The following is a 144,179-nucleotide window of genomic DNA, read 5'->3' on the forward strand; positions in this document are numbered from 1 at the left end:
GTCCAGGTTTGGTTTGTCCATTCACAACTCCAGTTAAGTGGAACCGGCAGAAGACCAGCCTGATTCCAAAGATAGTTTGGATCAGCCACTTTATCTAAAGTGGGATGTAATCCATGCAATGTCTTCCCAGTGTCACAGTCCTCATGAATCAGTAATCATTGGCTATGAATTTTTCATTTTATACCAAACATCGAAGGGATGTGTTGTTTAAGTCATTGATCATTGTTTCCTGTGCCGTTTGGTGACTTGAACACAGCTTTACAATCATGATAAATCACTGATGATTTTTTTTTTTTTTTTTTTTTTTGCATTAGCTGACAGTCGAGAAGCTGCATATCTGGATTTGAAAGAACACCTGTTTTGACAAAAAGGTTACTGACATATTCCCAAACACTGGTGTGACTGGCTGAGGTATTACTCTCCACACAACGGAAGGCAGTGCTCTAAGTGTAAACATGGTTAGACCTTGGGAAATAACCAAGATTTATTGCCTGACAGCATGCGTCTTCTTAACCCAGCCTCAGATATACAAGTGTCAAAAGGCAGGGTAGATAACGCGCTTTAATCACTGTTGTTTACGCTACATCCCACCTCACTGGGAATGTTATACTGCTGACATAACAGAGGAGGTTATCAACCAAATTATAAGAGTTCATTCAGTACGTTACGTGGGTGGAATATCCATGGATATCCAGGCTGCGCATGTTCAAGTCGAGTCAAGCTGGAAGCAACAATGATGCAGAGGAAAATTCAAGAGAACATAAAAAAAACTTTTGAGTAACAGTGTAAATATAACAAAATGCATGTTTTCCCAAGAGGAGTGAATCCAAAAGTCCATTTCATAGCATGATATACTTACAATCTCCCACACAATTATGACATTTTGACCCCAAATATCCAAATATTGTAATTTAGACTACTGTTTTAATTTACATAGCACACTGTAACTGTTGACTAACATTAAGACCAGGATTTAATTATGCTAAAATAGCATATTATAGTTATAGCAGTTAAAAATGTCTTTTTTTTTAACCCCAGGTATAAAAGCAAGGATTTTAATCCCAACCAACCCTCCAGGCCGTAACGATTCCTCATTAATTTATTGCATCATATTTTTTAAGATCACTGCTTTTTTTTTTTTTTTTTTTTCTTTCCTCCAATACTCTAATGTGCATGCAGTGGTCTGAAAAAAACAGCCTCTCTGATTCCAGCTACCAAGATAATTTTCTGCTACTGCAAATATGCTTTTATGTGTCCATCAGCAACACTTTGCCTCTGCTGTCTGCACAACATCCCACAGTGCTGTGTCCAGGATAATATATGGAATATTTTACTGCATCTAAATCCTTTGCAACTGCCAACATGATTTTCTGTGTCTTCCAAGGAAGGTCTGCTCAAGTCAGGGGGGAGAAATACATAGCATATCATCGAAGCTCCAGCAAAGTAAAAATAAGGCAAAGTGTGTGCAGTATACAGAACATGAACAGCAAAGCTCTGACTGTGTTTTTCAGTTTCTCATTCAGTTATATTTAGAATTTTGATCAATAGTGTTAATTAAGTTGATCGCGGGTGTAACAGGGCTTAATCGCTCCTTCAGTCTCCTCTAATTTAACTGATTAATAGTATGATTTCGACCGAAAGTAGCCACTGTCCTCATGTCCAGATTTAATACTCATGTGAGATTCCATTTTAATGCCGGTCAGATGTTTTTGATCATTTACGAAGGAAAATATGACCCTCCGGTTCACGAGTTTTTCCTTGATGAGATACATCCAGAACTAAGTTAATGGCAGCTATTATGACCTTTAAAATTTTAGAAAAGCTAAAGGGGCTTTTTAAAGGAAATATCACACAACTGAAAGGTTCAGTGGGATATGCTATGCAGCGCTGCCCATAGATATGAAAGTAAAAAGCAAAAACAGATAGTGGATAAAAAACGAGTTTTCCTCGCTGACATTTGGACTGACAAGTGTCACTGCCTCCCTCCAGATACCGGAGCATTTCAGGAAATGAGAACACAAGCAATATGAGGGCAATATCCGGCAAACACCCATCAGTTTGTAGAGGTGAGAGCAGGATTGAGAGGTTTTCACTTCATCAAAAAGTAATGACTGACTCAGTCAAACTGTTTTGCTTCTTTGCCTCCTACAGCCTGCCAGTGGTATGCTGTTTTATAAGTGGGCCCCCTTAACATGATTACGGCTCATAAATTTGCCTTTTAGCTCATTTTCATCAGCAATACCCAGATTTGTTTCGAAAAGGATGAGCTGCACATATCCAAAAGTTTTGCAAGAAGATGGAAATAGTTTCCAGTAAACAAGGTCTTCTGTGGATGAAAAAAAGAAAAAGAAAAAGGCCTTCAGAAAAAAAAAGTTAAAGGTGTCCTGTGGAGTTTTCTTGTACACAAACAAGCTATTTTGATATTCAGTAATACTCACCAAAACGCCTTGTGTGCATCTTTGAGGTCCATGTCCAGTACATCCCTCCTGGTAAAACCTTTGCAAAGCTGGATTTGAAGTAATTCTAAATCCAGCATTGTTTACAACCATGTTTGCTAGCTTGCAGTCTTCCTCTTAGAAGCTTTGTTGGGGTATTGCTGTATATCTTGGTGTATTATCACCATGAGTAGAATAATGTGACACCACCCACGTTGTGTGCATGTGTGCAGGACCGACTCATTGAGAAACTGCTCTGTTTCACCATTAGAGGTCTAACACCCACAGGGCACCTTTAAGAACAAACTGTGCCACAGTTAGTTTGGGCTCCAAATGGCATGTTTGAAACTTTCATAACAAACACAGAGGATGTTTTATTTCTTTCCCTCTCTGTCTCTCCCTCCCTCTTTGGAGGGATAGGACATTTGAAATATAAAATAATGAGCTTTACCTATGCTGGGACCCTACCATGTCCTGATGAATTATACTTTATGACTCCCATATTGTCAAATAGAGTACTTATTGTAAATGCTCCTCCATGTTTTATTACAAAGTGAAGCTTGTTTTCTGGAGTCAGTTTCACTAAACAGCAGATACAGCATGAATGCTGGATAAGTGAAGGGGAAAATCAAGCCGCTTTCCCAAAGTTTTTACCTTCCCCCTCGGGCACCTAAACTTTTAAGGCAAATCTGCCAGTGGGAGGAGAGAGAGGCTATGCTCTTCATGCTAGAGCTCACCTGGGAGACTGACAAGACCTTGCTTTATGGGTCTGCAATTCCCTTCATGTACAACATTTGAGTTAATAGAAGTCTTCATCCCTGACCAACCTCATCAGGAGCTTACTGCCAAGGAAATTATGGGGCTAAAAATGGCCGTACAGCAGCAGCAGGGTAATGGGGGGGAGGGGGAGGGCTGCTGAGGCAGGGGGAGGGAATATCATTACAAGGTTAGATGAGATACGATATCACAAAATCGTAATCAGAGCTCAGTTCACATACAGAGAGCAGAGGGGTGAGACTGTCTATATTAGCACATTATAGATGGCAGAATTACCAACAAAGATGAGGCTGCTTTGCCTCTGCAACGACAACAAATCTGAGGACTCACCTGTGAGCTTTCCACCCCAGCGAGGCAGCAGAAGCAACAAAAACGAGCGGGGCAACGTCAGCCGTACAAACTCGTCTGAACGCCTGCTCGACACACTCTGGGCTAGTGCAGTTGTTGTATGACACCACATGCTGAAATATATGGCACTGAATGCGGAGACACTCTCCCTGACATTGCTGGTCACACGTGCTGTTGTGACAGTCACGGCTCACTGTGTCTCAGCATCGCATATTTCACTGTACGGGTTGCATTCAAAAATGCATTCGACCAAACTGCCTTGAGAAACAGGAAAAAGCATTCTTTTTTTTTTTTTTTTAATAAAGTAGTGTTACTCTAAAGAAACTTTATTCAAGGAAAAGTACTCGTGTACAAGATGCACTTACTTCGACAAAAAGCAAAAGTAAGTCAGTTAAAATGGACTCTGCGTTATATTTTTTGTTTGTTTGTTAAATATTTCCAGTGCCAACAAGCCCTGATGTCCAAACCAACATTAAATTCCATTTGTAGAGACAGATTTTTCAGCCCGAGTATACCACTGATTATCATTTATAAATATACAACAGCCCTCCTCTGTATAGCCTCCCTGGAATTAACCAGAGAACGGGACAAAACTCACACAATTAAACACAAATGACCAACAATAAATACAAAGAGCTGTTGACACTGGAGTGGTTACAACAAACAGTAGAAATGACATAACTGCCACTTCAACAGCAGAATGAAGCATCAACAAAGCATACAGCGCAGAGATGTATAAACATTATCCACAGCCACTGCAGCCACAAACACATGTTAAAGCAAATAACAGCTGCAGTTTTTACACACCGCATAGCTCATACAGACTACGCTACATTGCCAGGCGTAGCACAGTGCATGCGATGTACTCACCCGTCTGAATGTCATTCTGTGAACTTTGTGCGCAACAAAGTCCTCAACAGTCTCCTCTTTGTTCACCTTCTGTGGTTGACTTCATAATAAAACCAGTCTGCTTACTCCATTGTACTCCTCAAAGTTTTCAAACACTTCAGCTGAATGAGGCTCAGCAGTCTGAACTGTGACAGAAGCTGTCAGACACAGCAGAGCGTCCTCACACATCTCACTGACCGAACAAGTTCATAAACAGTGGAGCAAATGTAGAAGTCACTGCTGCAGCAACCGCTTTTAGCATTTAGCCAAACGCAGCGTGAATCTGTTGGTCAGGCAACATCTCAGGTGTGTTTCATTTTGTCACTTAGCGTGCTTCCCCGGGCGGTGCATTAAATCAGTGATTGATTAAGGCTTGCGCAACCATTTTTAACAATGCCAAGGCACGACTGACAGGCATTATGTGGGCCATTAAGGTGGGCTGAATGATGCCTGGTTGTTGAAACTTAGCGGCCCAACATTATGCATAACTTCAAGCCTTAATATAATTTAAAATAGTGGGTTATATGAAAATTCACCCCCTGTACATTAGTCATGAACGAGGAATTTAGCTATAGAGACCAAAAGCATGCTTTGTACCAGGCGGTAAACATGTTTATTTCTGCTGTAAAGTTGTGCATTTTAATACGGGGATCTACGGGGACTGACTCGCCTTTGGAGCCAGCCTCAAGTGGCCATTCGAATTGCGGTTTTTAGCACTTAACGTTGGCTTCATTTTTCAGCCCCCAAGGCTGCCACTTGGTGCCATCCCACAGGAATCCCACAGGAATCCCATGACTGACAGGATTTCCGAAAACATGTCAGCCTCTACTGTGAAATACAAAAAGTACAGGAAGAGCAGTACGTCATTCAGCTGTTTACAAATACTGTACCCAATAAGTACTCAGTATTTACAAAAATACTTCAAGCATCATTCACTCTTCTTTTCTCTAAAATCCCCAGTATTTACTCCCTTGCTCCCCATAGTCCATAGTCCCATAGTTTTTGGCAAAAATTCCAAAGTAGCACCCCCAGTGTCCACCATCCACCACAACCACCCCACTACATATTTGGCGCGGTACATAAATGGAGCACTTCCCACACTCAAAAAACTCTTGCCAGGGTCGTTCATTCAGGCATCAAAATGCATTTGTAGTAGTTAAGGTTGGACATACCGTCATACCTATTACTGATCATGCAAGTGAAACGTCTGATTTGAGCTTTTGTATGTGATGCTCTGTACACATAGCACAACAATGTAAAACCTCGGAGCAGATGAATTATTTAAGATACACAAAGTGGGTGGATAACAGTGATCTAACACCCAAATATAAGCCTCAGTCCCTTTTTGAGCGTGGAGTCTGGGAAGTGACTGCCTAAATGAGCTTTTGGATTGATGCATTATGGGAAGGACAAGGGTAGTGCCAAAACCATGCCGTCAGTGCCACTTACAAGGGGAAAAGCTCCAGATAAACATATGGTGTATTCAATCTTGCTAAGCCTCAGGGGGCCCCAGCAATGAGCGATACAGTGAGGAGTTCCATTAAGGACCGTCTGCTTGTATTTGCACTTTATTATTGCAAATAGATGCTCTCCCCTTCTATTTCGTTGTTTCATGAGTGCTCAATTTCTCGACTGATGTCCCTTTGACAAGGCGATGGTTTGCAATTTAGAGTTTTGCTTGTATTTGCTTTCCATTTTTTGTTGAGTGGGAAGCCTGTGTACCAATTGATCAAGTTGTCTGTTCGAGGTGGTCAAGTATGTCACACTGTTTTCCATTTAAGACAACACCGCTAGACAAATAAATATGTTTGTCTAACATACGGCAATGGTAAGCCCTGAAATCAATCAGTCAGGATGTAGGGTGCTTGCATAACTAAAAGCAAGCATTCCTCTGAGCGCCAGGGACAGATTCATTGTTTTTGTCGAGGGTGCCTTTAGCAGTGGGCAGACGTCTTTCTCCCTGTTGGGTCTTAAAACACTTTTGAACCCACAACTCTTGCCAAGAGTTTTGATATATGACACAGCTGCTCACCCAGTTTACAGACCACATGTCTTGCCAAGTTAATGTCCCAACCCTTGCTAAAGATTGGTTAAAAGAGAAAGTAAACCTCTTCACATTCACTCTGACCTGCAAAGAGAGACATCTGTCATAAGCATCGGGAAAATTGGGGTCATGCATTATATTTTCTGGCAGTTTATTCACCCCAGTAGATGGCTGGAGAAAGTATTCAATGCTCCTCATGTTGAAGCAGTTCCTCCATACAGCCGTCTTTGGTATCTCAGTGGATTATAAATGACACCTGTCACGTCTTCCAACAGTCGTCGTTGTCCAGCAGACATACCGTCACAGTATAAGGACACAGTGAAAGGTGTTTTCAAGAAACCTTGCCAAGCGATTGTTTGATTGACAATGAAAACGTGGATCGTCTGTGTCACAGCTCTGCAATGAAGGAGAAAAAAAATCTATATAATCAGAATAAGACAAAAACAAAACATCCTCTGCAACCAGTGTGTAAAATATTTGTCGTGACATTCAAAATTCTTGGCACACACGTACTCTGAAGACAGTGCTGGCTGTAAGCGGTGTCATTTTTAGCTACTTTGGGAATCAGCTTGGCAGGCCTGACATGTTGCCATTCCTCAATATGTATAACACGCTCTCCAGCCAAATGAAATGTTCCCTCGAAATTGAGGTCATTTCTATTCAAATATTTGTTGTCCTGACAATCCAACAGGAGGTAAAAAAATGTGCAAGAATAACTGTGATGACAAAGGAGAAATTCAGCCTAATGACAACATTGTTAGACAGCAATCAGTGAAGAAAAGTCTTTTTGTGCATCAAATTCTGCAATTAACATGGAAATACATACGTAAATACATGCATGCCAGGCTTTTTTTCTTCATGTAATGACAGTGAAGAAAGAAGTATGCAGATCCTTTACTTAAGTAAAAGTGCTAATACCACACTGAAAGTGAAAATGCTCCACCATGAGTAAAAGGACTATATTCAAAACCTTACCAAGGTGAAAATGTATAAGTATTGTTGACAAAATGTACATAAAATCAAAAGTAAAAATACTCTTTCTGCAGAAAAAATGTCCCCTGTCAGTGTTTTACTATTATATATGATGTTTTGGGATTGATGTTATTGCAGAGTTAATGTGTATGTTGCATTTTACTGCCGTAGATGTTTAGGGTTTTATTTTAAAGACTTCACGTACTGTTGGGTAGTTTAATCTACAGCAATGCATCATATTCTATAAGGTCATCGTATGTTTGTTGCATCGCTGTCCCGTTAGAACCATGTATCTCCAAAGTGTGAACTTTGTGACAGTGTAATCCACAAGGCTTTTTAAACAGTTTATTTGACTGAAGAAGTGTGAAGGAACACTTAATCCTTCAGTTTTCCTGACAAATTCAAAATCACCAAATTTGGACATTTCACTGGACATGAAGGGTATGAAAGATTGTAATCTGAGGAGTAACCAGTAATAGCTGTCTGAAATGAAGTGGAGCAGAAGTGTAAACGGAAACAAAGTCAAACAAGAACAAATACCTCAAATTTGTTTTAATCACTGTGCTTGAGTAAATGTACTTAGTTACATTCCACCACTGATTAATGACACTTTATTAAACCTGATCTCTTTGGACAGGTCAGTCTTAAACTACTGACAGATGCAGATGAAGGGATTCTTGCTGTCGGCCTGCAGCTCAGGGCGTTTCTGTAGAATAATATCTTTGCGCATGAATGAAAAGCCCTCTGATTCGGAGGATTTGTAATGCAACATAATTTGGCTGAGCATCAGCCTTAATATTTACTACTTGCTTAATCAAACTGCGAGAATGGTAATGCACACTGCTAATTGGATTGTGTCATTTAATTCAATAATGAACACAAGGGGGGGGAATAAACAAATGAGCTATCCTACTCATTTATGCAATTCATTCCAAATCATATTGTAAGTGTCAGGACATGGAGAGTTAGTAATATTAAAAGCACACTCTTAAAGTGCTGGAAAAGCACAGTCGGCGGTGCAGTGGAGTCACATTTAAAAGCATTCTTCCTGAATATTTTCAGTTGCTCATACAGATAAACTGTATGATCTCCATCTGTATAGGTCTACTGCTTCAGCTTGCACCCAGATCAGGCCGCAGTGGAATGTATTCCATCTCAAACACTGATCTATCAAGTTTCACTCTGGGGCAGATGAGATGATGAGTCTCATTCCAGACTCCCTAAATAGCAATGTTTGTTCAACTGAAGGTTTTATCTGATGAAGATTCTGCTTAGCGCCTTTAGAATTACAAATTAGTGACAGATTCTTAGTATTTGTACGACTTCAGAGCACTGTTGTAATGGTAGCACTGCTGAGATTGCTACCATCAAAAACATGGCTTTAGATCTCATGATGAATTTATTATGCTTTCAGCAAGGCGCCACAGTCCAAGATACTGCAATTCAGAGAGAAAGTTTTCAAAAGATTACCCTTCACAAGAGTAATCAGAGAGACTTCACACTGTAATTGTGGATTTTTATTCAGATTTGAAAGCAAAGTAGCTCATCTTGATCCAACTTGGTGGTACAACATGGCTGTCAGGCTTCTTTTGGCTGAAACTGACAGCAAGGAAACAGGATCTGGGCAGCTGGAGGCGTCGTCCCAAGGGAAACCAGGACATATGGTTGTTGCGATGCAGGGACTTGTTATTCTGTGGTAAAGGAGTCCCACTGGACCAGTTAAGTAGTAACGACAGTATGGAATGAATTGATGAGAGTCATATTTCTACAGGTGCTACATTGAAGTCCCACTCATGGTTTTTGTGGCCATTTTAAATTGATACTTCGGCTCATCAAAGGGTGTCATTCCTTTAGAAAACAGAATGATATTTGTTGTGGTAGTTCTTGCATGGCGACGAGTTGCTGGGCTTGTTGTTATGGCGCTAGAGGCTAGTGCTTACCTTCCCAAGGCTAATAAGACTCTGATCACATTTAGTACATCCTGATCTGGCAGGTCAACAAGCGTGTAAAAACCAGTGTTCTCATTAGAGCACGGAACATTGATTAAGATTAAAATTAAAATGCGCAACGACGCAGTGAAGCCCAAGGACCATGGATAAGAACATCAGCAATGTTTCATGCACCACAGCCCGTGTTTGCTTCATGAAACTTTAAGTTTTGCTTTGCCAACTCGTCAAGTGGTATTTCTCACTAAGCTATGTTGAAATGGCAGTAATAGAACATTTCCTGTACTTCCACTTGACATCACATGATGTATAATGGTGAACTATATTTGTATGTATCCCATTATGTTCAATAAGAAACGCATGTTCAGCCATAACCAAGTTGTCACTGTATGATTGTAACAGTGGGAGATTGTAGAGAGGTCCAAACATAACCAGACTGGACATGTGAGGCGAGCTGAGTGCTGCAGAGAAAGAGGTGAGCGGCTTCTTGACTGTCTTGGGTCCACTGATTATGATCAGCCAGCGTCAAGCAGCTCCCAGCAGATATCAGCACATTATCTCAGGTTTAGTACAGCCTCTTAATCACACCAGGCACAGAAATCCATTAGTCTCTGTCACTTTCTCCCCAACTCGGGAAACTAGATCCCAATCTGCCATTTGAATGTTATGGTCCCTCTCTTTCCATTTTCCTCCTCGATTTTTTTTTTTTTTCATTTCCATCCCACAAGACCTTTCCAAACACTGTCTTGCCATTACCTTCTCTGCATTTGTTGCATACTGTGTATTTCCATTTGCATCTGGGCAGCAATCTCCCTGTATATCATCTCACCCTTCTATCAGCTTCATTCCCCCAAAAACATATTTCCTCCTCATGCACTCGCCAAGAAGATGTATAGCATACAAGGCAATCTTGCATTTGGAGCAGTGACGGTCTCTCCAGTGTCATGCCTGAAGCATAAGAAGTTGTTATGAGACCACCAGACTGCATACATTTTTTCTTGGAAATTGATATGACCTGATAGAAAAAATCCTATAGACAGTGATTCACATTCAATTTTCACTTTCTTTGTTCCTTGCTTGTTTTTATGGCTCCTGCATATATATACATTGTGTATACTACAGTATATAAAGTTACGTTGTCCCACAACAAAACCAAAAAAAAAAAAAAAAACATTTAAATATTGATCTTTATAAAGGCATGTGGACACAACCAATATTTTTTGTTTATGCCTCTGTGCAGACTATTTTTGCTTATAGAAAAATCAATAGAGCTTGAGTTATCAAATCCAACGTGTGTTGGAAGAGAGTGCCAAAGGGGAGAGCGAGCGGCAGCAAAATCGATTCTGAGATATTGCCTTATTTAACAGGTGCCATAAATAGCAGCATTATGATGTTAACTATTGCTGAAGTTACAGGGAGGACAAGGAGAGGTCAGACTGCATGTTACACTCACTTTTTGCCAACTCCAAAGCGTCCAGTGGCGTATCCAAGTACAGTATCCTTGCTTGCCTAACTTCAGTCCTGTAGGCATGTGCATTTCCAAAATACTGCTCCCTGCACATCCAATGCCCTAATCATATACAGCCCATTGTACAGCTAGGTAATCTCCGCCTTACCGCAAGGGCCTGCGGGTTGGTAATTTAACAGGTCTGACACACATGCATACACAAATGAATGTGCGGGCTAAATACAGGAGACATTTGTGACAAGATAGTGAAAATTAATCAGTGAGGACAATGAGGGGGAACACAAGCAGCTTACAGAAATCAGTCCATCAATAAGAGCAATACGTCATTTTGAAGGGGACTGGCAGGGCTAAGTAGATTCCATTAGGTAAATAAATGTATAATCAAGGTGATTAATTGACAGATGAGGTACATTAATACAAGAAAACCATCATAATAAAAGGGAGAGAATGGAGGGTAGGAGAGTCTAAATGCTCTGCAAAAAATGGATTTATACGTTGTGTGCACATACTTTAATAGAAGGCTGCATGCATGTATTTTAAAATCCCATTTCATTCATTAACTCCACTTTGGATTTATATTAGCATTGTGGCGAGGCTGCTGTCAGATGCTGCCTTCCTTATAATTAGCCTTCATATCTAATCTGTGACTATGTGGCCGTGCTCCAGCTGCATCTGCTGAACCTGTATTGCCACCCTTAGTGTGCCCTACTGCAACTGAGCCTCAGATATAACCTCTTCCTAATCCTTCCACCACCTCCCTACTTGCCTCTGCATGTGAGCCATCTTGGCAGAACTACAGAGAAAAAGGAGCTTATCAGAAATTTTATTCATGTTGCCCAACGTCACAGCGAGGCCTACTCACCATTGAAGGATAAATCTTGCAACTAGAGTCTTAAAAGAAACAGGATTAAAATGGTCAATGAAATGCATGTGTAGTAACAGCAACTGCAGAGTGCATCTCAAACTAATGCAAACTTTGTAGCTTTGCATTAGCTGTATGGACAATGGAAATAATAATCACTACAGGAAACATTGTGACAGTAATTATACTTTACCAATATGGTAGTGACTTCAACAACTATCTCAGCTATGTGACCCAAGCGTGCACTCCCACAGTCCTATTCTTGTAAATCGATGATTCAGCCAATAGTCTGGTCTGAACAGGGCTGTTGTGACGATACTTGGTGTTTTTGTGGTCAGAGGTGTGTGGAACACCTGTGGCACAAAAAACTTGGTGGGAGTTATCAGTGGGTGTGAGAGGAGCCAGCATTAGTCATGGCAAATCGAATCTCTCCTCTTTTTGTTTAAAAGCGCTGCACTCCCTGCCATGGTGCACTGACAGCCTCATAATGGATAGCAGATAAGACTGGAGGCCAGCTTCCACACAGATGAAACTTCTTTTGCAAGAAATTGCAGAGGCGCGAGGTGCAAATATGTGGTGCCACATAATGAATCGAGGACACATAAAACATAACGCCAATCCCAGGCGTTGTCCATATTTGATGTGAAACTGCATCTCTAGAGGTGAGGCACATTTCTAAGTAACAACAACAAGATCTCCATTAAGTTTACGCTTTTGAGTCACGGAGTGCACTGTTTATTTACCACACAGTTACTTTGCAGCCATTTGCACCATAAAGATAATTCCACTTTCTCATTAAACTAGACAATCTGAGTTCTTGGTATACATCCATTAGTTGCTCATACAGTAATTCAAGTGCAGCTTGTTGCTTGGGGTCAGTGCTCTGTTGCCCATATCATGACATATTTATGTGCTGAACAATGTGACACTAAGATGCTATACTTAGATCAGCTTGATTGGGAAGCTTTGGCAGAACTGCATAATTTAACTGAACCAAGTAAACTAGAAAATCCATCTTTTATTTGTGATGATAATGTACACCTCCTAATATTTACGTTAAGGATTTAGATGCACATAAAAATGTCTCACAGGCATTTCTCCTGCTTCTCACAAGTAAATATGTGCAGACTTATATAAGTATAAAAATCTTAAGGCATCTCAGCACCATATACTTCTGGCAAGCCTGTGAATTGCACTGGGTGTACTCTGACTGTAAGTTCAACCTCAGCATTCATAAAACTTGAACAGTATTTCTTAGACTTTCTAAGTAGGCTGACAGACATTTTGTTACTGGCAAGCAGAGTTGCACCTGTTTTCTGTCTTAGTGTTGCTTTATCCAAGCCAGAATGAACTGTGGGCTAAATCCATAACAGAGAGGGAGAGAGACCTTGCTGTCTTTGCTCATGTTCCTCTGACAGCTACAGAGGCATAAGAGGACTCCTCCAGGTTACAGGTGCCACGCTGCAAATGTCACACAAATATATGAGCTTATGTTGTCTCCAACAGCGAGATGGAGAACGGGTCAACCATGCAATAATGATGAAAACCAATACCATACAATATGGTCCACTGGCAAAAGCTTGACACTGACGTGTTTCAGGGAAGGAAATTTAGGATCAGAAGTCATTCATCCCAATATCAAAACCAGAAGGTCACTTTGGCCTTTTCATGTAGCCAGCGACAAGACACCAGAAACCAACTAGTTCCTCTAATCTGGCAGACTATAGCTCTTCCCTGTGATGAATTATGGCAAAGGTTGCGGATTGGCCCTCATTCATCCTTCTTCTGATATATTGCACACATAAACTGAAAACAAAACAGCTGATTACCACATGCTTTTGTGTTTTATTCAGCGTGTTAGAGGTTTGTTTTTATCTCCTCACCTCCACAGGTTAATTTTGGGCTAGTTGCTGCTCTGTGTGCACGAGATCACGTCAACAGTAACACAAAAAAACTCTCCTGTTTCTGCATAAATGCATGCACAGAAAAGATGCTCACGAAACTCAGCGCTTTCCCATAGAGACTAGTTTTAGTTTGCTTTGGAAAATTAAAGTGAAGCAGTACTGAATGCTATTTTATGTTTTTTGGAAAGGATTTTTTTTTTTTTTTTTAACCAGAGATTATTTAAAAAGGAATTGTATTTCCACTGTGTTTCAGTCTGGCCAGCAGGGGGACTGCAGCCCCTGAAGCATCCCCTTCCTGCACTAATGGGTCTGTCTGCATCCATCCATCAGTAATGTGGTAGAAAATAACTGAAATGTATGTGTGAAATTGCTGAATCATTGTTAAATCACATGTTGAATAAACTCATAAAGGGCATTGCAACCCTTTTGAGAGAGGGTACCGACTGTCCATTTGTAAAGATTAGAAGACTTTGGGGTGCCTCAGTTTCTTGAAAGATACTTTGATGTTAGATGGAGCTTGATGTTTAGAGAAAAAGACAAGATAGTGGAGAAGATACTTACATGCCACCTATTATGAACTTATTCTCATTAATATAAAGGCTCGTGTAAAGGGGGGTGGTCAACCTGACACTATGCTGCATTTGATGTGTGGATTCTGCTTCCTGGTCCCAGTGCTGCAATAAAAATCATTAATTTTAAGACAGCCGACACTGACGGAGTAATGAAAGCAATGTCTAATGATAAATGTCATTGCTTTAGGACCACATTTTCAAAATTGCACTTTTACAAGTGAGAGCATTGGGACCCTCATTTATTGCACATAATGCACAACACCTTACATGCTGCTAATTGTATTTTCTTCAAATGCGACACAATGACGTGTCCCGTGGCTGAGTTTGTGAATGTGTGTATGCATCTGGGGTTGAAAGCAGTAGAAAAATAATTAATCACAAAAAAGTCAGAGTTTTGTTATTTTCAAAATCCACCTGCTTGTGGAGGAAGCTACAAAGTTTGTTTACTCGTTCTTGATTGGCCCAAAGTGGGACTGCATCCTTTGTAGAGGGTGACATGTTTACTGTTGACTTGTTTTGAGAGGCTCATTCTCCTAAAGCATCACGGTGGACGAAGTGACGATTCCTGAGGGGTTTACTCATTCACTGTCTCTCCTGTCACTTTTTAAATCTACGGCAGTTCCACCAATTAATGGTTCATAGTAAAGTAATGCTGCATGTTCCATAGAATACTTCTCATTATTTTGGAGCTGTTTGTTCAGTTACAGCACAGTCACTGGTGGCTAGAGCTTAACAGATGAGGTCTCTCTCTCTGAGCAGCTGTTTCAGGTTATTGATGACCTCATTAGAATGCTGCCTGCGGCACGGAGGCTGACTTTGAAGGACTTCCCTTATGCAATGGCACAAACCGCCAACGAAAGCCGCGCCACTCGCTTGATGCCAAACAACATTTCCTAACGGTCTTTTAGTCAGAGAAGTCAATGGCGAGGAATTGTAATGCTCGGGATTCATTGTGGGGGTCCCAAATCTTCTCTCAGCACTGGAGGCTTTTTATTGCAAAGTATGACTTGAGCACTTGGAGGAGTTCCAGTAAGCAGCTTTCCTGGTCCCTTATCCTCACACATATTAATTCTGATCCCCTTCATTCGACAGATCCACAATACCCACAAAATTTTGTTTTTCACCTAATTCATATAACAATAGTTATAGATTACACATTATACCTCCTAATCCACTGCTGAGAACGAACTCATAAATTGTGTTACTCTCATATTCCGTGTAACTGTAGAAGGTAATACACTGTCACATTTATGCTCGTCTACAGGTGCTGGCTCTTTATCTTTTATATCTGAGACACTAGCTTGCATTAACAAAGCCTCATTGAGCAATAATGCGCTGTAATTAAATATGACTTTACATTTGGCCTTGCTCATAAACACGGGCGACAATGAGCCACAAAAATAAAACACAATGGGGGACATAAATTGTTATTTTCAGTGGCTGCACATTAACATTTTTGTAGCTTTGTGTGGATATTAAAACAAGTCTAGCACAACGGAAGTCATCTGCCATAAATACTGAAAGCACGACACACGTTTTAATCATGCACTTTATGGCTACAGCGTGTGGCTTTGTTTCCAACTCCTTATTTCATGTATGGCATAAGTTGATGTTAGTTATCCATCTGAAACAAGGGAAACGCTGCCAAGATCTGTCACAGAAGCCAGATCCAAAAGACTTGAAATCAATTGTGAATGGATATGTATCAGAGAGTCACTGAAAAGACCAACCATGACCAAATTAATATCAGTAAAGAAATCATCAGTCTGATGTCCAGTGCCTGTTGATATTCAGGATAACACATGTTGCATTTGTCACCATCAAAATAGGACTTTGATTCATCAAAATAAATAAAGTAAGAATTGCAATACAATAAGAAATATAAAATAAAAGTAGAACTGGTATAACCCTGCTGTAAAATACATATGAGATACAAGGCTTTTGCCGTTTGACCACATTATCGCGACACTGCCAAGCACCACCGTGGTCTTAGGAGTCCAAAGCAGCTGTTCTTTCACTTAACCACCACATATTGGGTTAAACAAAGCACCCAGCCATCACTTGCAATCCCGCTTGAGGTGCCAAGAGCGTGTGCCAAGTCCCTCCAACTGTCACTTCCTTATTTAATATTAATGAGCAGTTTACGGCACACAAATCCATGCCACTATCAGTCAAAAATAGTTTTGAACGAGAGCATTGTTTCCTTGGTGATGGTGGCTTTTTTTTCTTCTTCACCGTTCTATTGGAGAGCGATTGAGGGAGGAAGGTGACATGGCGGTTTTGGACTCCATCTGCAGGCTGCTCAAATTGGCCTTCACAGCCCATAAACTTTCCCCTAGTCAGCCAGACACCCTCCAGCACCTTCCCTGTGGACAGGCCATATAACGTCCTCTTATAGAAGAGAGACATGAGAGAGAAGAGAGACTGGCTGGCTTCCGTTCACTGAGGATTTTTCATGTTCTGGTAAGGAGGCAAAGAGAGCAAAAGACATACTTGAATTTAGTTTCTGTCATAATTACTTCCTCTGTGCAGTAGTAAAGCAAAATTGGCCTCACCCTCTTGTAGTAAAAGAAAGCCTCCATTAAACTTATCATCATGATCAAATCATTACAGTGAATGTGCCAAGCTGGGGTAAGCAGCTGCTAGCCAATTCTGATTCTGAAATGTACTTTTAGCCCACAACTGACAAAGGCTGTGCAGAGAAGCCAGCACATGCCCATTCACCCGTAATAGTCAAGGCTAAGAGAAACCATTAGCGGTAAACACTGCCTTTGTGCAATCTTGATGTTTTTGCATAACCACTCTATATATGATGTAAGGACATTTTACAGGGGTTTACATGTTGTTGGCAGCTTCCCAGGCTGAAGAATAGAAATGTAGGGATGGAGTTTGACAGAGAATAGCAAATCATCTGCTGGTGAACTTCATCCCCCCTGGAACCGAATGAAGTCTGGTCCTGGGCCAACATCAAACAGCCTCGCTGTAGGCTGCAAGAAACCTTGGGATAAAACATTGACAGTATATCCTCAGGTACTGCGAGCAAAGAGGTTTGGAGTTCCTGTTTGATGATGACAAAGACCTTCCTTACACAGCAAATCCAAAACATACTCAGTGGCCATTGTATTAGATAAACCCAGCTCAGACCAATTAGGCAGGTCCAACTGTTTTGCTATAGATGCAAAGCAACTCAAAATACTGGCAAGTTATTCAGACTCACCCGCAAACACACTCATATTTTGCAGTCTGCCACAATAGGCAGCTGTTCAGTCATTGCTACAGGAGCTGAGAGCTACAGCACCTGCAGTTCAATCCTACAGATGTATATATGGTGATGGTACCTCCCATGAACAAGGAAAGCATAGCTGTTGCAATTTTAAGTCCAATGCTGTCTGCATGCACATTTGGAGCTTGCTTTTAGGAGCAAGTTTCACCCGACTGTAATGTGCATCACTCTCATTGATGTAATTACATCAATGACGCTGATAAAAAGCTGTCCCTGTTTCGTCAAGAACACTGAATTCTTCTGTGCATGGACTCAACAAGATGCAAGAAGCTTCCAAAGGAATCTCAGTCTTTGATGGCTGGATAGAATCTGGCATTTTCTGAAGTGACTTCAGTGAAACATTCATGCTGCTAACATTTCATCCAGCTCATCTCAAAGGTGCTTTGCAGGTTTGCAATCTTTTGTTCTTTGGGCTGATAGATAGTAAGAAATCTTCTGGCAGAAGAAAACACAACATTTTTTGGATGTATGGGGACACACAAAGTCTGGGTGAAAATCACTTGAAATCACTTGATCAAGATAATGAGTGGACTGCTGGGATCTTAATATCCTAAAATCATCTAGAGGACAGACATTACCCAGTTTTTAGGATTGTAATAGATAGCAGATACACAGAAACAACAAAAGCACAATTTATTAAATGCGTTCCACTACAAAGTTCTGCTCACAGTCTCTAAAAATGAAGCAATTCCCGAATGCCTTCAAATATAATGCAACATTAATATCAATACAATACTTTTAAGTATACAAATGCATATTTATGTAATGCGATTGCATCTATGTTCGATGATGGCTGACATTAAGCTGTGATATGGATACTGAATGTACACACTCATGTCTGCACAAAGAGTGAAATATCAATTTGCTAAGGTAATTTAAAGCTACACACAGTAAGCAATGATGGGTGGGAATAGTTTGGCATTCAAATGCCATTTTTTTTATTGCTATGAAATAGTGTTGTGAAAATAATCCAGACTCCACCACCGCTGCTTCTAAAACTCTGAATCCAACAAAGTGGGGATGCTGTGGAAAACATAAATAGAAACACAATGCAGTCATTCGCAAACAAACTATTTTCAGACAACGCTTTTACAAAGTTTAGATTTACAAAAATAAATGAAGCTGATGAGGTAAAACTGTAGGCTAACCCTGGTTACCAGTGGCGTGAGTGAGATGTCTCACTGTGGGATTTTCCTCAGAAGCATTGATTTCATTACGACAATCATGATTGGCTGGTGATTGCAATGTCTGCGTCAGGTAGATCCACAACGCTTAAATAGTTTGCGCTACAATGCAAGACAGTTCAAAATAAGCATCTCTTCTTGCTTCATCCCAGCAAGAAGGGCTGTCTGGTGGGACGTCTCACTCATCTTACTCTGCTTGGTACACTGTGAGCATGCAGGAAGCGTTCAGCCCTCTGACAGTCTGTAGGCCCTCTAACACATAACAGACTGAGGGCTTCTTGATGGATGGACCTCACCTTCTCTGTTGCACAAATTCTTGGTAAGGTCTCAGATGCTAGCACAAACTGTCAAAGTATACAACATGTAAGTATTGCATCATGTGCATTCACACATTTAGCTTAACTGTGTGTAAGCTCTACAGTACGCTTAAGCTTCATTTGCATGTGACTCGCTCTCTAGAGGAGTGAGTGATTTACATAAATGAACAGTTGTACCTAATAGAGTGGCCACTGAGCGATGTTAAGCTGCAAAAGCACAGTACCTTCTTGACAAATACTACTCCATATTAAATGTTCAAGAGTGTTATTTTATGCACAGTGGAGAAAATTGCCTTTCATCCAATTGTATATTTATATTCATGAAAAGCCTCTATTCCAGTCATTATCAGGGTCAAAGACAGAGAACAGACAGAGCAAGTCACCAAGGCATTTTGTGGGCAATGTCTCTATCAGGCTATTTCACCTACAGCCAAATGGATAATTCAATATGATGGTGTGAAGATAAAGCTCTGATACTGGTGGTGGCAGTGATTTGCAATAAAAGAGATGGGGTCTGGAATAAACAATGCTTTGCTCTCATTCCGATATGCCACCATATGGTGTCCCCTTGTACAAATACGATACATGTAATGCCAAACTCATTATAGAAGGTAGAATATGCATGAGTGTTCCCACTGTGGTACCACTTCATTAGAGCATAATGGTGTGCTGTAATTACACACTCATTAATTGTTCATCATTTTTAATGTTACTGGGATGGACAGTGCTATCGACCTTCTATTAGTCTTGTAATCCAGCTTTGGCCCAGTGCCCACATATGAAACTGAAAATGTGTGAGCGTCAGTCCAATCCTGCCGTTTGACTTGTATTGCTTAAATACATGCGATGAGACTCAAGGGTTTGCTTTGGCCTGCTGGCTAAATGAGGATTTTGATACCATTCTGGAATGTCATTGACACAAAATGTTTAATGTTTGTACCATAACACAGCTCTGATACAGCGTTCAAACAGTGACAAACAGCGAGATCAATATCAATTAAATAAAATTACAATAGCGCTGGACTACATGCTGCATCTTTTCCAGTGAATCAGTTATGCCTGTGAAGGTAATCTGAATTCCACACAGCAATGGCGGACTCACCACTAACAATGAAACTACTATATGGAGAAGTAATTGCTGAATTTAAATGCATTGAATGGCTATCGCTGGAAAAATGCTGACCAGGGTATCAAAAACAGAGTTTGATTTTCTGAAAATCGTAAGGATTATAACTTTAAAGTTAACTTCCCATACTCTGGTTTGTAATACCCTCTGCTTTTTTTCAAAGTTGACATCCACCTCCATTCCTCCAGGACAATTTTTATTCAGCTGCATCCTTTACAGCTACATATCCTGTGCTTCCTGGAGGGAATTCAGTTTTCTGGGTTGATGACAGTGCCTATAATAAGGTTCAGCGCACACTGGCCCTCCTATCAAGCCAAACCTCTGGTGCAGCTACAGCTAAGATGGGTCTCTCACCCAGTGGGTCCACAGAGATGGGCATAGCACGGGTCGGGCATTCATTCACCCCCAAGTGGGTCGATGATGCACAGCCATCGGGCTCCAGCACATCGCCCTGGAGTGTCAAGCAGAACATCACCCACTGACGGTCCTGTCAAGGTCATCAAAAATAGCACTGGTCTGGACACGAGCCATCAGAGTGAGAGAACTGCCACGAGCACGCATGAGCAACAGACCGAGGCAGTCTCCATCATGCAAAGATGCTGGAGGTCAGCTTTCGGTTGTACTTTCTTCATGCGGAGCTTCACTTATCGTGCATGGTACAGTACAGTGAAATATGTGAGAATATATTTGAAAACATGAGATTGAGGACTGTAAAGGCACTGCAAAGTCCTCATGTCATTCATTGCTTCTGCTATTCACAACGCGAGGAACACTATGTAAAACCACTCTGGATAAATAGTTTATGGTTCTAGACTGGGCTGCAGCCCATTAACATTAAATCAAACATAGACTTGCCATCATAAAAATAAGAAAAACGTCCCTTTTCTTAAAAGCCACTCTAACATAATTGAGCACCATCACATATAACTGTGCCTGAATGAAATTATTTTCATTAAAAGCCATTTAGTAACTGTGTAGTTTATTTTCAAAAAGGCCCATTTCTTAAAATATATCCATATACTCACTGACCTACTTCCCAAGATTGTTATCTACATTATTGCACCACCAGTCCAGCGTGGAGTTTTCAAGCTGAACATGCAGCTAATCTTTAAAAGCATGTGCACAAAGTGGCTCGTAGTGTTGTGTCAGTCTTCCACATTCTGTTTTATGTTCCCTGAGTCTCCCATAGACGTCTTGGCTTCTCTTTGTTTCACTCGTGTTTTTTCCTCCGTCTCATTTCTATCTCGTCTAATTCCTGCATTGTCTTCCGTCACTTATATCTTATTACCAACTACACCTCCCTCTTCGTTTTGTCATTAACCCGTTGTTCTCCACCTTTTATTCTCTGCGTAGCGCTCAAATCTTTGTGGGTATTATCTTCAAATCATTCCCTCATTCTCCTCGGCCTTTTCCTATTCTCACTCCATCTTTTTTCATTTCACCCCACTGCTCCTGCTCCCTCCACCTCTCTTGTCCTTTCACATCTCTTTCTCTTCATTTGGCTGGCTCCCATCCTCCCTCGGTCTCCCTCTCTCTCTTTTACATACTCCTGATGTGCTCCTGCTGGCCCCGGTCTGTCCGAAGGGATTAATTGATAGTGAGAGATAATAAATCTTCCCATTAGGCGCAAGGCCCCTGCCCATCGCTCATTATGCGCCCGCTGCTCCTCAACGGCATGGCCTGGGGTTTCCCCTGCTTTTTTAACACGCACGTCTGCCATCCCAACGCCAGCAAGGTCAATCTCTGCCTATCACAGTCGATTGGCTACCTCACGTCACCACGCATATTCATTCATGCATGAACGCCACTTGAAGCACATGTGTTTATTCCTTTCCCCCTCTCGAGTTTTGCAGTACTCTGTGTTTTACACGATAGACCCGGGAAGCCTTACCATGCAGCAGCTGTTGCATGCAAGTGTAACACTGTTTTGAATTTGTGGACTCCAAGAAAAGACCAACATAAAAATCCTGGCCTTTTTCTTTCTTTCTCATCTAGTATAAGACAATAGATAGGAAAGAATGAGCCTATTCCATCAGAGGTTTAATGGTACTGAATAATTCCTCTTACCTTGAGACACTTTTGAAGGATTTTCACATGTTCAGTCTTCAAAGGTTCCTCTGTTTCTTGTTTCAGCACACAGAGCTGCCTCATGCATTAGCTGGTTCCTGACCTGTATCTTACTAACTGTTGAGGCAATCGCTTTCTTATCTATCTTCTAATATCCATCTCATTTTGACACAGATCTCATTTTTATAGCATTATTCTTTATTTGACCGGAATTATAACTATGGCAAATGCACTGTGGGTGTTAATCATGCTTATTATATTTCTCTAAGGCCACTGCTTAATGTAAAATGCTGCAACTACAGCAAGTATCCCCAAAGTGAAAATCCTTAAATGGTGTATATTCAGTACTTGGAGCAGCAGGATATTCGGCCCAGGGTGATCTGACACTAATCTTCAGTCGAATTCTTCAGTAGCTGTGTGAGATGTTGGGCTTTAAAAACGGGTGAGACCTCCCTGCAACTTTTTCTGGGGAAAATAATAATTTCAGGTTGAAGTTTCAAAAAAAATTCTTGCACGCCATAGAGTCTGAGGGACATCTTGAAGTCTTAGTGACAGGTGGGGAGGATTCTTCTTTCATTCTGTTTCCCTCCAAGGAAACTGAAAATTGTTCATGCAAATGAAGGCATTTCATTAAGTGATATATACATATTTGCATGCATGCAAACATCTGTTAGTTCTCCCATTTGACATCTGATGAAGTAGCGTAATAATGATTATGGTGTATCCTTATTTCTATCTGTACATTTGCTTTTCTTAATTATTCACTGTACTTGATGTTGTCATATAATCATCTCACATAGTGCTATGATCTCCCACTGGGATCTTTAAAAATCCAATCTAATGTAATCTAATCTAATTATGTAGCTGGTACTTTGGAAAATCACCCTAAAAAACACTGAGTTGCCACTGGGTTTTATATTTGAGTCAGTGCTAATATTTTACTTCACGTGAACTTTCTAAATGCAGTAGTACAACTTACTATTACAAACAGGAACAGCCACAGTATTGCTAATGTGTTTTTAACATGGTAACACAACGCAGATCAATCAGTAGCTCAACAGCAGATTTAAATAGTTTGTATTTTTTATTTAAAACTTCATATAACCCATACAGCAAACTGTACAATTGAATTATTCACAATGTGTTAAAAAGAAAATAATTCAATAGCTTTTCTATAACATTTCATTGAATTTCCCCATGTTTTACTCAGATGTCGGTTATTCTAATGTTCTCTTGACACATACAGTTACTAGGAAAACAAAATCTTTTTTTTTTCCTTTTTTTTTTACAAAACCTTACAAAAACTATATTCATAGAAATTCTGCATGTCCACAAAGAAAACCCTGGTTGGCACCAAACATATTTTTCGCATTGTTTGAAAGGTTTTCTGCCAAATGATAGAAGCTGTGCAACTCAAAAGAAAGGTATACATAAAAAGGCATACCGTCGTGACTGCTGGAAAATCAAAACTCATATCACACACTGCTAATGGAACACAGGTTATGTAGCTTACATTTTGCATTACTTTTCTCTCACATTTCATACAATTTTGTGTAAAATGACATTATTATTCACATTAATTTATAAAAAAGATGTATATATTCAGTAACCAAACTGACTGAATCAGCCAAATCAGAAACCTTGTTGAAATTCCAACTAATTTTGATTATGATGAAATTTTTGATTATTTTCACATATTACAGAGGTGAAATACAAGCAAACTTGAGTCTTTGAATCACCTGCATGGAAAGCTACAGTACATGTGAGGGTAACAGTAATATAGTATAACCACGTATCGGCCGCGGTCATACTTGAGACCAGGTCCTAATTGGGATTTCAAGAGCAAGAAAGGTCCAGGTACACAAGATAAACTCTAAGGGACTGTCCCCAAAATTATTGGGGAAGCTCAACACTTCCATTTCATGTTCACCTTTTAGAAATATATTCGCCATCATAAATGAAAATTTACATACATTTTCCCATCTGGATGATATCAATCCAATATACCATAGTATAATTAATTTCCATTAAATAAATAAAAAAGGTCTGGGGATGTGGAACTTGGGTAAAGTGAGGAAGTAGGTTAAAGTGACCTCTCTAATGAAATAAATAGCATCTAACATATTTGACTGTGAACAGAATTCATTTTGTATAAATTTAGCAAAATACATTTTCTCCTGCTGATCTTATCTACATACTCTACTTTGCAGAAGGGAATCGATAAACAATTATACAGTGAATCTCTACCAAACCAACGCTAAGTTTTACAGATTGGAGTTTCCTTGAATTAGATAGTTAACAATTTTTTTATTTTTATTTTATTTCTTTTTTTTTTTTTTGTCTCTCGACCTATCGACAACGAAAACCTCACAGAGGTTTGCCGTTCGTTCAGCTCCCCCAGGCGACAGCAGCTCACAGACTCTTCGAATCTTCCCACGGCGTGACACTTGCTGAAGATGTACACTTACGCAACAGGCATCAAAGTCAACATGAACGCACAAAATCATCATCTGGCTCCTGCTGTCTGTTCACCACATTATCTTCACACTCTGTCCACATTAGCTAATTAAACAGAAAAAGCTCGTGGCTTTCAAGTCTGAGATAACCTTCAAAATCTTTTCATATTTTCAAATTAAACCCTTGCCCAGTTTTCATGACGCTCATAATGCAAAACAATCAAGTTTCCTGCCAAAAAGCCTCTAGACCATAACTGATGAATGAAGTAACTGCTTCAAAATGTGTTCAGAAGTACTTGGGACATTCAATGGTCCTGCAGCCACACATGGAATAATTCCAGCACGTCGTTCGATGGGTAAAATTAAAAGCAGTCCAGAAAAATGCACTTCAGTTTTAAGGTCACAGTCTCTTACAATTTGTCTCTGTGACTTACAGTTAATTTGAAACTAAGATAGAGACAGAACTGCCTGATCCAAAGCCTTCCAACCCAGTCTGCACATACATACCTTCTCCATCAAAGGTGAGCAAGTTTTAAAATTAGTTCATATGTTTGCTCAACATGTCCTTGATTTTCCTTTTGGAATTTACACAGACCTGAGTTTATGATTTCAGAGAGACATTTTATCAGGAAATCCATCAGTTCCTTTTCTTATGCTTCTTCTTCAATGATTGTTTTACATTACAATATTTAGAGGTGAGATGGTTTGCAAACAGGGACATTAATGCTGCGACTTTGCCGAATACGATTAACTTTGAATACATATTACCCTGCATGGTTGGAAAAACTGTTATAGCAAGATCCCTTAATGGTTCCACTTTAACCACTCCAATTTACTTCGCATTGAACACAAAATAAGTGCCAAGTGAGCAGAAACTGGCCCATACTGTATATAGTTCTGTCGAATGGTCACATCTTTGGCAATTATACTGATTAAAATTCAATCATGTACAAAATGATTTGGACATAAAATGTACTTCTGCTCAAATAAATCTAATCCCAGAACAGCACGATCTGATGGTCAACGGTGGAATCTTTAAACAAAGATGTCTCCTTATTCCAGCTTTGCTCTGGATCAATGATGAATTGCTTCCTTGTAACAGTTTAGGTAATTTCACACGACGACTTCTACAAACGCATATTTACTGTTGAACAGTTGTATCTTGCTACAGGCCTCCACCAATAACGATACTGCAGATACTGAAGGAGCGCTCGTGCAGGTTATCGTGCGTGTCCCTGTGAACCGTGCTTTCAAAACATCACGCAGCTTATCACTCAGAGATAACCACTCAGGCCTAGACAACAAAGTTTGAGGTAACATTATTTTCTGCTGTCAAAGGCCATTCAGGAGTTTGTGTAAATCAACAGGATAAAGGTAAGAACTTGATAGAATTTTAATGTGTGGCAAAAACTGATCTCCAATGAAAACTGCTCTTCCTCTTCCCGCTTGTATATCTGCCATTTATTGCCATTCTTAACACAGCGTTTCTTCCTGCTTCAGTCCTTTTTTCCCCATAAAATTCTCAGTCTTTTCACTGATGGAGGATTCCTTGAACGATGTGTATTTTCTTGTGTTTTTGTGTTGCGCACGTAAACATCAGACTTGAAACTGATTATTTGGGTATACTGTTTTCCCAGGACCTCCCCCAAATATTTCTTTTACCTCTCGTGGTTTGGAATACAGTGGTGAATGCTGTCATACCTGTGTGGCTGATGCTGCCATTTTGAGTTGGCCATGTTTTGTTAGTGTCCCCATGTCACTGTGGTTAATGGTGAATCTGGTGATTCCATCTATGCCATTGTCTCTAGTCTCTGGCATCACCCCTGACACGTTGCTCAGGAGGTTCTTGCCCTGGGGGGAACACATTGTCATGGGAACACGGGAGTCATCCCAGTGCTGCAGCTCATGTTGTCCTTTCCTGGGAGTCGTCGGTCGTTGTAGGCGTGCATGTTGATCACTGCATCCGTCTTCACCATGACTGGAGGCTGAGGCTTGTGCTTCACCCGTCTCTCGCAGGTGAACGACAGTCTGATCTCGTCCACCATGGCACTGCACAAAGACCTCTGGGCAAAAAGGGAGGATGCGGGGAGGGGAGCAAGAAGGAGAAGAGGGGAAAAGGGACGGGGGGTAAATGCCTTAGCTTTAAATTGTTCTGACAGCAGAGAGTGTCGACAGTCTAAAGAGCACAAAATGCATTAGAACATAATATTCATGCTGTGTTACTGCTGGTGTGTGTATGTGTGCACGTTCATCCATGGCTGTCAGCAATGTCAAATCGCACCATCGCCACATGTAGCCTGCACACGGTTCATTATTGCTGCTGTGTCAGAAAGAGTGAACAAGTATGGTGCATGAGCATGCATGCAACTACTCACTAAGCATGACTCAAATTAGTGATTTACAGCAGTAAAGGGTTCATGCTATTCTGACATCTCCAATGACTAATAATGGATTAATTCTCTATGCTCCAATTTGCAATTATGCCTGTTAAAATAAGTAAATGTTGTGGTGTTATGGCCAAGTACTCCTAGGGATTAGCCGAAGGCATGCAAATCCTTTTAGAAGATGTTTGAACTAAAAGCCATGAATTCAGCACAGCTTTGATTTAGATGCTATGTGTATCATAACAAAATAGGCATGGTTAGCAACTTCTTTGCTAAAATCGAGGGTGAAATAAACTGAAATCCTGATGGGGTGTTAATTAAATTAATGTTAGATTAATTTTCCCTCCATCCAAGCCACAGAGTGAAGATCAAATGAACTAATTCAGGATGATTTATGGGGACATATACCTGCTCACGTTCTGCTGTCTTCCGTAGCTTGTAGATGAATTCAGCGATTGCCACAAAAACAGACAGCACTAGGCCAGATGCCAGCACAATGAATATACCACCCAGGTTCTGGATACCCATGGGGCCTGTCTCGCGACGCTCTTCATCCAAGCAGCTGCTCCCACTCCACCACTTCTCCCTCAGCATGTGTAGGCGCCCATCCTCCAAGATGCTTAGGATTGCTATGGTGATTTTGTCCCTGTACGGGGAGCCTGGAAGCAACATAAGGCCTGTTTTACTTTGGAAGAAACGCCAGCTGGATTCTGTGATAATAAGGTTCATAAACACATTGTGGCATACTGTCTGACTGGTAGCTAAAAAAACACGTCTTGTGCTCCTGCATTGTCTAAAAAGCAAACCCTGACCCTCATTCTTCAAAAGCAACACACAACTCAAAAAAAAAGGCTTGAATTTTTCATTACTTTGCAGTGGAAAATTTATTCTCTGGCCATATGCAGGTCTTACCGAGGGGAGTGCCGATGCCGTAGCCTTTGCTGTCAATGAGTCCTCCCACCTGTGTCAGGTTACAGTTCCTCCTAGTGATGTAATCGATAGTTGTGGACTCCATAATGAGAGCATAGTCGGACTTCAGCACCCTCTGAATCCCATCTTCAATAGACTTCACCAGTGATGTGCTTGGCTTGCTGCTCATAAAAGCCCACATCTTCTCAAAGGTAGAAACCTTAGATTTCTGTAAGGGATGGAAAGAGCCAGTTTAAAAAATGTGCCTTTGAACCTCATTTGAACAGTCTCCCCTGCTGCAGGTGAGGAAAAAGTGGCTGAAAAATATACAATGCTTTTACCAATAAAAAAAAAACAAAACAAAAAACAAAAAACAAAAAACGTTGAGCTTGAGCAAAATTACTTTCTAACATTACAGCCCATGGTGTTCAAGCTGAAAATATAGCTAACCGTGAAATCTTGCTCACCCCTCTGATGAATGGCAGAATAACGTCACACCTATGGGCATTTTTTGAATGCCTGAACACATCATTTTAAAGATCACACACATATAGTATTTAAGAATATAGGCTCTTTAGCCAGTTGCCAAATAGATTTATATGATTAGCCCTACAGATCTCCATTGTCACAGGATTAAAGGACATTAATTGAAGCTTTGAGCACATCTATTCTCCTAAGTGCTACTGAAGCAGCAATAATAGAATGCCTCTCCATTAGTCTTGCATCAGGCTATGTGGTATTTCATGCAATTTCATATGAGGTCACATTTATGCCATGTCGAATCCTAGATAATTACTGTCTAAAGACTATAAGCCATTTCAAATTGTGAAAGATGCTATTTTAAGAAGTCGTCCATTATGTGTAACTACAGTAGAAGCACGGCGAGTTGAGATATGATAGTCTGATATTAAAACTTAAAACTACCAATTAGGATGCATTGCAGGTGTTGCCAAGGTAGCGTCTTTGTCACTTTTTATTTTGCAGATGAGTAGGCGAGGTCAGGAAGGAAAATGGACCATATGGCACTTGGTACACAGCTCATGCTGGTCTCATGATAAAGAATGCTTCCCTATAGATCCGTTACTTCTGCTGCAAGTGCAACACGGCGTACAACCGCATCCACTCATTTCCTTCAACCTGTTAACAGCTGGTAAAAGCTACTTTCCTTAGAGACTGTTGATTTGCTTTTGTGTGCGCTTCAATGCTCGCGATGCGACGTGCAATTTAACAAAACAACAGCTCCTCATCAGACGGACGGCTTTCAGGTGATGTGACAATCTCCTGGACAACAGTGGCTACAAACCTCTGATAAGCTTCTAATGCAATGTGTTTGTTTCAACAGTATCATAATGCCGGTCGGATAATGCCTTCTTGTTAGCTCTCAAAGTACCTGGCCAGCCATTACTAAAACATTTACTCACTGATGTATTACTTCATGTCCCTGGTAGAAGTTACTGTAGACCGAGGGGCCAAACTTTTTCACTTGAACACCCAAAACTGAAACTTAACTGCCAATCACAGGCAAAAACAAACACCTATTGGGTTGTGCTGTATTGTTAAGGTGCAAAATAGTATTGGGATCCCAAACTGCCTTAATTACCTGACCCACCTGCACCAAGTGTCACTCTGCTCATCATGCTCAGATTATGAAAAATAATTAGTGCTCCTACACATTTGAAGCACATTTTTTCCCTCATAAAAATACATAAAACAACAGAAAAACAGTGATTTGTATTATAATTTTTTTTAAGTCTTTTTTTTTTTCGCTCGAAACATCTGGCGGGCCAGATCGAGCCTTATGGCTGCTGTATACTGTGTTAGTCTTATGGGGCCAGGAGGTATATTTAGAGGTGTATGTGTGGGGACAATATACAGTCGTGGTTGTGAATGGAAGCAAAGACAAACCAAGGAGGAATTTCTACACCAATCAAATGTCTTGAGAAGGTGCTGAAGGTCATGACTCAAATTAAAAATGGTGAAACAAACCAGAACAAAAGCCCACAGGCACAGATTTGTCAGTCGTGGATTTCACAGCATTTCACAACCACAACATGACCTAGTTATCTGTCAGTGTCTCAGAACCACATCTGACTCTAAACTCTAAACTCTAGCCTTTCTGGGATGCCTCTTTCATACCCAATCATGATCACCTGTTAACAATGAACCTGTTTACCTGTGGAATGTTCCAAACAGGTGTTTTTGGAGCATTCCACAACTTTCCCAGTTTAGTTGCTCCTCTCCCAACTTGTTTGAAACATTTTTACTGCATCTTCAGAATACGCAGACATTTACAAAAATCAATGAAGTTGATGAGGTTAAGCATTAAATATATTGTTTTTGTACCATTTTTAATTGAGTATATCGCAGAAAGGATTAGCAAGTTAATACATTCTGTTTTATTTATGGTTTACAAAGCGTCCCAGTTTTTTTGGAATTGGGTTGTATGTACATCTGCAAAGCCTTTATCTACTCCCCAGTCTCCTCAGTATTTATCATGCTTCTCTGCCTCATTGAGTCGACATCATTAGGCCTTTCTGTAAGAGCAAGAGGGAGCAGAGGGCACTTGAGCCGTGCAGCTCTGATGAGGTAATGAAACACCTGTGTCTCCTTCTATTTGTGACGCTACAATCACAACTACGGTTAATCAAACTACACAGAATGATCCAGAATAACTTTAATTTCCAAAGCTATTCAGAGGAACTAAAAGGTTGATTTTATTTTTTAATTTAATTCAAAGGGTCAACGAGTTTAGTTGGATCCAGACACACTAATTATCATTACAGCACATTTCATATCCATGGGATGCAAAGCAGAATCTTACAGTATTGTGATTAGCGACTATATATATAGATGATTAAACATGACATGCAGTTCCAAGACATTGCTATTGTTCAGAATGTGATATCAGCAAAAACCCTTAACCCAATCACATTATCAAAGCTGGGGGATCCAGCATACAAACACCATTCAGCAGATTCAACAATGAGGCATACAGCATTTATGAGCTCAACTGCAATTCTTTTTTTTTTTTTTTTTTTTGGAGGGGAAGCATAAAAATCAGGGCAGACAGATGCCCTGGAAGACTTTTTTCTTTCTTGCTACTGAATGACATAAACTTATGGACCGTCTTCAATAGAAATGTGCAGTGTTTTCATTTTCTTATTCGGAGAAACTGTAACTCTGTTACATGTGTTATTCAGCACCACAGCAGCAGCACCAGCAGCATCTAAAGCAAAGCTCAAAATAATAAAATAAAGTCAAAGACCCTGCAGGCAAAGGCTGAAACTTCGGAATAAAAAAATCATTATGGAGGAACACATCAAACAGTGCGGAGAAGTGGAGAAGCTGAAGAATTTGCCTTTGCTGTGGGAATTAAGATCTAACTGTAAAATATATATAGGTGTGTGTGTGTGTGTATATATATATAATGTGTATACCTTCTATATATATCTATATAGATATATATATATAAAAGTTTTGAGAAAAGTCAATTTAAAAACTCAACATCGACATCTTGCCTCATTTCTCATCATCATTTTTCAATATTACTGTACATGTCCACTTTGCACGCTTTAGCTGCAGTATGACTGTTTACTGCTTTATTTTTTTTTTGACAGTTAACTGATTGATCCTGCAGAGTTTTCAACAATGATAACAATCATTAGTTACATCCCTAAGTTTGTTTCCATATTTTAATCTATATCTGTGCAGTGCCTTCAGTAATTAACTTCATCATGATAAAATAGCTTCACCTCATCGTATCTCATCTTTGTGTGTGCCGTACCTTGAAGAAAGACATGGTTGCGCCATCTTTGACCACACCATACTCGATCTTGGTCTGCTTCGCAATGTCGTCGGCTGAGTCCACGGGCGAGTCCATTCTCTCCACTGTGAGGAAAGCTGCTAAATTAGCTGTATAGGATGATATGATGATGAGTGTGAAGAACCACCAGATCCCACCGATGATCCTGGTCGACAACGCTTTGGGCATCAGCTCCGAGCCTTTACGCAAGACAGAATATGAGAGAAAATCAAGCAATTAACCAGATAAAATAGTACCTGCCAAAACCGTAACTGAATGAAACAAATTCACTCAGCAGAAACATGATGGCTTGCATTTTTGTTAATTAGCCTGCAAATGTTTTTGGCAGTTCCGCTGGTGTTGGTCAAGGTACTGTCAGTGAGGAAACAGAAAACAAAGCCAGTTTGGCAGTTTACTCAAACCCTAAGCTAAGAATTCAGAATAGGCAGATCAGACCAGTAAACTCTATGTTCCTCAGGCGTCTACTTTAGGTATAAAAGGCTTCATGTCAGCCTTTGTTGACAATGTTCACTGTCAACTGTTATCAAACTCCATAATGGTTGGTTTCTTTGAGATCTAATTTATATCAACAACAGACTGTGTTTTAATTGAAAATATAATATGTCTCAAATGCTTTTAATGAGGGAATATAAATACTATTTCAACACTTAATTTCATTATTTGTAGTATGGTGTAGTATTTGTATATGAACAATATGACATGGAAGACCAGGCAAACATTCTAACAGCCTGATTCTTAATCTGCAACTAAGCAACTGTTCATTCACTGGAATCACTGAACAGGTTTCTATTGCTAAAGCACTGCAGGCATTAAGATACCAATTTAGATTTATCTAGTGAGGATTAATAGCATTTGCACTTGATCCTAGTCTGTTCCTGAATCTTTTGCCTGACTTGAGTTTTGGTGTTGACATGCAAAAACAGCATCAGTGCAGGATGTGAGATGCCAGTTCCAAAATAACTAAGCGAAATCAAAACATTACATTGCTCTGTTCATCAAGTAATGCTACGTCACCAAAGGTCTTTTTTTAATATCACATGGAATTCACACAACTTTGATTCAGACAGTTTCCTCCATGTTCCTCTTATGTCATTTCATAGCTCAAATTTACCGCATGAAGACATTAATTTATTTTGTAAACAGATCATCACAGTCTGTATACAAAAATGGAAAAGGAAAAATCAAGATATAGCACCTATCCAGACTGACAGTACACCTCTGCATCAGCCTTGACTTTGAGTGGTCCTCTGCTGAGTAATACTATGTTTACAATGGCTCACTGACTGGTGTTAAAGTTACTTTATATCTCATCTCTGACAACCTTTAAAATACCCTTGTGCTTTGTGCACTCTGTTACTTTACTGAGAAGATTTATGAGGGCAATTCTAAAGAGTAACAAGCCCACAGAAGGGGGGCAGAGTGGTCAGCTCTTTAACCTCTCCTCCCAAATTTGATTGGATTTGTCCTTTGTGGTTTGACAAAGACTCTACATGGTTACAAACAAAGGGAGACAGTAGCATCCTTTAATTCACTATGACTTCAGAGAGGGCAGATCCAGATGCATTCTCTGGTTGCACTAAAAATGAAGTGGAGCAACGGGTAACTCAATTGAATTCCACACTATAAAGTGCTGTTGTCAGCAGGGAACAGTATATGGCGCTGCATCAGAACACTCTAATAAATACAAAAAGCAGATCAGTCATATGGTGCCAGGGAAATAAAATGGTGTCAATATGCCATACATTTCCTTGAGGAAGGACTCCTATCTTGTAAACCAAGGAAATATAAATGTTCTTTCAGGGAGGACGGTGCTATTTCAGTCACCAAAACATCACATCTATCTCACTGACTGCTGCACTGCTCATTCACATCAACGCTATAAATAGATGCCTAATGCAATACAATTACAAAACACTGAAGTGGGATGTGTTTTGGCAAAAAGGGACATTTTTCTAATTTGTTGTAATCAAAAATAAGGCCTTTTATGCCATATTATTATTATTATTATAAATTAAGAGTGCTTATACTGTAAGATGAACAACAGAACATGTAAAAGGAGCCTTAAATGAGTTAACAGTCATTATAAAGGGAGCCAGGCTAACTGTGTCCCCCTGCTGTCAGTCTGTAAGCTAGGCTATACACCTGGTTAGCTCAGTGCTTAGCATTAACAGACAGATATGAGAGTGGCTGATTATCTCATCTATCTCTCAGGCAGAAAAATGCTAAACTATTTTGCTTTAAGTGAGTTATAGAGCTTACAATGTTATATTTGTTGGGCATGGAGAACAAGCTCAGTAGTTAATGTTAGCTACATAAGCTAATGTAGTCTAGCAAACATTAGCTCACCACAACAGTCAATTGGCAACATTTCATAAGCTTACAGCAATAACAAAGAAATATTGTGCCTCCTAATATTGTATATTTCTCCCTTCTGACAGGAGAAAAAAGTTAATGAAATGTTCAATATGAGGTATGCTAACGTTTAGCTTTTACTCATAGTTAGGGTAGTGCAAAACCCCACCTGACTGCGTACTCATTTTGCAGTCGCTATAAGAAAACCACCACATTTTACTGATGGCACATATTGATAACGTTTGTTTGCTATAATTCATAAAAAAAAAAATAAATCTCAATAGATGGTTCAAATGTACTCTGACGATAAAAAAATCTCAACTCAAGGTGCACTTCCTAGCCTCAACGGTGGCTTTAGGGAGCTTATTTGTTAATAATATCACAAAGCAGACTTTAATTTTGAAATTTGAAGCTTCTTTTAGTTGCCGTCTGAGGGAAAAAAAAAACTTTGCTGCTGCATTTTTAACTCCTTTTTAGATTTGTTTTATCATCCAGTCTTATGATTTATATATCAAAGCGAGCATGGAGTTCTTGAGGCTCTCCGTTTCCATTCTATGTTTCAACAGTTTCTCTGTAGTGCATAAATATTCTTAGCCAGCACTCAGGGAAACGGTCTGTGCTTTTAGACTTAATGTTGACTGATGTTGAAATAATTCCAGTAGTCCATGCATTGCTTGTGTGTGAGCTGCTTGTTGCGACATCCGTGAAAAGTATATACAATAGAGGAATTAATAGATACGATGATGACAACGACTAATACTACAGCACGCATATTCCTCATGAAGAAGTCCCCCTGACACTGATATTCTCCTTTGAGTAAATGGACACAATGTTTTGTATGTAATGATGCTTTTTGAAATGTCAGTCAGGGGAAAAACAAAAGGCTGTTCTCTGTGGACTCACTGGTGCATCATGCTAAACGCGATGCCCGGGTTTTCTGGAGTGTTTCTTCCAACTAGCAGAGCTTCACCTTAACATGAGAGAACAAGACTTTCCCATGAGAACGATTACCTGCACTTAGCAGTCTCTCAGTGGAGTCATCACACAAAAACTCCCGTTCACAGCTTGAGGCTTTGCTAGTAGTTAGTTGCTTTTAAATAATGACACTCGTTAATGGACATGTTTATTTCATTTCAAGTAAATCTTGATCTGAATCTCAAGAAGGGGCAAAGTCATAACTTTGGTTTCTTACCCCAAGACAAAACACCACCACAGATTACTTGTGTAACCAATCTTTATGTAAGAAGTAAAGAAAATAATGCAGTAATTTGGGCTTAAACACATGCATCTTGGTAATATTTAGAGGAGAAACTTGAGAGATATAAAAAAAAATGTCAGTAAGAATGAGAGAATTGGGAATAAGTCAACTCACAAATCAAACATACTTTCAAAAATGATTTTATGTGGGGAAACCAATTTACGGGAAATGATCAGACATATGTTTGTTGTGAGCAAAAGCCTACTGAGACCCCCAAGAACGCTTTTGAAGTGCACAAAGTGTTTGCTTTTGCACCTCCTCACATTTTGTGTTCTTTGTGTTGTGTATGACACCTCCCTCCCACAGACAAGCTGGTGGATTTTTTTTTTTTTTTTTTTTGAATCTCCTCAAACACGTCCATTTGCATTTTAAACATGTCAAGGAAATGGCTTCCGTCTCAGCTGCTGTCACTGTGTTTGGCAGACAAGCAGGGGATGTCTGTTTATGTGACACAGACAAAATATACCTCGCTGCAGATAGCACCATACAGCATGTGTTACAAGGTACTGTAGCACAAACGGGTGTCACGGCAAGCCAGAAACAGTCTGTCTCAGTGTTAAACTTGCAAAAATTATGTGTTCGAGATCAGTGTCAAGATATTTTTGACGACGCTCAATTGAAAAATCAATCAATTATGCATCATATGTTCATATTATAGAACACGCTATACTTTATATTAACTGCAACATGACTGAAGGATTGTATTCAGGGTGGTATGAATAAAATCTAATTAGCAGCAGCAGCAGCTTCACTTAACCACTCTAAATATGAGAAACATAGGAGCTCAGGCATTGACAGACACTGTGAGCCACAGTGCGAATTATAATGGGGAATTCTCCCCTGTTTAGTTTAATAATATAGGAAACTAACTAGCTCATTCTGTTTTGATTCCCTCTCTCTCCTCTCCCTCCCGGCACGCTGGTGCTACACTCGTAACCCTCTGCCTGCACCGGCAAATTGGCAGAGCTGCTATGCAGTTTCACAAGAGTGCCGCCGAGCTTCTGTGCTTAATGAATTGCTGAATGTGTTTGCTATCCTTACGGGCAAAGATCCACTGCCGAGTCTCACTAAGCCTCCTTGATTTGTCTTGTTACATTGAGGTTAAACATTTTATTACTTGGGTCTTTTTCCACCGCATTTTTTTCTGGGCCTTCATTTGCTTATAGGTCCCTCTAAAGGGACACCTAGCTAGTGTAAACCCATTTGTATCCCTCTGGTTTATTTGTCAAAAGGTAGAATCAAATCTCCTGTGTGAGGTTTAGTCATACATGTCGGGTTCATGTGCTGAAGAAAGAAATGCGTTTGTTGTTCTGACTGGTTTTGAAAATATACATTAGCGTCACACAAGATTGCAGTTTTATGTAATTGGTAGGCTACTTGTTGGACAGCTGGGAGTAAGACATATGGATTCTACACAGCGGGTCACTCTCAGTGCAAGTCACACGTCACACCAGCCAGTTCTAGCATAGTTGACAGCTTGTATTTGTCAGACATGTTCCTCAACTTATCCCTTTCATCCTAGCGCTCAGAAAGCTCATGAGCAGGGCCAGCGCCTGCGTTATGGGGAAATAAATGCAGCAGTGTTTTCCATCCTCAGCTGACATTCTCTGACAAGTGCCAGGCACCTATACTATTCCCTTTTTAAACAGCAGGTAGGTGACAACAGCCTTCCTTTGTCATGTAAGACTGAGCTCTGCAGTTGTTCTTGACAGGTAAATGTCTTATGAAACTGTCACAGAATGGAAATCATGGAGCTTGTCAGGTAAAGAGGCAGAAAGTGGGAGCCAGCCGTGCACAGGAAAAGAGGGGTTGTGTGATTGTATTGTTTTTGACAGGAAAGAGGATGCGTGCACTGCCATACCTTGTTGCATTAAGGAGCCGACTCCAAACCAGAAGCTGTTGAGGAGGGTGAAGTTGTTCTCCACCACATCCGATCCGGGGTTACAAGGATGAGCGTCGTACCATTCATACGGGCTGAACCTGGGAACGAGACAGGAAGTCAGAAAGCTGTTTTTAAACCTCTAAGATGAGATCTGAGAACATGCAAGAATTTCTTTTGCTTCCCTCTTGAACACCTCCTCGGGAAACTGAATCATATTAGCTTGAGAGCTATTCTGAGTTCCGCCTTTGGTTTGGAGTTAAAAACTACTGACGACAGCATCAGAGCTGCTGTTCTACATAGCAGTAATTAAAGCAGCATTAACAGATTTTATGTCCACTTGGGGGCAGCAAACCAAACTGTAAACACTGACAAACCTTATAAAGTTGTTGTGGCGAACATGTTAGCAAACAGTTGCCTATCCAGCAAATACAGAGCAGCAATTGCATTAATCTAGTCCTCTCCTTTCAACTCCGCTTTGGTATCCACCTACAGTAAAATACGCTACATGGTTTACCAGAGATTTTTCACTAAAAACAGCTGCCTGCTGCTGGAAAATAGATTGATGAGAGCAGTAAGAGTGTACCAAAACCTTAAAATGTGGGCCGTATAAACCAAAACAATGAGCTAAAATACATGATGAGATATTTCCCTGTTTTCACTGTTGTACAGTAGGGGACACTGCTATAGCTCTCGTGCAATACTACAGCACTTCTGGGACTGAAATATTGAAATTTTTTTATGAAAATGACAACATTCAAGTGTTGATCACAAAAGAATGAATTGAGAAAGAATAAAACATTTATGTGCATAGAAGCTCTGTTCTACCTTTTGATAATTTTGGCAATTTTCTGGCGGGGAAAGTGTTAAAACGCTCTGTAAAGCTGAGGGGTAGTGCAGGGTCGGTTGATTCCTGTAGGATCATCACTGTGCGCGACGGCTTTCAAATGACAAACTTTGATCCATTGTTCACATAAAAACACTGACTAGTCCAGATTTAATAATGTGACTTTGTGTGAGGCCATAACATGCAGAGAATAATGTGACCACCTGCATTGTGTTAAAACTTTGTCACATCTCATCAAAACATTTTAAAATCAGCTGGTTCTGCTTTAGCCTTCCCTTCAGACATCCTCACAACTATTTCTTATATGCTTTGTACTTAAAGGTGACCAATGAGGCACAAAAATCTAATTCTTCAGAGGGTATATATAAAATGTCACGTTTGAGAATATGAAGCATGAAAGCTCCTCTTAAAGTCACATGAAACCATAAAGCATGCCTCTCTCCATATCTCTGCCATTTAGTTTGACATCTGCTGAAAATGCTGCGCACCTCTCTTGCACAAGTCATTTTCAGAGGCAGATGTTGAGATAAAACATGCTAAATGTCACTACTTTCCAATGTATTTATATCATGATTATTTTGGGTGTTCTGGTGAGTAGAATCGGATACCTTAGACTCCAGATAGTATCTCCTCGAAATGTGGCATATCAGTCACTTTGATGAGATACAGGAGACAGGAAAAAAAAGTTTTTCTTCAGAAACCAGATAACTAACTAAAAGGGTCCAGTGGAACCCACAATGATGAAACCCGAAGTGCATATTATCAGTTCTGAAGGACCACAGTGAGAATAACGTAGAAAGATTTAATTGACTGAAATGCATATTGTTCAAGAGATTGATACACTTCAATCTAATTATATGCCGCAGAAATATCTTCTAATATGTCAGCAGTGTATTTTAATCAGACACTGAGCAGGACTGATGGTTAATCAAGAAACAGCTCTGTAATGGACTCTTTTCCAGCCATCATTCAAGTGTTTCTCCTCTGCGTTGAGCAATCAGACATCTGAACTGATGGACAATAAGAGGTTGTTTTTGCATAATGTTGGCTCGCCTAAGATTTGTTTCTTGTGCGTTAAAATGACGACTGTCAAACACACTCATCTCAAAGCCCGAAACATTAGCAGACATCAGACAGGCCTTGGGCAGCTGTTGAAAAATGTGGCGCTCCCTACCATTTCAATTAATTCCCTCAGTCTCATTTTGTTTTACTTTAATGTTAAATTGAAAGTCATGGTCAAATAACATGTGATAGCAAAGAGGCATGGAAAGGCTTTATCCAAACTAAGCATGAACTGGACTTAAACAGGCCACAAATGGAGAAAAGTGAGTGGTTTCTACACAGACAATGTGACAGCGCTGATTCAATTCCCCTGCTAATTTCTTAAAAGGCCGTGCTGGCAAGTGGAGCCATAAGTTTGCTTCAGACTGCATGCTGAACAACCGTACACAAAACTGTATGCAAAACCCGCTGTTGGCCAAGTGCATCCTACACATTAACAGAGCTGATGTGGAAACGGTTTGGTGTCCAGACATAACATAGAGCAAAATATTGTACTGCACCTCCTTCAGCCCTACGATGCATCATGGACTGTCGTCTAATGTTTAAGTTCTTCCATCATTAGCAGCTGACATTTACTGTCACACCCTGATAACACTGTAATTTGTCTGTCCCTGGTGAAGAATTTCAAATCACCAATACATTACAGAAACACAGTGTTGTCATGTAAGTTATTTAAAATAAACAACAATGGCTGTAACTAGCTATACATGGACATATAAGCAATATATCTGCATCCCCAAACTGATTGAATATGTTGGAGTTATTTGAAGAGCAACACATTTTTGCTATTGCAGTTCATTACAAAACCTTTATTCATTTTCTTCAGCAACACGGTGTAACTGCTTTTATACCCCTCCACATTATTACAGTCAAACACTTGAAAATCTGGGTGAAACCACACATCCAGTTACTAACAGAAGAACTAAACGAGAAATCCACACTGTGTTGCAAGCTGTATTGAGAATATAGGAACATCTTACAGTCTGAGGCAGACTGAGCTCTATGAAAGCTGAAACCAGGTCCCAGTGTTTCAACTTTAGATGATGAATATACACATGAAGAGACCTCCATCATTACACACTATGCAGAGCATAAATCCTTATCCGCATCAACACGTTCAGGAAATCTTCCCATAATCTGTGCTCAGCAGCTATGTATTTTTTTCAGATGCATTTCTCCAGTTTTTGAATTGAATGAAAGAGGCAAACATATGAATCCTTACCTCCTCTTAAATCATCCTTAGTTTTAAGGTATAGGCTCATATATGAAAATGATGGGCAGTGCTTTGCTTTCACGGGCACATAAGCATTACAGTATGTTTTACATGTAATTTATCTACAACTGTGGACTAAAATGTGCCTTTGTGCAAATAAATATAAGGTACCCTGCAACATACTGTAATTATTATGGTGCAGCAGAGCATTTGACAGTGTTTTCTGCCTGATACTGTTGGTAATGCCTTGACACCTCTGTCCAGCTTTTAAAATTACCTACTTATACTGAAGTGGCCCCCTCATTGTTCACTGCTGTCTGTTTTATGCTCACATGATGCACTTTTAGGCATGCAGCTTTTCCAGCTATCTAGGCGTGTCTCCAAAAAAAAAAAAAAAAAAAACCCAAAAAAACGATGCAACAATTTAAGATGATTTTGTGTGAACTTATGTGAAGCCACTCCAGAATTTGTTTGGTCTCACAACAATGAATGAGGATAGAAGAGTGCAGCTGTTTGCTCTCAAGCCTCATAACTCCTCTCAAAGCTCTCTTTACTAGAACTTCCTCAAGCACCACTTTGCATAAGAAGCTGCAGGAAATACTGACAATGATGCTAACAGGATATTCATCATATTCATGACCAAAAAAATTTAAAAAATCAGGCAATCAAACAGATCATCTCCATCCATAATAATTTTCTGACTTATTACTGCCAGCAATTTCATTTTCTATGTAACTGCTGTTGATCGCCTATAAATAGCATCACATCAGGTGTGTATATTTTTTCCTCTTTGCACTGCTAAGTATGATAATTAGAGAAGTTATAATTTTTCACCTCAGCAAGTATTCCTTCTTTTCAAACAACCATTTTAAGGTACATCGTTTAAAGCTGCATTGCCACTTTCAAAGACATTGCACAGGAAAGAAGAAATTGCAGGCTGAATGGGACTTCGCAACTCAACTGAAGGCTTTTTTCTATTCCTCCTCCCACTGCTGGGCTGTAGAGAGCCCATGTAGACATAAACTGCCTTGATCACTACCCAGCAGCAAACACAGTATGAGAAACTGGCTGGTGTACTCAGCCTGCAGTGCTATAACACAGTAAATTACTATGTCTGTTGAAAGACCTAATGAAAAATGTATGAAGGACTGATAGGACGAATAGTATGGAACTTGTGGACTCACCTGGCAATGACAAAAAGGACACAGCTAACACCCAGGTAGGCCAAGAGGATGTAGACCCAGATGTCGGGCGTCATGGGGTTCAGGAAGGAGAAGAAGCCGTTGTTGGTAGCGTTGGGTTTGCGATACAGGATGCTAATGCCCATGCTCATGAAGGGCTTGGAGAAGTCGATGACCTTTTCACGCATGTAAGTGATGGTGAGAGGAGCCACTGCCAAGTCTGCTCTCTGCAATGAAGAAAACATTATTACTCTGATTGCTTTTTTCATATTGGCAGGGTTTTTTTTTTTTTTTTAGCAAAGCTAGTAGTGAGGCGCTAGAGCGAGCAACATCCAGCTGTTGATTGGTTGCTTGTTGGTCTACCACGTTGGTGATGCCATGACTTTTCCTCCAGGGCCACCGTGACATCGACCTATGAAGTCTGATTTAATGTTTTATGTTTTTCACAAATTCAGAAAAATTAGACATTCCCATCAGCCTCCACTGTTCTTTGTTATTACGGCTAATTAGCAAATGTTTTCATCCTACCATGCTAATATAAGATGGTTAAGATGGTAAATATTAACATTTATTAACAATTTCAACCTGTTAAAATGACATCAGCAAGCACAGTCCCGCAGAACCACTTTGGACTTGTGTTATATCAATGATACTGTGAATCATCTGTTTGGAGGTTACAACGGAGCTATATAGCATGTGCCTTGATTGATTGGACACGCACAATAATGTATGGCTGTGACATCCTCTGTAAAACTTAATGTGTTTGTGAATTTGGTAATGTGAATGCGAAATAGGATTCTGTCTATTGGAAGCAGTAGAGACATTGTTGCAGAGAATCAGATGCATCTCTATCTATAAAACCATTACCTAGTTTCACTTGAATGACATATGACACCATAGAGCTTTATGCATTGGGTGCGGCTGAGCTTGACAGATAAGTTACAGTCACCCATTATATGCGTATGACTGCATATTCATAAGGTTTCCATTTAAATTGGCGGCCCCCACAACTCCCCTGCACCATGGCTGGACAGGAGGTTAATGAAACCAGCTGCTTGGTTTACGCTCGGATACCCCTTTCCTCCAAGAAACGACACGACTCACAAAGGCAGGCTTTCTTTTCTTCCCACGTACTGAGCGGTGAGGGGGGAACAGGGATTGTTCATACAACAATTCACCATTACAGCATTTTCATCAAGTAAAATGAGATCTCATGTTTGTTTTGGAACTTTATGCAAAACCATTTGACCTGTCTCAACAGTCTGCTGGTTCCAGAAACACACACACAATCTTAAAAAGAATAAGAAATTTGGCTGAATGAGGCAGCCACGTCCTGCCTTCTTCTTGTGAATGACATCCTATTTGTCTTTAACACCATAATACTTTTTTTTTTTTTTTTAACAAAAAATATTCTAGAGCCTGAGGCTACTCTTAACAGAAATGTAGCTTTCCCTGCGGTTTGGACAGCTTTTCCCTCAGATTCACACGATAACAGCTACATAGCAGTAAACAAAGGTCAGAAAAACACATTTCCACTCTGAGTGCGGCGCTGCGGATTAAGTACTCCTGTGGTCAGCACCATGGTGGCTAAATACACGGTGGCCTCTGAAGGGATAGAAATATGGGAAAACCAATGCATCCTGCAGTGCATCTGCTGTCTCTCGTAAGCTATTCAAATCTGTACATCACATACTGCTCCCTCTGTTCTCTGCTGCCAACTGCAGCTTTGAACCAACCTGCCACTCAGCCGGAAGATCAACCAGCATGCGATTCCAGACATCCCTTCGGTGGGCTAATATACATGCTGCATGTCCTTGTTCTGCTCACTGCTTAGGCACACAAACTGGGCACAAGCAAGATAACCTGATAGTGCCCCGCTGCGTGCCACATGGCTCAGTGTTATCTGGGTTTGCAGATGGTGGGCTTAGTGGTGTTCTCCCTCCGGACCTCCTCACCTGATGACAGCCTGGAGGATTGACGAAGTTACAACACACGTCATCCATCCATGCATTTCCAGTCTACAGGCTGTTTGCTGAACATACTTTTTTACAGTGAGCTGTGTCTTATTCTTTTTCTGTGAAATGATTGAGCATAGGACATTAATGCATTGGCTCCAGCTCCAAACATACATTAATTACATACAGCTTACAACAAAGGCTTTTTATCCCTCAACAAATATTTGAACACTCTGCTATACAGTACACTATGTATATGCAGTTTACAGCTTTCAATCTCAATGCTGATATAAGGATTTTATAGCACTTGCAGACAGTGCTGTTATGTTCCTTTTTATGAACATTTAGAGCCGATACAAAAGCAAAATTTGCTTCAGTGGAATGTTTTGCAATTGCAGAAACACACTTTGCTGAACTATGCAATGGCTACTGCAGATAACAGACAGCAATTTTTATTGTAGGGATGCTGAGGGAATATAAAAATGTCAATGATTGACCAGTTGTTGGGTTTTACAAAGCCCAGAGTGAGGAGTGAATGCACAGTGTGACACTTGCATGCACAACAGTATAGACATGCCTGAACCCACTTCTATAATGCAGTCTCACATTAAAATATACAAAGGGCTAATTATGAAGCATACGCAATGTAATCAAGAAATTGTTGTTTTGCATAAGCAGCATGTTCAGCGTGTGGTTGCCTGGAACTGTGATTTACTCAAGGGGGGGGCTTTGGCAGGCGAGACAGACATGTTTGCTGCTGAGGCAGTTGAACTTTTGCCCTTGCAGCTATGGGTCAGCCACTCTCATCACCAGGTCATACTGCTGTCTCAGATAAAAGTCAAAATTACACTTGTCCTACCACTTGCAGTCACGCACTTCCCTCAATTCCAAAAAAAGATATAAAAAAAACCAACCCCTGAAATGAGCATAAAAACACAAGTTTTTCAATCAGACCTACTACTACAGTGTCTGTGTAGACAAAGAGGATATAGACTGGCTACAAGCTTCCACTATATCTGTCAAAGCAAATATTAATTGCCATGACAGAAACAAATGATGTGCTAAGCACGCTATTAACATTTGCATCACAGCGTGATTAAAGTGATCATCTATTGTGACTAAATCAAGTTTAACAAGGCCTGTTGCATCATTTAGCACCTTCCAAACAATGCCCTTTGGCACTGCAGTGAGCTTTGTGACTGCACAGTGGAAAATAAAGGGCTGTATGTTCCTCAATGCTAAATCACTGCACTTGGCAACATCGCAGTTTCTCATTCAGAAGCATCGGTTACATGGGGAGTAAATCACATAATGGTATCATATTCATCCAATAATATATAAAAAGGCAAACGCACACATTCACTCTTACAGAGCTTTACTCTTTTTGGGTCACAGCACCTTCCCTGTGTGACAATGAGATAAATGAAGCTTGCAAGTGATTTCTAAAAACTCAAGTCATGTCCTCTTAAAACAATGTCCATCACACGGTTTTGTGTAATTCTGCAGTGCAACTATGATTTATGAGGGTGTGCACTATGTGAGCTGATAGCATGAATGCATGAGCCTTGTGTTTCAGCACCCGTTTATCAGCTAAAACCAACTGTTTCCCCCTGTTTTCTACCTCAGACGTTATCGAACTCTATGACCCTTTCTTAAAGTGAAAGCACTGATCCCCAGTCAGCTGTTATACATCATATCTATCTGTATTACAATGAGAGGGCAATGGCTTTTCAAGAGGTTAATAAAAGTAGTTATGAATACAAACTGAACAGGAAACAATTATGACAGCGACCATTTACTTTTCCCTTCTCTATTTCTTTGGTGTACATAATGAATGCAATTTATGCATACAGTATGTTTCATTAATAGTATTTTGTATAGAATAGATACACAAGGAAGTAGCCTTTCACAGTACATAACAGTACATGTTAGAGTTGGGAAGAAATACAGCTCAAACATATTACCTTTGTGAAGAAGATGTGGCAGTTTGAGGTTTACTCTCAAGAAATATGTTGCCAAACTGGCCCCTCGTATCATTCCAGGGTCAGATCTCTTGAGCTCGCCTTAAAGTTTATGTTTCAGGTCTGCTGAATCACGATCAGCTTATCCATACGGACAGGGGTAAGGAAAGCAGTAGACCACAAAATAGAACCAACTAAAAATCCACAAAGAAGACGTCATGCACCCTTGGTCATGCGATAAGGAGCAGTAAAAGCAATAACTAGCAGTCTAGATTCTAATCTTCACTTCTGCTGCTATTTACAAAGGCAATAGACCCCAAAAAGCTAAAATAAATGCCTACAGTTTAAGCACACGTACCCTTACGTCACAATCAACAACAACACTATTTTGAATTTATTTTTTGGCTGTAAGACAATGAACAGACTCTCTGTGGCCACCTGCATGTTCTCCCTTTAAACCAAGAAGGGCCTAATACAAAGAGCATGTGCTGTTTAATGATGGAGTCATGCATCTCCATTTCGTGCCAGCATTCTCTACCTTTAGTAATCCATTTGTTCCCCTCAAGGTTATTGGTATTAACATGGATCTCGCAAAAAGCTTGGATGGAGAAATAAAGTGCTGCAGTGGGAGCCCACCTTTCCCAACCCTTTCAGCACCGAGCCATTGACTCCTGCCATACGATTCCCTGCACTAAATGCCACTTAAGCTATTACAAGTTTTCAGCTGAGTACAGCGCTGACCCGATGGGGCTGAGGACAAAGAGAGAGCAGTGACAGGGACACTTATGAAATGCCAGGAGAGAATTGCCACCATCACTTGGATGTGAGGCTTTTTCATGGCCGCTGAGGCTTTGAGTTGGACAGAGACAGCTACGATTGCCCACCATGCCCAGCAAGATGATTGCCAGTGTGTTCTCATACATCCTTACAATATTTGCAGTATCGCTTGCTCAACCTAGATCTCTGGTGTACGCAGCTAAAGGAAGCTTTTTGTCTGAATGGCATCAACACACTTGTAACTTTTAGGCAACCTTGACATAATTGTGCCATAAATGTAACTGACAGCTTTGCAGGCTCTTCCTGACTTGTACTCAATCATAACTATATCACCACATGCACAGAGGACGTCACCTGCATTCAGTTCAATGACATGCTTTCGATGTTTTTTGTTTGTGCGACGCTGTAAAACACCTTTACGTTACATGAAGCTGCATAATTGTACAGTTGCAGCAGATAATAAAGGAACAGTTTGACATGTTGGGAAATACACTCGTTCACTGTATCGCTGAGAGGCAGATAAGAAGATTGATGCCGCTCTTATGTTTGCACAATAAATATGGAGCTGGAGCCAGCAGTCGATTAGCCTAGCTTAGCATACAGACTGGAAACAGGGGGAAACAGATTTCCTGGCTCTGTCCAAAGGTAACAAAATCCGCTTACCAGCACCTCTACAGCTCACTAATTAACATGTGATACCTCTTTTTTTTTTTTTTTTAATCAATGCAAAAACAAAAATTGCCTTTTTCAGTGGGATATGTCCCAGACAGTTCCTTAGCTGGGAGCAGTGACCTCTCTATCTATTGCCCGACCACTGCTAAGATAAGCTAACTTGCTCCTGGCGCCAGCTACATATTTTGCGAACAGACATGAGAGTGGCATCAATCTTCTCATAATGTTTGACAAGAGAGCAAATAACCGTGTTTCTCATAATGCTGGACAATTCCTTTAAGGAAAAATGTGAAGTAGGCAATATGAAGCACGACTTACATGTTCGATCAGTTCCCTGATCATGCCATTCCACTGGCCCTTCTCATCCTGGGAGCCGTATTTCCCATCAGGCACCAGACGGATCTCATACGTGAAGCCCAGGATGTTCGCCAGCTCTTTGAGCAAGTCGATGCAGAATCCTTCAAAACGGTCGTTCCCAACCAGCGCCTTGTCAGACTTCTTAAGCATGACATATGGCTCCTCCTGCACAGACCCAAAAGATCAAATGAGAAGCAATGGTGAGGTCAGCTTTTTCAATTTGTTTCAGCACATGCATCTAATTGAAGCAAAGTGATCTGAGCTGATGAGTCGCTGTTGCGTCTAACAGGCACTGACAGCAGATTCAAGTTCAGTGTGCGGATACAGGGAGTGTTAAAATATGAAGGAAGGCTGATGTATTAACGATAGGGGACCGGAGCTAATTTAAGACTGCATTGTAAGTAAATGTCTTGTAAATTGCAGAGCTGTGACTAGTGTTTGTCACAGTGATGGTGCCACACACAGAAAGAATGTTTATGTTATCAGTGTGCCTGCAGTGTTGAGCTAACTAAACCTACTGTCTCCCCCATGCTGCTGTGCATTGACCTATATAGCTGGTGCACAGGTCGCTTCATTTTATGGTCAGGTGGCTGACACTCTTTACTGGCCTGTAATATCCTGCCTGGCTGCTCATAATTTGGGCTCTATAAAAGCTTGATTAGGAACAGAATACCGCAGTGAAATGGAACATGCCCACAACGTTGCCTTCATCAATTGACACCAACCTCCAAGGGAGAGCAACTGAGCTCATGTCTGCACTGACAATGACTAACACAGAATAGCTCATAAATGATTTCCTTTATTTGGTGCATGCTACCATTTCCCTGCCAGATAGACTTGCACATCCCGCTGTGCATTTCAAAACATGGAGCTCCGTTTATACAGGGGCTGTAATACAATTTATTGCCTCCAATAGCCAGGTGTATAATTTACAAACTGAGCTCAGAAGCACGGTAATTGATTCTCTAGTGAAGGTGACACCTTGTTTTCTGTGTTTTTTCAACTGTAGCTTGCATGATACAAGTAAACATACAGTCATAAAGTAGAAAATAGACCGTCAAAGCACTATTTATTCCCTCAGGAAATTGTTTGACATGGAGGAAAGTGGAAGTGACGAGGATGGAGGTGGGGGGGCAACAAAAAAAAAAAGCATCATGTGCTGGTGGCATGTGGATGCAGTTACACTTTTGTTGAGCTGCCTGTAAAGAAAAGCCCAGTAAATCTCAGTAAAATCAAGCAGGGCGTAAATTATTCCATAAATCCAAATGCCTTGGAAAAACATACAGTAAATGCACTAATACGGTAATTGTTTGCCATCAAAAATATGAAGCCACTTGCACATTACAATTAAGATGGCTTCTTAAATAAATAATAAGTTATGAATACTTGATGACAATGCATTTAAGGAGCAAGCACACAGCCACAAAGTTTGCTCAAGTTGTCCAATTAACTTGATCAAAAAGTTTGCATGTTAAGGGAAAAAGTCATTACCATCTGTTTCTAGCCTTCCAATTCTTGCTATTCCCCAAGGTTTGGACTCAAATCAAAGTGTTTATACCAGTTCTACCCTCACAGTCGCAGCATGGGCGTGCATAACAGAAAGAGGAGGGAGGTGGGCTTGCGCAGAGACATCACAGGCAATGGAGTGCAAACAATTAATGTAAGTGGGAAAACACATTAAGTGCCTTAATCTCTTCGACAAAGTTATCACTATAAAGCTGTCAGACGTCTTGTTCATGCATCACTGGAATCAGTTTGATGCAATGTCATTACACTAAGAGGGGCGGTTGATATTAAAGTTGAAACTGTCTTCAGCAAATTTGAAAGTAGGCAGTTTTATCATCTCAAACTAATGATTCCCAACGAAATAGCAAATCAAGGAACATGTCAGAAATTTTCAAATGCACTTTAAGACGAGAATTATTCCCCAAAAATTTGAAGAAATGTAAAATGCAACTAAAACACTTGAACTCTATGGTGAATGACTCATCTCCATTATTAGCACTTTAGCTGCAACATAAAATCAGCAAATAGTGCCCCTTCCTAGTGCAGTAGTTAAACATTACACCACTTAAATCCTTGTTCCATTCCTCCTCTTTGAGACAGAATTAACATAAATGGCACCTGATAGACATTAATTATGTCTTGCCTTAACCTCACTTGTCATAATTACGGCGTTGTGGTCCAATATAGGCATAATGATAGTGTTTATCATTGTAGCTTGTGTATCTGTCCTGGAAAGGGAGCACGGGGGGGGGGGGGGGGGACGTTTTTGTCAGCACCTCCCTGATAGCTCCACAAAGACATCCAAACATCCAGTGACAGTGTTAAGTACATACAACTGGGCATCTACAAATTAATGCGATGTGGAGCTGGAGGGTGCTTCTTTCTATCTGCATATGCAATTAATACATTCTCATAGTTCATTGTACCCCTTTCTTCATTTTTGCTTCAGGCCTTCTCACTTTATGTGATCCTGATGCAATGTTAAAATCTCATCTGAATGCAGTCCACCTACACTATGCAGTTTTAAATGATGGTAGCAGATTTACCATTTTAAATTCTTTTTCGTAACAAGTGGGCCCTTCATTTTAGACAGTAGTAGAGAAAAGCAGGGTTCTCATCTCAAACCGGTGCATCGCTTAAATGGCAACTGTCTCTGGCATTTATCAACTGTAGCTAGCTAGCTAATACAGCTAATATTAGCTCCATGAGGTGGTTGAAAACACTGTGAATTCTGAAGTTTCCAGTCTAACCCTTTAAAAGGACTCTTAAATATACACAAAATTGTTAAATGAACTACAATTCATGCTAAAACACTGAGCCTAAATCTGAGATGTATGCTTTATTGTTCATATTCCCAATCACTAGCTTAAGTTTCACATTTAAACATTGGCTAAGGAAAAAATGGCTCGCAGGATTCGGACTAAGCAGTAAGTTAAAACATATAATTAGTTAACAGTAACATCATATTGGACAGACTACCAAAACGGTAAAATAAAAAGTCTTAGCTACAGGAAAAAGTGACAGAAATACATTAACTGGAGTTTCAGTAAGAAAGTTTTGTGTGCCAGGTTCGTTCACTTTGATGGAGGCAGACTGAAATGACATTCCTCAACCCCTACTTCTTTAATTTTTTCAATATGAATATAATTGTTTGCCTTACTGGCAATAGGATTTGGCCTCTTAATAGCTAAAAGCAAAGTACCTGGATGTGATGCGTTCAAAACTCCATGAATGCTGAGTATCACCCTTACAATGCCCCACGCACACCACTTCAATACGTAGGGAGGCCTGCTGTGCATAGGGTTAGGGTTAGGTGCATAGTTTGCTAAGCTAAAAGTAATTTATAATACAGTACCTAAAGTTTTGATTTTGCAAATATCTTAGGTGTCAGTCATAAAGAAAAGAAATACAAACTGAGCACACTTCCTCCGTGGAATAAAACGTGGCTGCTGCTTTCTAGACTGCAGTGAATATCACGGCTGAAAAGAGCTAATGGAAGACCCTATTGTTAGGCTTGAATTTCAGTGCACTGTCTGGATGGAAACCTTAGGAGACATGAAGGGTAAGACGTTTTTTTCTTCCAGGCTACACAGGTGACCTACCAAGATGGTGGAGATGACGAGGGAACGGTTAGCCAGGGAATCAGTGATGTTCATCCCTTTTCGCTTCGGCACTTCTGTGATGTTAAGACCTCCTGACGCACTCCACTTCCCCACCTGCGGAAGATGAAAAGCATGTAGCTAAGTGTTTTGTGTGTGTGTTGGTGGGCTGTGACCTCAGCAGACTCCCCCGCCAACCAGACTCCCACATTAGTGCCAGGTTGAACACATCTCTGGCAGCATTAGATGATTGGCTGAGGCACCTTTATATCTGCAGGCCAGGGTGTTTGCGAAAGCGGGGGGTGGTTCAAGCATGACGGACAATTCAAAGAAACTGGAACACGTGATGAATAGTATGTCAAAACAATGGATTTAGACTGATGCTCAAAAATATAGATTAACACCTACACAATAGGTATTGTATCACCTGCCCTCATCTCCAAACAAAGCTATGGCAAAAACTATGAAAGCAGATACAAGAATGTAGAAATACAGATGGCGGCTTCCGTTTAACTAAATCCAACACATCACAAAGAAATAATTGGAAATTTGCTCTTTTTGTATAATCAATTTAAGTATGCAGTAATGATATGCTTTATGATTAGTTCTATTATTTTGGTATATTGTTGCTGTGTTTTTTAACGTGTAGCAATGCATACAAAAAAGGATAAATCATGGGGCTAAAACAACAAGAACATTATTAATAACAGCAAATGCTGCAAACAGGTGACAGTTCATTTGAATGAAGGTACAGCATGTGGTTGCTGGTTGGATTACATTGTGAAAGTAATTTTTCTCTGCAGTCTCAGTGAGATAAGCCAAGAGATTTGAACAAATAAAAGGAGTTATACATGCGAGAAGCCCTCAGGCAAAAAGCTCTGCATATTGTAGAGACACACTCTGGAACATATCATTAGCACAAATAGTCCTGTGGCTGTCGGTAACAATCTTTGTTAGCAAGTCGGGCCCTCCACCAAACCCTCCTCCCATCACTCCTGCCTTCTCTATTACAACAGAGACAGCTTTTAATATTCACTGGGGTTTGTGCTTGAGGTGGATCCATTTAAAGACATACAGCCTCCCACAAAAGGCATGAAAAACTTCTGTTAATGTCCTCCCTGCCTAATCCAGAGAGAGGCATATGCTCTAATTTGAAAAGCACATTAGTTACAGCTTGTCACACAAGCAAAGAGGACTCCAGGAGAGAGATTTAAAAATATCTGTGAATGCTTTCCGCTTTGGAAAATTCTTTCTAATTGTACCCAATTACAATTAGCTCAATTCATTAAACATGATTAGCAAAAGGCTTGATTCAAAAGTTATTTACTCCTGCAACCACATGGAGAGCATAACATGTATTCCACCCTCCCGAGCATGTTGAGTGAAAGTGGCACACAGAGAACCTGTTCATAATTCCAGCAAAGCTCAAACTTGGGCTAATATTCAATTACAGTGGATTAGTTGTGAAAAGTCCACATCTTAACCGGCTCAAACAGTTAAAGCCGATTCCACGGATATACAAGGAAAGAAAAAAAAAAAAACCCAGCAATCCGGATCAATGTTAACATCCTTGAGCGTAGGATTTGACAATGAGAAGATGTTAATATGGCATCAAATACTTTTGCAAGATGACTGTGCTTCAACTTAATTGACCACATGCAGGATGAGATGCCAGTGAAAGGGAGAAGAGGAATCATTTCAAAGCAGTAATGTTACAAGCTCCATTCTTGAACAGGGTTACAAGCTGAAAAGCCCCCGCTATTATATGTATAGTGTTGAGCCTTTAGGGAGTACTTGAGGAAGTCATAATGGGACTTATCCCTATTTGATGTATTCATAATGTATGAAAGCCCTCTAGTAGAGAAAAGCTGTTATAGTCCAGAGGGTACTTTGCCTTCCAGTATAATAAAATAAGTTCTACATTACCAACCTTTTAGTTGTTTTTTTTCTTTTTTGTAAAACGTGTTTATACAGCTCATTACCACCAAACAGCATTTTGGGCATCACCTCAAATTATCATTAAGAGAGGCTGCAATTAACACCCTAATGTGTACCCTAATCCAATTTGCTTTATGATCCACTAACTTATGCTTATGTTGAAACAGCCAATTTGCTTCCTTGTTAGGAGGTAAATGATTCTGTCAAATCTGCATTATCTGTTCCACATCAGGAGGAGAATCTGAAACTTATTTCTGAAATCAATATTCCATTAAATTCTTTTCATGGCATAGTCGTGACAGAAGTTCCAGTTGTAATTTTTTGTGCTTTCATTCCATCTCAGCAAACAATGCACTGAAAAGAAGGAGTTACCTTTTCAAGTCCGTCCTCCTTCAGACTGATGATGTCCAGGTCGAAGTCTGTGCGTAGACCGCTTGTCTTGTTGAATGACAGTCTCCCCGTCAAACCATCCCAGTGGGACTGTAAGATAATATATCTGCATATTTGTACTATACTTATGTTGAGACTGCTGTTTACATTGCACTATATCATGTACCAAATACTCGGTGACACATACTGTGGGGCATGTAACAAAATATTTGGTATGCATTACAATATGACAACAGTGATGAACAAATAAGCACAGAGAAATGGCTGTCAACAATAAGCGCACAAACACGTACCAAACGCTACAACACCCTCTATGTTTCAGTGAGTACATTCACACCCACACCCACACACACTCACACACAGACCAAAAGTCCAAACATAAACCGTACAGGCTGCATTTCCTTTTTTTTTTTAATTACATTTTACATCTCAACGCCTCCAACGCATTTTCCCTCCAGTCGGCGGAGTTAATTAACAACCATCTCCTTTTGCTTGATTCCCCATGAGGGGGAAAAACACATAACTGCCCCCTATTACGATTCCCCGATACCCGCCACCTCCACAAATGTGGTTACAGGCAACTAAACGAAAGTCTGCTGCATTCCTCTTCTTCTCACACTTGGGGGTAGCCATCTTTCAGCACTCATAGCGCTAACTCTTCTTGCCTGGCTTTGTGTACAATATGGCATGCTCGTATTTATTTGCTCTTTTTGTCTGCAAAAACAGATTAATTGTCTATCGGTGTCGGTTTCATTCAGTCACAGCCTGATGCAGGAACTGGATCTTTAATAAGTCTTGATGCAGCATAGTAATCAGTCCTTGTGTGTCAAGTTGCAGCATTTTTCTAATATTTAAAACAGGCAACCCTACAGGCTATAGCTCTCACCTATCTTCCCTGTGGTTTGCCAGAAGTTGTGAGAAGATTGAAGCTTCAAGGGGAAATTTGTGGCACTCTCCTTTTCTAAACCACCTCATGCCTCATTCCATCTGGCTTCACGCCACCAAGGTGGGTGGCATGTTCAGACAGCTCTAATTCAGAGAGTGACATTAATGACTGAACCACATCACACTCCAAAGGGTCAATTTGACCTTCAGATCATGTCAGATGCCTGTCTTGAAGCGAGTGTAAATCACGCCTGAGCAAGTGTTTTCATAACCAACCACTACAGTATGTTTGTATGAGGACAATGTGATTGTACTTCATCGGTTTTTGGTCACAATCATGACAAGTAGCTAACATAGCTGCTGATGGTTGTTAGGCTAGCTGACAACAATCACTGTTTCATTCAACTGATCCCCTTTAACACAAACACACACATGTGCACACACAAAGAGGGACACACTTGACATTGTTTGTTGCACTGTAATGATATAGGCCTTTGCAATATTGTGTTCGCACATTTGGCAGACAGGCAGAAATTGTTGCTACAACTCAGACACAAACAATAGTATTCATGGATGCTGCGCCAGTTGAGGGTGTGTAGCTGAGAGACATTATAATACGGGGCGTCAGATTTCAGAGCACATTTCACACTATAAATTCTTGGTATTGTAGAAATGGTTGGAAACAGAGTGGAAGGAGATGAATTGCATTTTCTCAGCCAAGGTGAAACCTATCGCTTCCGACAAAGCACTCACTATGACAATGTAATAATACGTTACGGATACAATTATGGATGGATGGTTATATATTAGAACTCTAGTTCTATAAATGGAGGCAGAGTACTCCAGCGGGGCTCTACACTTTGGACCTCTCATTTTTGCCAAACATACTGAAAATCAGATTACATGTACTTTCAATTCATCCCTGTAGACACTGGCACCAGCACCTCCTTCACTTCAACACTGAGCCTCTCCCTGACTTACCAAGAAATTAAAGAAGCAGCAGGGATGATTTGGAAGAAAGTCCCACTTATATTTATCAAACCAGGGTTACAATAATCAATCAAGTGATTTCACACAGGTTCCTCTATCTAACAAGCTTCTGTATACTGAATGGGTAATGCTTGATAACTGTACCGTCTGATTCTGACAATCTGTCTCACTGGAGTGGCCAAGTGAGACCACTTTAGTGGAAGGTGATAAGACACAAGACACACAACTAATAAAACTGTAGATGGTGGTGGTGGGTAAACATGCCAACACCTCACTGGTCTTAGTGCGTTTACTGAAAACACAAGCACCAGTCTTTAATCCCAAAAGGTCCCTTTTTAGCACAACAGAGTGACCTGAAGAAAATCCTGAATAAACATGGACTGCCATCCTCACTGCTAAGCAAGAGGAGGAGGGAACCCAAGAGTTATTTTGCAGCTCAAGAAAAGAATGTAGCTGAGGATTTGGGCTATGCCAATTGTGAGCGCTGTCTTTAAAAACCAGAGAAGGAGTCTGATTCCATAAGGGGAGATCAGGCTTTGCTCTCTCAAGGACGCTGCCTGCTGGTGAAGAAAACCTTTGGAGGAGCCACAAGCAGTGGTCATTTCGAGCCTCCCACGCAACCACACTTTCTTTCAAAGCAGATGCTTTAGGGGAAACAAAAGGTTATACTTTTCCTGCTTTTGAGCCCGTACTCTGCCCCTGCTTACCACCGGACTAAGCTAAAAGCCAGGTCAGCAGTTACTCCTGACTTAGCTCCCCACATCCTGGTACCCAAGACTGGAAGGACCACATGAAGAACCACACACATGTCAGATCAATGGAACAACAGTATCTGTGAGAGACAGCTCACTCACTTTTCCCTTTCCTCTCTAATTGCAAGCACAGCACAGGCCAGGCAGTGGCACAGTATGACAAAGGGATTATGTTTTTGTGGCAGCCTCAACCACAATGGCAGCCTATTCTGACTTTGGAGAAATTTTACTCATTTGCATTTTTAACATCTTGATGGAGAAGGATGCTGTGGATGGGCGAGTCAGCTTCGGCAGATCTATCCACACTCTCTCTCACTGTCATCCCAGTCAAGCCGAAGAGAAGTCATCACTGGAAAATATGGCCAAACTGGCCAAAAAAGCATGCTAGAAACTAGTCACAAATGCAGTCAGGCTGCTTAGGACTCTGGAACATTAAGCACAGACAGTGTTGTCAACCACCTTGGCTGTGCTTGCAGAAAATCTATGGATGAAAAGATTGCTACTGAACAGAAGTTCTCATCCATTTTGCTAATGAAAAGTGGACTAGGAAGGAGGTTTAGTTCTGCCCTTTTATATGGACAGCCCCCAGTAGCCATCATTCTGATTGCTCTGTGGGTATATGCAAATTTATTGGGCAGTTACCACAGATGAGAGATCCTGGTTAGAGGGCAAAGCCTGTGTATAATACACTAGATCCAGGAGGTTAATGCTTTAATTTACCAATAATGGGGGCAATTATGATGTGGGAAAAATAAATGGAATCCCTGCAATTTTAAACATTTCTAAACCACACCCCAGACAAACACAAATGACTTTTCTGTTTGAACAAATCAGGATACAAATAGTAGCATCTCTGCACACCCTTAATCTGCCATTTTCCACAGGCTTGTTTGTGTATTCTGAGGCCCTGTCAGACTCTCATGCTAGATTAAATAAGAGTCGATTACACTAGTTGTGTTTTCAAAAGGTTACAGTACGCGGTTTCTGGAAAATAGGTTATGAATACAGGGAATTTATAAAGCTGACAACAACACTGCTTTGATGTGTCTGTCAAGGCTTGGTTTGCTTTGTATGTGGATATGATTGATTTGCTGGGTAAATATCTAAGTCCCAAATGACTGCACAGCCCTCACTCCACCGTTATTGTTATAGTCGCCACTCAGTCAATACACTCTAATATCAATAATACTTAGATCAAATAGCAACAGGCCAAAGGTGTCCCATCACCTCTTTGATGAAACTCATGAAGCGCCCTCCAAATCTCCAAGGTTTGTGGCGGTGGCACTGCAGCGAGTTTACTGTCATCTGCGGCGCATGCTGGTACGACACGGATACAATGTGGACTGCATCATAGGTCAGAGCTGCATCTGTCTGGAATAAGGGGTGAACATTATTTCAGCTGATGCCTGTGGAAAGACATAAATAGTTTGGTCACCATCAATCTAATCTTCAAAATGATATGGAAAGATCCAAAGGACAAAAACCCTCCAACAAAGCCTTTCTGTGCTCAGATCTTTCCTTTGAAACTCGTAAGTTTAGCGTGTCATATGATTTAATATTCTCTTCTATTGTAGACATTAAATTTTCAGATCAATGATTCACATTCATTTTATATCATGAAAGTCCAGGTTTCAGGCTCTCTTTAAAGGCCAGCTGCATACAACTATATACATTTGAGATGATAATCAGGGTTATAATTCAGTATAGCATAGTGCTGTTTTCGTCTTCTTTACATAATTGTCTTCAGCAGCTTTAGACATTAGTTGGATTGGATGTGGTTCTTGTACACTGTTATGCAGTGCACAGAAACAGCTGCCAATCAACTTAGAGTAATAGCAGGTTACAGTCCTCTGTGTTTGAACTTTGTGGTCAGCCTCTGCTTTTGCATTTGGATAACAGACCTTTGAAACCTTTGTCCAAAACAATGAAACAAATAATGTCTGGAATTGTTTTTGGCATTATGACACAAATGGGACCAATTCCTGGCACTTTGTTTATCATCACCTGAACTGTAATCAGCAATTATTTCAGACTATACATCTATTTACTAACAGTGGGGGAAGAAGTACTCAAATCTTTGAGTAAAAGTAGCAACACCACAGTGTAAAAATACATAATAGATAAAGTACAAAAATTATATATTAGATTTATCATATTAACTATTATATATATTGCACTGCATTACAATGATTGAGGTATTACTGTGCTCACTTTAATGTTGCAGCTAGTAAAAGTGGAGCTTATTTTAATAACTGTGTATGCTGTTGGGTAGCTTAATCAGTTGATTATTTTATGTTAATAATCTAAAATCTGTTTGCAGTCGTAACCCAAATGGGCTGTACTGAGTTTCCTATCTGGACTGCACGGGCCATTGGAGTAAGCCAAAGTCTCTATCATTGTTCTATAAACATACTGAGACAATTGTGTATCATCCATTATAAGCTATCCATTTGAAAAAGATTGGCTGTAAAGGGATGCACCTGGTCAGAAACAATGTTTAGGGAGACTGGCGCATTCAAGGATAATTGGTGCGAAAGGGCTTAATGACTGTTCTCTAAGCCATTATATCACCCCCATCTGTACTGTTGAAAGCATAAACGATAACCCAAGATAACCCTGTGGATTTGCTATTGTTGCTAATATCTGACCCTGCCATCAACATGCCAGAACAGAACCAGGAATTTTTCTGACAAGACGGCACTTTTCTCCTCTTCAGTCATTCAGGTTCAGGGATCTTAGGTCACACTGTAGCTCAGCTTTTTGCTTGGATAATGGGTTTGAAGAGTGTACTCCGTGGGTTCAAGGCTTGGCAGGTTGTCCTTTATGAGACCCATTCTGTACCTGAATGCTTAACTTAATAATTTATATATCTTGAATACCTACGTATGTGTAACATTGACTGAGTTTTGTCTTCTATCTTCTCTAATCAAGAAATTATTGCCCATGAGTAAATAGGGGACACTGTGCTGCACAATCTCAGGACAATAGCTGTTTATAAGAGGCTAGAACCACACAATAAGTCGTAATCTCACTTTTAAAATCACTTAAAATGTGCATATTTCCCATTCATAGAGCCGAAAAGAGTCAGAGTGATGCTGCGGAGGTAAAAGAGTTTGTCACTGGTTACTATTTATGGTTAAAAAGCATTTCTTAGCATGATGGATAGATGAGACAGTCGTAACCGTCATCCCTTCATACTGACATTATGATGACTGACATTAAATGGAGCAACACAGAAGTAATAAAACATACCGTCATGATGCCCTCCAACAGGCCTGAGTCAGGTTTAGGTGGTATCTGCCTTTCCATCGACCATTTCTCCACAATAGATGCGACCTGAGGATTATCCACGTTGAGGATGCGGAAGCCGGTCATGTTGACACCACAGAAGCGATACGGCTCCAGGTCAATGGCCATCAAGTCCTGTCGAGAGACAACAGTATTGAAGGATGGATTCTCATTCAGTCTGCCAACATTGAGCATCTTTGTTTTAAGTGTTTGTCTCGGATGCTTTCTCCTCACATGAAAAGAGAATGACGCAGCTGCTGATTAAAGAGATGCTATATTAAGACCAAAGAGGGTGAACAGAGCGAGGAATACAGTAGTTTTCAATGTCAAATCAGGAGATTTTAGCACAGAGTCTGAAGCAGTGTCTGTGTAGTAAATTAAATTTAAAAAGGCTTTGGTTGCAGAGTCGCTTTTCTGCTGGCAAATCCTTTTAGAATTGACAAATTGTTATTGTTTTTGTACCTACAGTACATAATAATGAATTACACTACACAAACTACAAGACTGTGATATATTTGTCTTTCTTAATCATGTTTCTGTGAAAGAATCTTTATAGGTGCAAATTTCTTGCTTGGGAATTTTCTAATTATTGTTTGTAGCTCAGGAAAAAAATTAAGAAAAACACTGATTCTGTTGGATCATATTAATAATTCAAGACTTGCATTCCCAATGGCAACTTCTAAGCAAAAAGCAATTCAATTTGAGCCGCTGTAATTTCTGGGGCAGCCATTGTAGCTGAAGTGTGAAGTCACATGTTGACACATGTCGTGTCAGAATGGACCAGGGGGCTTGGAAAAGACATTTGGATGAACATAGATATTTCATTAGCACCCTGTGGGGTTAGTGCTGGAGGAACGGGAGCGTGTAAGACACTTACAAAAGCACAGTCGCCAGCAGCCACTGAAATATCTCTCCTTCTTTTTCTCTTTCCCACTAGAATGCAGTACAGTACTCTCTTTTATGAACCGAGATCAAAGTAAATAACTGTTGTTCCATATGACATTCAAAATTGCTCAGAAAAGTAGATCAGGTTACAAGTTTCTTTGCTTTGAAGCTAAGAATACAAACTAACTGGGACAGAATTGTTTGTAAAAAATATAATTCATCTGTTGTGACATCCTCATTTCTATTAGGGCATTTGGGGATGTCAGAAAAGCAACTTGTTCCAATTATAAGTTTACTTTTTGCAGTGCTGCTGTGTACACACATCTATAAAACAAAATCAGCATAATCCTACAACGGCATCACGCTGAAGTCTTTACCTGGAGAACATGCTGCATGTGTCTGAGTGCATTTAGAAGTGGTATGGACGTGGCAAACAGATCAAAGTTCTCAGCTTTGGGTTCTCAGACTTGCTATGGCGAGGCGGGAGCTATGACAGACTCATTTCAAAGGACAAGGAAGTTATTACCCCATACCACTCTGCTGTTGCCTTTTCACGCTCTAATAAGTCGGCATTTCCCTCACCTCAGAAGATAAAACACAGACATCAGTGGATTCCATCAAGAGGAAATTGTATTGCCGTGTACACTATGCAAGTATTCATCATTTTGGATCAAATCAAGCCGCCAGGTATAATCTTCTTAATGGTGTGTCTATCAATGTGACAACATATTGCAGCTTTAGATAGATACCACCCTCTGATTCTATGAAGATATCTTGCCTTGGTGTGAAAAAGATTGTTGTTGCAGAAAATCATATCAAATAAAAGTTTTTAACTTAATCTTCCAGTATGTATTTTTTTCTTTGCCTCTGCCAGCAAACTGTTAGACTTAAACACACACACCAGTACACTTGTGATGAAAGGAGTTTTGGATTTCTCCATTAAAAGAATGCTACACAAACACGACGCATGGCAGACCAATGTCATTGCCACGCTGTCGAGCGTGAAATATGACACACATCATGCCTGGACCTCGGTGTCAGATCACATTATCACAACAGACTGGCCAAGTCCGGAGAGACAGAAAGTGTGTGTGCACGGGAGAGGCATAAACAGAGACAATAACAGAGAGTGAAAGGAACAGCACAGATCATGCTGGTATTCATTCCCATTCAGTCTGTTTGTCACCAGATAGCCAGCGTCTCAGTGAAGAGCGGCAGCGGCTCCCTGCTGGGTCTGCTTGTATTAGTCAGACGAGATCATTTCATCTGAGTGGGAACTGAAAATGATCACAATGGGAACGAAACTGTAACATACCCCGGTTATGTAAAACATATCTGATACTGAAAGAAACGGTCGAGCCCAAATCAAATTTAAAAAAAATAAGGCTGGAGATATTTTTTATTGTGAACACATCTCCAAAAATACATTAGACTCTCAATATTTTCTGTCCTCTCTATCCTGTCTGTGGCACTCAGTCCCAGGCTCATTTATTCCTACGCACTGAAAAACATGAGCTTAAAAATAGCGTGGGGTCAACATAGCACTGAGACAATACTGGGTTAACTTGACCCAGTACCAATGGGGTGTGTTGACCCAGTGTTGGGGTTATTTTTGTATTACTGTTGGGTTACTGGATGAAAACAACCCTTCTGCTGAGTGGGTTTCTACCCGTTGGTAAATTTAAACTGCTTTTGTGTCTGTGCTACATTGACCCCACACAGGGTCAATTTTTTACCCAGGATTTTCAAGGTCTTGACCACACATACAAGAAAAAAAGATAAAATTCAAGCAAACACGACCTTTGCTTTAGAAAACATCTCTCTCATCTCTGCACAAACCCAGAGGAATGCAAAGATGATTCCAAACAAGCATGTCAGACCAGCAGGTGGCGATGAAGTCGACATCAGTGATATGTCACAGAATATTCAGAGCATGCGTAGTTAGCATATTTATGAGCGGCAATCACTTAAAAACGCAATTTATTTTTCATTTGTTTGTAGTTATTTCATACCTTTCTGGCACGCAGCCTCGCAGCGCGAACCACATCTGAACTAACTGCCGTTGTTGTTTCAGACAAATGCTCAGTTTTCTCAATCTGCCCTGAAGAAGGTATTTTAAAAAAATCTTTGCTATGACCTTACAGCTAGTTGTGTGTGGATGAAAGGCCCAAATGTAGAGAAAAATGCTCAGAAGCATTTTAAATGAACTCAGCAGTGTTACTGGATATTAAGTTTGAAGGGGAGGGGTTTATCGTGCTGGTGGAGGGCTGCCATTTCGCTCACATTTCGATCATTATCACCTCAAAAATACATGTTATTTAATCATATTATTTAGCACACATAACCAACTTTACTCTTTTTTCAAACTTGGAAGTCAGACTTGAATCTCAAGCTGTTGTTTTTTATGCTGCCACCTCAAAGACTTCTGTTGACTCTCCTATAAAGCGGAGTGTTTACTACAGCACACTGAAGACTCCATTATGCCTCCAGCTTGTCAAACAAAATTGATATTATGGACTGGATCCAAACCCCATTGGCAATTAGCCGCTATTCATCAAAAACTCAAGCGGTGGGGAGATGAGGACAAACGAGACTCTATTTGCATTAACAAGCATGGTACATTACCAGAGTGGTGAAGATATAGTGGTAATACTCTGTCATCATCCCCATGGTCTGAGCCTGGAGGGAGACGGGAGATGGGAAAGAAAGGTGTGAATGAATAGAGACAGGATAGAGAAAATGGTCATTTTGACATGTCAGGGCATTTTAGAATCAACAGCACAGTCAGAACAAGCAAAGCTAAAGAGATGCACCAGAAGACCTTTGCCAGTAAATAAGAAAATAAACAGTTTTTAACAAGTATACACTGATTAACCCGCTGTTCATTTTCTTTCTGCTATTGCTCGCCGGGATTTCTGAGCCATGCCATACGTGGTCCACAGAATTACAGAATAGCCACAGCACTTGATGCCTTTCTATGCATTTAAATGGTTTGCAATGGCTTAGGGCATGTGACGTTATCCCAGCAGAGAAGAGAGGCTTCAGTCAAAAGAGCTCGGTAATCTTTGCCTCATATCCGAACACTCCATCACCGCCACTTGTTTCACTCAATCTACATTCAAAGGCACGGCATTCTCATGGCGGCTGTGCTTCCCATTTAATTGTACCATCTGTTGTGAAAATAAAAAAAGCCAAGGTTATGTAAATAAGACGCTATGCTTATGTGAAGGCAAATTCACTTCTCCATCTATAGACATCAAGCTAAATACATGACATTGAAACTTTCTGTCAAATTTTCTATTGTGAGTTTTCATTAATTGAAGTTTTTTTTTTCCCCCTGCTGCAGGATGACTTTAGAAATAATAAGAATCTGTCAGTGTTTCTATTCTTCATCAAGCTCTTATTTTAGTAAACCTCCATATGTTCCTGTTCCCACCAATACAGTAGGGTCACAGCTCAAAGTTAAAAATAAAAGCATATAGCAGACAGTTATTTTAAAAGACGCAAGGGACATCTTTCCTATTTTCTCCCATCCGATCTGAGAGGGAGTCTAACCTGACAGAGGCGTGTTCAATGCAGCTGAAGAAAGGACGTATGTAATGATGAGAGTCGTGGCATGACAAATGAAATATTCCAAGGGTTTAAAGCCGAACTTCAGAGGTGATATTCAAACCTTTTAAAATAGTTGCGTCAGATCTTCCTTCGTACACATGCACCTGCAGTCAAATCACATTCTACATAAATTCCTGTTTCTTGGATAGGACCGACCGTTCTGCACAACTGTGAAAGGAGCAGTCTGCAAATCTTAAGATCCTGCAGTTCAGCAGCAGGTAAACGTTGTCACTGCTGCCTGCAAATCAAACCATTTATGACATTCAGTCCAAATTTGCCTTTAGAACGAGGGTCGTCACAGAGTTTTATTAAGAGATCTGTGTTTGCGAGCTGCAGTTTTAATAGACATAGTGTTTACCTTTTGTGAATGTATTTTCATCTATTTTAGTTTCCATTTATTTGAAAAAATGTCTAAAATTCTCTATTTCTAATCTCTCAAATGGAATATTTCCTGTTTTCTCAGTGCTTCATGTCAATTAACCAAATATTCGTCATATCGAGTGATGATGGCAGACAGGTAAAATGGCCCAGTTGCATCCAAAACTGCATTTTTGTATGTGTGGCACAACAAAACAGTGCCGTACACAATTAAGCAACATAGTTTTGTAACCGAGCACGGCGGTTGTGGTATTGTTGGCATCCCTCAAAGCCCATCGCCTGTTTCCCGTCTTTTAAAAGATGTGGTCTGTGCTGGTGCGCCCTGACAAGTTGGTCCTGGAAGGGGAACTGTCTGGAGCATTTTTGCCTCGAAACCTTCTCCCACTTCATCTCTCCAGAGGACAGTGATTCCTCAGTGTGAGATGTGCAGACTGGCCACAAGCGGATATATGTCACCTTAGATCATCACGACTTGGGAGGACTGAGTTATTTAAATAACTTGGGAGGAGAAGATGCATTTGGTAAACATGTTAACAAAGGCTGACAGCAAATTGAATGGGGGGGGGACCTGCTTCTTCCTGACAACTATAGAGCATCAGACCACCTACACGATCTTCACTCTGGGCATCACACTGACAGTTCTTTGTTGGCTGATGATCATTTATATCAAAACACATGTATGTATAGTCTTGATAGTGAAACATTTTGGATCTCATCCCAGTTTGTGGGATGTGTATTAAAATCAAACCGGCCAACGATTCATCCTTTAAAAGTGTTTGCAATCTTTTGAACAAGATCAGAATGCGGCAGACACTAAAAACAGAAGGATTTTTGCATTGTTTTCCATCCTCTGTCAAATATTTAACTGGCAAACCCCAGATGCATCAAATGGCAAATGCCCAAGTTTCATTCTAAGAACTAAGTATCACATCAATAGTTTTACAGTCTGCAATACAAAAAATGTTGTAACAAATGCAAAAACATCTGTGCATCACAGCTGATCCCAGCTCAACATCAAACTATAACATGTTTCTCTGCTGAAGATCATAAGACGGCTGAGAAGTCTATCCTGTTCGCAAATATCAGCTGGTTAAATTTAGATTTGGTATCGACTGTCAGACACTGTTGTCTCACTTTTAAGGTATTCTGAGGAGGCAGGTGGCACATGTGGAAATCCCATTCTCTCTGACACCAAAATTTCACTCCTGCTTAATTATTACTGACACACCTTCTGCCGCTCTCGCCACATCGCCACTGCCAAGTTCTGGGCAAGTCAAAGCCTCCACATTTCCATTCACAACAAATCTGATGAGAATCAACCGGTGGCGGCGACAGCTGTGTGGCAGACGCGCAGACATTAGGCGGGGTGCATGGCACGCTCTGCAGGCCTCGCACTGACCTGTTTGAGAATCTGTGCAGCCATGTGGTGGCTGCAGTCAAAGATGATGCGGAACTCTCGGCTTCGCTTCATTTCTTTGAGAAGGGGTCTCGTGTCCTGCGTGTCGAGAGGAAGCTGGCGGATCTTTAGCCTGATGTTGTACCTGGAGGGGGCCATGATCAGCTCCTGTAGTCTTATGAGACCTTAAGAAGAGAAACAGCACTAATGAGCGCAGTGTGACACAGAAAATGCAGTGACAATGAGGTGGATGGTTAAAACTCAAAATGCACATTATATGATAGTCACCTGTGCTGTCATCGTAGACGACAGTGGCTGTTTTCCATTTGAGAAACTGCACCAGGTCCAGGATAGCATAGCTGAGTGACGAATAATCCGGGTATAAATTGGCATAAAAGGTGTCCCTGTTGTCCATGGGGTGATGTTTCCACCGCACCTGGATGTGCGGCACTTCCAGTGCATTGCAGATGGACTGCACTGCATTTGAGGACGAACTATGCGAGGGCCCAAATATTGCAACCACACCTAAAGACAGCTGGTCACAAGCTGCAGAAGAGCAAGAGAAGGAAGCTTGAGAAGACTGACTGCGTGCTGCCTCTTCAGTCACAGTCCATTTAGTAAGGATGCAGAATACTTAAGGTTTGTTCCATGAATACAACATTTTGATTTGTGAGCCAAAAACAATCATCATCAAATGTGTTGTTTTTTTCACTGACCAGATTCTTGAGCTCCTCCACACTGTAATCACAATCCTTGAATGAACACAGAACAAGCCACTCACCTTTCCTCGACGCCTCAAAACTGTCGTAGATATTAATCCTCTGAATGTCATAAGTTAGTGTCGTGTTTGGCAACAAAGTCCTGTTTCTGTTAATGTTATTGACAGCAAATTTAAAGGCAAGCTCCTCGGCGCTAACAAGTGAAACAGGTCCATCTGTTTGTTCGAAAATCCCCCCTGGAAAACAAAAGAGAAACAGACATAAGGCCCATGACAGTTGCTCTCAAACATAATCACGAGCAAAAGAAGAAACACACACAAATCCAGGTAGAGCTTAAAGGAGGAAAATATTGAGAAGCATTTGCACTTAGGACTAGCAGTGAGGGGAGCAGTGCACAGTACACCAGGTATTAAATTTGCTCAGCAAACATGGAGCAACCCTCTCCATTTTCAGGGAATGCAGAGAAAACCAATATCAGCTTTGAAGTCTGAAGCCATAATGGATTTAAAGAGTGTGTGTGTGTGTGTGTGTGTGTGTGTGTGTGTGTGTGTGTGTCGGCTCCACCACAGACAATATCTCAGGCCCTTGTCTCTCCATTAAGATGTCCTTTTATTTCACAAGAATACCACGTTGGTGGAGCAGGTAGCTGGACTTCGGCAGTCTCCTTTTACATATAATTCAAAGGATTTTTCTATTTTTTAGATGAGCTTGACCGCTGCTCAGAACTTACAAAACATGTCTATATGCACTTCAAAGTATTGCCTGATGGAGTATCAGACCATCAGCGCAGTGCAGAGGAAATATATATATTTATTTCAATAGTTGAAATGGGGTTTTTCATGACACACTAGGCCGACATAACACACAATAAAGTTTAAATAACCAAATAATGTATCGTCGTCAATTTAGGTTACTTCAATGGAACACCACAGATCTTACACATCGGTTTATTTCTTATGGAGAGAACAACAGCCTGTGAAAACAACTGCATGAGGTCTTCTGCAGCTCTAAAAAAGAGCTTTCTAAGGTCTGAGAAGAGAACCCTGATCACGTCATAGCGATTGTGGCTTGGAGACTTAAAATTTATTACATTAGAACAGGAAACATGCATTACAAACTGCTGGCATGGAGCTTGAAAGAAGTGGAGATTTAGGAGGAGGGTGAATGAAATGATGTTATTAGTTGCATGAGAGAAAATATTGATCGAGTGGTTTTGGAGCTTACTGCATACTTGGGGATTAAAAGACAGGATATCTCGGCCACTGTTGCTTCAATTTTGACTTTTCTGAACTGATTTCTTGTCATGTCTCATGGACTGGAGAACCCCTTTACATGTGATCGAAAACTCACACTGTATTGTCCTTATGGAGGAAACCCAGACAAAAAAAGATGCATGGTGTGAACAGGTGTGTGTGATGAAAACCAATCCGTTAATGCATATAAGGTTTATATGAAAAGCAGTTCAAAACCCCATTAAGCCAGAGCCTTTCCCTCTATAAGTGCCATATGCATCCATATCTTTACAGACGTTATTACTCTTAATTATGTGACATTGCAACATTCTTCAAGTTATTTTTGTTTCATTTTAACAGAAAATATTAAAAAGTCAGAGCACTTTCTTTGACAATGTTTCACTGTCATGTCCTCATATTAAAATAGTCTAAGTTCCACTATTTGTGTGTAATTGGCAAAGTAACAAACATTACATGTACTGTCAAATGTAAGACAACAAAGTGTCTTTGTGGCTCAGCTGCAGCCTTTAAGAAGACAGTTTAGACAGCTTCTTAAAAGATGCCTGTAGGAGCATCAGCTTACGGAGAGACCGGCTCCTCCACCTCCACTCTCATCATATTATCCATTTCAATAACAAAGCAAAACGTCTCTGCCATTCTCTGTCAATTCTGGAATAAAAAAAGTTCACTGTCATCAAAAGTTACAAATGTCTTTACTTAAGTTTGACTTTTAAGAGCAGCTATAGAGGCAACCTTCTGAAACCTGCTTTTTCCAAACACTAAATCACCACAGGAGAGAGCCTTAAAGCTATTTCTGCTGCCTGTTAATGCGCGTTGAAGTTGATTTTTGAGTCAGATCTGTCTTTACGTGTTAATAATAATCAGTTTCAGCCTCTTTGTCGGCTCCAGTTCCATCAGGGAAACTTGAAGACTTCATGGCGTTTTTTTGGTTTTGCTGGTTTAATTAAGTGCATTTATTAGTCAAGCTGCAGCCATTCCAGCGTCAACGCTGAACAAGCTTTAATAAATCACTTGCTTTTAGGGCTTTTTTTTGTCATTTTTAGGACTGTTTTCATGGTCTGTTAATTTGTTGATTATTTAGAATTTTCCAAGATGAAGTCTTCTCACTGCTTGCTTTGTCAAACACTCTACGACCGACAGATATCCGACTTAACAAACATAACCAAAAGCAGAAAGTCGTCCCATTTAAGAAGCACAAGCAATGAGAAGTTGGCATGTTTGCTCGATCTAATCTAATTTTGTTGTAGAAAACTGAGCTTTTGTTACATTTCACTCAAGATTTATATGTTTTTCCTTCAATTGAAGGATTTCAATACTTGAAATCTTTTTAAAAAATGTTGAGTTCAGCACATTTTACCACCCAGTACATTATCCAACCTGTTACTGGTTTCATATAATAAAGGACATAGTAAAAACCAAAAATGCTTAAATTTAATGTGGCCCAATGGGATTTAAAGAGCACAAAACTCTTTTGTTTTACTTGATTTCAGTGTTTTGGCAGGTTGCTTGTGTTTGCACTCCCATGGCCTTGCACACATATACTACCTGCCACTCCAGTATTACTTCGCTAATCCTAGAGCAAACCTGCTTGCAGAGAGCTGAGCTTCGAAATAGCACCTGTGACCTGCTGATGCACCTGAACGGACTCTCAGTGCTGGGTCACAGAGTCACATATCTGCTGTTGCTGAGGGCAGAGCGGCAATTCTGGAAGCCAAGCTCATCTTACTATTTATGACTCAAAGCCTCCCTGGATTGTGAAGGGGACGTGATGCATAAACCGCCCGGTGGAATGCGCCACATTAAAATAAATGAATCCTTCCATTTCATGGGGAAATCTCATTAGAGTACATTAAGTAATTGCTGGAGTATATAGTAATTTGACTGTTAAGAGGATAAAATGTGCATTGCTCAGAAGCACTTTAACAAATTTAATAAACAGAGGGAAACCTGCTCCTTGGGAGGAAAATCCTACGGATCCTGCTTTGCCGTTCTCAGAATTCTGCAACGAGCACAGTAGCAAAGCTTCATGCACAAAAGCTCCCGCAACTCCATCGAATAAGGGATAAGCAGTTCTTCTCGGCATCACACAAAATCTACACTAATGATGTAGAGATACGAATATTATGGAGCATGTTTACAAGTTCCCATTTCAACAACTACACTGAATGTTCGTTATGGCAGTGGGCGCGTGCAAATTGAGATGCATGAATTTCAGCCTTGTTCTTGTGAATCTCAGTCAAAAGGCTTCAAATTAGCATGTCTCCAGTAGACAAGAACACAAAGGCCTTTAATTAGTCTCCAAGGTCCTACCACAATATATAAATCAGCCACTAATTGTAGCTGTTTCCATAATTTGTCCTTTGAGGAGTTTGTGGATCAGCTGCATTCAAAAGCCACAGGCTGATGTATGTGAAGAGAGGACGATTCAAATTCAAGTCTAAAGCTGCAGACACCAGAACACCCAAACTGAACGGAAATATTAATATGGACAGCAGAGACAACTAGCAGTGGCAGTGTCAAATATAATGAAATGTTACACTGTTATGCTACACTGTGCAGAAGCAATTCCTAATTTCTCACCAAATCTGCACTGCTGGTTTTGCTGGAAGGCTCCAGTAGCGTTACCTAAAATAACAAGCCTGCGTCTAGAGCTGATAAACCTCATCCCAACCAAAACATGTCAATCGCCCCCTGGTGGCTGGATGCAGTATAGGTCACAAACCTGGCTCCCTACATGTGAGCGGATGGGACAAAAATCAAAGTACACAACTGTAATTTTACATAGTTCTTATCACACTGATGTATGCTGAAGTGTTCATTTCTTCTGACAAGTTTGCATTTAATCAATGATTTGATCCAAAAAAAAAAGGGGATATGATGTCATGATTGACAGCTCTTGCATGGTTGCGATTGAGCTGGGACATCGTTACGGACACTCCCGTCACTACTGTGCAAACTCTGACTCCAAATGATGTCACCAGCATAAGATTGCATGCGAGATATTTTGGCTTAACTTTTGCATAATGGAAGGAGGTGGAGACAAATTGTCCATCCTAAATACAGGCCAGCATTATCATTAATATTATCACATGTATTAAGATTCCTCTATTTGTAGATCTAGCCGCACAACGCAAAGACGTCATGAAAGTACAAAGACACAATATATGAGTGCAGTGAACCTGGTACCAAGGTAATAGCTCATCAAATGCTAAATAGTGATACGGGAACAAAAACACACATTCAGACAGATTTAAAACCAGTTCAACTAATGTGCCCAAAGTGCCAATTACAAGTGCAAAACTGTTATTATTTAAGCTAATAAATAAAATATTTGGCCTGCATGTAAATGACAGCCTTCGGTGATCTGTGGTGTGAATGAGAATTAAGCTGGATGTTATTCTTAAACAGGAGCTGGGAGTGCAGAGAGGTCTGCGAGGCCTTAAGGAGCCGACAGAGACATGCTGTGCCGAGTCAAAATCACAGGTTTCACATTTCAGCTATGCATGCCCTTGCAAAAATCCATGTTGTAGCATGAAAGCCCTACATGTTATGTACCCGCACACAACGTGGGCAAGTGCACAAGCATCAACACACCCTCTGCTGTTACGTGGTGGCACACTGCCTGTGAGCCAGCTTCGTTGGTTAGGCTGGAATCATCAGGGTACCACTGGAAATACTTATTTTTAACATCTCCTGCATTTACAGACTTCAAAGAGTGTGATCTGAGTGACAGAATGACAGTCTGCCAAAACAAAGCAACATTAAAATAGCATGAGGCCAGGCTTGTTTTCTCTATTTCTGTTGTTTGATTTGATGACTTTTACAACATTATGTTACATATATACATATGTTACATAGATACTTTGCCCAGTTTGGAAGTCAATTTGTGTTTAACGCTGCCAAGTTCTGCTTTGGTACAAACATACTGATTTTCTGATGTCAGTGAGGAGATTTTATTCCTGCTGTATGAGACCTATGAAGTTACTGACAGTTGGAGAAACATGTTGCACTTTTCTTCCATTACTGAATTAAGTGTTTATCTCAACTGAATGTAGGCAGTGTTTAATTTAACTCGATCTCAAAGCAGCTGTGTGGTAGGTTTTATAACTATGATTCATTGTCAACTAGGATTCTTGGGCTGACATCCAAGATTGTAGACGTCATGTTTTTTTGTAATGTAATGAAAGAAAATAGACATTTATATTAATGTACACATGTTTACCATCAACTAGCTGCTTCATTAGCATTATTGCTTTCTAATGAATAATTATTTATTGGTTGGGGGTCGGGGTTCTTAAGGTTTAGGTTATTATGATGGTAAATCATGTAAAATGACTTCTTTATTTACTATCAGTAAGCAGTAATTTGGAGGATACTAAAGGAAAACTCTTAGGTCATTGTAGATTGTGGTCCTGGAGAATGAGGCATTAATAAGTGCTTATAATCCCATTCATATGCATGCTAATAAGCAACTACTTGATGGTGAATATGTGTAGCTTAATATAAAGTGTTACCAAATGTGTTTGTCCCTGTCCTGACAGGAATCACGCACCAACATTGCCAAATAAGCATCCATTGTCTCTGGGAATCAATCAAGGTTTTGATTTTTAACTGAAAATCCCTTCTCACGTCCTAGTTTTCATTCCTTCCTTCCAACAATATGCATACTCAAAATAAATGCAGTACTTACAATTTAAAAGCGAGGCAAGGCCGTTTTTTGGTATATCCTCTCTTTAAAGGCAAGAACTGTGATTCCATTGCCCTTGTTCAACATGAAATTTGTGGAGAAGACAGGCAAGATCAATGACCTCTCTGATATTTTCTGCTAAGCAAGAATCTGACCTTGTAGTTGCGACCAGCTTCACAACAACATGGAACATGATTTCATTACCTGACTTGTCCATCTTAACCTGTGTAACCCCATGTTTTGGCTGGTTGGAAACCGGACTGATTTTCCTGCAGGCTGTTTTAGCTGAAATCAGCGACAAATGGGACATCATGTTTAATGAAGATACTTTTCCATAGCTCCAAGTAAAAAGTGACCTTTTTTCCATTACAAAGGTGAAACAATGACGAGTCAGCATCATTATATACTTACTGTGACTATACTTTTGTTGACAAAATCGAGCAGATGGCATATTATAGACTTATTTTGTCAATGCAGCACATCTCCGGTGCATCGTATCAGACTAAACTGACAGCACACGATGAGCACACTCAGAGTAACTTACATCAACTATTTTACAGAAATCAAGTTAAAGGTAATGATGACAACAACAGAGCTTGGGCTAAAGAAAGGAGGTGATATTTGAACCCATTCTTGTTTCAATGAGGCTGATGAATAATGATTATGCCCAAACTTTCAGTCAACTAAAACCTTATTTAAAAAAAAAAAAAAATGTGATTGGCTAAAATATATCTGATAAAATGACCACAAGCTCGAGCACCCCCCACCCCCCTGAACATGGATAATAATTCTAAGCTTTTAAATACAATATAGGTCCACAACCCATTAGGTAGGTCAACAGGTAGAAGGAGTACATGCATATGTTATTTTTTATTGCCCTCCATCCTATGATACATTGAGCTTGTTAAAAAAAAGTCCTTGCTGCCAGACAAACCATTGCAGAAGCCCAACAATGAAACTAGCTCATTATGCTCTTGGATACATGTGTGCTCGCCCACTGCATTTCTGAGTGCTGCTCTTTTGTGCTTTCTTTTCACTGGTGGGATTCCCAATCTCCCTGTGAATAGCTTCCTGTCTCCCTGGATGTGCAACAGCACTCAGTTTCACAATGATGGCAGCAAACAATGACCAGCACAAAGCACACGCACAAACCACCATGAACATTCGGAAATGCAGCCAATTTTGGGAAGAATATGCTCCTCCGTAATTATGGGTAACAACACAACACTTGGGACTGTTATACAATAGCGAGACCAGTGGTTAAGCTGGCCAATACTGCGTTTTGTACCACATGTAGCAAAAAAAAAGCAGACCAGGAATCTGTTACATTTAATCAATGATAAGAATCATGGGAGGAAATTAACGGTGCTGCTTAATTAATGATGTCTGGCAGCATGTTGGCTCATTAGTTAGCAAAGTCACCTCACAGCACGAAGGTTCTTGGTTTGATCTTAGCTGTGGTTCTTCTTCCCACATGCGCTTTGGTTCCCCACTGCTTGTTTCCTCAGTTCAAACACATGCAGGTCATGTGAATCTAAGACCCTTGAATTCCCCGTAGGTGTTGGTGTGAATGTGTTTGTCTATGTGTTACTGTGCTGCAGAGGATCAGTGACCTGTTCAGGCTGTTTCCATGTCTGCCTCCTGATGCTCCAATCAGCGCGTATAACCCCGATCAGGAAGAAAGGAGCACGGATGAACGGATAATTAATTAGTCCAGTGGATAGTCTGCTAAGCTAATTATTTAAAATCTGAACAAATTAATGTTTAAATCTTCCCATTAGAGGAACAATACAGGTGAACACATATGACGCATGCACGTAGAAATAACACTTACATATGGGGTTGTGTATTCGGAGGAGCCGCTGTTTTTTCTTTTTCCCGTTTCTTTCTTTTTTTTCTTTCAACAATATCTTCAATATTACTTCACATAGACACACAGGACTCTCCTGGATGATGTAACCATCATATATGTTTATGTTACGGGCACCAGTTTAGATTATTCAAACTTCATTTCTGAGAAATCATGTTGTGAGGAACAGGTCAAAGGGCTGCACTACCCATGAGCCTCAGCCTCCGTTGCCATAGAGAAGAGGCCAGAACAAAACAGCACCAGAGTTGCTAAATTCATCCAAAATTGACCCAAAATTTTGAACTGAATTGATTTAAGCTGCAGGTGTTGTGCAGAGAAATGACACTGACAACAAGGAGCAGCAGAGACAGCCAGAGCTCGCATACAGATGTTCAATAGAGTTGTTCATGCATACACCCACACTGGGCTTCTGTGTTGACGTGACCGACACCTACTTAAATTGGGATGATGCCCAGCCGAAATCATTTACAGTGGCTCACATTAGTTCACCTTAGGCGAGATTTCCTGTTATTTAGCCATGACCAGAACATTGCGTAGGACATGTACTCTTAGGCATCCTGTTATTGCCGGTTAAATATCCTGTTATTGCAAAGGTATCGGGGACACATGACCTTCCAAAAATTGTTAGGGGGATATTGCATGAACAAATTCTACCACACAGATTGTACAATCAGCTTTCTCATCGCCGCCATCGTTAGCCTCTGTTAGCAATGCACGTCGCAGAGTTTTGATCGAGGTGATTGAATGATTCTTGCACGTTGGGAGTTGTACTTAACCTCTATTTCAAAGTACAGTCAGATACTTTCTAACACGGTTCAGTGCCCATCCGAGCCACTGAAGTGCTCCGACTGGGAGTCACCTTACACTGTCTGTGGGAAAAATGAATGCAAATTGCACTTATGTTGCTACCACTCTGGCCATTAGGTTGTGTGATAAACTGTATCTCAGTGTGGTATATGTAGACTAGTGACAGACAACCGAACCCACCAGGCTTTGTTATTGGCTCAATCAAAGTGTTAACCTGCTGGACTCTGAGCGTCTCTGAGCTGCTGATATTGGTTAAAGGTGTGATAAGGGTGACAGCCACTGACACGTCTGTGCTGACATGCTAATGTTTGCACACATGTTAATTGCAAAATGCCACAAATGAATATCAACAGAGTAAAATGACCTTTTAAATGACATGAATCATTTAATTTTAATTACATATTTGTGTGTGTGCTCCTCTTGCAGTGCTGCCATACACAGGTCAGCGCTGAAGTACCGAAAGCATATACCGTTGGTTTAAGCCAAATAAAACAACAAAAAACACATTAAGAAATGAAATACAAGGTATCACTTTGACATGTTTTAACCTTATTCTCACTGGTATATGTTTACAGACATAAGACTAAAAAGACGAGGATCAAAAGGAGACTCTTGTCGACTCTTGTAGTAAATGAATCAGATGTGCTTTTCTGAAGAGGTCATATTTAGTTAAAAAGCCGAGAGGGCTTTGGATGCTTATGTTACATATGCAAGATAAAGAATGTTCTAGCTCAAGCAATAAAATGAGCAGAAATAGAAGAATGAAGCCTCCAGTTAAGTGTAATGGCAGCTAATGTGCAGCCGTCATTCAAGCCACAACAACTCCAGTCAGCAATGACATTATGTTAAGCTCTTATTAATGCCCATTTAATCCCTGCTAAAATAAATAAACTGTTACATCAATCCGTAAACACAGTTGTACATCGGAATTTGTCTTCCCCAGCATAGCAATTATGCTTTAACAGTGACACATTCAAATGTCAATGGGTAGTGGGAACATACTGTAACAACACTGCTTACAATGACAAATGTTAACAGCACTCTGCCATATAATCATATGATAACGTCTTTTCAAATTTAAAATCGACATATATCAGTTTCCACCAGTTTTCATTCAACTTGTTAACTATTATTGGTTTACTTTAGTATATTAAGACTTAATAAATGTGTAACTATTTACTGATACCTGGTAAATACAGCTAATATAGCAACTGATTACTTCAACTGATACCAATAGTCTCATTTAATTCAACTAAGACCCGACATTACTGGGCTAACGGGCAAATGGGCTCATGAATCCTGAATAGGAATATTAAAAGTCAAATTGGCCGTGACAAATGGCCCTCAATATTAGCAACTTGAACCACGGCAGTAAGGAAAAGTGTTATAAGTTACTTTGCTTATTATTATTATTCACAACCTTGACATTGAATGGATCACTGAGGCATTTTGCACCAGAGTTCTGGTGAGAAAACTAAAAGGACTTCACAGAGAGGGGCTGAGCAGTTACATTTACAGCTTCTCAACAACGTTTTGGACAAGTGTACGATGAAAAATGGACATTTTGACTTGTGCCATCTAATTGATATCCACAATATCTAATCTAGACTTAAAGGAGTATAAACACATGAAACAGTGGCCTTAACATAATTTTTGATAGTGGCACAAGCATAAAATTTAAATCACCATTTTATGACACCTCCCAGCCTCAAATTAAAAAAAAAAAAATACACATCCAGTTTAGCTTTTAAAGCTGTTTGACACATACGCCAAATACACAAAAAAAAATCTATCAGGATTTGAAAAAGCAGCATCTGGTCTAAATTCAAGAAAGTTTAAATGACTGATGGCGCTCGCGTAGTATGTGAAAAACTTATTCCAAATGCCAGATTCAACATTTAAAAAAAACATGACACCAGCTGCTGCGAAACTACAGACATCAAAGTGTCTCACAACAGATTATTCCTGACGTTATTAGTGTGAAGACCATTGCACTATAACAGGTATAGCCATCATTATCTATTTGAAATCTCAAGCAATAAACATCAGGTAAAATAGTTCCCCGTAGATTTAGCACCTCGGGGAATAAAACCCCCTGTATATTTATTCTCAGTGCAACACATATGCAGCAGGTTCACACACACACGCACACACACACACTAATGTATTTCTTTTTGGAGCTTACTGTAGATAAAGCTTGCCACAGTGGCTTGTCTCTCACACACGCTGTCTCTCTGCTAAGCCGACTGGAATTAGAGCTTCCATTCATCATTCAGACTGATTCATTGTTCTCTTAATGATGTATTTAACTTACTATTTGTACCACCAGCAACATGGCAAAGAATTGTTTCCTGAAAAGCTCAGCCTCATAGCAAACCGTTATGTAGAATGGCTGTTGATGTTTCTTACTTTGACGAGTTGTGCATGTAGTCAATGTATGCTTTGTTATATGAGTTGCTCCTTCCAACCGCTGTCAGCCTTAATGTATCCTCGGATAGTTTTCCTGTCTTACAGGATCCAAAGCAAAGAGATCCTTATCGATACCACGTAGCGGTTATTGATAGCAGCGGGAGCGTCTCGCAGCCAAGTTAGCATCAAGTATTTGTCCTGCTGAAGTGTCCTTGACCCACTCTGACTGTTCTGAAGCTTTACAGCATTATAAACACTACAGAAATGCACATCTAGGAGAGAAATATAAAGGACATTAGAAAACAGTTTATTGCGAAAGCTTCTCTTCAAAACGTGAAATCAACAGCCAGGGACGGCGTTTTAAGTGTCACTGCATTTAGACAAATGTGTCGTAATGTGCACAGCCTTTACAGAGCATAATGTATTATCATATAAATTGAATTTGGGCTTCTAATGTTTGAGTCCATAATGAGAAAGGCTGTTTTAATTATGTTATTTCTCCCTCTAACTCACTGTCCACATTGAATCTCCATCCAGCTCCATCACAGCTGAGAGGCATTCTTATTTATTTGATACGATTAGTAGTACTCATGCAGCCCTATAATGTTGTGATATCTCCTCTGTCAGAGGACTGTCAGGTAACAACACATTTGTAAAATCTAATTTTATGCTCAAGTGGTTCTGCTTCTGCAATTTATCGCAGCTATCGCTCAACCTCTCCCCTGCTCGCTTTCCCTCTCTCCCTCTCCCTCTCCAGTCTCCACCCTCTCTTCCCAGCTTAGTGAGGTGTTTTGATCTCATTATCATTCCCAAACATTCACACCGGATAATCTGTCAGGGTGGGAGCCTGTGCTCTGCACCATACAGGGCACCCCGGTCATGATTAGGGGTGTCGGGGCGTGCTTGCAATGAAAATACCTTCTTTTTTTTTTTCTTTTAAACCAAACTAGAAATAATGGGTGTATCTTTCTCCCTGTATGCTATAAAAACTGTGTCAATTAGATCCTCCAGTAAAGAGAAACTGCCTCCTACTGTATGAGGACAATTGTGGGACAACTCAGCGAGGACACAGAATTGATTAGCCAAACCAAGCAGCGGGACTCAGATGCCCTTTTACAAACCACAAATCCCTTTCCAGAAACCTTGCACAATGCACAGTGAACCTTCATTAGACAATCCTGTTTCACAATGCTTGATACAAACAGCCACCTCCCCCGTCTGTAGCCTATTGTTATCACGGAGGTAAAACCCTCCCTATGCCAAATCCTCACCTCACCGCCAGTTCAATCAAAGGCTGTGCCAGGAAAACAGGGAGCGAGACAATGGTAACTAATGCCAGGTGGACGGGGGCTCTGAGCTGTGCCAAGCTACCTGTGTCCATCACCGTCCCTTCCCCATCTATCTCCTCACCCGCTGCCACCTTCTTTGTCCACATATGGTGGCAGAAAATATGCAGACCTGCAGCCTTGGCACTTTGTCATGGTGGGACATAAAGGTGGCCAACAGCAGGAAAAAGCTCCACACAGCACATAAATAACAGCTATGGAAGGTGCACCTTCGGTAATGCCTGTTTGTGGACTCCGAAGTGGACTTACATAAAGAAAAATACAGGATGCAGTTAAATATTTATCCTTGGCTACATTTGCCAATAAGCAATTTGATGACCCCAAACAAGCTTACTCACCAGCTACGCTATGACGGCCTCTTCTGACTCTCTGTCTTTGAAAGTACAGTGCTCACACTCTGCTGTGTATGTTTTGTCTTTATCAATAAAATGCCTCTAATGTATATTTTGAACCCACATTTCCAAGTTGGATATATACTACAATTGAAAGTCTAATCTGGCTAATTAACTCAAATTAATCTCTTTAACCTCACAGCAACATGTCACTGTGCCTCGCTCACACATGCCAGCTGTGAAGCCTCATATTATGCTGCTGTGGGCCATGCATACTCTCAACATACCCTAATATTATCAATAATATTCATGTCTGAAAATTGCATAAGTGCTCAAACATTTCTATAAAACGGACCTTGCAACAGTAAATCACGCAGTGTAGAAACCTGCTGGCTCTCTGTTGCATGTGTGGAAACTTTCAAGCACCTCCGTCCACAGTGGAAGTGACGTCACTGTTTTTCATCATGAATGGAAGAAAATGCCAATCAAATAAACAATTCATGCATGACATAACATTATTTGTCCGACAACACTGAGAAAACAAAACAAAACGTGACGGAAAAGTGACAGACCATTATTATGCTTGATAAGACTAATTACAGTATGTTCTCAGAAACTGGCAGAACTATTTTTGCAAGCAACTAATGACTGTGGGCTTTCCCCTAGTCTTCAAACGAAAGCACAGTTTGAAGCACGAAACATTTTAGTCTTCCCTCTATGCACTCAAATCCTCACAATGTGCAAAAAAACAAAGTGACAAACCATCAAGTAGACACTAAACAATGGTCTTTGCAGGACAGCGGAGTATTGTTTGTTTAAGATTGGTCTGAAAGTATAGGTTGTCACCGAAAACACTCGGCTATGTCCCTTTTCCTAGCCACCGCCCCCAAAATGGGCTCTATCTGCCAGGCAAGCAAAACACTGAGATTACGCTGAGGATCTCAGCAGAGTAAGGCCATGCTCATACAGACAGAAAAATGTAGCACCTTGCTTCATTCCAGTGAGACCACTGCGTTGACACAGCAGGGGTGCCACCACAAAGGGCTTTGGCAAAAAAAAAAAAAAAAACCCCACGAGAATAAAAAAGAAAAACACTCAGATTTGATAAAAGAAGAACCTGGCTCCACTTTCTCTGCATTGTATTGTGAGGATATACAGCAAAGTGCTGCTCTGCCCAATTAAATACATGCAAGCTCACCTTCCTGGTAGATTACACTGAAGCATGAACAGATGTTTCCGAGGGACAGAGGATAAAATGACTGTTGCTGTGATGACTTTCCATAGTTGTAACAACTTTTCTCCCATGATTAGAGTATATTTGCTGTGTTTTGGTGTCGAATAAGGAGTCATATCGAGATGGTATCCATAGATTTGTGAAACTATATACTGTGAAGCATCTGCATTCAGGCCTTTCTGCCAGAAAGATGCTGTTTGTGACCCATGTGAAACCCTAAGTGAACACTGACAGACCCAAACTGATATTTTCCTAAACCTAACCCAGTAGTTTTGTTGTTGCAATCAATAAAATATTTTTTGTTCAGTCTCTCTGTGCGGCCCGGTACCAAATGGCCCGCGGACCTCTGGTTGGGGACCGCTGATCTAGACGAGTCAGCGTAATGCCTCTGCTACTTACTGGCCATCGTCTGGCTCATATCTGCATTAACATGACCCCACAGCACAGCCGCTTGCGTCTCTTAATGCAGGACGGTTTTCAATCTGTTCACTGTTCCATTCGAAACACACTCGCCAAACATCACTTTTTATTCTCACTCAGCCTTCAGAAGTTTAACATCTTCTTCTCTTAGTTCGTCGTTCCAGTCAGTAACAGCCAATAATTAAAGTCTGAAGTTCCTTAAAAAGAATTTATTGTGAAGAATAATTTGAAGCACCACTTTGAAGTCTTTGATTCATTCATTACTGCATCTTGCATTTTATGTTGCGATCAATGCATTGTGATGAGTGTCAGTGAAACGGCGGCACTGAAGGCTGAGTGTAATATTCTTCCACCTCAAGGCTTCACCGTCGAGTTTTATGTTCACATTCCTTGTGACGAGTCACTTGGGGGCTCCAGGGCTTCATTTTCATTAGTAGTACTTTGGAAGGACCTTTTAATTTTACTGTCACAAACCTGTTGCCGACCAATTGACTTATCCTGAGGGTTAAAGCAGCACAGTTGGATGTGAAAGGTTAGATAACTACTGTGAGTCACAAAAAAACCATGTGGCGTAATTGACATTGATTTTACAACTGAAGGTGCAATTAATATCAAGGCTTGTGTTTATCCCTGCAAGCTGCTTCAAAGTCCATACTAAAATGGAAAGACATTGTTTAATTTAGGCCACCTTATTACCGTGCAGTTTTGACAACCACTTAGTTGCTTTAATGCTTAACATAATTAGAACAAGAGTTTGAGTTCAGCTACGTATAAAACTCTTTGACAGTGCTATTATCGTCCCCCACCCACAGAAATTAGTGTCTTTTGCCAAAGGCGTAATGAAAACAGGACATAAGTATCTTTTTATGATCTCCTGTCTTACTTTTGTAAAAGGCAGTAAACATCTCAGACAGGCTGTTATTGCAGTTGCGACTGCAAGACTGAAACACCACATAGAGCTTGATTGTAACCCAAATAACGACAAACAGATATTTCAATATTTGCAATAAACTTGATTAATATCAACATTAAAATACAGCTCAAATATCCGTTATAGAGGCGAACAAGGGCCTTGAGCTGAGAGGTCGATAAGGGTCTGAAGACAAGAGTCACCCTTTTTTTCAAAGTCATTGCAGACGTGGCTAAATATAAATCTGCCCCACTTATTATTGGACGGACCACACATGCAAAGTTAATGTAGACAAATGAGGGGGAGGTGCAGGTCGGATCATTTGGGACACCTCTGGCTAGTTTCTGGAACAGGAGGCACTCAAATGGAAATTCACTGTGTCTGCGGGAGCGTTCACATCCCCTGGAACAAGACCAATCTGAACTGAAGCCCTGGGCGCTCGTTTTTATCCACGTTCTCCAACTTTTCTGGTGGTATGAGGAGGGAGATTACTCCCCTCAGGGCACGTAGAAGGGCCATGTACTCATGAGGATTAGCCGAGAGCATGGAGCAATGAATGTCGGGGACCAGTCAACCGAGGGACATTAACTGATACCTTCTGAACGAAAATCGACATTCATAGAAATCTAAATTTAAGTTACAACAGGAGGACTTTTCATTTTAAGACACTGCTGTAAAAATCCATCATATTAAAAGCCCCAGACTGCGAAAAAAAAAAAAAAAAAAAATAGCCCGCACGATCAACTTCAAAGCACGTTCCCTCATGACTGTATGTAAATAAACATGTTTGACTGCATTAATGTGATTGACAGCCTACATGAAGCCTCTCTTGTAAACACACTACTCACAGCCAGCTATGTAGTTTCATGGAACAGATAAGGCAAGATAGGTCTGTGCTTGAATCACGCAGATAGAGATGATCTCTGTTTCACAACCTGCTTGTTAAAATCAACATATCAATCTACAGCTTCCAACACGTCAGAGCTGTTCTGATGTTAAGACAATGAAACTAATGATAAGACAAGAGACACCGTGTGATAACACTGTTGCATCCACGCCGTGTTCTGACTGAGAGCCATTTATTCTTAGTGTGGAGAACAAAATGCGCACAGCTTATATTCTAGTTCTTTTTCAAACATGGCTTGACTATTGTAGGTTTATAATAAAAGCTGCCTGTTTTATCACAGAGCACAAGCATTATTCCTCAGCACTTTGCACCGTCTTTTCAAAGCCGATTAGAGCACGGAGAAGGAGGCCAGCTCATCCTCGCAAAGGCAGGATATTTACATTTCAGTGCCATGTGCAGTGAATTTTAATTTGGCCCCTACGATTTAACACGCCGGCTTCCTCGCAGTTTCACACACGAGTGCTTAATGGCTTCGTTAACATCCTGAGGGACTTTCCTCATTACCTGATCTGGTCAACTCTGACAGGTGCAACGAGTCTCATCACTGATCTTTGTTCATAGTGCCAAGTTCCCTCGCACCATCGATCGCGGTGGAATCGAAATCAAAGAAACACATGTGAGTCAAAAAGCCAGAGCACAGAAAGAAACGTCAGTCAGTGGCATAAGAGAATAATTCTAATGAGATCAGTGCCCTTGACAAAAATATACGGCCTAAAGTTAAATGTCTAAATTATTCCTGTATTGCCTTTCTGAGTATTTTTGGACACAGACCAAGAACACCATTAGGACATTTTAAACAAACCCATTAAGCATGTGTTTCATTACACGGGCACTGATAAAGTCCTAAGGCAACGCTGTGGAAAATACTTAAGATTTTTATTTGTTTTCCTGTATTAAATACACCAAAAATATCAGATTGTCAGCTGAATGTGTCCTTGAAAGTGAGATGCTGTACTTAATGCTTTATAGTCTTTTAGCATCCCATGTATTTATCTCTACGTCATACACACGGAAACCCCTTCAAATTTTTTTTAATACATCACATATCAAATTCTCGCCTGAAGGTCACTGAAGTTATCCGGGATTGAAGACAGTTCATCTTCCCAAAACAATAATTCAAAAGCCTTTTTTTCCCAAGCAGCTCATGTTTCAAAACAACCTTGTCTGACATATTTATGAAGGTCATACTGACTTGACAAACCCCTCTTTCTGTTGGAAGTGTTCCCCTGTTTTTCCGCTGATGTCCATCCTTATCTGACTGAACTTTGCAAATTAACACACATAACATTTGAGAGACCGAGTCGAGGGCTGGAATCCTACTGGGTCTTTGCCGACATCTTCCAACCGCCGCAACAACTTATTTCTTCACATCGCTTCCTCCACCCTCGCCCTCTGAGTGATGGTCACACACGCTGCACAGCATAACTTGTCTTCACTGCTTGCTTTGATCCCTGACATGGACATGGCACCCCGCTAAAGCAGCTCCGTGTGGAGTACTGACAATCAGCCAACACTTTGCTGTTGAAAGAACACATAACATGTGTGCAGCTTGTGAATCGCCTGTATAACAGGCGGTGCATCGTGTCTAGTCATTCACTTGGAAAACGCAGCGGAAATACCAACCTGACAGAAGTGGAATAATGATTTACAATCAGACCTCAGAAAACTGGAAACTGGATGTGGAATATATTTACTATGAGATGTACATTTAGAAAGGTTGTTCACTGGCGTCAGCAGTAAGTTCCAGACCATTGTTGAGGTGAGAGAGCTGAGCCGGAAGGCAAAGCTGTCGATTTCCCAGTCAATCAATATCCCAACCCTCACCTATGGGTACGCGCTTTGGTTAGTGCCTGAAAGAATGAGATCGGAGAGCAGCGGCTGAAATGAGTTCCCTCCACAGGGTGGCTGGGCTCACCCTTAAAGACAGGGTGAGGAGACATCCGCAGGGAGCTCGGAGTAGAGCCACTGCCAGCTGAGGTGGCTGATCAGGATGCCTCCTGGGCGTCTCCCCTCGGAGGTTTTCCGGGCACGTCCAACTGGTATGACACCCCAGGGCAGCCCCAGAACATGCTGAAGGGATTATATATCGCATCTGGCCTGGGAACACCGCAGGATCCCGCAGGAGGAGCTGGAAAACGTTTGCTGGGTAGAGGGACGTCTGGATTAGCCTGCTGCCTCTGCGACCCCGGATAAGCGAAAGAAAATGGATGGATGGATGTTTATGTGCCATTCAAATGTTTGTTGAATAATTTAAATCGCTGTCACTCCAGCTGAGCAAGGTCAAGTGAAGCAATCACTTATGACAAGCAACTGCAGGAGCTGTAAATATTCTCTCATCATTTTTGGAACATGAACATGATAACTTTTAATAAACCTGGCTCAATACTATGAATTTTACTTTGCTCCGAAGCCTTATTACGTTCCTGACCTTGTCTAAGTGCTCACTTAGGGCTGTCCATCATTTGTGATAACAATGTCGCTTCTGTTTTTCATCTGAGCCACCATCTTTTTTTAATTCCATACACAGTAAATTCAGCTTGGAGATGTTTAAAAGGCAGGATGAGGGATGTGAATAGGGTTGCGACTAATAATTATTTTGCATTATTTAATTTCTGTTGATTATTCTCTTTGCTCATTTGTTTGGTCTATAAAGTGACAAATTAATCGTTCACTAATCTCTAGTGCTATGGGTGATCATCAAATTATCATCAAACACCTTGTTATGTCCGACCAACAGTCCAAAACCCAAATGTATTCAGTTTGGAATGATATAACAATAATGATGCATCCTAAAAAAGTTGATTAAAAGATCTATAACTTATCAAAATAGTTGCTTATTAGGGGTGCCCCTATAGCTCAGTGCTGTCGTCCCCTCTCTGCCCTCTTTCCTGTCATGTCTTCAGCTGTCTTTGTCTCTGTCACAATAAAAGGCAAAAAGCCCCCCCCCCCCCCAAAAAAAGTTGCTAATTAATCAACTAATTCCAATTCTATATATAAATAAATATACAGAATAATCGTTAAAGATACTTGACATTTAATAATAACAATAAAGCCCATTTAGATGTATTGTACATGCTTGTAACATCTTAAATATATTGTCCATAATTACCCCATTCGTCAATAACGCTGACAGTGTTATAATGTGATTGTAGGTTTTATTATATTTCTTTATTTCCAACCCCCCTCAGAGTGAATTCGTACTACATTGTGTTGTTAAACATTACTGCATGATCAGGCAGTTACAGTCAATAGCTCTGACTCCTTTTTGTCCTTTTTGCTTCAAAGTATCACAAGGCCACACGAGGTATCATGAAACTTCATCTCACCCGCTGCAGAGCAATGCATGCTACCTGAGCCGATGGCATTTTCCTCTGCCAAATGAAAAAGGCACAAAATCTCAAATGAAGTGAAAAAGGACTGAGGCAAATCCATACCTCATACTAACCTCACCTTCTTATGCAGTCAAGTCTCAGTGCTTTTATCTGGCAGGCCTAATACTATTGATGGGCTGTTGAAAAAGAATAGAAAATCCCCTCGCTACAACGGCATTTTGGCTGCTTAGCATTTGTGGGAATACACACTAGGAGCATTATGGGAGCAGATTATTTATTTTGAATGAGAGGCAATTCGATACCTTGGGTCCAATGGGAGATGCTAAAATGTGTTCCTGGTGCAAAACAAGCGGCCAAGCGGAGACTTGAGAAATCAGTCGGGGGGAGAAGAGCGACCAAGGTGCTGAATTGAATAATAACAAAAAAAAAAAAAAAAGAAAAAAAAAGAAACGACAAAGCCAACAAACTCTTAAACCTCAGAGCTGACAAGTTCATTACCCGCTGAAACCACCTGGCTAGCAGCTTTCCTTATGAGGCTCTTGCTAATAAAAGGTTTCAAAAATAACTGCACACGCTGCGATTTCTGTCTGGCCACCACAATGCTTGTGGCTTGATGTCAAATCAAGGTCACGTTTTTAATCCCACACTTCCCCTTCTCACACTGAAGCCTTTCTTTAGCTGCTGTTACTTGTCAAACCAAGTATGTTTTTGTTCCATTATTTGAACTGCAGAGGCTGCAGCTTGCCCCGTTCATACAGAATGCATTGGGATGACAACGAATGAGAACTAAGATCTTTTTTACTTAGTAGGAATATAAGATAGAATAAGGAATATCAATGCTACTAAGAGGCAGGATGAAGTTGCAGACGCACGTGTAAATGTACAAGACAAAGGTGTGTGTGTACAAAGTGGAGAACTCATGCAGAAATAACTCCACAGTAGCAAAATTACATTTATATACACTAATGTGCAGCAGCAAATACGTTTTTATGAAACATGATGCAGTTACATTTTTTATCAGAATATTGAGGAAGCGTAGCACCACCTATACTCAAATAATGCTGCCAGGGAACTTAATCCAGACATCATAACATTTCTCCTCAAAGCATTAGTCGAATATATAAGTAATTTCCAGGGCACAGGGTTGTACTGTGGGTGGTGAATGCTATTGGTATTTATTGCTGACACCCTTCAAACTTGGTGGGACCCTGCCCTATAGCCTGCAACACAGAGAGAGAAAAGTGCAATTGTTTTCTTCTGCCAATCTAACACAGTATAATAAAGGCCATATGCCAGAAGGCAACTACTAAATCCGCCTAACCAATCTCAAGGGTGCTCATGGGATCAAGAGACCAAAGCAAGCATAACGCCAGGCCTAAAGAGAGCCAATAGTGTGGCGAGAAGAAAGACTAGCACACAGAGAAACAACCGTAATACACTTGCTTCCTTAAGGACTTTCACGCAGCACTAGTTTAGTAACAGTCACTCCACCGGCAGTACTTGAAACGTGAAAGCAGAGATACTGTAAAGCCAGTGAGTGGATGCAGTCAAGGACCTATTTTGTCATTCAAAGCAGAGACAGCCCGAAGCGCTAAGATGTTTCAAGAAACTTAAATATGAACTGCTCTACCTTGTCCATAATATCCTGTTACAGTCTTCTGAGGGGGCATGGCAGACTGCAGAAAATCAAGTTGTACAGCTGCATAACTGCTGTGCATCACTGAGTCCAGATCCCAAACATCAAGGGAGCCTCACTGTCAACTTTTAAAGGACGCTGCACTAAATCATTTCGGGTGTCTGGGGGAATCCAGAAGGAATCGTTCATGAGTCATTACATGTGATGCGTAATGTTTCAGGCACTGTCATAATCCGTTAACAGACTTAATTAAAAAGCTGAGCGACTATGCAATCATAATTCGGCTTCCACCCGAACCAGCGTCGCCTGTTTGTTTATATAACCTGGATTCAAACGGGGACAGTCACTGGAAATCAAGTCATCTCTTGTAATGGTAATGCCCTTGTGAATGTGCAGCGCGCCACCAATGACTCATGAAATATGTTACTCCGATCACAGGTTACATCCACACCATCAATCCTCAAGATTAATTTGGCTTGGGAGATGAGTTATTCAATAATTCATTGTGTAATATTTGCCTGCAAATTAATCCTTATTCAATGTGACAAGGAGAATTAAATGATTGCTTACCAGGTAATTTGGACATAATTATTCTTCTTTCAAACTATGGTCTGCTGTGAGAAATCTGAAGGGTTTATCTTGTTCTGCCAGGTGTTGTTGTAAAAGACAAAGAACCAGTCTGTATGCATTTCCCAAAAGATGAACATAACTAAATTTAGGCTGGAGCATATGAAAATGATGCATGCGCTCTAGATGTTGTTCATCTCCCTGCAAAAGATTTATGATTGGTATGTTACACAGGATGTTAAATGATCATGTTTTTGCCACGTGTCCTGATAAAATCTAGTGTTTCTGTAAGTTTATTTGGCTTAAATCTAGTGTACACAGGCATGGAAGTTTTACCTTCTTCCTCCTCAAACCTTAAGAGATAGAAAACAATTAAGCTTACTCAGCATGCACCTCTCTCGCCTTCTGGTGACCCACATTTAGCCTTAATATCTCCTGCAGACTTACTGTGTGAAATCTGACACAAACAGCAGATTTTATTTGCCTTTGAGAGCAGTCATGCAAAACAAAATTAAGACAGGAAAACGCTTGGGTCAGCATTTACTTTGCACTTAAACAGAGTGAATATTCATCACGTGTTCAGCATTGTACAAATCAAAGAGCAATTAATCTATGAAACATTTCCTTACTGTAAATGGGTTAACACATAATCCTTGCAGCTCTTTCAAATGCACATCACATTCTCAAGACTCACAATAAAGTGCTATTTTACACTGAAGTAGCTGCCGTGCTCATGAATTCATTTCAAACTGAAGGTCAGCTTGATTAAGAGTAAAGTTGGACAGGAATTAATTCATGTGAAGCTGTTAACTCTGGAGTGAACTCTAATTACACAAGTCTACAGAATGGAAACAGTAGCACTTCAATGAAGTGACCTCAAAGGCAGTTTTTCATTCACTGCTTTTTCCAATACAGTTGAAAGACTGAGAGTTATTGCATGGTGTTGCCACAATTAGTGTTGAACATCAAACTCTTACTATGACATTTTAAAAGCCCAACTTGAAATCTACAAAGCACACCACCGCAACAGGAAGAACACATGAGAGGCTGACCGCAATCCACACGTCACAGTCCACATGACTGTATCACAAACAGCCCACCAATTAGAGAAGAAAATGAGATCAGTAGCACTTGGAGTGATGCAGCCCACTCTGCACAGGAACAAGTATATCCTTTTTACTCACACCTGCTGTCTACCTGTCAAAAGCCTTCACTGTACTGCTACTCCCCTCCATCACTGCCAGCCCCCCTCTCAAGTCGAGCCTATTCACAATTGCAGACCCCCTATTGCGGTCTGTCAGATGCCAGCCTCAGACATAGTGCACCACTGTGCTGGAGTCTCCGGAGCTAACTGTCACTTATTTTTCCTTGTGCTTCTCATGAGGAGAGAGAGAGCGGAAAAGCACCAAAACACACTCGGGGAGGAAAGACATAGCCGAAGCTCTCAGTGCTAGAAATCATTAAGGCATGCTGGGAGGTGTGAAACATGAGTATTGTCAGTGATGCTGCAACAGTATGCTAAGAGAGGGTTTGAAGGTAAAGACAACGGCTGGGCGTGTGTGTGTTACTATCCCTTCTGTCTTATACTCAATCATTTATATACAAGGAATGGGCAATATATCAGTATTTTAAATAGGAAGCTGACCTTTCAGCAAGTTCATCTAATTTAATCTACTCACATTAGAGCTGCTCTAATCCATAATTTTATATTACCAATGAATCAAATTACTATGTGTAATGTGAACGGTGTCACTCGTAATGATAGACCCGCAGAGGATTATTATCAGACTCTGCTGTTCCCTCAGTGCAACAGAGAATTTTAGCATCCTTCAGCTGATTGTTTTGGATTTGGTTCGCTCTCATCACTCTCACATTAGTCATTGAGCATTTACTTTCTTCAGGTGACTCCAAGTGAATGTTTACATTGTTAAATAAGCACTTGTGTGTCAATATTTACATCTTATTGCGCTGCCCCCTGGTGGATCATTTAATGCAAGTACGAATTTTCATCAATAGATGCCTGCATTGCCAAGCTCCCAAGGTGCTGCAGTGACACGATGAACCCTCTTGAGGATTCTGGCTGAGTAACTCAAGGTTCAGCTATGGGGAATTGAAGGTGCCCTTCAGTAAAACTCCTTTGGACAAACGTCTTTGTGAGTAAATATGGGCCTCCCTCCACTCCACAGAATTCATAAAAGGATCATGGGGTCAAGTTAAACTCAAGTTGAAGCAATTTTTAAATAGAAATTAGGCACCAGGTTGTGGGCGAGCAGTTGGGTGTGTTGCTTTGAGTGTGCTTTCCTGAGCCATCCCAGGACAGGAATTATAAAACTTGCTTGGGTCATAAATGCTGTGTTACATGCCAATGAATGATCCTGAGCCAATCTAAACTATTACTTCATAAAATGAGTGTTAACTTCATGTTTTACATATGAGATGAGGTTGTTGTACTATTTTAATATCCTGATATCGATTCCACCCAACCCCAATAAACAGTATATACTATATCCAGTATGTATCCAGGATCCAGTACCCAGTCTATCCGCCATACTTTCCAACTCCCCTTCCTGCCCTGGACCCCTCTTGTGCTTTCCCCCTTCATGCCTACCACTTCAGTTGATGCTTTTGTTGTACATGATATTGGGAAAGTACAGCCCAGCTGAGTTAATCTGTTTTCTGCATCAGTGACTTGCAACAAGTCCACTCTCTTTTTCATTAAGTGACTGAAGGATCCTGGAGGCTGAGCAGAGCAGAGAGCAGAGCTGCTGTCAAAACACCCTGGCCAACCATCACACACATTAGCAGCCACCCATTTTGAGAAATAGCAGGGCTTTCTTACATTTGTGCATACAAGCCAACACACACAATCACAAACAACATCACATGTGCGCACTCTTGTGTATTCTATGTGTGTGTTCCTGTGTACTCCACGTGTGTGTGGAGTTAGCGCGGAAAGTTTTCCACAGCAGAGGAGTCAAGTTTGAAATGTTTCCAAAGCAATGTGCTGTATGGAAAAAAAAGACATTTCAGATGGATTATCCTGAGGCAAAAGTATTTGGCAATCTGTTTGTGTTTAGGTTCTTTCTTTTTTTTTCCTTTTTAGTCTTTCTCCGTTAGAAAACTATTGTTTACAGCTTCCTTGCTTCCATAACTAGAGGAAAGAACAGAAAGGATCAGCCTCCCTGGCCACGAGGTGCCACCATCTCCTCTCTCCATCTGTCTGCCCACTCTTTCGGGGGCTAATTATCCTAATCCCTTGAATCCAGAATGTAGGCTGGTGGCACGCGCCTCAGTCCCAGGACGCTAGCGTTTTGCCTCCCAGTTAAAATGTTGAAATTAATTACCGCCTGCCCTGCTGCCAGTGGGAGGAGGAAGAGAAGAGGAAACGGCAGGAAGGCCTGTCCCTGGCAGGTGTGGGACGGTGCTAGGGACTTCTGTTGAGAGCCTGATGTGGGGGCCATGACTGCAGTTCAGTTTGTTGGACAGTGTATGGTACCACTGCAGCCCCGTTAGGGGATTTAATGTCTCTGAAGGTCACCAGGCTGTTTACTCTGCCAAGCTACATGCAGGAATCCTGATGTTTACTTCATGCAGTAAAAGTACTTTGTAAAATCACCTAAACTCATATTGCAGTTAACCAGGTTGGGTGCTGTCAACATTGTTAGCCGTTGCTTCGTCCCTTTTGTGATTTGAGCACTCGCTACATGACTTTGTGGGTCTCTTCTCTTGATTGATCCATGGGGTAATGTACAGAGTGCTGAGATTACAGAATTAGTCCTTTTTGACAGTCTGGTCATTTACCATCACTACCAATGGACCCATGAAAGAGAGACGGCAAATGGCAGCTGGACCCTCTCCTTTCAAAAATGTGGGACGAACACACCAGTGAGTGTGCTGGTGCTGCCAATAATGGCAAGTGATATTCACAAGCTAAGCTAACTAGCCTGCATGTTAAGGGACAGACATCTTTAACCACAAACGGTTCATAACATTGCCATGAAGCTGAGTTGATGAACTAGATCCAGTATGAATATATGAATGTTTCTGCTAGTTTAACATTTGCTGCATCATCATTCAGACCATGACCACCTTAAGAACCAGTGTGCAGGGTTTATTTGAAACTAGCTGAGTACCCCATGCTTTTCCAAGCATGCAGAACCTACGCTGGCCTTCTCTTCAACATAAAAACGTGATGGCGCTCTCTAGAGCCAGCGTTTGGTGCAACATGGCGGACTCCACTGAGGATGACCCTCTGTAGATATAAAGAGCTTTTTCTAAGTTAAATTTTTGTCAATAGATCCCATTGACTCCATCATACTGGTCCTTTAAGGATTCTACTTGTGTGGGACTGCATCATGCAGCATGCAGCGGAATGATATACAGCGTGGCTTAATCTTTTACTTGATGAATGGTGACGGGGGAACTAACGTGGATGCAAAACAAACTGAGCTGAACAGAAAGTCTTATTTACCATTAAGATGACAGGCAGATGAGAATGACTTCATTTTACATTTCAGGAGCTATCCATTGTGAACCGTGGAGGGCCATTCCCAAAAATATTTTTACTATGGGAGAAACATAATAGCCTAACTGATGTACGGCATGTGTTTTTATCATTTTCTTGACACAGTTGAGTGAATGAAAAAATAACCTGCAAGATATGTGAAAGCTTGCACTCTATTCCAAAACACCCACGTGGCCAAATGACACAGACATACTCAGTCACGCTTCTACTTTGCCAAGGGAAACGGGGTGAAAAATACCACTATTAAAATGATATTCATAGTTGAGAAATTACAGTTTTTGGCATCCACAAAATCACGCTTTCTATTTTTCTCAGGGGGGCTCGCTCTCATTAACACAAGTAGTGGTCTTGAAAATGAACTGCCTGAATTGATGCCAGTATCTACACAAGGCTTAGTATGGATTTACAATCGATACCTCTAAGACCAAAATGCTGGCATTTGAGTACTGCCGTCTGCTTGTTCTGCTGCACATCGCAGAACCTCACACCTGTCGACATACCAGGTGAAAAAGTATCAGAGGAGTGTTTTCTCACATGGGCACAATCAGCTCTTGATCGCAGACACCACCCTTGCTGGTCTGGCCAATTACATGCCAGCATGTTCTTGCTAGTGTCCAATGTGACCCAAATTTCACAAATAGGGCGACGCTGCAGGTTAGAAAAATTCAAGCTACTGAGTCATGTGGACAGCGTAAGTAGAATTGTCCTCTGAATTTAGATTAGTATTTAGTGTTTATCCTGGAAATTTCTGTTCTGGTCAATTTGGCAAAACTCTGTAATAGTTCTTGGAAACAAAGCATGAGATATAAAGCTTGATAGCCAATACAGCATGTGCAGTGTGTAGTCTGCTAGAAAACCCTCAGAGGAATTAGAAGAAGAGACAGTTGTCTGTATTAGAGCCCACCCAACAACACAGCTAATAATATTGCCTCAACAGATCAGTTACCATAGTTATTATATCAGTTACCTATTATGCATCTTGGTCACACTTCTTTAAAAAGTAAATTTATGAGGTCCTTATCCAATATCGGTATCAGCCTGTAAATTCCAGTATCTGTCAGTATCGACCCTCCAATGCACATGGAGCTGTGCTTTGCCTGAATTTGGAGGACACATGTAGAATAATTTGCAGTTCTCAGGATCCCATGCTCCATTGCTTCAGTCACAAATGTTCAGAAATCATTTAGCATGTTATATTTATGTTTTGGATTTCAGGTGGTCATCAGTCATTAGGAAATCTGATCTAAAACCTGAACCTGACCACTGGAAAAAAAAAGTCACTGCAAGGCACAAGCCAGGCGCAACAGAAAAACACATTTATTATCAAAGTAATGGCCATTAACTTGGTACAAGTCCATTACGTGCTGCAGATAAACTTCACAACTCACCGTTCTGTTTGCTCTAATGGTTTTTTCATTTTGTCTCTGGTTGAATAACTTCCTGACTGTGTTGTAAAATGTAATACTTCAGTTGTCAACAGGGATGCCTGAATGCACCGTTCAAGCTTGGTTTAGTTTTGGTCTCTGTGTGGAGAGACCATCTCATTTGGTAAGGTTATGCAGGATCATCTCATAGGAACACACCACTGCATGTATAAATCCACTGTTTACTCTCTGTAATGTCAAAAAAAACATATGGCAAGATCCCTTCGCATAATAAAGATGTGTATTATTAGAAATCCTTATATGTTTTTAAAACTTTTCAATACCGCAAGTGTTCGAGTGGAGAGCGGGTTGAAGCGGTGAGGGAATTACATTTGCAATTCAGGATGTCAGCTGCTTCCAAAGTACAAATAAATATTTCAAAAATTTATGACACAGATTTATTACACAGATCTGTGTGGAGATAAATCTGGGATAATAGACTATGTAGCACTGCAGCCCATGATTGAATCGCCCGATAGATGCACAGATGGTTCCATTGTTGTCGAGGACCCTCTTCCAGCCTCTCGTCTCTGTCTCTTTTTTCCGTGGCCTTGTGTGTGAGATTGTCAGGAAGTACATTTTATTTGACGCAATATGTGCCTGACCTGTGCGCCAGGTAGGTAATGGGGGTCATCACTGAGCAAGTTGCTACAGAGATAATCAAATATCCAGAGGTGCTGAGAGAGTTTGCGGTGTCAGAGGTATCATGCTCTTTCCTGCCCAGACAATGTTCTCTTCCTAAAGCCAAGACAGAGCCGGGCTCAATCCACGCTGTGACTAGACCACTCGTTTACTGATTCAGTAGGAAAAGAAAAGGCAGTTAGACAACTGAAGTAAAATCAACTGAAATGCAATTTTTAGGGGTAATCCAAACCTGAAGCCACTATTAACATTATGTCAGAAGCTGTCCACCTCCACCAAATTTCACAATCCTACATGAGAGTCTTTATAGCTAATGTGCAAACAGCAAAGCTTATAGTTATGTTTCTTGCTATTTACTCCCTACTTTGGTCTCCACCAATTCCTGAGAAAGGCGTCTGATTAAATCCCTAAACTTGCTCGATATTAGTTAGTTGCTAGCTTTGTCAGCTTGGTGCTGAACATGCAGCTTATAGCGGGTTTGCCCTTTTCTTTTTTGAGAGAATGGCTGCCTTGTGCTGCTTGAAAGAGCATTAAAGTGGACTACACAATAAACGCACTAATCGTAAAGCAATGAGCTAAACGAAACTAAAAAAGCACATTTGGAGTTTGGCCTTCTGAGCGACCACTTTCACATAATAAATATTGATTACTCAAGTGTTAACAGATATTAAAGTCTGCTTTTTTAGGACTCAATATTCCCATTAGGCTTTGGCAACACTTGTGTGGCTAAGACTCATGGAAAATGGTGCTGTTTTTAAAGGCTTTTTAAAAAGCTTGAAGCATATGGTGCACAGCAGAAATCAGCATCCTATGTGGAAAAATATCTAGAAGAATCATCATATGTAACAGTGCAGTTAAACAGCACTTTTTTTTTTTTTGTCTTACATGACATCTAACAGTCCCTTTAATATAGATTTATACACAAATATACTTGTGTTTTTTATATGGTAGTGGCCCATGCATTTTTTTACATGATCATGAAGGTAAAGAACTCTTGAACCTTTATTTTTATTCCGTATTGTAGCAGCTGTTTGCAGCAGCCAAAAGTAAACCGATCATTGCCTCCAAATCTTTATTAGAGGCAGGGATAAGCGGCCGTGTGACAGGGAATGGCCGAGACTGTGCAGGTATTCATTCCAACAAAACACGGCACAGGGCGATTTCACTGATTAGCATGCCTTCTAGCTGACAGAAGGAACTAATTAGTGTAATCACCTGCTGTACCACGGCACATGGTTTCCCATTGCTGCTTTAAAGCAAAGCAACTTTGTTTCTCCCTGAAATAGTGCTAGCTAAGTTGATTACAGCGTCTAATGACCTTGGTAGTGTGATGAGTGGGCCTGTGTGCATTCATGGCTTTTAGCATACTGCTGGAATCTTAACACCGCACTTGACTTCCAGAGATGTGATCCCACCTTCACATATCCTCATTAGGAACTCTTTGCTGATCATTACCGCCTTAAGTGCCTTTAATTGATAGTCATCTCTCACAGATGACTTTCCCATTATTTGCTGACTAGCCCCTGCACTTGTTAGCCTTACAATCCCCCACTCTCCCACCTTTCACCCCTGACTAGATTGCACAGTGATGCATCGAAACCACTCCTTGGAAATCAAAGCGTCTCCTGCTCTATACTGCATTACAGGGCCGCTGCAGGTCATTTGTTTTACGATTCAAAAATCATTTTCCCTTAATGCCACGTAGGATGCGCGAATCATTTTGAAGGTGAGTCAAATTAGATGATATTTTGGGGTTTGGTCCCATCAACAGAGCGCCGTACAGTGAGTGACAGATGACACTAGGTGACTGCTACTGTGACAGCCCTCATTACTTTTTCCTCTTTCTCCTTATTAACCTCTCCCTGACCACAACTATCTATCTCTCTCTCCCTCTCCACCATCATGCACATCATCTGTTGCTGTGGTTTCTATCCATCGTCCTATAAATCTCTGCCTATCTGTCCTGCCATCTATATTGCACTGCCGATGTAAATCCTTTGTGCTCCTTCACGAATTACTGACAGTCTTTAGATGTAATTCCCACCCTTCACTCTGCTTGATTTTACAGGATGAGGATTTTTCTTTTCTAACCTTATGAGGAGGCTAAACACATGAAAGGAAACTTACCCAGGATGCACACTGAACTCTCCATTAGCAACTCTCAATACATATTATTTGCTTTGATTGATGCGATGGGCATCTTCAACAGCCTCTCGTGCTCTGCAATAGATCTGCTGAGCTCTAAATGGTGACATTTTAAACAAAGCACACCTGTAGTATGTCCCCGCTTGGAGTCCAAGAATAGACGCAGCAAGGAACATATTCCTCCTTAACACAGACATCTTGCTCCACTTACCTTTTTCATTACTGAACAAAGACGTACACTGATTTTCTTAATACTAAATACTGTGTATTTCAGGTGAGAGACCAAGTAATACATTTGCTCCTAATGAATACAAGAGACTTTTCCATTGCATACATTTAAACGCGAGAAACTAAGCAGCTACTCTGAGGAATCAGCAATTAGTTGAGAGATGCTTCTGAATATTAGTGCCGAGTTGGTCAATTGTCTATTCTTAACATAATAAATGTGAATGTATTTATTGCTCCCTATCTCTACTAAATCCTTACGAAATACTCAAAATCTCACATAGACATGTCTGCGGTAGTGTTTCATCTGTTCACAAATGAATGAAAAGACATGTAGAGCCAGCTCTTCTTTTTCTATAGCAGCAAGAATTTGGCAGCCAGTGTCTGACCTCCAGGCACGCTAACAGGCTAACGATACGCTAATGTGTCCCATTACGCCCGATTTGCCAGGAGGGGATTCTTTTTGTTGAGCATCATGCTGCTGGTGGATTTCAGATGGGCACTGTATAATGATGCACGCCTTTCTTCCTGGCTCATAAAAGATACAAGGAGTAGTCCTGCTGAGAGTCATTAGGAGGGCCATTTACACTGTGCTTTTTTTATTCGCACACTTTTTTGTTGTTGTCTTTGAAGAGAGCCACAAGGCTACGCCGACATCCTGAAAATGAAACATGAGCCGTCACTTGGGCTCGAAGTGCCTCTTGTGAAAGACTACTAAACAGCTGTTCTGCTCTCACCATTATCACCAAAACCCGCATTTCAGGTAAATGCTTTCAAAGTAACCAAAGAAATAAATAAAGCACTGTCAAACAAACAAAAACATCAAGTTGTGCACCAGGGTTGAGGGGGAGAATATTTGTGGTATGCATTTGCAGAGCATGAAACACAAATTAGCATGGTGTGACGCAAGCGAGGGGGGAAATCAAATCACACACCATTTTCAGCCTCCTCTCTATGGCCTCACTGTTACCATTCCATCGACAAATTGAATCCAAGGCTAATTTGAATTGCACCACTGTATAACCTCTTATTTATTCATTGCTTTTCTCTCCCCTACATACTATTAAATCTAATAATTCTGTTTCCAGTACAGCTGCAGCCACAAACTGTGAACATCAGAGTGATTCCATGCTTCCCAGTGCGTGCCTCCCGATGAAAAGAAAAACACAGATGAAAATCTGCCACGCGGTTACTGACTCCATCGTTTGCGTCTTGGATTTTATTTCGCAATAAGTTTCCATCAGCAGTTTTAACCAAAATCCTGACAACTACTTCGCCACAGAGGTACTTGCTTCCTGGCCTGCGTGGGCCTGTACAATTCTCTATAACAGTGTATCATATTCTTTTAGCACACTAACTATACAAATAGTGATATAATAAATGTTCTGGGAAATTAACTAAAAACTAACCGGACAGAAATGTCTGATCCAGAAAATGAAATACCTGAAATCAAAGTACTTAATCACAAAGATTCAATAGTGTCATAAAAAAATCCAACTCATTTTATTTGCCCCAATATATTAAAGGGATAGCTAAAACAATATAAACAGTTTGGCAAACAAATGGCATGGCAGATACATATTTTATGATATAATGACCGTTTGAATTCATTTTTTTTTTTTTTTTTCATTCAAAATTTGGTGTTAAGTTTCTCTTGAATGAGTTTGACTCTTGTTGAGGTGGCCATCTCCTAATTAAATTACTTAGAAGACGAGATGCCACATGGGCTGAACTGTCTCCTGATTAAAAGCATCAATTGGTGTTAATAATAATTAATGAAATAATTAAATGTTAATCATTGTATGTCCGCTCATGCTTTAAAATGTTAGTGACACCAATGATGACCAATGATGACACCAATGTGTGTATTCAAAAACTGATGTAACAGATGCTTTGGGGATAGATGGGGGGAAGACGTCATGGTAAAAAAAAAAGAAAAAAAAAAGAATTTACTTCTGCTTTAACAAACTTCCACATGATGCAGGTAATTTAAATTTAATACCTTGTTTGAAGATTCCTTTTGATTCTGCTGAACCAGTGTTGGTGAGCAGCCCTGTGCCGTCCCTCACTGACGGGTAATTACTCCATTACAGCGATACATCTAAAATCTGTCCACTGTTTACTCTGCGCTTGCCCTCTCACATTAGTCTGTCTGCTATGCTTGACAAGAAAATTATGAAAGAGGCTGGGCCAGGCAGCACTGAGGTGTGTGTGTTTATGTGCACATCAGAGTGTGTGGTGATAGTATTAAATGGGGCTGTGATATTTGCCACTACAGAACCAATCAAGTTCTTATAATGGATGACTTGTCTCATATTCATCCTTGCTTGATGTGAGAATATAGCCTGGAAAACACAAATGTCGTATCTGAAAGAGGGTGTGTGTGTGTGTGTGTGTGTGTGTGTGTGTGTGTGAGAAAAAGAAGGAGGAGGAAAAAGATGAATGGAGCAGAGAGAGAGAGAGAGAGAGAGAGAGAGAGAGAGATCAGTAATGGACATTCTCATGCTGTGTGCGTATAGTGTGTAATTTTTGGTTTCACTTCACATCAACACACTCTATGATCAATGCTGATCATAAAGTTGGTAAGAAGTTTACAGACACCCTTTTTCAATTAAACACTGTCAAAGAGCATGACAACCATGAGGTGATATGAGAGCGAACGTAATGCATACCCCTTTGTTAATTAAGGAGAAACCAGAGTGAAGAGCAGTATCACTCTCCTCTTATATTTGAGCAAACTTTGCACTGATTACATTTGAAGATACATTGATATGACTCTGGCAGAAATTTAATTGAAGGTCATTTCTCAAAATTGTGTGTCATTCGGTGGAGATATGCAGGCTGAAACAGTGGGTGTAATTACACTTAATAATAAATATGTTCAAGTGATAATGTTTACACTCTGCTGGATATGTGCAGAATGACAAAGCACCAGGAGGGTTTGAACTGAAAGCTGCTGCAAGGGGCGGACGTCGGACTCAGCTTTGGAAAGATGTTGAATCGCAACAAGTTAATAACCAGCAGCCGCAGCGCTGACTTCCCGCTCCTGAACCAAATCCAGTGCAGAAAACAAATGGCTCCCATATTTTCCTGACCTGAAGCGCGCACACATATTCAGCGTGCGGTATCTCGAGCCTCTGGACGAGTTAATCTCAATGCCAACATGCCAACAGCGGCACCTATTGATTCCCACATTCCTTGTAGCTCCAGAGAGTTTATGAAATTAAAATGTTGTCTGGGAAGCACTGTATGTGCGTCAACATTGACCTTTTGCATTGGAAGGGCAAGGCCATAATGCACAGTATCACCACCAGGCACTGCTTTGCTGCTCAACATTCATGTGGCTTAATGCCTGGAGATGAGGTCAGCCAAGTGGGTTTGCAACCAGGAGGAAGGAGTTCTTATCCCAGTTGCACGCCCTTGAGCAAGGCAGTTCAGATGTGCCTCCAAGAGATATTTTGTGATAGAATTAACATTTGTTCTTGCCTTAATAGTGTGCCAAACATTGTTTAAAAAGCGTAGAAACATGCAAAGTCTTTTGAACAGCCGATGAAAAGTGCAAGAGTTTTTGTCCCGAGTGGTGTCATGGAGCAATATTTAATTCTGTGTGCATGTTGCGTTTTACCAGCATGAGTGTGGCACTGACACAATACGTGTTCCTGACGAATTCAGGGGGCAGTATTCAAATTAAATGCACTCAAGCCATAAAACATTAAGGAGAAGGCAAGCATGAAACCCTAAAACAGAGTGAGTTTTAGGTTGATATAGCAAACTGGCCTGTCTATCAAGTAAAATTTCAATAAAAATCGGCTTTGCAAATGTTTTTTTGAGGAAGGAAATGCATTTAACGCATTTGTCTCAAGGACACATGCAATGCATTTTGGTTCGAAACCAAACATCTTCTTCACCGCGTGTGTAACATCAGTGTGCATAAGCAACTGTTTCTGTTTCCAACATTGCGTTGGCTCTATCATTATTTGGCCTTTGATTTTCCGCCATGTCTAGATGCTCCACTTAAGTGATCTGAGCTCACAGCACTGACAGACTCCCTGTCACAATGCTGAATTTTCTGAGAGAGAATACAGAATTACATGTCTTCCCAGGCACAGGCATGCTCACAGGCACCCAGCTACAGCTTGTCAACAAAATGACATGCCTTACTTTGAACTGAGGTTAGTGTATCTGTCTCCAGCAGTGACACATTACCAGGAAGGTGTGCAGCTTTTCAAGGTATTACATATTATTCAGCCCATAAAGGAGGCATGCGCTGAGGGTGGACATGGGGCTTAGGAGTCATGTTTCATCCTGTTCCATTGGTAGGTGAAAAACCTTCCTTTATTTTTTGCCATGCTGAAGATGAAAATGTGTATTCAGACATACATACAGTAATGTTTCAAGATCCAAATATATTGATATTTTTGCAATTATGAATTGATTAAGCAAAAACGTCAAACATCCAACATGTTACCTCTTACTGTGCTCATCATCTCCAGTTTTGATTCCTGATTCTTATGGATGGAAATATGTTGAAAAGCACATACCATATTAATGTCGAGCAGATCACTTGACATAAATAACAAGATATTTCGTGATTCCCCTATCACATCAACCAAATGTCTACTAATACCCATCAACAATCAGGCAACACTTCTAGAGGAAGCAGACTTAATGTTTTGGCATCTGCTCTGCTGAGAGCTGTAATGAGGTCTGATGCAGTTGAGCATATGTTAATGCAAACACAATACTTCCTGTCACAGCTCCTTGTAGTCATCGATGTTAGTGACTGCTCACTCTGCAGTTTAATACATCCACATAGGAGGAATGATATGACAGCAGAACCCGCACTGAGCTGATTTGTTGAGATGAATGCGTCATGCAGCGCTTTCTGCTGTCTGCATGAAAACATAAAATGTAATTAATTTTATAAAATGTAATTTTTTAATTAAAGAAGCTAATTTTCACATTTGTGCCGATTTGGCAACTTGTACCAACTGTAAACTGTCGCGATAGTTCTGACCCTTGAGGGAACAGACACAACTGGAGAGTCCAAAATAGAGCAAGCAATCATATCAGCTAAGGTGACCCATCCAAATTTATATAAAGCAAACAGCAACATGAATGGAGCTTTGTTCTTTATATCCATTTCTCCACAAATGACACCAGCCTCAACCAGCAATAGTTAGTGCATGACATGCAAGTCGTCACTGTGCCACCCAGCTTCCAGCATTCATGATGATGAACTCATTCATCTCCACTTCTTAAAAAGCAGAAACCAATTCAACACCCAACCTTATTTTGTACTGTTCACCGACTCAGACCAGAAGAGATGCTGACGCTTGGTGACGTGATAAGGCTCTGTGAACACTGTTCTTCTGTCCCAGTTTGTGATAAAGTGCAAAACTCATCGCTTGTCTTACCTGGACTTGCAGGAAGTTTCCCTCCTTCACTTTGGTCAACACTTCACAATGTGTTGCACTTAAAGTAAAAGTTTACCCTCAATTTGCTTGACTGTTCAAACAGAATGTGCAGAGGCTTAGATTGATCAGCAGCTGTCAACACACTCAAGCCCAACTTTCACCTCTTGACCCCACCGTGATGCGTCTCCGTATGGACAGAGTCATTCTGACAATGCTCTGGCAATAACCCAAAATGGAGGCTGTATGAGCGATACTGAGTTTGTGCAGTTGTCAAAAGATTTTCATCAGAATCATCAGGAGCTCTGAGATCACAAAGGTGTGCTCTGACGCATCCCCTGCCAATTATATAGCGCACACAATGTTCAGATGTGTCACACAAAGAGGTTGGTATGAAAAGGGCTACAAAATCAAACAAAAAGCTGTTAAATTGATCCCCATGCATCATTGCCGTGACCTAAATCACTTGACTAATACACGAAAAATAGAAGTTCCACAGCCAGCCAGCAAAAATGCAGCACTGTCACTTATTGTATCTCCATTGTCTTCCTGTTGCACACTCAGACACCTAAGGAGAGCTGCTGTAAACCAACATGTCATTTTTACCCTGGTTACAGCACTCTTCAGGGACCCTTGACAAAGCCAGTATTTCCTCTGAGGTTTCCCTTTTGACGCACCGCGAACACTTTGACTCATTTCCTGACTGAACAAATGTGTTAACGGTACGACAAGCCACTCATCTGCTTCAGCCCTCTACTTCTTATGTAAATGCTTGAGCTGAATATGATGGTGGATTTACTTCTCAAAACAAGTCTCCTCCGGCACAGTAAAGTCTATCACCCTGCACAAGGGTGACACTGAGTCCTATTTCAATTGAGAGCTGTGACACTATAATCTCTATCAAAGGAACACAAAGGAAAAGTCATGTTTTATGCTTGAAGTCTAGTAAACAAGAGGCAGGTAAAATCACTGAAACTGTAATGGTTGAATAAAGCAAATGTGCGAAAATAGATAGAAAACTGCACAAAGCCAGAGCGAAAGTAAGCCATCGAAAGCCGTGCTTTTACTTCTGGCATGAGGGAAATAAGAATAAAAGAAGGAGAATGCACCAACAAACACGACTGAGTGATTTTTTCCAAAGCTTGACAACGGGAAAAAGCCCATTTGGTGAGTAGAAAGTCTGGACATGAATAAGCCTGTGGCTGCAGTGACCACTTTTTTGGTGGAAAATAAGATAAAAGCTGGCATGCAGTTAAATGCAATTGCACACATCACAAACACCAGTCAAGTTATTCTATAAAACACAGCATTCGTTGTTTACATTTGATGTTTTACTCTAGGTGCTGCGTGCGCCTTGAACGCGGGGAATGGCTTCTAGGAGTCGAATCAGCACAGAGATGTCATGTCATGTGTCTTGGTTGAGTGAAAGGCAGCTGCTGCGCTGAGTGACTGGAGGTCATTTCAACTATCTGGCGAGTGGAACAGACATGGCAGACATGCTGGGCCTTTCACCAGAGGCAAAAATATAAAATAGGTACCCCTCAAGGCTGTGTACTTAACCCCCATTGTACTCCCTGTACATGCAAGACTGTGTGGTCAGGAAGAGCTCCAATTCTATTGTCAAGTTTGCTGATGACACAATAGTGATAGACTGGATCCGCGATGATGAGAAGGCCTACCTGGAAGAGGTGGCAGAACTGTCACCAACTGCCTCTTACTGAAGCCCAACAAAACTATGGAGCTGGTTGTGGATTGTATGAAGAAGCATTAGCAAAACTTTACACCCCTGACAATTGAAGGGGCACTTGTGGACAAGGTGAGCACCTTTGGGTACCTTGGTGTCATTGGGAATATGACATCATCCACATATACTGAGAGAGAAAGGTCAACACCTTTATCACCTCAGACAGCTGAAGACCTTCCACTCTGGTGTTGTGGGAAGCATCCTAAAGGGGGGCATTGCAGCTGGTATGGGAATTGCTCTGTTCAGGACCGCAGATGCCTACAGAGAGTGGTCCACTCGGTCGAACCTACCGTCGGATCTCCACTCCTCACTCTGTAGGACTTATTCCGTTAACCCAGAGCAGACAATTCCAGCTTCAGGCAAACACCTCTGTAGCTACAAGTCCTTCACAGAGGGACCCTAGAAGATCTTTCCTCAGGCTATCAGGATGGTGAATTTCGTCTTGAAGTCCACATATCTTTGACCCTGTCGAGCACCATGTCCTCTGTGGATCCTCTGCACTTCCACTTTTTTTTTTTTTTAATCTTTTATTCTTTATATTTCTGTGCGTTTTTCAGACTTTTCACACTAGTCTTTTAGAACAGCCTTAAGTTTTGTATGCATGACAAATAAAGCTTTGATTCCTGAACATGTTCGGGTCCCGAGCCTCAGCTGTCCATCGCGGTGTCCAAACGCTGACTTCAAGCTAATGTCAGCCAGTGTTTTACAGATTGATCACCACGCCATGGGCACGAGTCTCAACTTCAAGAAATTCAAGTGTCACCAGAGGCTGCTGCTAGGACATAAAAATAATTAATACAGTTTATGATTTGATGAGTTCCGCACCTCTGGAAGTTCACCCACATAAGCTATATGAATCAATATCCCGGCCAGAACCCTCAGAGTTCTCCGTTCTGACTGCTTTAACTTTCAATCATGTCTACCAACTCAATGATTATAAATGCCACAACGGCAATTCTTTTCCAATTGCCTTACTAAAAAAGACATTACACCGGGCCCATTTGCAGTTGCTAGTGCTGGCAGACAGAGAGGGAAAAAGAAGAGGTACTCCTTGACGTAAATGTTATCCTGCATTTCTGCAGCCGCCAATTCAGCTCATCCTTGCATTCATACAATTCAATATCCATTACTGTAACACAGCATTCCTTTGAACGGCATCTTTAATGGACCTTTTCATTTTCCATTCATTGTACGTTGTGACTGAGACATCATTAGTCCTCACACAGAAGTCACATTTTAAGAATAGTTGAGGTGGATGATGAATACTACGCACTGAATACCTCAAAGAGCATTATCGTGCTGTCACCTGTTGGCAATTTCGAATCTTCCAGATGAATGAAATTTCTATGACCTATCCCTTTCATACGGAAACATTTCAAGTGTGTACATTCCAAAAAGCAGGAGGAAAAGTCGAGCATTGCGTGGCGCATTCTCTGACACGAAGATGAGGTGGCACCGGACACTAACGCAGAATGGGGGACAATTATGAAGCACTGTGCAATCAAGGGGGTTCCTGACAGGCTGAGCCGGGTCTGATGAGCTACTGTGTCACTCCAGAGCTCCAGGGCTCCACAGCTAATCAACCACCAAGGAGGGGCTTGAGGGTTGCGATCACTCAAGCCCTCCATCACCACGCTGGGAGGAAGGCAATCACCAGCCCATTTCCATGTGCTGTTATTTCCACCCCCAGCGCCCATCTTCAACTCTCAAATCAAGGTGCACAGATGACCAGGGAAGCACTGGATGGAGGCAAAGGTGGCTGGTATGTGCAATCAAATGAAGAGTGAACACAAAAGAGACAAAAGAACAGGAGAGAAAAAACTTTTGCTCCTCCAAGCGGTTTATTCAAGCCATTTAAAATCTTTAAAAAATCATAAATGGACTGGAAACATGAGGGGATCAGATTGAATGAGGCTCAATTGCTTTCCAGCCAGCACCTCGTAAGATCCCTGTGATTGGGCTTGGAAATTGAAATGTAAGTCTTATAATACAGTGCGTTGAGGAGACAGAAGGGGTACGGGTCAAGAAAGGTGAGAGAAGGGAGTTCTCATTTTACCCTGGCAAGGGATTAACACAATGAGCATATGTTAGCAGAGTCACATCTTCTGTCTGGCAAGAAAAGAGGGAGAGGAAGTGAATGAAAACCAAACAAAAGCTTATCTTTTACCCTCTTAAAAGAACACGACTTCAAATAAATGGTTATTTCTTTTCTCAAGGATAGGACGATGAGCAATAGAAGAAGGAGACAAGAAACCAGGAAGAAGGGGCTCCCTTTCTATCACCATGATACGAATAATGTGAAACAAAAATGAATTAATAAACAGACTAAAGTCTGACAGGCCAGCAGCTTGATAGTGCTCAGACTTCACAGGTGCACCACAGCACGTAATTGGACGTAACACCTCCCCCTGTCCTCTGTTTTAAGTTTGACAGTGGCTGGAGAGGCTTCCTACACTAATAGGCTGCACTTGTAAAGCAACATACACACACACACACACACACACACACACACACACACACAGAGACACACACACACCAGGCGCATGCTGTCATTTCGTACTGTCCTCCAGTGCATACGCAGAATATTGACAAAGACTGTCTCTGATCTGTCTGGGCCAGCCATCATTACAGACTGGAAATCCATTTCACAAACCCCGCTGATTGTCCATTGGTCTCCTCAAGGCTCTCATAGAGGCGAAGAAAAGATAATATTCCTCCCTTTTTAAGTCATCCCTCCTTCTCATGCAGTTAAATCTCTGATTTTCCACCATGCTGAGTACAAGGGACACACTGTATGCACATCTAACAAAGGAAAATGCTGAATTCTTACAATATAATACACTCTGTTGAGATGTTTCAATCCTTTGTGTTGGATTCTGATACTCTATTTTAATTTCAAACTGATTAATTTTCTCCATTAATCACTGTAAAATGTCAGTTCCCATTATAATTTCCTAAATTTCCTGGTAGCTTCAAATAACTTTTTTTTTAATCCAATCCACAGTCCAAAACCCCCAAAATACTGATTTATTATCACACAAAATAAACAGCTAATTTTCTGTTGGCTAATTGATTAATCAACTAATTGTTTCATCTGTAGATTTTTTTCGATAAATTGGTTATTTCATGTATAAAATGCAAAAATAAACGACAGCTGTAAGATGTAAAGTGACCAACAGCCAAAAGAGGATCCAGTTTATGATGACATGAAAGACACTGTAGCAATAAACTGGTATTTTTGCAGAACTGATGTCTAAAAAAAGCATTTCCTGTTGACTGATTGACTGATCGTCATTTCAGCCCCATTCTAAATTGCTTCATTAAGAGATTGCTCCTTTTTATTCTGTGTATTGTAGCCTTACAGTGGGAATGGTCCTAACCACATTTGAAGTAATTACCCCTCTGGCAGACAGGCGATCCATATGTGAACAGTGCAGAATGAGGCTGAGCAGGACATTAACTGAGCATTAATTCTGCGATGCCAGCGTGATGCCAATTATTTTAAGTGTGGTCAATGTTCTGATGGCTTTCAAATTCTCCGAGCGCCAGTCAAGCCGACGAAATCTCCTTAGTGTAAATAAAAAATAAGTTCAAAAATCAAAGTCTGGAGCGAAAGAGTGAACAGCAATTTGAAACCGAAAGAAGAGAACATGGCCTGTAAACTGGATAGGAATTAAAATCGACATCTTACACACACAGTGGACATCTAAGTCAGGGGTATCATAGCTGCATGATGGTTACAGATGTCTTCATTTGCCACCACTGGAAACCTTGGTCCCACTTGCATACAGTTTGTGACATTTCTAATTGACCTTTCGAGGCATTTAGAATATTGACCTCTTAACTCTAAATTTTCTTAATAGATTTGTGAGTCTAGACGTGTAATTACAATGACAAGATATTTTTCTCCTCCTTGTTTTGACTCACAAAAGACTTTTACATTTTTGTGTTACCCACAATTACATTAGCATCATTTACAAAAAATGAGGCTCAGGTTTTGCACACACCCACACACCCTACATCTGGAACTGCTGCAGACATTAAATATTCTGCATGTTGAAAATATTATGGATGGATATTGTGAATGTGTTTTTAAAGATGCCTGATGATATCTGATGTTAATGTCTTATGGGATTTCTGACTAAAACGGCAGGCAAGGAGGACATGCATTGTTTGCTTTACCAATGAAAATAATCAGCCTAATACGCTGCAGATGTCTCATTAAATTTGCATATGATTATTGCAGCGTTACTTCAGTTGATCCTTTTCATCAAACCAGATAATACTTGCTGATTGCTGATTATTTTGGCACAGGCAAATTTCATGGTATTATTTTCACTCTTTGGTGAAAAGCAATTAGGAGCGCCGCTCGTAGTCGGCCCGGTGTTATTCGGCTTTCACGGAATTAATTCTTTATTTCTCAAGACAAGTATAAACACAACTCAAGGGGTTAAAGCAGGAGGGATTATGTGAAGCTCAGTTTCTTTTTCTCTCTTTGGAAGTGTTGCATCCAGAGTTTTGGCCTGTGAAATTCGACCAACTAACACAATTAATAGTAAGGAGCACAAGGAAAAGGTACAGTGGCTGAATTTGCCTCATAATGTCTGGAAAACATATATACTGTAATCATAATTATAATCTGTGACCCAATTAGACTCTATATACTGTTATTTATGGTTAAAGGCATTAAAATGATGACTTGTGAACTCTTCTAAATTCCCAAATTATGAGGAAATACTGAAGTTTCGACAAAGCTTTAACTGAAGGTGTGTGCAGTCACAGTGTGAAAAACAAGAGCAACACACAAGAGTGATCACTGAAATAAGGAAAAAACACTTGAGGCTGGCAGTGAGGAAACAGAGGCACTTGAGAGAGGAAAACATGATTTAGGAACAAAACAATCAGAGGCCTAATTTTTCATTAACTCTCTTTGACAGAGAACAGCTTTAAAAAAAAACACAGCCTGCTGCTTAGATGATAGACTAATCACACGCTATAATCTCCACCAATCGCGTTCCAGTTCACCAACGACATGAGCTTCGGTTACTATGACAGCCGTCATCTGTACGGGTGAAAACCTGCAGGACAGTTAGCGACTACCTTGTCTGGCTTTACATTTGAGGCCCAAATTCATACAAGCATCACTAATGGCTTCACTACGAGATGTAGCGCCAGCCTCAAACCGCCCGCGTCGTCCCCTCCTCTCCCTGCCCTGTCTGATAATCTCTGTCTTGTTCCATATATCTGAGGCTGGTCGCATGCTGTCTTCAGATTAGTCACAGGGGAGCATTTTGTGGCTAACCACACTGCACTCTGGGGGCAACCTGGACAGTAGATCGGCAGCTGGTAAAACATCCGCCGAGACAGGCGAGACCATCGCGTACAGTCTTGCCTGCACGTGGCGTGAGTGCTGAGTGGAATCTTCTGGGTATTGGTTGTGTTAACTAAATTGACATTGACTTTCAACCTCCTGGCTATCCATCAGTGGAGGGATGAGCACATGGGCTAGAGAGGTAACCCCCGAGTCTTATGTGCTTCCTGCGGTCGCATTTGTTACTGCCGGGATGAAAAAGGAAGAGGAGGGGAAAAGACGTGTGAGGCAGAACGTGGAGGAAAAGATCTCTGTTTTCCCCCCTGATATTTTTAGTGATAGCCATTCATTTGTAGTGGTTTTGGCCTGAAGAGGTTTGTCTTATCTGTTCCTGCTTCTTCTCTCCGGGGGGAAAATAGAGGGTGAGTCTTCTCTAGCCTACTCTCTCACAGTTGATTAGTAACTCCTGCTCTACCCCTACGCTCCAGGGATTCTATGCCAGCTCCCCTTATGCATCCCCTTGTCATGCACCTACTCACACTTCCTCTCTTTTCTCTGTCTCACTCATGCACACACAGTCATGGAACAGCAATTTGAGGGAATCACACAACCAAGACCTGACATTTATAACAATGAGAGCTTGATTAAAAGGGCAGAATGAAACGGTGTCACCTTCTATTCATTGTCCTTAGCCTAAGTTAAATAGGATTTAAACCTGTGCATTGCAGCTGATACCTCCACTGTCAATTCCTGATCGCTCTGAAGCAGTGAGAAGAAAAGGTCCTGTTATAAAATGCAAGTGCGTAACAGTATGTAACTGAAGTGTCAGAGGTGACCAAGTTTACACAGAGCGTCTGGGAACAGATAAGGACGACGCAGAGGCAGGGTGGGAAAGCAGAGCTAATACTGCTCCGGTGAATGCCACAGTGTTTGAAAGGCACAGGAATAAAGCTTAGTTTTATCTGGCTTGGGGCAACACACAAAAGGCGCCAGCATTGCAACGTGGCGGGTTTTAAAATTGGGATCAAAAGGTTCAAGCTAATTAACAAGCTAAATAAGAGTCCCCTAGCTTCGTCTATGTAGCCGCCCTCGCTCTTTCTCCCTCACTCTGTCTCTTTTGCCGCGGTGCTTGCTGCGCCTATGGTGTGTGTGTGTGTGGTTTGCCATCATACTGTATACAGTGTGTGTGGAAAAGTGAAGACAAATTGCGCCCCGTGCCGACAAAATCAGTCTAATTAACTATGTTATATTGCTGGCATGAACCTGAGAGAGAGATGATCAGGCTTTCTTCTGTTTTGATGTTATTCGACTTTTCTAGCGGAGCCCCGCGGAGGGCTGAGACGGGAGAGTCAAACGGAAAGGACAAGGGCACATAATAAAGACAAATGGCTAGAGCATGAAATTTGATTCATTGCCTTGGTACAGAAACATTCATACGGAAATGGCCAAAGTTGATATGCCGTGAATTTCAAAACGCTGTCAAACCCAAAAAGCACACGTTCTGCTTTAATGACGCCGAGTTCCTCCAGGGGGCCGCAGGGGCGGACTGTGGACCAGATCAATCAGGCCGCTGTGTCTGCTGGACATCTCTACGTTGAGCTGTGTGAGGATATTTGAAGGGTTGCTCTAATGGTATGGAGACATGTAGATCATTTTTGTTTTCCCTTTCGGTCTCGAGGTGTTTGACACACTTTTGCTTTTAAGAACCTCACTTGTTCTCGTTGACTTCTTGTCTCTTGACTTCCCTTTCCTTCCCTTCTCCATTTTAATCATTTTCTATATTGATTTTATGTCTGTGTTGTTTTGTCTATTGTAATTTTCTTATTATTTTGCTCTCACTGAGTTTTCATATTTAAAGTACCTCTGTTGACCTGTTTTTAAAAAAGTGCTAAATAACTAAATAGATTAGTGTGCACCTATGAGATTTCTGCTTCTACACCCAAACATAAAGGAGGCTAAAGGGAGGAATTTCATTCTCTGTGCTGACAAAATGATAAGGAAACAGTGTCCTGGTCACTCTGGATAATCACTGTAAATAGTTTTCATTGGAACAGTTTTCCAGCAAAGAAATATTTCATATAGAAACTGTTTAAAGTGTGTTACGTGCAAAATGTCCCAGTCACCTCCATTGCACTGGGGTGGAAGTATAAATCTCTGAGGCGATGTCTCTAAACCAAAGACATGAAAGCCTCAGTGCTGCAAAGGCCATGCAGACTTTGCAGACAATATGGGGGTTTCTTTTGTAATTTGACCCTTTAAGCTCCTGTCCCATCCCCAAATGGTCACAAAAGACAACCAATGAAATACTGTCAAAATGCAAAATAACATCTGCCATCTCTACAACAGCAAAGCAATTTCCTCATTTTTTGAATGAAAAAGATGACATTCATAGCCATAAGGAACTCAGCACCTTATTTATTTCAATAGGCATCACAAGCATATGCTTGCAGCAGACCTTTCACTGCGGAGCACCCACTTTGTAGTACGATATGAAAACACCATCTGGTGTGTTAGCAGCGGCTAGGCTAAGCTAGCTGGGGCTAGATAGGGCCCTGCTGTGTCACAGGATTATCTTACTGGTTGGTAGATCCGCTCTATTAGCCCCTAGTGGCTTGGATTATTGGATGATCATTATTATGTGTGACTGAACAAGGAGCTAAGTACCTGCACTTCCTTGACGCAGTTAAGTCTTGTTAGTGTTAGTGATCAGACACATTATGAGCACATTTCTTACACCTTGTCTGAAACATAAACGCACTGTTTATTTAATGCACTTTGACTTCGGCTCACACTGTGTGTTTAATACGTGTTGACTGGCTTTACTGATTTAATTTAAAAACGGGCCCTGCGCCTCCGAAAAAGTGGAGTACAGCGCGCCCGGAGCACATATTTGTTTGTGGAAGTCGAATGTTCCTTTCCAAAGCGTCTAAACAGGATCACAGGCGAGTACACAGGACAGCACGTTCAGAGACGGGCCTCCCTGCTCAACAAAACGAACATCTGCCGTTTCTCATCAGCGAGATTGAAGCTAATGACGAGCCGTGAGTGTGCTGACAGAGAGAATGGAATTGGATTGTGTACAAGAGGCCCGTGAGACCAGACATATGCTTTGGAATATGTTGTGGATGGAGTATGGCTTTAGTGTGTGGCCGTTGTGTGTGTGTGTGTGTGTGTGTGTGTGTGTGTGTGTGTGTGTGCGTGTGTGTGTGTGTGTGGAAGCTAAGACACAGTTGCCCGAGAGTGGGAGAGGCAGAAAATAGACCTCTGCAGCTTCTTTTGCAGTACATTTATCCGTTCATGTTTATAGAAGTGGATGAAGCGGAGTGTGTCAGCGCAGGTAAAACAGCCGTTGTATTCCTCCCCCTTCAATCTCTGCTTTCGTTAACAGATAATGGAATTACACATCAAAGAAGCTTCTCTCTGCATCCAATTCTTCTGCGACCTCTACCAGCCTTTGTTCATATTCACCACGACAACTCCCCGGACCCAAACCTCCACCAGCAGGCTTCTCCCTGCTTCCTCTCTCCGTCTGGGGAGAGATTAAATTTAGATGAAAATGAAATATTCATTTGCGCTCAGCAACTGATGGCCATCTTAATTTGATACAACTTTTGATGCAACATCTCTCCTCATGTTGTTTCGTATCAGCTCTTTTTTAAATGTCCTCCTCTTCCCTCTCTTTGCCAGCAACACCGTCCTCCTGTGGGTAATTCTTAATACAAGCGGCCCTTTGGGTTTGACTTTGTTAAAAGTAGAATTGCAAAGTACCATTACAGCTTTTTGCGGTCTCTTGAAATATGTCTGAGTCATTTCAGATGAGACATTTGCACAAACCCCGGCGAGGAGGATCTCGGGGCAAATGCACTCTCTATAGCTCGCTAGAAGAGTTAATCACATGAAAACTTCTCCGTCTCTCTCTGCTGCTGGTGCGGGGATAAAGACAAGCCTCTGAAGTGGCTCTGTGCTCGCAGATTTCAACCAGTGTGGTGACCACAAACCTGATTTATCCCACTGAAGCTTATGAGTGGTCACACTGCATACAGCTTCAAGTGCTGCACATTTGTCAGCTCACGTTTAAACGTCCAGGCTGTTTCACACACAATAATTAAGTCTGCAGTCATGGCCGCCCAAAGCATTTTAGGGAGAGCTAAATGAGAAACGCATGTGACCAGGTGCTGTAGGGGCCGAGCGAGTAGCTAAGGAAATGAAATCAACATGAAATCATGAGGGAGATTGATTAACTGGCACTGATTAAGTGCTTTAAGTATTAGATAGATAAAGTAATTGATTATTCAATAAATCTCTGTCAGGCAGTGAATAACCTCGCTGAGAGAGAGAAGAGACAACAAATGATGAATTAGTTTCATCAATCCACAGATGAAAGAGAAAATGTATAATAATCTGTCATTACTGAATGCTTTAACGACAGATATATTATACACCTGTGTGAATACATTTTCACCTGATCAAATTTCCAAATTGGGCGCTCCCTATCTGATGAGGGGGAAAGCAGCGCATGTCTGGAAATTAATGATTTGTGCAGAGAGAATGCTGCACGCCGGGGTTATGGAGGAAAATGTGTTTATCCTCCACCAGAGTGGAAATTTAAGAGACAACAACGTAGGAAGCAGACGAGCACATTAAAAACTGTTCATGTCAATGTACAGAACAAAGCACAAAAAGCAATTATCACATTCAATGAAATCATCAGTGCACTGTTGCAATATGCATCTGATTTCCATGTTGGCAAACCTACTGATTATTTTGGTGGACACGTGCTACCTTTTGAGAGAAAAATCCCATCCACATCCTCCTGCACTTTCATCTTTATTATAACAACAGGACATTATCAGCTGAAATGGCTCCTAGATGAGATGAGAGGTTGCAAAACATGTCAGGTGGAAAAAAAATTACGAAAAGCAGGCGGAGGGAGACTAAAGAGAAGCACAGCGGGTAAGAGGACAAATACAGGAGGAGTAGTCTTTTATTCCCTCCAACAAATAGAAGCTGCAGAATGAGACGGAGCGACCATCTGGCCTCAACTTAGAGCAGCGCACTGTAAAAGCACTAAAATCAATGGCAACAACTCTACCTTGGATGCCCACCATTACCCAGATGGTGTGCTTGGAGAAGTGCACAGGCCACCTAACCAAGAGCAGACACAGAGAGCGCCGCGCTCAAATACCACCGCCCACCTCGATGATCCTCACTGGTTTGTTTGTGTTGGTAACCAGAGCTGAGGAGCGACGTTGGCCACCGTGCACTGACTATGAGAGAGCCCTCTGTTGGTTTTTAGCGGGGTGGCTGTGACACAGAGCACACACGCACTTGCACACCAAGTACCAAATTACCAAAAAAAAAAAACAAAAACAAAGGGGGACAAAAATGTCCACTACACACCCTCTCAAAAAAGCGCTCATCCCTAAACGAATCAACACACTTTGAATAATAATGTCCTCTGATGGAGAATACAACAGATTGTCTGCGATAATACACACACACACACACACACACACACACACACACACACACATACTGAATATTTTATGCAGCTTATCCACGATTAAAACAGAACGAAATTTTGCAAATGCGATTTTACATTACATTGTGACATGTCTTATTTTCGCACAGGTCTGTTCTGTGAGCGGCTGAAACAGAGCGGATGCACACATGGCCGTTTTACATGAACACTCAGCTTCAAAAGATCATATGAAGATGCAAGCCTTTTGATTTTTTTTTTTTTTTCTTTTGCCATTGAGGCAAATTCAGCAACCTTCTCTTGCATGTCCCTCTTCTCAACTTGTCAAAATACAATCTCAGGAACACACACACACACTCAAAAACCAAACTGCTCCTGCACTGCAAGCAATGATAGATTCTATAAAAAGCAATAGTGCGACTGTAGCACATTTCAAGGTAAATTTGTCTCAGCACTTTGACATTTTTAAAAACAAAGCCTGTCAAGTCTATTTCAGGTCTTCATCTGAGCTGCTGCCACAGTGAAACACAAAAAAAAAAGGGAAAAAATGTCCCTTTGACCAAACGATTTCAGTTCACATCAGTAGAAAGAGAGCTTTAAGGATTTATGCAGTTTCTAAGACACCACCAAAGTCCACACAAAGCAATGTCAGAGAAGTCAGGGCCCTTCAGAGTGCAGCAGTCAATCACAGGGACACCCGGGGCCTGCCGGACAGCTGCATACAATGCTCAGCACTAAACATCCTCATACAGTCTTGGACTTAATTCTGTGTGTTTCTGTTGAATCTCTCTTTCAGGATTTATGTCAAATATCCAAAAAGGCTTGGCAGCATTCACTCAAGGTTATGGAGCTCTATACTTCATCAAAGTCTAATAACTTTAATTTGAATTAATGTGGATTTTCAGAGACCACCCGCTGAGCTTGACAGGAATTATGTATTACAAAATCAAAGTGGTATGTTGGCGATTTGCAAATATGTCATACAGCAGACAACCGGTTTGGGGGAGGCCATTTGCCTCTGTTAGACTACTGCAGAATATAGAATATGCAATTTTCTAACATTCATCCACTTCCACCCATCATTTATACCTCGAAGACAAAAAGCTCCATGCCATTAAGACGCTCTCACTCCCTGCCTGCACTCCGGCTGTTGTAGTGGTATGTTAATGTGGGGCCAGTGCCATTTTGAGTAATTGTCCTGCATGGCACTCCGCCAAATGTCAAAAACGATTTGCCTCATGACAAAAACCTTATTGATCTTCATTCTGTTCCTGTCTCTTGGCGGCGCAAAATGTTTCATCGCATCGCCAGCCCCCGAATGACAATTCTCACATTGTTGCTCGGTGCGAGATTGGAAAAAGGCAGCACCGACGCTGCTGCCTCGTCTTGTGTCTCACATTATGTGGAAGATGAGGAGGAAGGCAACTTTGAGCAGACTGTGTGTGCACTTTGTTTTGTTTGCAGTGATAAGATGAGATAAAACTTGTATCTCCTGGATAAAGTGTGACATTGCTCGAAACTTTCTGATGGTCTGTTTCTTAATTTGATGCTGCAGCTTTTAATTGAACAGACTGTCCTTAAATGCTAAAACTTACTTCCAGAAGGCATGGCAATGAGCCTGAATTCAGCTGGTGACTCAACATGCTGGCTGCAGAAAATGGAACAGACAAAGCAGAGTGCATAGAGGTCACACTGACCCACAATATTTCATTGCATGGTCTCTGAGTGGAGAAGGCTTCCTCAATTTTATAGGCAATCGTCTGCAATAATGCACTGCTCTCTTGTTGCTTGCTGCTTGCTCCCCGTTTAAGTGAAATTCACACACAACCCGAATGAGGCGAAAATGAAACGGACTGCTCATTTACCCGAAAACTAACGGCTGCCGATGGGAACGCACGGATGCTGACCCGCACTGAAATGAGCTGAATAAGGAGCAACTTTCAAGGTTATAATACAAACGTGTGCGTGCGTGTGTGTGTACGTGTGTGTACGTGTGTGTGTGTGTATCTGTGTGTGTGTAAATGTAAATGTGGTCAACTTACCTATTCGAATAACATGAGGCATCCCGTAAGAGTACTGAATCCAAAAGAGACACGCAATCAGCGATGTCCAGTATTCCCAAATCGCACTCCGGGGAGACAGCCAAGTATTTCGCATGGTTGTAAAGTCGCGGGATCCACTTTTTAAAATTCCAAAGACGACTCAGAATTGCTCATCAAAACTGAATTCGACGGAGCATATATGGATTTTGGTGTCTGCGACAAATTTGCGCTCATTGTACTTGGTGCAACATTCTCTCAGGGTTTTCTTTTTTTTTTTCTGTTACTCACAAGTCTGAGCGCGGCTCGATCGGGATGAAGCCCCCAGTCCCTCACAGGCGGCTCGGCGATACACCTGCGAACGCAGGCTGCTACAATTAGCCTGCAGGAGTCTCTGTATCCCCTCCTACCACCGATGCTATCTGTCTACTGGCAAGTACCACGGCAACAGCCGAGCCTGACTCCCGCACCGTTGTGGAGGAGGAGAACTGCGCCTGCGGAACTTTGGGTCGCCTCGAACGATTCTGTCGCCCAAAAAGACACACGGAGAAAAGCGTTACACGATGAGTGCTGAGGAATAACGCACTTAAGACATTCAGAAAATGCTTACTGCAGGTTAACCACTCCAGTCCCTCGTTCCGGTCATGAAAACTGTTCAAATAACACAGAGACACTTTGTGAAGGTGGAAAAGCCGCTCCGCGACGCTCCTCTCCAGTTGCGCACGGCGATGGCACTAGGCTGATTATTGAAGATCGTCCAAATCTGTCCAAAAAGCCTCTTTGTTACACAGTGTGAATTTAAAAAATCTTCTAGTTTGCGCTGGATGGAAAGCCGTGCATCTGCGTGCGTCTGACGACCCTCCTTCCACGGTGCCACTAGAGGCACGCGTCGTTACGCATACTTGTCAACTATGTCCAAGAAGTATTTTATGGAGGTGAGAGGGATCCGAATAATGACCTGGTTCTCCACTTTTCCCGCTGATGCAGCACATGCACGTAAATTATGTTCTCCGTTAATTTCATCACATTTTATATCAAGATTTAGGATTTTGCGTTTTTGTGTCCTCGGGAATGTTAGAGATGCAGTTTTATTTCTTATTTACATCGCTGCGATGGAAATTTGAATTTTTTTTCTTTGCCTCAAGCACAAAGGATGGCAAGCCCCCCCGGCTGCCTACAGTTGTTGTGAATGGGATGAATTATTTGCACGAGGGAAATAAGTGTCAGCTGAGGATTGGGCCATTGACAAAGCAGGCTTCTTATCGCTGTTATTTGAGACATTCCGTGTCTGTCAGTGAGTGCATTAAACCCCCGTAACTGCTTGGTGCCCATCTTGGCTGTCCATTTTTCAAGCCTTTACCAAGAGCCGTCAAATACAAGCTGCAGGTTACCCATACAATCATGTGGAGAGAGAGCTGCTCGTGGCTCTCTCTCACCACTGCAGTGGAGGAGGCACAGCCGGGCTGAAAGTACTGGATCACCTGTTTATGGCACAGATGTCATGCATTTTTGACTTAAACAGACAACTGAAACTTGTGGCATCATCAAAAGGCTGAAACTGACTTTGGAGAGATTAAAGCCTCTGGGATTCATTTGTAACTCTGAAACATCTTTAATATGCCGATAGATAGATAGATAGATAGATAGATAGATAGATAGATAGATATCACAAATTATAATAAGAGTAGTAGACATGTTCGATTTTACACTCCTAAGCCAACACCCTTATATATGTATTTTTTTTTTTTTTTACATAAATGATTTGGAGTTTTTAAGCATATTCTGAAAAATGCACCGCTACATTTCTTTGTGCTTAATAGAACAGTGTTGATGAGATACTGCAGCGGCTCATTGGTTTTATTTTTCTGTTTAGAATGGGGGAGAGGAATAAACTGTGCGTCAGGGGGCATGCGAGCAAGAACAAGCCAGACTGACTGCCACTGCATATTCATGTCTCCCAGAGCAGATTTATCGCCTCTTGGCACAATGTAAGGACTATCAACGTGAGTTATGTGGCCCGGCTCTCGCATTATCGAGATTCATTGACTTGCTGCTCTTTCAAATACAAAATGTACACAGCTCTAGCAAACAAGACATTCTGGGTCTGTGGGTGCCCTCTATAGAGAGATGGCGGTCTGTGCTCTCAATCACCTGGGCTGATAACTGGAGGGAGTCAGGCCCCGGAGCAGGAAGAGCTCCCCGCTGTGACACAAAGGGAGGAAATGTGAAGCACAAGATGTAGTGTCTCAGTTAAGTTTCTACATTTTGAATAGCTGCTGAAACAAACTGGAGTTTAATTGTTTGTGTTTCTCACAGCAGCTGGTATTCAGTCTTCATGCAGCCATCAGTTTTGTCTCCTGTTCACTCTTTGTCATTGTAAGAAGTGCCATATGTTACAATGTCTCCTACCATTACAAGAAACAGCAGCGATGCACTTTGGCAGCGGGAGGAAGTGGAGCCAGGACGATTATTAGAGGAGACCAGAGCAGCGTTTGTGTCACGTCATCAACGTGTCATCTACCTACAGTCTGAAATCAGTGATGGAAGAAGTATTCAGACCCTTTGCTTAGGTCAAAGTACTAATGCAACACTGTTGAATACTCAGAATTTAAAAGTAAAAGTCCTGCATTCAAAGTCATACTTGAGTAAAAGTACAAAAATCAGCTAAATGCACTTAAAGTATCATCAGTAAATGTACTCATTCTGCAGAAAGGTACATCACATCAGTGTTATTTTTTTCATGCATTATTATCACTGTAGCTGCTCAAGGTGGAACTAATTTTACCTACTTTAATAATGGCAGTTTAGACCAGAGGTTACCTACTGAGGGCTCAGCCCACTCTAAAGGGTCACAAGATAAATCCAAGCAGTCATGAGATGATTAATGGGCGACGATGTTTCTGCTGCACAAAATCTGAATTTTTCCCTTTTCAGTCTTTTGCTTTTATGAAATATTGGATCATTTGTTTTTGCTTTTTTTGGAAATATTGGACCATTTAAACCTCAAGCAGTTATTTAAAAGAAACTATTTGACAAGTTTAGAGGAGAAGTGTCTCTTTGTTGGAAGTGATCATAAACCTCTGAGACGTTCCCCATGTAAGAGGTGACAGGCCAAAAGACTGGGGACGTGTTTCATATAACAAAGCATTGTGTTTCTATAAGCTTATCCAGTGCTGTTAATGTAAAAACATGAAATTAATCTGAAAAGTAAGCATTAGCTCAGCTGTCGGATAGAAATAGTGGAGTAAATCATTCAGTATTTCTCAAATTCTGCGCATATACAGTACAATGTCCTCATGTGACTTTCCACCACCGTCTGAAATAAAAAGACAAAATCTTTTCATTCTCATTCAAGAAGAAAATTAGGCATATTTGCACACTGATACTCAAATGTGAAACTGAAATCTGTCACCAGCTGCACAATATTCATCAAAATTCAGATCAGAAAAATGACTGCAGCATCAGTTTCACCAGAACGAAACAGGCTGCACACTTCTTACAGGATATGTTTGAATACGCTTCCCATTGACAAAACAACAAAAAAATGTTAGTAAGGGTTGTAAAATCTTCTTCTTTGTATGCTGCTGATGCAGCTGTGCAAGGCCACGTCGAAGCAAAAAGAACCACAGAAGTATAAAAGTGAGACAGAGGTCTATTATTAACCACCAAACCACCGCTGAAATAACTCAGTCCGGTCTCCACTGGAGTAAATTAAAAAGTCATTCACTTTTTAAGCAGGTCGCACCATCAGCTATTCTTTTCCCCGTCAAATGATTGCTGTTGCATTTACAGCCGGCCGGTGATCAATGCCTCGTCTGGCAAGTTGGTCATAACTAATAGCTCCAGAGAAGTAAAGCCTCCACTGTGAAGCAGGAGACACTGACAAGCGGTGTACTTAGTTGACGGGATTGATCATCGCATTTTGTTTACTTTTTTGAGGATTGTGAGAGAGGAGAAAGAGGACAATCAATTTCCACACGGCGCCTTTCACTACTTGCTTATACACCTCTGATTGGCTGGAGAAGATGTGCAATCCAAGATGTAAGATTGTTCATAATTATTTGGAAAAATTGCAGCTCTTCGATTGAGCCTTAAAAATGAATCATGTGAAACATTTTCACCATTGATTTTGCTTTTCTCTTCAAGAGAAACATAAAGAACTCTGCCACCAGACGGAATATAATGCAGAAGATCGAACATCTCCCCTCAACAATGGGTCAATAGGAACTCATCTCTAAGTCCCAGTCTGTGGTTATAAATTAGAAGCCTTTTATCAAGCCTTTTTGATGGGATTCACTTTTTTTTTGATGGTGGAGCTTTAGCTTTGTTAAAAGAATAGATGATTGTTCCATCAAAAGGCCACAGAGTCAACTTTTCAAACTATGAAGGAGTTGAATTGATCTCGTGGAAGAGGAGGGAGTGACAAATCAAAAATAGGTGTGGAGGCAGAGAAGCTTGATGTTTGGGATAAAAAAGAGTGATTGTGAGCAGAATAAAGGACACCTGAGATGTCTTATTTTATATTTTGCTCTTTTGCTTAGGCCCTGTGTCTTCATGGCTTTAAAACATTTCACAAAGCTGCGTTCAACACACCCATCCACTGTCAGAATGACACATACCGTCTGAACCGAGCTGCAGTGTCGTATAGCTGCTGGCTGTACATATTGCTTCTATGACAGGGTTTGTGGCAACTCCATTACATCAGGTCTACAATGCCCATGCAGCTTTTGTGGTTAGACGCAGATAATTAAATGTCGATTTACCCTCTTCAGCTGTACTGGGGCAATATAGCTGCTTTGCTGACAGATTGAACACTTGCTACAGCCTCGCACTCTTGTGATTCAAGGCGAGGTGCCACGTGCAGACAAGGTTATGAGGAATTGGCCCAATTCTGCCGCTGATTGCAACGTTTACTGGCGCTCTATGCTGCTGTGGCTTGGAGTTAGAGACTGCTCAAGATGTATGTGCTGCTGCTGACGTATGTGGCGGCAGTGTGTTGGGGAGAGGGTAGACAATCACAACCCTGATCAGTCATCCAGACAGTCTGTGAGATGGGAAATGACTGCTAGCGGGGTTCAGCCACTGGTTATAGATGAGAAAGGTGCAGAGTAATAATAGATTCCTGACCAACCTGATTCATCAATTGAATTATTAGAGTTATTGTCCTTATCATCCCCGCCATCTATCTTCAGTAACTACTGAATGTCAGCTTGAAATTATGAAGCAGTTTGTCTGCATGTATCAAGAAAAAAAAATCGAAGCCACAGTTTTGTGACCGTTAAATCAACGCTCGTATATTTGAGTGAAGAGATGCATCTGTAAAAAAAAAAACATGGTGAACGTCATAATTCCACATATGCTTATATGAGCCTGTCAAATCGAGAACAATGCTCCCGCAACAATAAAATCCAAAGGCGCACAGCTCTCGAGTGACGGATCCTTGACGTTCAAGCAAACCTTTAAGGTCAAGGAGGCAAACTGGCGGGTTAAAATCACACTCGAACGCCTCACTTGGAGAACCTATGGAGTGCAATCAAGGAGTGATTAGTTTTCTCGCAAAACTCTGTGATTATACTTGACCCTGTGTGCACCGTATGCATCACTGGTCCCGACCTGCACTCAGGCTGTCATCAGAACGTAGTCACGACCCGGCTGTTGTTTTTGGCCTATGCTGAGGTCATGTTATTTGCATAGCTATTGTCATCCTTTGGATGTCTTGATTTCTGTTTTTTTTTTTTTTTGTGATTTCTTTTTTGTTTGTTTGAGCTCTCAGGACTTCATCCAACAGTTTGTCGCAGTTTGACTAAAATATTCTCCTTCATTTTGGTTTATACAACATTTGACAATTTACCTGTGCCCAACGTTCATTCATTTAGCAAGTGCAAAGTTTATTGAAAATCCAAAATAACAGCAATCCTACCTCAAATCCATGTATGTAGACAATGCAGCGATATAAAAGGTGAAGGGAAGCAGAGTAAAAAGGAAACGCACTGAAAGTACCTAATTTGCAAAGAATGCAGGCATGGACGTACCCTAACGCTAGCAGTTAGTTTCATGATGAAGATTAATTGGTTAATTGTGCTTTTTTTAAATGCAAATCACAGTTTCCTCAAGTCCAAAGTGACACTTTCAGATGTCTTCTGTTGTCACTTCAAAACCCAATCATATTTCTATCACATAAGACAACGTAAAGGTGCAAGTCTCCACATTTGAGATGCTGGACTTGGAGGAAGTTTGTAGCTTTGCTGGAAAAATGTTTTAAACAATGGTCAAACACACTGAGCAGGAGTGAAGCATCACTGTAACCCTTCAGCCGAGATTAAAAAGGCATCAAACCCTGATGTCACAAGGAGCTGGTACCTTTCTTTATTACGCAGAACAAAGCAATGAGGATTTTCCTTCCTGAGAGGTGGACTCATGGCTTTGCTGAGCATAATGCAGAGTATCAGGGTTGTAAGTTTACATAGTGTGAATACTTGTGAATGAAAACATAATTATGGTGGTTTTAGCTCAGAGCTATGCGTAGGCCATCAGCAAAAGCATCCTTTAAGTATGTTTACTATCTCCAGAGAGTTCGTTCAGTGCTTTAAAGTGAGGCAGAGCGAGAGGCCGGTATCATGGCACGCCTTGCAAATACTCCAGCAGCCAATCCCCACAAGGCTTTGTTTCGGAGGTTATCTCCACTCTCCACTCACTTCACACGAGTAGCCTATCTATCAGTGACGAAAAAGGGCGCGGCGGTGACAGCCTCAGCACGATTAGACGCTATGTCAGCTAAAATCGTGCAGGCAGTTGAGCAGGGCCAGCCTTTGTTGTTGTTTACACAGCGTTTGCCCATCATTAGGCTTCGCATAGGCTGCATACTCCCTTTATATTAATTAAAATGAATATACATTGAAGACTGCACGTGTGGCTCCCAGCCAGAATTTTGAAGTAAGACTCAATTAACCTCAATGACCCTGTCTAACACAAACAATGAGAAATTAATTATATGCAGCATCCAATCCAGACAAGCTTAGTGGCTTCAAAACTGCATTATAAATGGTTTAGAATGCATTTACACCTTGTTTTCCTTTGCGTCTGCCAAATCAATGGCCCATTATAAAATCTGCCGCAACATAAAAGGGATATCATGAAAGCACAGATGTTTGCAGAGCGTGCGAGCTCTGAGAGTCAGTGGTTTTTGTTTCTGATTATACTCTCGTGGGCTCTTCATTGATTTAACTTTGATGTTCCAGAGACATAACCTTGTCAAATATTTCGAAACGAGCGAACACGATACATTTCCACGCTGTCTCTTTTTTGTGTGGTGAGAGGGACCTCGAGGTTTCCTGCACTTGATTTCAAGTTTAAGACCCTTGTTTGACATAACGGCCCACAGGTTGTTGGTGTCGGTCAGTGAGAAGACGCTCATTTCAGGCAGGTCACACCTGATCGCAGCCTAAAAACTGAGTGCGTCCCCGGGTGTCTTAATATGTTGGTGTGTAAACAAGTCAACACACGAGCACACACATTCAGACAGCCTGTGAAAGAAAGTGTCTCGCTAATTTGAAACGTGTTTGCATTTGTGCACAATACAGTGATCCGCAGACTTTCATGTTATCACATTGGCAGTTATGAGTAATTGCACCCTGCAGCAGTCCCTACCCCTCGACAACTTTTAATTATGTTACAAAGTGCACATGCTCTCCTGCATTAATGTCTCCGCTGGAGTCTTGAACGATTACATTCACTCTGGTGTTGTACAAGGAACTAGCTTCCTCAAACCATAAAAACATGTTTATTAATCTTACAAGATAAACTCACACTATGGTATTTGTTGATGTGAGTTAGGGATTACCCTTTGTGTTATGTGTGATAAGGAGTTTAAAAATAATGTGCAGCAAAGCCGTGGAATGCTTACAGAAGCTGAAAGGCAGCAGGGGAGCTGAAGCCTTTTTCTTTTCTGAAGAAAGAGAATAGCAGAGATTGAGCGCTGACAACACGAATGAATGAACCCACTCTAACATATTCCTCGGGCACCGTGGATCATTTATGTCTTGTATGGCCTGTGCCTGGAACATCTCTCCCTGTGGAGATGAATGTGTGTGTGTGCTGTCCATCATCGCGGGAGCAGATGAGTGTGAAGTGAAGCACATACCAACCAGCAGCATGTCACTCGCAGTTTCATGTTGGGCAAGTCCCCCTTGTCACACTTGAGTCGAGGAACACGTCGAGGTGCGATTGCTTCACAACCAGTTTTGACCAACATGTCAAGATCTAAAACATAGATCTATATCTTTAGTTTTTTGTTTTTTTTTTAAAAAACACTGCAGATGAGCAAGCAGAAAGCAACATTTTCGAGATATTTAAAATATATATAAATCAGTTTGCATTTATCCTCATTTCAATCGGTTTTATTACGCAGCTCACGTCGTCAAACATGCACATGCCAGATTCTGCTCAATTAAAAATGTTGCAAGAGGAGCTCAATTATTTCGCTGGTTTATCAGATCCGTAAGGGGGTGGATAATGCAAAGAATGAGCTCAAAAATCACAGTGCAGTGTCGTACCAACAGGTTTCCTATTCGCACACTTTCTTCCCTCCAGAATTTCTTAATATCCTGAGTGATATGAGACCAATTTTCCAGAGCGGATTAAAGAGACCTTTGGGATACATCTGTTGAGATAACAGGATGACGATGAGACCATGAAGGTGTAGTGAGGGTTTGATAAGAAGTTTAGAAATATTGCATTTTTTTTTTTGTTTTACATTTACCGTCAAAACACCATTCACAGAAGATTTATTAGACATTTACGTGATACAAGGCATGCACTTGTTCAGATATAGAACACCTATTCATTGCTTGACTGATTCTGACTGGATACAATAAACACACTGGAAAAATGACCACCGCACTTACTGAAGTAATCACTGATTGGGTTTAAAAAAAAAAAAAAAAAACTGTAATGAGGGACAGGGGTCATTGGGAACGTGCTCTTACAATCAATGTACACTGCACCGTGCTGGCTTAATCAAAGATCTTGTACATGGATAATCGCTACAAGTGAACCTTGCCTGGCTGACATTTGCATATATTGAGTTACAGGAGTCAGTCTCACTCAGACTCTATCTGCTGGATCACTGTATGTGATGTTATCTGCGCGGTGCTGAAAACATCAAAAACACTTTCTTCAAATCATTTTCCACACATCAGTGTGGTTAGAGTTTGACGTTGATTCTGTTTAATGGAGGGCTGGAATGTAAATCTAAATCCATTAAAAAGTTACGGTCATGTTATTGAAGCTGATGTGGAAAATGTCGCTGCTTCATGTGTTAGTTTGAAAGTAAACTTGTGCAATTACGATGGGAAAGTGCAAACATGTGATCGATCCTTAATTAATGGACCCTTGTTCATGTTGTATGTCTTGTAGGTTCTGTTTGCCACTAATGAAGTACATTATAGCCATAGTGCAAGCCAGCGACAACTGACTGGAAGGGAAAGCATGGCAATGCAGTCCTGCAGCCACAGGAAACTTCTAGGACAGGCATCAGATTTCTGTTGATCAATCATTAAAAACAATGGTCGGAAATAATGTACATACCATCGATATTCACATTTTATTTCCTATATTTCATTTTATAAATACTGTTGGATGGAATTCAGAGAGGATTTGATGATGTTAATTCAATTTTGGGACTGTCTGTTGCTTAATTCTTTCAATGTAATGTGATTTTCTTACAACCTCAATTCCCCCAAAAGTTGGGATTCTGTGTAAAACTTAATTAAAAACAGAAAGTGATCATTTACAAACAAACTGTGTTTACGGACGACAGTTTAACGAAGCGTTCCTGAGCCCATGAAGAAATATCCTTGATACAATAATTTCGAGGATGCCCCTTTCATACCCAATCATGATACTCTCACCTGTTACCAATGAACGTGTTTACGTGTAACCAAACAGGTGTTTTGGAGCATTCGACATCCTTCCCAGTCTGTTGTTGCTCCTGTCCCAACTTGTCTGAAACATGTAGCTACAAAATCAATGAAGCTGGTGAGGAAAAACATTGAATATACTGTGAGTGTATGTCACAAAGCAGTAACAAATGATCGTATTCTGCATTCACGTTTTTGGAATCAGGGATGTACTTTATGTATGAAATATGTAGATTAGCCAGTAAAATTGCAGAATTACGATCATACTTAATTACACTTTTGTGCAACTTTCATAATGCCCTTGCAGCACTGCATCACGCCTTGAAAGCACCGTATGACGTTTTGTCAGCGAAACACTATGACAGGGTGAAAACCGCAGGTTACTTCAGTCATCACTCAGGACAAAACCACATTTTTTTTAAGCACTATTGATGGCTGAAAGCTGCATTCGAGCTATAATTTGTTCATTATAAGGAGGCTGTCTGAATCTGCTGCGAACCTTCTTGCCACAACAAATCAATAGACCTGCAGACAAATTACTACAGGATGTACAGTATATGGAATTTAAGAGTATTTTTGTGTAATCTAGACAGAAGATGCTGCCACTGATGCTCCTGTTGCTGGAGAACCGCTTCTCATGTCTAAGCTCTGTTGTAACATAAATCTCTCTGAACAATCATCACAGACTAGTACAAGTCTCATGAGAATTAATTAACCTATATTGTTCGTGGTGACATCCCTTGAAGGCTCTGTGGGAAATGGTTCACCCGAGTGCTCCTCCTTTACTTGCATAGTCAATAAGAGGGAGTGACCTGACAAGAATGTAAATTTGTTGATGATGCACAATGTTGCTCATTTCTTTTCTTACTCGATTGCTGGTAGGAATATCCAATATCTTTTGAAATGACATAGTATCTGGTTTATTGCTATTGACAAGAAGGCTCTAAACCACATCTCTAGTGGCTTATTGTGATCACAGTTTTCACCCTCTCAAGCCTTCATTTTGCAATCCTTCATTTTTTATTCCACATCGTATTTGTATGTGCTGTAAGTCTCTGCCTTCACAGTGGTGGAGCCTCGGTTTCAAGTGAGCATTTTGTTCAATAAACCACAGAGCACCAAACACCGGCTCCACCAGAGAGCAGCCTTAAAGATAGGAGCCTCAACTCAAAGACCAGACATTTAAGTGTTTCACCACTGGGAGGTTGCAAAGGTCTAATTAGCCACTGTGTCTGCTCTGTCAGCGAAGGCAGACCTGTACAAGGCGCTGCCAAGCGAGCTCCAGTATGCTGAAGCTCCATATTACGATGTCAAGCACAAGTGCGCCTGTTTCCTGTGTGCTGCTTGGTTCTCCCCATGGGAACGCTTCTGAGGAAAGGATACAGCAATTATTCATGGACTGCAAAGCGAAAGGTGAAAGGATTTGTATTTACCAGCCAGTGAGTGGTTAATGACAATACAATATGCTGGAATTATGGGGATTAGAGGCCAGGGATTTGTGTACTGTACAGTCAATGGAATTTCAATCAACACCTCAGTGTTACCTCAGTAAACTGAGGGAGGGCGAGGGAGGGTGGGTTATATGCTGTGGGAAAGGACAAATGAGTTGGCAACAACTTTTATTTTACTCATGGGATGCATGCGATGTTTAAGTTTTTGTCTGTGTGCTATAACTATGTAAGGAAACAGGACAACAGGGGAGAGATCACAGCATGCTGAACATTAAGGCGGCCCAGGAGGCCTTTCCCATCTAGTCGAGTTTAATTTATTGCCCTTAATTACATGTGCAGTCTCAAAGGTCTCTCCAGCTACTAAATAATGAAACAAGAAGTTGTAGAAAAAGCTGACTATTTTTTATTTAAAGTGATTACAAAAAAAAACAAAAAAAACATGAATATGAACATACGCAAAACATATAAAAAGCACAGTAGGAATGCTTGATTGTATTTTGTTCTGCTGTCAGTGATCATGTTGGGTTAGCAATAGTCAAGTCAAGTCAAAGTTTAGTATAGTCTGATATCTCAAAGTGTGTCTCAAATGGCTGCAAATAAAACGGTACAAGATTAGAAAAATATGCAAAGATTTTAAAATGTCCGATAAATCACATATATTTTGACAAAATACTTTAACAAAATACTTGAAATATTAAGAAAATAGAGGTAAGATACAACAATATAAAATAAGCACATAAAACTTCTGTACATTCATACCTGGAGACAAGTGAAAAATGTACGTTTTGGAATATGCATTATGTATTTATTGTGCATTATGTCGTGTTCTGCAGAACGACATCTTCAGTGGACAGTGATCACACACAGGTGCAGGCGTTAATAATTAACAGCAGATTGCCTGTCTGAGCAACTCCTCAAAATGCATTTGTTTTATTATGTGTAAGCTAAGTTCTCTTTGTCTTGGTACGTTGGTAATGTTTGAAGTTGTGTGGCCATGTTGCACAGTGCAATGATTACATTTAAGTGTGCACTCACACAGAAAGCAGCAGCACTTAGTTTAGCTCTGTAGGGAGACACAACACTAAACATTTGTCTCTTCAAGCTTAATTTGAGGAGGGATGGCATTGCTTTACTCAAATGCCATCAACCACTGTGTGGAGAGCGATAAAATGGCAACAGCAGAATGTGGGAAAACACACGTCAAAGAGGCTTTAAACTTATTAGGCATATTACACTTCATCTAAATCATCCACAGCCCACAAAGGACATCCATCTGCTTTTGTGTTTATCCCAGCCGGGCCTTTCCCCAGTCAACTGTCTTCTGTTTTCAGTGGGTGAGCGTTGGAAGGCAACTCAACTCAACTTTATTTATAATGCAACTTTTGTGCAAGCATGCAGCACAGAGTGCAAGATTAAAAACAAAGATAGCAATCAATAGAAATGTGCAAGAATTCCACCAATAAAACAATAACATGTTAAAAAATATGGACACACAATGATAAAAAAGTACAAAAAACAATGATTAAGACTTAAAAATGATGAGGCATCTGGGCCTGTATTAGGCATCTTCAGTTTAGTTTAAAGATTGTGATCATCATCATTCAAACCCTGTAGCCAGAACATTCAGTGATGATGTGCTGAGTGCTACGTGAAGGAAAAACTACTTCTTGCACTGACCCTGAAAGTTGGCACTGGGTTGTGTGTTGCAGATTCATTTCAATTCCACCATAATTCCTGGAAATGCTGAGGTGGTCCAAACGCACATCAGTAAGTTGTTGCATTACCATCCATTACGCTGTGATTTTAAGACGCTGCAGCCGATGCTCACTTCAGTTGTTGCTGTCGCTGTTTCAAAGTATTTTTTCAAAGTTGGCCAAAAACCACTGCTTATGAGGTTTGTCCCACAACACCCAGCCTTATCATGGCTTAGCTAACAATGCTGCTTTAAATCCCCCAGTAAGGAGAACTCCAGCTCTAAAAGCAACTTGTCCAATCAATGCTGCTCGTTATTCATCTGATTTCATCTTGAGGATTCTGTGTTGTTCATGCATTGAACAGTGTTAGTACCAAGGTGTTTCTATGACACTTAGTCTCTCCAGCGAGTCATCTGTCGGCTCCAGTAACACTCCTTACAAGAGGTGCTGGACCACTTTTTTTTTTTTTTTACCAGGTGCTACATTAGGTGGCTACTTTCAATGTGGAGAAATAGTGGTTTGACTCAAAGGTCTTTTCAGATCACTGAACTCCTTTCTCTGACAAGGGGGAAAGAGCCAGGCCACCCTTCAGAGAAACCTAATTTCAGCATTCGCCTCACCCGTGGTCTTTTTCTTATGGTCACTACCCAAAGCTTATGTCCGTAGATGAGAGTCCGACGAAGAGTAAAGCTTTATTGTCTGGTACGTTTCTGTATTTGCCGCCATAGCCTGATGCAGAGGTTGTACTGCTGCAGAGTTTCAGACTGCAGTGGGATACAATGAAAAAAATAGTCAGAAAAAGAAGTTTTTACACCACTTACAACTTGAATGATTTTTACAAAGGTTGACTCAGAGTAGCACATCAATTGTGACAACGCCATGGTCTAACCGTGCATGTAATTGAAACAATCGATTGCAATTTCATAAACACAAATGTGCATAAAGCGCAGAACCGGTAAAGTGAGCTTCTGTTGGTTGAGTGATCAGAGCTGCACGCCTATCAATCTCTCTGTCTCCCCCCCCAGGCTTGTTTATTGTTTTCCCATTGAATGCTGGATAGGGAGACATTGTGCAGGTCTTCTGTCATCTTGAGGAGAGGCAGTTTCTGAGCTCTGCCTAAGGATCGGTTATCTCACTTCAACAGAACAAAAGGTCTTGTGTTACAGGCTCAAAATATGTCCTCGATCACTAAATTGAAGCCTTCATAGAGTAAAAATGGTGCAAGTGTTTGAAATCTCTCTCTTGGTGTGATGCTGAGAATCTCAATGCAGGCTGTGTAACCACCAGGTCTGAGCTATGAGTCTGTTCAAAGAAAGCGAGGAACGTTACCTGAAGCCTTTCACTTTCAGTGTTTTACAAACATCATAACGGACAAATGTCGATCAGTTTCGCTCCTCGTCAGCAAAAAAATACCCAGGTTGTGTTAGTCAGCGGTTCATTAAACCCCTCCCCCATACACTGATTGTCCAATCGCAGCTTTGCTGGTGTAACAAGGCACAGAGGGTCTGTCAAGCTGTAGATTTCTCCACATGTTGAAGTGATGTGAATGAAGGTCTACTTAGACTCAGCATCCAAAGAGCTTGCATCTGAAACAGCATTTGTCTGCCCAGACATAAGCCTTTAACATTATCATACATTACCGCATCAGCCCAGACATAAGACAACTGATGCATTTTGTCCGGTGATTCTCGGCTGCTTGATGAATCAGCCACCGTGTGTTTCTGTAGAAAAGACGTCAGAGGATGCTTTGGGTTCGTTTTCGCCCATCGTGATTTTAATTCCTCTGTAGGTTAAGCTAACTAAATATTTAAGAAATCACCATGCACAGACATGTGAGACACTTGTGAGCACAGTAATATTACGGCTACAAACAACCCATAATGCAACATTCTCTGTCGGAGTTGGTGTTACACCAGTACTTTCTCTCCATTCAAAAAGAATATTTGATCTTGTGAACGTGTATTTGTCTAGTCTTTGCATAAAAGATGATGCCCACTGTTTCAAAGCTCTCCAGAAAAAAGCATCATCTTACATTTGTATCAGTGCAGTGTGCAGAGTTACAGGTGACCTTCGCCGCTCGTGACAGACACATCATCGAGTGTTGTATCAGTTTAGGGTATCAGGGGAACCTGCTCCATATTGGCGTTGCATGGGAAGGCTTACTAGCTCCACCCTGCAATGCTGCTCGTTGATTTCCATGTTTTCTAACATAATAGAAAAATACAGATAATAATACAATATTTCTCTCTCTCTCCCTCATAATATGCTCTTGTGCTCGCTAAATCTGTCCGCTCTCTCTCTGCCTTTCCTCGTGTTAAATTAGATGGGAATAAGGTAATGAGAACATTTCATGCCAGAAGCATTAGTAACGACAATAATTAATGTCCATTGTCTTTTGGATCAGCTAAATATTAGGCATCAGGCAGAATTATCTCCCTGTATCAAATCACATTAATCAACATTTGGGGCCACCTGCTAATCACACTAATGTGCTCCCTATCCTGAAAATTGGAAAAGGGGCTGCATGAATGCATAAGGAACTCCAGAAATCAAATGTGGAGAGGAGCGTTCACATTTCACAGAGGATTTGTCAAACAAATAAGGAATATTTCTATAACAAAGAGTGCAGTATTAAATGGAGGATCATTTTCCATTAATCAAGTATATTTTATGCCTTTTTACAATAAAAGTCCTTTCACTGTATCATTGATGTTAGCTGTGTTACTGGGCCACATTTCACATCCGGCTGTGGCTAACTGGTCAACCATGGGCCATGTGATGTGCAGCTACATTGGAGATCAATAAAAAATTTTAAAAAAACAACATAAATGTAAACATCAGGTTTTGTTGTCGGAATCTGAGATTCAGAGATCAAGGGTCTCTCTTCGTTGCTCCATGTTCAGCAATTATTCAGGAAGAAATCCATTACAGATGAAGGGCAGGTCTTTGAGTAATGGGTGCAACTCACCTTGTTGTGACCTGAAACATTTTCCCTTTATTACTTTTGCTGTTTTGCTATCACTCTTTTCAGCTACACACACCAAGTAAAAGTTCAGGTGTCTTGTCTGGCCATGTACAAAGTCATTCTGGGATATATGCTGTAGAAAAAAAAGAGCTGCAGACAGGAGGTTGAAAGAACATGCACTGAAATCCATTGAATTTGATATCATATCTTAGAGTTCTTTCAAGTTATATATTTTAGCTCGGAGACGGAGTTATGTTGAGCATGAGAGGGTGCAGAGCAGTTTTTTCCACATTGTTTGAACTGCTTCTACCTCCCTGCGCTGGCAGAAATCTTTGCAGATTTCCACTATGGAGGTTTTGCCAGCGAGCATATGCATGATGAAAACCACGCCCGGCACAGTCCTGCACAATGTGGTGTGACTGAAACAGCTCAGGCTGGGGCCAAGCAGTTGCTCTGCTCCAGGACCCTGATTAGAGAAGCCTAATGTCAGCCAGAGAACACTCTGCAGCAATCGCTGGCTAGATTTACTGGACTTTTGTTCTGTTTGTGTTTCAGCATGTGATCAAGGAAGTGAATGAGTACTGTACTTTAGATAACACTGTTTTCCCGGAGTGAACTCCTCCCTGTGTCTGAAAAGAGTACATGTGCAGTTGTGGGCTATTTTGGACAGTATATCAGATTATCTGAGGCAGTGTGGCTAAGGACAGTGATTGCAGTAGTTATTGGTGACGTGGGAGTAATAATAGAGGATTTGGAGGAACAGCAGTCTTATTTTGGAGTTATTGATTTTTTTCACTGCCACTGGCAACGTTAGAGAAGTGAGGCAGGAATTTCAACCCCCCAACCGTTTTTTGTGGAGAGTCATAGAGCTCCTCCAGCAGCCACAATGGCACACTCATTCAAAATCTATTCCCTGATAACACTTTTAGATATTTTAGGGTAACTCCAGACCTCAGTTGCCTTCACTGCCCACTGGCTGTGTTGTGTTGCCAGTTTAATTTACATGTCATGCATCTGGTACGCATTCTGACAAGTATAAAAATTGCACGGTTGTGTCAAACCTCAGGCTTCCAGCGGAAGGCTTTGCGAGGAGCTCTTCTAATTTCTCTTCCTGATCCAATCCCTCCCGGTTTTGGATCACTGTACACACACAGTGGTGCATTACAACCAGTGCCCACTCACAAGCCCCTGCTGCCTTTCTCTCCTCTTTTTTTTTCCTACATCTGACTTCTGGAATAATCGAAGGAAATGCTCCTCAAAGATTCTACCACTGCACCATCATCTCTCGATTCCCCCCTTTTACCTCCACACAAATGGAAAATGCCTATCCAAGGACTCCTGGCTGTCTTCAGACTGCAGCGCACAATCATATTACCATTTCAACAGTACGATCTGCAGAGAGATTTGCATATATTGTCATGCTCTTTGTGTGTGACGTAGTTTTCTGTTGTTCGATTCTTACACGGAGTTAAAGGTGAGACGTCATCTGTTTTCTTAGACATGCTACTGCCGTGACTCTAAGGATGCAAATGTAAACAAAAGATCTGCACTGAGAGCTCCCAGTAAATTTAATTTAACAGAGCAATGTTCTGATCGTAAAGAGATGGCGGGCATTGTCAAGTGGCTCTAGGGATGGCGGTGTCGGTTAGTTGCATGGTCCACAACTTTGGTCCAGGATTATACAACTATTGGTCCCCAGAGGATGGACTGTAATAACGATGGTGTTCTCTTGACTTTTCCGGTTGTAATCATCAAACCAAAATTTTAATTTATCAGATCCTTTAGTTTATAACCAAATATAACTCAGCTGCAGTTTGTTGTCAGTGATAAGCAACAAATATTACCATGTTATCACTCTAAACTAAGATGGTGAATATGGTTAATATAATAAATGATAAACATCAGTTTATTAGCATTGCCACTGGGAGTGTCACGCTACCAATAGCATTTAGCTCAAAGCATTACTTTGCCTCATTACATCGTCACAGAGCTGCTGGCATGGCATTCCCAGGTAAAACCAGTCACAACTATTACTTTGAAAGATCTGTTCCCAATTCGTAAAGATAGCAACAGCAAATTAATCAGGATCAGTAATTCAGTCGGCTCTAATGTCAGCCTGAGGGACAGGCGGCAGAATGCATCATGACACTGCTTCGAAGTAAGTTGAATTCATCATGTTCCATCCTGCAATGAACACGGTCAGAGGATTTCTCATCTGCCTGCCGTCATCTCGCTCGCTGGCCAAGAATGAGGCTCCTGCCGAGGTCATGAACTGCGGAGCAACAATCACTTCCATATCAGGAATCATCTTGTGATTACTGTAATGCTAATCAGCCAGTAATCACCTTAAGAGCCTGTCAAGCCCTTGACGGAGTGTTGCGTGAGCCACCATTCTCATCAATGTGACCACACCGCTGACAGAAGTCTCATCCTGTTACAGGGCTTCATTTGAACTCCCTCCAGCAGGAATATGCTGACTGAGATATCCGTCCTCCAGCTATTGTTCCTCCTCTAATCTCCTCACACAGAACATTTTCAATTTGAGCTTTTCACAGAAGCCACTCTGAGGACCTCCAGGTTTGATCTCAAATTTCTCAAAGAAAAGACAGTTTCTGATATATGTAGATTGGAGCTGCCACTGATGTCGCCAGATGGATTATTTTTTTGTCTGCTGTACCAGAGCTAAAGGTGACAACTTCAAATTTCTTGTTTTGTCATCAGGAATAGTCAAAAACTCACTTAATTCTGATTGAAAACAGAGAAACACAGGAAATCATCACATTTGAGACGCTGAAACTGGCAAAGAGCAGGCTTGTTAAATTATTCTGTCACTAGATTGTCGTTTTTCCTGCTGATCAACGGTTTGATTTATCAACTGATCGTTTCAGCGCTAATGAAGACAAGAGACCTCAAAAGCCTCTTCTCAGAATTAACGTCCAACATTTCAAAATAAAAGCTGTTTTTCGGTGATGCAGTGCCAAATGGACGGGTAACATGAGGTAGTTTGATGAACAGACTGATAAGTCAAGCATGAGTGACTCATTGGTCCCAGAAGAGTATACAACATTATGGTGACTGCTCATTTGGTGGTGTCAGCTCAATTGTACTGCTATGCATTCTGTTGTTTTGCAAACATGTTATCTCTTTATTCCAGAGCTGCCCCCATGTCTTGGAAGTAAATAGTTGTCCTACAGCTTATTAAAATGGCCATAAACAAAATACACTGTGAGTGATTGTCAAAATGTATATACTCCTCATTTGTGGGAGATATTAAGCAACATTTTAATACCTAAAGTTTTAAATACTTTTGCTCAGGCAGTGCGGATTCCCTGAATATTAAACTTGGTAATGAGGAAAAAAAGCATGGCTGTTTCATTTCAGTTAGAGAATACCTTGTGTGAGTGATTGGTGAGTGTGCGCTGCCCCTCTACGTTATCTTCAGCGGTGGCATTGTTCATTAAAATCCCCTGAGAAACAATTAAAATTTTGGAAAATACTGCAGATGGCATAATGGATTTGAGTTTTCCTTCCCTCTCATATTAACACATATTTTGTGAAGGCAAAAGATGCATTCAGTGGACCTTGCGAGCTCTAGTTAATTAGAGGTTTCTATACTGTATTTTTCATGGCTGCTCAGAGGCAGAATTACAAAAGCAGCCAGAAGTCAAACAGTAAATATGGCACATAGAGCAAGTTATAAGGGTTTATTTTGTGTCAGCTGCAGCCTGTGGTGCTGTCTGTTCTCAAGCTCTTTTTAAAATTACTCCTCCTTACCTCTTTCTAAGGCCAATTTTTCCACCATTAAGTTGACAGATTTACTCTTGTGATTTAATCCAATCAATTGGAAGGGGCAATGAGATATATTTCAGCCACGGGACAAAGGTCTGCATCATTCGTCTGCACTCAGTCCGACCAAAACAATTATACAAATGACCTTTGAACACATTACCTTATTTACTTCATTAGGTTAAGTGGTTCCTTTGGGCTACACGGCCAGATAATCTCCACTTGCCTCTGACTTGGCTACTTTTGCAATGAGCTTTATCTGAGGAAAATGCAGAGAATAAAAAGGTCAAAAGTCACCTGACAGCATATATCAGCCTGTCTCCATCCACCCCCAATTGCCTTGTGTTCATACGTTCTCATTGAAATCTTGCCTCGATGTCAGCCCGAGCTTTTAGTCACCTTTTTATTGTGAAGCTCTACAGATGGAAGAAGGGAGTGCAGCCTTTTAGGGGAAAGTGGTTAGCGGTGAATATAGACTGTCACTGCTGGGAGAGCAAGAGGGAGCGAAATGAGAGAAAACAGGTACATCTCCCCCAGGTCTATAATCCTGAGATTACTGTTTGCTCTGGGGCCTGTCTGACTGCACTCTGGGCCGCCTGTGCTTCACTTCTAATCTCCTCGGCCCCAGCTGTCCAAGAATTGATTTGAAGATTCTCTGAATCAATTACTCTGCTGTCCAAGGTCCCATTGCCTGAGAGATATACTCACACATGCACATGCGCACATGCACACGTGGAAAACAAATGCTGGGAAAATACACACACACACACACACACACACACATACAACCCATTCATCCTTTCGTAGTAAATACTCATTCACAGAGGTTAATTACCCAACCTCTGACACACCAGGCTTGAACCAGACCTTGTACTTCTTTGTGGTACATTATACAGTTGGGTGGGTGGCCATTAACCGGCCTCAAATGAGTTTTGATCTTTTAGTTAGTCCACCTTCGCCACTAATGTGATTGCCTCTTTCCACCTTCATTTTTCCTTGAGATAATATGTTACATATTTCTAGCTTTCTGTTAGTAGAGTGCTGGTGAATATCTCTATTGTAAGTACAGGCACTGCCTCTACACTAGATGTTATCATGCACCATAGTGCATGTGTACTGTTTTTGACTCTGGATTTTCCAGGGGTCGTAATGATAAGATTAAAAGGATAAACCCCAAAAATCTAACAAAATAGCGTGTTTTCAGTATACCTGTTGTGATTTATTTGTGTATACAATTCCCTATCATCATTCAGGCTTCCAGCCACACACTTGCATTCCTGAACGCATGAATTATGCATGTGAGCAGGGAATAGGGAGGTTTCTGTGTAAGGGAGAAGAAGCTGGAGCATGAATGTCTACCAAGTGCTTTCAATTGAGCTTATTATTTATTCATCTATTTTTTATTGAGTCATGGAAAGCCACAGACAAGTCCACAAATGTATTATTATTAAAGCAGGGGAGAGGAAATTGACTCCTTTGGTGCAGGGGAACTTTTAAGGTGAACTTGCCAACCCCCTCAGCAGTAATTATTATCTCTTCTTACAGCCATGCAGGACGGAGAGGGAGAAATCCAGGGAAGCTGGCGCTGGCATTCTTTTCATTCGCTGGTCCAACATTCTTTTCAATTCGCTGTTTGTAGTAGCTTGGAAATGCAGTTTGCAGCTGCAGAAATAATTGCAGTTTATTGCCAATTAAACTAATGAGTTCTAAAATAGCCTCAAGTGTGTTGTCTGACAAAGCTGCATACAACCGCACTGTGCGAAAGAATAGTAATGTAAGAAAATTAGCAGGAAGAATGGGTGATAAATAAAGGTTAGGGAAATTGAAGGTCAACTTAGAAGAAATCCCTCTCATGCACACACACAACACACACACTTGTCATCCCCTCAAGCCAGTCTGGACTGAAGTACCTCAGCCTAGAAAGAGAAGTGCTACTCTTTGACAGATGTCGTCCCTAGGCTTGGCCTCCAGCTTTTCCCTAAGCGGTACGTCATTAATAATGCAGCATGCATTTGCTCAAACCTGCCTGACAGATGTGCATGGATTGAGCCTGAGGTTCCCTGCTGCTCGTCAACAGTCTTCTGTTAAATTTAGGGGTACGTTGTACTACAGTTGTACACTATGTTTTCAGGTAGAGGTGACTCGGTCAAAACAATAGAGCTTGCAAATTTGTCACTTCCCCCACTGCGCTGGAGATTCAGGAGGCAGTGGGCGAGCAGAAACATGTGTAAGAGACATACTAGATGAAGGAAAGAGGAAAATATTAAGTTATCTTCATTCATCACGTGAAGTTTTACAGCTACGTATATTTTTAGCCATGAATGCGGTATGGCTCTGAGGATGTCCACAGTCAGCACTTTGGTACACACTGAAATATCTCAACCACTATTAGATGGATTGCCGTGAAACACATTCATGATCACCAAGAGATGAATTGTAATACCTTTGGAGATCCCCTGACTTGTTTCCCCCTGGTGCATCCGAGACATTTGTGGTTTTAAGTGCCATGAAATTTGGTCCAAACATTCATGTCCCCTTCAGGCTGAGTTGTAACACCTTTGGTGATCCTTCCTTGAGCTTCATCATCAGTCAAAATTTCCTATTTTTAATGACTAGGTGCATGCATAACGAATGACAATCACATCAGCTTCAGCTGTAGTTTGTTTTTAGTGCTTATTAGCGAATGTATTCTTGCTAAAATTGTGATCTCCAAATCCACTGCAGCACTGCTACTGTCAGCCCTCTCTTTCTACATTAACTCTGCATTTGATAATCCAGCAAAGTGATGTTCACCCTGCTCAGGTAGGCAGTGTGTCCTGAGCGTAAAATGGCGAGCACAGGAAACATTGTACCGTCTTAACATTACAATGTTAGCATTACTGTTGTTAGCTTCTCAGCATACTGATATTAGTATTTAGCACCACAAAGCACAGTCTGAGCTGCCAGTGTAACCACAGACTCTTAGTTTTGTTATTCCTTCAGCAACTTAGATTGCAGGTTTGCCCAAGTTCGGCTTTCATTCTCCTGCTCATGTACCATTCGACAGAGATGCTGCAGGATGATGATATGGGTCATGTATAAAACAAATGCAGTATATTCTGTAATATACAGTATATTATATGTATGACAGACATACTGTACCATATTATATATTCAACTACGCCCGAGAGCTGTCATGGTTATATATTAAATGTTTAATATGCTCGAAGCTTTGAGTGTGTTATGGCATGATCAGAACCTGCAATGAAAAAAAGTATTTCTGAGAAATTTTGCACTAAAGTGCAATTATATAAACAAACAACATCTAGACCTGTCGAAGATGCCTTAGGCTGAGTTCAACACTCTAAACTGTAGCATGTATGCTTTTACCATCTCTCTCTCAGTCTCTCAAATTAATTCAGAGCTCAGTGCCAATGGCTGAAAATAATTACTAGACCATTTGTGTAGCTGTACTCTATCAACACTTTTAAACACTGTTCCCATTAAACATTGAGAACCTCATCATGACCATTCTGCAATTCACATCAAATTACGCTGTAGAGTAATACATTATTTATCAATGGCCAGTCAATAGTCAGTTCTTTACCATTCTCTCCATTTCAATCCTTCACTGCAATATGCTGCATGATGGAGCACAAGTGTCTCAGTATGTCTGATTTATTGTTGTAAATATTATCTCTGGTGACTTTAAATCTGGACTTTAAAAAAGCACAGCAGAGGAGGCTTCCAGGTTTCGTTGACGCACTGATCAGCTATGCTAACGTAGGCTAACCTACACGGCAGTGAGTCATTAGAGCACCAGTATGATGAACCCAGGCAGTGATTCATAATGCTAATGAAAAGCGAGCATGACTGCTGACAGAATTCAGTGCGCTGTTAAGAGACCAGATCGCTTCACATTAACGCTCTGCGGTCAGTTGTGGCGCTTACAGTAACTGTCACAGAGACAGTGAAAGCAGCTTTGCTGAAGCTTGTGAGATGTCAAGTCCAGCTGCTGGGACGTCTCTCGGATTGAGCTTTGCTACTTAAGATAAATGGCTTTGACCTGACGTTGACTGTGTTTACTTGTAGGCGGCAGCATGTGAATGAATAACAAACAAAGAAGCCTGCCTTACTATATGAACTTCAGCGCACACTGTAGCCTTCAGCAATGCAAACCTGTGACCCGATAATCCGGCTGTTGCATTTAAATCGGACTACATATAAAGGAGATATTAACATTTCAAAGCAAACAAAAAGAGCAAATTCCAAAGCACAAGTGCCCCTCCTACCATATTGCCATTTTTATAATACTAGAAAAGCTGTTATCACATTTGCCGCCTTACAGATGTGAGAGCCAAGAAGGCACCACAGTGTGGTGTCCCTCGCTGGCACCCCTGTGTCTGGCATCATTGCCAGGCCGCGGTGGCACTGAGGTTATTAAAAACACAGCCTCTCCATCTGCCTGCGCGCGGTGTGTTTCTGGCCTTTGGTTGCTTTGAAGATGCAGGCTGTCAGGCTTTCCACCCTATGAAGTGATTGGAGATAAAACCAAAATCCGATATCAGCATGTCTGTCAACTATCAACAATCCCATCTGTCTTCCCTGATAAGACTCGTCTCGCATCATGGCTTCAGAATTTCCACAAGGCGTGAATGATTCTGACTGATGCTTGGAAAAAGGGAAATGTGATAAAATTTGAACCAGTCTCATTAAAGATTAAATGTGGTAAATGTTGAGCCTAATAGAATTTCTACTCACATAGCATTGTGAGGGCAGGAAACATGAGGAGCCGTGGTTGGAACTGTGCGTTCAGTACTGCGAGCTTGAGTTTTGCGAGGCCGTAGATGTTTTTGTACAATAATGCAGCTGCCTTGGACCTTAAGAACTGCTGCATCCTGAATATACTGTAAGATTCAGAAGAACAAGACGAGCCCTTTTTTTGAAGCAAAATACCTTTGACTAATGCGTCGCTGTTTGTGTTCTGTCTTCAGAATCGTCTCCACTCAGGATGAGTCAGACCCTTTCCTCTTGACATGCTCATAATGGTTTAATGTGTGTCAGTCATGAACACAACGTCGCCTCCAACATGAACATTTTCTATATTTTAGTGTTATCAGTTGTTTCCCCAAAAAATCCTGATAACAGCACACAGAGGATTTAAACAGGAAATACGTTTGTGGACTCAACAATGAAACAAAGCGTTGCTGTTACACAACACGGCGAGTGTGAAAGTATCTGTGTCTGAACACCAGGATAAATTCTGAATTATTGATATGTGAAGGCAAATGAGCACTGCCATTGCAGAAAGCAGATAATCAAATGAGAAAGTGTGGAAATAAAAGCTGGATTAATAATGAATGAATTTGTCCCAGATTTTGCTGCTTGCAAACCCGTCTGCAGCCGAAATTAAATTTCTCGTGTCGCAAAAAGTTAAAGTTCTAATTTCATGTGTGTAACAAGTAGTTTAGAATTCTTACTGTGTTCATTCTCATGTTGACACCGGCGATGAAAAAAGTCCAGTTCCAAAGTTTTGCATGCAGTTTAGGGTGCAATATCTAAGTTTATAAGTTCTGGTATGAAAAAAATATTTGAGTTGTTTCAGGTTTTTCTTTTTTGTATAATTTTCTCTCAAATTATTGATATTTTCCAAGTCTCAATTGATACTCAGAGTCAGTAGTGGGTTATCAGCACACCGTCATACATTTCCGTTTCACTAGAAATGGAGGAAATCATCAGAAAATAATGTTTTATACTGAGCAGCGTCTTGGGTTAAGAGTACAGAGGCTGGAAGTCTTCATCGAGTCCCTGGAGGATGAACTGTAAATAAAGTATCATTGAGGATTCGCAGTGGTGCAGTTTCTTTTCAGTGTCACCTTCATGCAACCAAGGCTCAAGTTTTCAGTGCAAAAAAAAAACAACAAAAAACTAGAAATGTATGTCTGCTAATTTTTTTTATATTCTATACAATGTTGGCATTGGAAGAATGTACAGTGGCCTTATTGAGGGTGCCCACAGTGCCCTAAAGGAGTATTCAATGAGAATGTAAGGTGAATTTTAGACTTGTGTTTCTTGCATGAATTTGACAGCAACGTATAAGCGACTGTGTGATCCCGCAATGCATGTTCTAGTCATGTGTCCTCATACTGTAACAAAGACAAGGTTGTGTGTGTGTGTGTGTGTGTGTGTGTGTGTGTGTGTGTGTGTGTGTGTGTGTGTGTGTGTGTCTGTGTGTGTGTTGGCCCCTGAACTCACCAGCCACTCCAGTTCTTTCTGTTATTTCCCTCCAGTCACCCAGTTTGCACAGCTCAGTCTACCCAGTCGTCGTGCCAATCAGCATCGTGATTGAATTATTTTACTAATTACTCAACAGATAAAGTAACTAGTTAAGTTACTTGTTACATTAATTTTGTTACTCAGCCTACTTAAACAACTCTAAAGCCTCCATATCCACATCTGCATACAAGACGAATTCAAAATGAGAGATTATGGTTTTGACATTTAGGAGGCTCAGAGAGCCGGAGGGCCGTAAACAGCCAGCTTAAACAGCTGGCTTAATGTTAACACCTGCAACTGCAGGTGCACTTCAGAGGCCCCATCCTCACAGTGAGGCTGCAGGAATCACACACCCTCCGACTCTAAACAGAACCCATCCTGAATGTAGGCTCACCTGAGGCTAACATTAGCAAGCCAGTTAACAAGACGTGACATGTAAATAAGGCTACTCCTCCTCCTTGTCTCTTTTGGTAGAAGCTAATCTCCTTCCCACACCTCCGTACGTAGTGGACCAGTCTCTCCACTGAAACTGAACTGATTGTAACCCTTATCAAACTCACAGTACGATGGAGAACAATCCTCAAAATGTCACAGTTCCTTGGATTATTAACTGGAAAGTAAGTTGCAAATATTTCAAAGCACCCTTTGACTTGAAATCACCCTGGGTCTGAAAGATCAGAAACATCAGAAAGTTTTTATTGTGGTAATCTACAAATATGATAATAATCACCAGTGCTGACATAATACTAGAAGCTACAGATGTGCTACACTTTTTAAAACATTTCTTTCACTGAGGATTATCCAGAGTTCAGTGCCTACAGTAATTGGTGTTTGACTTCAACATACTCTTTTCCACCCCCACATCCCATGAGGTAGGGGACGCTTTCAATCATACCCTCCCACTATGCTAGTATTACGGGCCTCCAGTGTTCCTCAGAAAGAGAAGTAGTAATGGCCCATTATTTCGATGCACACCAACTATAGCATTTATCACAGGGCTGCAAAGTCAGAGCAGAGGTGGAAACAATGGAAGACAGGGCAGCTTGTGCCTGTTGCAACGGATCCAAGCGAAAACCTACTTTTTTAAGAATGGCTCAGCTGAACAGACCATTGTTAGCTTCAGTGAGAATCTACTTTCATTATTTTTTTTCTTTGATGGCTAGTTGTAAACCTCAGGGGCCTTCAAATAAATGCAGTTAATTGCCAGAATAACGATTCCAACAACTGGTCAAATTAGCAGTTTAATATGAGCTTTAGATATTATGCAAAAAAGCAACTCTAGATTCAAAAGAGGGAGAAAAAGCATGCAGTCAAGGGAAAGTCACAATAAACTCTG

The 144,179-nt window shown here is 41.0% G+C and overlaps 1 protein-coding gene across 1 annotated transcript; it reads right to left on the reverse strand.

Annotated features, from left to right (window-relative positions):
* Positions 1 to 24,537: 24,537 nt before the first annotated feature.
* On the reverse strand, positions 24,538 to 117,644 carry grik3 (glutamate ionotropic receptor kainate type subunit 3). The gene is made up of 16 exons (XM_076736591.1): positions 116,779 to 117,644; positions 66,180 to 66,353; positions 65,687 to 65,944; positions 65,402 to 65,583; positions 62,638 to 62,691; positions 59,092 to 59,262; positions 57,067 to 57,210; positions 53,195 to 53,302; positions 50,888 to 51,001; positions 47,241 to 47,444; positions 41,561 to 41,784; positions 37,237 to 37,355; positions 31,727 to 31,944; positions 27,946 to 28,171; positions 27,442 to 27,692; positions 24,538 to 26,712 (listed from the first exon to the last, which is right to left on the reverse strand). Exons 1-16 carry the CDS (start codon positions 116,891 to 116,893, stop codon positions 26,518 to 26,520), a joined length of 2,757 nt encoding a protein of 918 aa, XP_076592706.1. The 5' UTR covers positions 116,894 to 117,644; the 3' UTR covers positions 24,538 to 26,517.
* Between the last annotated feature and the right edge of the window lie 26,535 nt (positions 117,645 to 144,179).

Source organism: Chaetodon auriga, chromosome 8, assembly GCF_051107435.1.
Source record: "Chaetodon auriga isolate fChaAug3 chromosome 8, fChaAug3.hap1, whole genome shotgun sequence".
Lineage (NCBI taxonomy): Eukaryota > Metazoa > Chordata > Actinopteri > Chaetodontiformes > Chaetodontidae > Chaetodon > Chaetodon auriga.

Coding starts and splice junctions, on each gene's coding strand:
- grik3 (XM_076736591.1), bottom strand. CDS start 116,893: ATGCGAAATACTTGGCTGTCTCCCCGGAGTGCGATTTGGGAATACTGG. Junction 66,354..116,778: donor GCCTCATGTTATTCGAATAG/GTAAGTTGACCA, acceptor TTTGTTTTCCAG/GGGGGATTTTCGAACAAACA. Junction 27,693..27,945: donor CGGCATCGGCACTCCCCTCG/GTAAGACCTGCA, acceptor TGTTGCTTCCAG/GCTCCCCGTACAGGGACAAA.